The sequence below is a fragment of the Chelonia mydas genome, chromosome 6 (genome assembly GCF_015237465.2).
Source record: "Chelonia mydas isolate rCheMyd1 chromosome 6, rCheMyd1.pri.v2, whole genome shotgun sequence".
Classification (NCBI taxonomy): Eukaryota; Metazoa; Chordata; order Testudines; family Cheloniidae; genus Chelonia; species Chelonia mydas.
In genome coordinates, this window is record NC_051246.2 from 40648026 (window position 1) to 40792204 (window position 144179).

At 42.3% G+C, this 144179-nt stretch overlaps 1 protein-coding gene across 3 annotated transcripts; it reads right to left on the bottom strand.

Annotated features, from left to right (window-relative positions):
- Nucleotides 1–461: 461 nt before the first annotated feature.
- SYT9 (synaptotagmin 9) lies at nucleotides 462–104597 on the bottom strand. Of its 3 annotated transcripts, none has more exons than XR_005225439.2 (7): nucleotides 104096–104365; nucleotides 56423–56774; nucleotides 52169–52715; nucleotides 9010–9130; nucleotides 7508–7679; nucleotides 6605–6729; nucleotides 462–539 (listed from the first exon to the last, which is right to left on the bottom strand). XR_005225439.2 is itself a non-coding variant. In XM_007058688.4 (7 exons), exons 1-7 carry the CDS (start codon nucleotides 104241–104243, stop codon nucleotides 465–467), a joined length of 1545 nt encoding a protein of 514 aa, XP_007058750.1. In that variant the 5' UTR covers nucleotides 104244–104576; the 3' UTR covers nucleotides 462–464. The 3 variants fall into 3 exon arrangements, 2 of the variants coding, with proteins under 2 accessions (XP_007058750.1, XP_037755798.1); XM_007058688.4 differs by having other exon boundaries at nucleotides 6605–6734; nucleotides 104096–104576; XM_037899870.2 differs by lacking the exon at nucleotides 462–539 and adding an exon at nucleotides 666–6063 and having other exon boundaries at nucleotides 6605–6734; nucleotides 104096–104597.
- Between the last annotated feature and the right edge of the window lie 39582 nt (nucleotides 104598–144179).

The window sequence follows — 144179 nt, forward strand, 5'->3', positions numbered from 1 at the left end:
GATAAGATCCACCTAACTGAATGAGCCCTGATAAAGATGTAGCTCTACTTTCCAAAATTAGACATGAAACATAGACATACCAGGACTACTCATTGAACAAGAAATAGTAAAGTAGAATACAATGTTCATGTGTAGTAAAATCAAAGTTACTGTATATCAAAACTATGTCCCTTTACATACCTTTGTGATGAGTATTAAAAAAAAACAAAATGACAACTGGCCAGCATGCAACTAACTAAAACATTCCAGTTTTAGGGATGTCTGAGTTTGGCCAAAGGAAAAAAAGAACTAAAAGAAACAGACAAAACAAACAAACATCCCAGATGCTTACAGTCCCCTTTGTGTTCTTCCTCTCTGTGCCAGGTCTGTTAATGCTTAGTTTGCAGCTGAGATGGGTGTTCCTGATGTTATTCTTCCTGTATGTGGTCCATCATTGCAATTTGGAGCATAAATTTCATATGCCTTCATGGAGATGGTGGTCCTTTCAGAGAATTGCAGGACCCTGGAGTGCTTCCAACTGTAGTTCCTTGCCCAACCCACTGTATTAGAAATCACCTTTTAATGCAATTCTCGAAGACATTCAGCAATGTCCATAAATGTCACAGTTCCATTTACACAGTATTATTCACATTTACACAGCTTTGTTCACATGCTGTAAAGTTTCACTTCAGAACAGAATTATGATGCAAGCAAGGACCTTCATTAATTACAGCAGAAAGAGAAAGCTTTAAACATCTGTTACATATCCCGTTCTGCTTCCCTTTTCACCTGCACAAGTGCTTCTAGTAAATTCTACTATACTATGGATTGCTCACTCTACATTTTTTTCCTTATAATAATGCCATTTTTTCCCTATTTGATTCTAAGGTGTAGTTTTATAGTTTTATTCTAAGGTGTCGTCATTTTACAGTGAATTGTTCTAAACAGAAGGTAAGAACATTTAATTGAGAACAATTCTGTTGATTTCAGCCTAGTTTAAGTTCTTCTGTTTCCCCTCTTCCCCCCGCCCCCCCAGTTGAAACACAATGTTTTAACAATACACTAAATTGCACTGTATTTCTAATTGGGTCAAACAAACAAAAAACTTTAAAAATCCTGATTTTTTTTTTTAAATCAGTTGATATTTTAAGTTTTTAAGAGCATTTCCAGCAATTTTGTTTTTATAGCAAATAGGCCCCCTTATGTTTTAAAACTGCTGAGTGGTGTTGGTGTGAAATATCTCTCTTGTACCTCTTGGTTTATATCTTGTGTGATAATATGGGTCTATATAATCCTAGGTTTAAAACTCCTTCTAAATTCCCCTGAAGGAAATGTACCCGTTTTTCAGTGCTACCCACCCCTGAATGGAGAATGACTCTCATCCACTTAGTCGTCCTGTAATTCTTTGGATCTCTCTCCTTTCATGCCTCTCTGTGGGATTGATCCAACTTCTGCTGAAGCCAGTGGGACTCTGTTTTCTCCAGTGGGAGTTAGATCAGGCCCTTGTCTAACAGGCTGTCATTACCTTTTTCATGTTTACTGCTCTTAGCTGATCCATGGATCAGCTGGAAAGAATGCTGAAATGTGCATGCACTGGTACCATCATCTTGAGACACGTCCGTCTCCTCAGCCACATGCCGGATTTCTGCTCTGGAAGCACCTGCTGCCCCAGCAGCGGAGTTGTATATGCACTCATTCACTGCCAGGTACTTTAGACCCACATTTATGGTTTGTTTAGGAAAAGAGGGAAAAAAGTTTATAAAACTATATAATAGAAACGTTTTTTTGCTTTATAAGTTAGTGAAAAGAGAGGGTGTGGTTTTTTTTTTAATTTTAAAATTCATGTGCAGCAGCAATGTGGTGTCAATATATTAACATGGAACTTCCACAAAAATTCCCTTCTAGTCTGCAACAACATGAGTGTCTTGGAAGGATTGAAATATTTATTCTTTTAATTTCCTCTTTAAACAAAAATGCTCTCCTCTACCAAGGAAGTGAGGCAATAGGTGCAAAACTCCCATGGACTTCAGTGGGACCAGGATTGCACTCATAATCTCTTGGTGATCAAATTTATGTTATGGAAGTGTTCCTGAAAACTATGCTGACTGTATAAAGTAGCATCGCACAAATGTACAGTGTAATCTGAAGTGGCAGTAAGGTGTTTGGGGAGGGAGTTTTCTCTCTTGAGGAAGTATTTTGGAAATTACTGTACCTTCCATTTGAAGCAATTTGTTCCATTCCAAGGCAAATATACAAAATTTTAAAAAGAGGGCCCTAGTGACAAGTTACCTCTGGGAGCAGTGTTTCAAAAAGAGGTTGACTGTCAGGGTCATGGGTAGTCACCCCAACTCTCCTGTTAGTTCAGTGGCAGAATTTAAACAGGATCTCTGGGGTACTCCACCCAGTATAATGCTGCCCTGCAGGGTTGGAACCCCCAACAAAATAGCATTGTGCTAATGCGGGAGAACCAGAACATGAAATTGACTGATCTAGTAGATTTCATTGTCCAAGGTGGTCCAAGAGGTAAACAGAAATTATAAATGGTGTGTCACCAATTATGAAAAAGAAAGAATGTTAATATTCACAGTATGGTGCTAACCTACTGTGAGCATCTTTTATATAGTACTGCCACCCCCAACTGTTCAGGCATCCTGAGTTGGGCACCAAAAAATCATGAGAGTTAAAATAAATAAATGTTGGATTCTTTTTCTTTGCCTTCTGGTTTCTGAACCTTTTAGGGTGCACTCAGGTCAAGTTTCCAAGCACTTTCTCCCTGACTGAGCCAGCTAGAAACACCCTCCCCAGGAAATGAGACTGCATGCGAATCTCAGCTTTCTAGATCCCAGCAGCTGGGGCTGTAAGTGAAACACCAAATAGTGTGAAAATGGTGATAAAATAATGAGAGCAGGCAATACTGACTGTATAACTTTTATGTCTCTAAAGGTGCCCCTTTAACATGCTGGAGATGCAGAAGCTGTGTGAGAACTTCCATATCCATCCTGAAAATCAATCTCTCTCTCTCTCTCTCTCTCTCTCTCTCTCTCTCTGCAGTACAGGTGTTTCCCTTTCCACTGCAGCTACCAATCCTGGCACTACACTGGGGATAGTAGTTGCAGTGGGTAAGTACATACCTGTCTCCTTTGCATTCCAAGCAGGGATGCCGGCACTGACTTGTCCAAAATATTTTTCTTACAGGACCAAATTCATTGACCCCCATGGGGTTTTTTTGTTTGAATAAAGAGGACATGCCTGAAATGAGGTTCATGCATGACAGACTAGAATACTGTCACTGTGCCACAGGCTTGCTGATACCAAGGAGCTGCTCAGACAGCTTTTGTTGAAAGTAACAAGACAGAAACAGACTGACACTTTTTGCAAATTTTGGGCCAGCCTTGTAAGCATGTGCTCAAGACTACCTACTCGTTTTTGCATGTGCTCAATTGCAAATCCAAATGCCTAATGAACATGCAAGATGGTATGTGGACACAAAAGAAAGTGTGACTATGCATCAGGTATTTTGATCTGACAAATGTACACAAGTTTGCATGTGTATGTTTTAACATTAGGGCTTTTACTAAATCCTTGAAATTAAACTATGCTGGAAAGGCTTTAGACAGTTAATTACATGCACAATTGAAGAAACAGTGAAAGTAGCTTTTTATCCCAGTGGCTCTTGTTCCTGGATGTGGATTTCTTAGTGTGGTACTGCCCAGTACTGTGATCACCTTTCAACATTTGTCAGCAGTTACCACACAGTGGCATCTAAGGTACTCCAGTTATTTCCTGTGTAAATTATGGAGAAAGCTCCTATGCATTAAGCATTGGTCAATTAATTTAAAATGACAACTGTGAGGGTGTTATGGGGCAGAGCCACCTGTGACCTGCACCTGTTTTATACAGAGGTGAACAAATCTGTCTTATGCAATGTTACCTATATAACTGAGGCAGCTGTTGAAAACTGATCTGCAAAGAGCAATGAGGATTTACAGGCTACATAAAATACAAACACAAACCTACTTATTCTCCTTCTTGCTGAGGGAACATCGTGTCACTAAGGTTGCTGTACCTGTCTCATTCTTGCTCTACAGACAGTAGCTCCTTTTTTAATTTCTTAGAGTGTAAGGTCTTTGGGGCAAGAACCATGTTAACCTGGGTTTTTGTACAGGGTGAGAGGGGACACCAATCCTTACTGGGACCTCGAGGCATGACCACAATATAAAGGTATAATGACAATCAATCTTGAAGAAATGTATTTGCAAGAATATCCAGCAGAGCACTCTTTTTTGTTTGTTTGTTTGAAAAATATTGAATATATTAATCAAACTGGTTGCTGCACCCAGCTGCAAATCACACTGCTTGCAGATTTCCATTGCTATCAGGCTTGCTGTTAAAACCAAACTACTTCCATGAATCTCTGGAAATGGGCATGAATGTGGCTTACCATCTGAATTTGGGCAATACTAGTGGCTGTACCAGTAATTCGTAGGTACCACCAAAGCCTCTGGCTGTTACTGTTACTCGCGGATACCGTTAGACTATCTAAACAAACTACTCTTCACATAGTTGAAACATTCGTTTGAAAACTGAGGGTCCTATTCAGCAAATAGTCAGAGTCTTATGGCTCTGGCCACAGAGGCTCTAGAAGCTTCCAAAGCTCAGCTATCACTGAGCCTAATCCTGATTCAGGACCCAAAATTATATGTTGTTTGTATAAATATTTCTCTGCACAGCTTGGATGCTTTGGGCACCCTCCCTCACTCGATTCTTGGGAATTACAGACATATGCCTCTTTGTAGCTCAGGTAGATGTAAAGTGACTCACGTTAATGACCACTGAAGGACTCAACTGAGCATGTGCTGAGAGAATAGTGATGTCAATTAGATTCTGACAGCCCTCTCTTTTCTATGAACAAGACTTCTGCAGCTCATTGCCCTCAAAGAGGGAAACACAGGTTTGACGTAAGGGCATGCATAACCTCTGCTAATAGACATTGTCATGCTTGTTTACAATGCTCCATGAGGGTTCTGTCAAGCCACTCGTGTCATTGTTTGACTACAGTTAAGAGCAAGGTGCTCTGTTTTCCAAGCCCAGCTCAATCAGAGCAAAGCACAGTTTTGGCTCTTGCATTGTCATGAAAAGGAATAAAGTGCCACTGGTCATGTCTTCAGCTTCTCAGTGAGCCCAGAGCTTTGTGTGCTGAACTTCACCACCTTGTTTGGACTATTTCCAGGTGCAATCTTCCACTCCATTCATTCAAGCAGTTTGTGGGCACTCAGAGGTCCCAGACATGCGGACTGAACTGCAGTGGGACCCATTACTAAACATGATCAGTCATGGAGATGCAGTCCCAGTAGGATACTGCTATCATTGTACAAGGGCTTCCGGGTACTTGCCAACTGTCTACTGAAGCCATCTATGGTTGATACCTATAACTTAGCAAAACTGCCATATCACTGTAAGCATCCCCAATTACATTCTAATCAATATGACATACATAGAGAGGCTGCCCACTAATCATATCTTTGGATAACTAATGGGCATTGTGGCTGCTGGCTAGAAATATCAATATGGCAGGCCTTCCCATCCTTCTGCGCTGAGGGTTAGCATACGAGTTGTTAAACAGGCTACCATATTTCTATCCATAAGCCTCTGGAAATGGGTGTGAACATGCATTGCCATCTGAATTTAAACAATACATGTAACAATAAAAGTAATTCCTAGGTTACAGTAGAGACCACTATTACTGTTGTATGTGGATAACAGTACCTTTGCCTAGATTAGAGCTAAATGGTGGTAACTTTCAGAAATCAAGATATAGCTATGTCTATGATTTTTTTTTTTTTTTTTTTTTGTCTCCTGAATCAGGATTAGTATTCCCTGGGGAGGGAAAGGAATGAGGGGGAGGGGTTAGAAGGATGTCTGTACCCCTCTGGACTCTCTGCAGAATGGCCCCTGAGGAAATGGCTAAGAAAGAGATCAACAGGAATGCCAAATTTCTGCTGAATAGGTTAAAAGGGTGAGGAAGCCTCTTCGGCAGCCATCCATGTGCAGAAGGCCCGCATAACATTTCTGCTGAATAGGGCCCTAAATGAAGACAAAAGAAACATAGGAAGCCAGTCGTAACTTGAAGAGCTTTTTTGATTGAGCCGTTTATTTTTACATTTGCTAATCTCCAAGGACATTTTATTATTTTTGGTGCAATTAGACATCCCTTTGGACATGCCAACGGAATGGAAATAGTCATATTTTTATCTGATATATAAATGTAAAACAGCCTATTTAGTTAATTATTCCTTAACAGCTCTAAACAGATGGATACGGTTTAGCCAATATACAGTGAAAGTTACTCAACATTTTATGTTATAAAAATCACCCTATATATAATGCCTGAGTTTTAAGTTTATATATATTTTAAAGTTTGAAGTAGTTTACATCCCACTAAAACTGAGAGGAGCTGATATGTCAGGCTCACTTTAAAAACTGGAGTTTCAGTTTAGTCTTTTCTGGGTTTAGTATACAAATGTGGATCCTGCTATTTTGTTCGCAAAGATTTTATCCATCTTCTAGTTTCCCATTTAAAGAGCTTTTACAATTAAAGTAAATACGCAGGAAATGGAAATCTTACCTCTGCAAGGGGATGCCAATGAGCAATCGGTTTCCGAGGATACGAAAGCATTTCATTCCAGTGGTCCCGGCCTAGGCTCTCTGCATCGTTGCCTATTTGACACACTCCAATGACCTCATTGTGACCTACACTGTGAAAATGTGCCATAATATTTTTTTCTTAAAATTTTACATTTGGGAACAAATGCCATTTAAATTCTCTATGACAAATAATAATCTAGGATGCTGGGAAAACTTGATGAGCTACACAGCACAGATTTGAGTTTCATCCCTATCTTTTTCATTAACCTAGATAATATACTAATAATTTACTCTTTTATATCATATTAGTTCACACCGTGTGTGTTGGTTTTCTATGGAGTAAATTGACAGTTGGACTTTTATTTGTCTACACTCCAATTTTAACCAACAGAAAAATTCATTAACATTTGCAAAAGAGAAAAATAACTATACATCATACGTGTTCTGACTCCAGCCCACCTAAAGCATCCGACATGTAAAGACTACTATGTGAAATGGGATATCTGAACAAGCAGGATACCTCTTCCAAAGCAATTATTTGCAAATAGAATATATGGTGGGCCACATTTTCAGAAGAAATCTGAGGAATTAATGTGATGGTGCACAAATGGCCGTTCAGAGTGCAGACTGTTCATTGGGATAGGCAATCATTACAATTTGAGTAAATATGTATGCAAATTAGGCATACAAAGTTCTGGATGCAATTCTGTATCTCAAAAACTAAGAAGTAAATGCTGTGTGATGGTACAGAGAATTGTAGCCTGCTGCTGAGACCTGCACCACAAAACATTTTATGACAACTTGTGCCAGCTTTTTACAATCTCTTGCCTCATAAAATCTTGCATAGTAGATTTGTATTCAGTAACAGCTACAGGTATCTCACCGGTCATAATCCATAACTGCTATTGACAAGTTAATTTGGTCAATGTTTTCCGGAGGGACATCAAAGACTATGGCTTCATTGTAAACAGGATTGAGGGTATTCCTCTTGGTGGACGTTTTCCTTTTCTTTAGCCGCCGTCCTTCGCACATTAAAGAAACCTTCACGTAGGGATCTGGGTGAATCATGATAAGCAGTTTTGTTGATTTTAAAAATAGACACAGATGGAAAGCAAATGGAGTAAGCTTAATTTATGCCTATATCTATATACATAATTTATTCACTGTTACCTACATTAGAATCTGAGCTCCTTCAATAATGAAACGCGCTGGCAGTTAAAAGGTCTTCCTAGTTGAATGACTGTAATGAACCATTAGATGTTCATTTAGGAAGTTGGTTTTTTGTATTGTGTCTTCTCAAAGAATGTAAAAATTTCCATTAAGACACAATATGGATTCCCATGTTAGTAACAGTCTGCAGGGCCGGCCCACAACATTTTGGTACCTGAGGCGAGGAGCTCAAATGACACCCCCCATGCTCCCTTGCTTGGGCCAAAACTTTGAAACTCTGGGTTTTTGTGGTGCCCCCCCCGGCAGTCTGGCACCTGAGGTGACTGCCTCAGTTCGCCTCATGGTAAGGCCAGCCCCGACAGTCTGTGTAACTGATTACAGCTATAGCACAAGTAGAACCCGGACACAATCAGATAATGGGGTCAGCACTAGTGTTTGCTGATATGGAATTAGTTATGCTAACACTTTAGAAGTATAATAGTTTGAGTGGTGTACAATTATTGTTCTCTTTAGAGGTACGGTTAAAGCTGTGGGTGTAGTAGGAGACTGTCCCACTTGGGGCACCTGTTTCATTGTAGCTCCTTTCTGACAGTACTATTACCACCACCACCACCCCGCCCCTTTGCCAGTGGATTGAAACATGGCATCTCTGACCCCTTTGTAGCAAAATCCCAAACTGGTTTCATTTTGTTTTCAATACCAACCCTGAAAATGGTTGCTACAATGGACCAGTGAGCTTCATAATCTTGGCCCAAGCATCATTTGTATCAGATTAATGGCTGTTGAGCCTCTCCATTGTCGGTGTTGGTTTGCACTGTACCCAACATATACCCCAACAAATAGCAGGCAGTGCAAAATTAAATTCTGTGGTTACTATCATAGGATGGCCACCTCCAAGTATTCAAAAGCCAGGCCCCCAAAATTCTTGAGGTCTTTACGATAATAAACTTTGGGTTCTTTTAATTTGCCTTGTAGTTTTTGAGCCTTTAGAGTTCACATTTTTTTAAGCTTTTCTTTGCAACTAGCTAAAATCCTAAAATTTAGGATGGCTAAAATTATTTTTTAATGAAAGAATCTCCTATAATCAAATAACTGCAGAAACCGGGGCTTTAAGAAAAACACCAAATATCAGAAGAGTTGGACACACTGTACCATTTCTTTAATTCAAGGGGGAGAAGATGAAATTGTAATGTTGGGCATGAGAGAAATTCCTACCTGATGCTCCTGTTATGTCCATTGCCTTTAAATTCCTAGCCTTTATTATGGTAATAGTTAATCTGCCAGCCGTTGGAAGGTAGCAGAGTGAGAACATCAAGTCACCAAGATCCACATTGTCCTGTAAAAAAAAACAAGTTTGTGAAACAATAATAAAACTCTCTCTCTCTCCCTCTCTGTGCCTAGAAAGGCACAGAGTAACAAATGATAAAGTATGTGTATTTAGGAGCGCTGGTTATTCCAGAGAAAACTTAATTCTCCCTTGCAGAGCACATGGCAGGAAAAGTATGCACTGTATGCAGAGGTTTGCCCAAGCTGCTGAGTTTGTAGGCAGAGTTCTGAGTCCCATGAGCTGTAAACATCATTATAATTTTGTAGCAGTCAGTAGTGAGACAGGAGCCGTGTCCTAGTAGTAAGAACAGGGGTAGGTACCTGAAGATCTTTGTTCTACTACTGACTAGACAAGTCTCTGGAGCTCTTTGTGCCTCAGCCTCCCTATTTGCAGGGAATTTACCATAACGGGGTTCATGGGAGAAACAGCAAATTGACAAGGTAGGATGAGGTTTCATACAACTGCCCAGGACTTGTCAGGCCAAACATTGCAGTAGGGAAGGTCAGTGGAGGGAGCACCATCAGGGTAAAGTAACCTGGAGCAGGAGGGAGTGCAACTCTCACTTTCCGCCAAAAGCGGAATGAGAACTTTTCTCTCCCTGGTTTGCAGGAGCAGCTCTCCCCCTGCAGCCCTCCCTCCACCTTAGCTGGTGCAGTGATTGCATCCCTTTTCTGTTTCAAGTCACTGGGTACCATCCGGGGTTCAGAAAGGCAGCTGAGGAGGAAGTCCACCAGATCCCAGATGTAGATATTGGGGAACAAACACAATTTTTTTCATCTGATCACAAAGGAAAAATGTTGGTAGATTTTTATTTTTTTTATCTAGCCAAACGCTTCATCCACTTTGGACGAATCTGCCAGCATTAGAAGCCGTCCAGTAGGGATGATGCATTAGAGCAAGTTGTAAGGCACATCTGTTTGCTCAGCTTTTGCCTTAAGGAGTGGGAAGAGATGGCTGAGCGATAGTTCTTTCCTGCAGTTGTGTTTTTTTTTTTGAGGGGGGCATTCATTAATTGACAACATATTAATTTAGATGACCATTATTTGTGATAATAAGATGTTGGAGTTGTGATAGGTGAATTTTGTAATCTGTGTGTGTGGGGGGGGGGGGGGGGGGGAAATAGATTTTTGGGAGAAAAGCAGGGATTTACTTTTTAATTCGTTGTAGTAGTTTGGATTTAAGGCAGCTTTCCCACAAGACAGAGTGGGGAAAATGCTCACTGTTTTTCTGAAAAAAATACAATTGAGCATGAGTTAATAAATATTTATTGACACCAGCAGATAAATATTTGTTTTGTAGCTGGAGCAGTATCTGTGAAGTATCTCAGAAAGGACTCAACATTTTATTTATTACTTCCATTCTACCAAGTTTTTGAGTGAGTCTGGAGATGCTTTTTGTCCATTTTACAGTTTTGATATTAATGTAAGCAGATGAGAAACCTTGTTTATGGATGAAAAAAACTCTATTTATATTTTTGATAGATAACTGTGACTATCTGGCGGGGTGATTTTCTTTGGTTAATAATGTCTCCTAATTAAGCAGCCCTAGAAATCTTTCTCTTCATAGGTTACACACTTCTTCCTTTTGGATTTTCAAAGAAAACTTTTCTATTTATAAAAAGAAAAGGAGGACTTGTGGCACCTCAGAGACTAACAAATTTATTTGAGCATAAGCTTTCGTGAGCTGTTATTTTATTTAACAGCTCACGAAAGCTTATGCTCAAATAAATTTGTTAGTCTCTGAGGTGCCACAAGTCCTTCTTTTCTTTTTGCGGATACAGACTAACACGGCTGCTACTGTGAAACCTTTCTATTTATAGATACACTGTTAACAGAAAAAGGTATGTGTTTAATCAGCTGAGGTAGTGCAGATTCAGTGTCTCGTAATATTCCAAACACGTTGTTTTTCCCCTTATTGTGATATAATTGTTACAGTAACACCTAAGCTTCAAGCAAGATCAGGGTCTCATTGTGCAAGGCAGTACGTAGGTATATGGTAAGAGACCATCCCTGACTGACAAACAGGACAAAGAATGGGAATGGAACAAGATGTGAAAGGACCTGCCCAAGGTCATACGTGGCAGTTCAGGTCTCCTGAATTCCAGTCCAATGTCCTATCCACTACTTATACTGTCCCTTTCTTTTTTTTTTTTCCTTCTTGCTATGACCTGGTCTTCCCCCTTAGCTTCTTAGCCCTTTAACTGGTTATAGCTGACCTTTCAAATTAAAAAGGTCATAGAGCAGTTTTTAAACTAAGGGCTGGGGGGAAAGCCAACAGGTGCAGAGGAGCACGTGGTTTGGACAGCGCCATCTCTTAGGGGAGGATCTATTAATGGAGATTCTCTGTGTCCTAATAAGGAGGAGAGGGTGGAAGATGGTAAAATACAGGTAGGATCTGATGATAAACAGTCAAAGGAAAAAAAGTCCCATTCAATTACATCATGTAATGGCAGACAGCTAAAAAGTGACAAGTTTTTCAAGGGCTTATATACATCAATACTAGAAGTCTAAATAATAAGATAGGTGAATTAGAGTGCCTCATATTAAATGAGGATGTTGATATAATAGGCATCACAGAAACCTGTTAGAGTGAGGATAATTAATGGGTCACAGTAATATCAGGGTACAAAATATATCAGAAGGACAGAACAGGTCGTGCTGGTGGGGAAGTGGCACTATACATGAAAGAAAGCATAGAATCAAATGAAGTAAAAATCTTAAATGAACCAAACTGTACCATAGAATCTCTATGGATAGTAATTCCGTGCTCTAATAATAAGACTATAGCAGCAGGGATATATTACTGACCACCTAACCAGGATGGTGATCGTGACTGTGAAATGCTCCGGGAGATTAGAGAGGCTATTAAAATAAAAAACTCAATAATAATGGAGGATTTCAACTACCTCCATATTGAATGGGAACATGTCACCCCAGAATGGGATGCAGAGATAAAGTTTCTTGACACCTTAAATGACAGCTTCTTGGAGCAGCTAGTCCTGGAACCTGCAACAGGAGAGGCAATTCTTGATTTAGTCCTAAGTGGAGCACAGGATGTGGTCCAAGAGGTGACGATAGCTGGACTGCTTGGTAATAGTGACTATAAAATAATTAAATTTAACATCCCTGTGGCGGGGAAGACACCACAGCAGCCCAACACTATAGCATTTAATTTCAGAAAGGGGGACTACACAAAAATGAGGAGGTTAGTTAAACAGAAATTAAAAGGTACAGTGCCAAAAGCGAAATCCCTGCCAGCTGGATGGAAACTTTTTAAAGACACCAGAATAGAAGCTGAGCTTAAATGTATACCCCAAATTAAAAAACATAGTAAGAGAACCAAAAATGTACCACCGTGGCTAAACAACAAAGTAAAAGAAGCAGTGAGAGGCAGAAAGTCATCTTTTAAAAAGTGGAAGTTAAATCCTAGTGAGGAAAATAGAAAGGAGAATAAACTCTGGCAAATGAAATATAAAAATATAATTAGGAAGGCCAAAAAAGAATTTGAAGAACAGCTAGCCAAAGACTCAAAAAGTATTGGATTTTTTTTTTAAGTACACCAGAAGCAGGAAACCTGCTAAACAATCAGTGGGGCCACTGGACAATCAAGATGCTAAAGGAGCACTCAAGGACGATAACACCATTGCGGAGAAACTAAATAAATTCTTTGCATCGATCTTCATGGCTGAGGATGTGAAAGAGATTCCCAAACCTGAGCCATTCTTTTTAGGTGACAAATCTGAGGAACTGCCCCAGATTGAGGTGTCATTAGAGGAGGTTTTGGAACAAATTGATAAACTAAACAGTAATAAGTCACCAGGACCAGATGGTATTCACCCAAGAGTTCTGAAGGAACTCAAATGTGAAATTGCAGAACTACTAACTGTAATCTGTAACCTATCATTTAAATCAGCTTCGGTACCAAATGACTGGAGGATAGTTATTGTGATGCCAAGTTTTAAAAAGGGCTCCAGAGCTGATCCCAGCAATTACAGGCCTGACTTTAGTACCAAGCAAGCTGATAGAAACTATAGTAAAGAACAAAATTGTCAGACACAGAGATGAACATAATTTGTTGGGAAATAGTCAACATAGTTTTTGTAAAGGGAAATCATGCCTCACCAATCTACTAAAATTCTTTGAGGGGGTTAACAAGCATGTGGACATGGAGGATCCAGTGGACATAGTGTACTTAGATTTTCAGAAAGCCTTTGACGGCTCCCTCACCAAAGACTCTTAAGCAAAGTAAGCAGTCCTGGGACAGGCGGGAAGGTCCTCTCATGGATTGGTAACTGGTTAAAAGATAGGAAACAAAGGGTAGGAATAAATGGTCAGTGTTCAGAATGGAGAGAGGTAAATAGTGGTGTCCCCAAGGGGTCTGTACTGGGCCCAGTTCTATTCAATATATTAATAAATGATCTGGAAAAAGGGGTAAACAGTGAGGTGGCAAAATTTGCAGATGATACGAAATTGCTCAAGATAATTAAGTCCCAGGCAGACTGCGAAGAGCTACAAAAGGATCTCTCAGAACAGGGGGACTGGGCAACAAAATGGCAGATGAAATTCAATGTTGATAAATGCAAAGTAATGCAAATTGGAAAACGTAATCCCAACTATCCGTATAAAATGATGGGGTCGAAATTGGCTGTTACCACTCAAGAAAGAGATCTTGGAGTCCTTGTGGATAGTTCTCTTAAAACATGTGCAGCAGCAGTCAAAAAAGCTAACAGAATGTTGGGCATCATTAGGAAAGGGAAAGATAAGATGACAGAAAATATCATGTTGCCTCTACGTAAATCCATGGTACGCCCACCTCTTGAATACTGCGTGCAGCTGTGGTCGCCTCATCTCAAAAAAGATATACAGGAACTCCTCACTTAAAGTCGTCCTGGTTAACGTTGTTTCCTTGTTATGTTGCTGATCAATTAGGGAACGTGCTTGTTTAAAGGTGCACGATGCGCCCTTATAATGTAATGTCGTTTGGCAGCTGCCTGCTTTGTCCACTGCTTGCAGGGTTCTCTGGAAGAGCAGCCCTCCACCCCCACCCCCCCGTAGGGATTAGAAGCAGGGGGGGCCAGCAGCCCACCTTCCCCTATCAGCTTCCCTAAATTCCCTGTAAGGTATGTGGCTCGGTAGCTGCCCAGCAGCAGTTCAGGTGGCCACTTCCCCTGCCCTGCCCTCTGCCTTGGAGCTGCTCCCGGGAGCTTCCTGCTTACTAGGGGAGCGGGATGCTGATGTCAGGATGTCCCCCTGTTCCTGCCCCCCCCTGCTCCGTAGCCCCTCTCCACAAAGTGGAGGAGGGGACAGTCACAGGGCTCAGGGACAGAATGGCGGGGTCGGGGGTAGGGAGCTTGCAGGAAGCTGTTGCTTCCTGTCTGAACTGGCTGATCTACTTAAAAGGGCAACATACTTGAAGTGATGTCTGCATACTTAAAGGGGCAATGCACATCTCTCTCTTCACTCATGCACACACCCTCTTACTCCACCACCTCAACCAAGCTTTACAATCATTCATTGCTGTGTACAGTATTAACTGGCAAAAAAAATTTCCTTGGAACCTAACACACACCCCTCCCCCTGCCATTTACATTAATTCTTATAGGGAAATTGGATTTGCTTAACATTGTTTCGCATAAAGTCGCATTTTTCAGGAACATAACTGCAACATTAAGTGAGGAGTTACTGTATTGGAATTGGAAAACCTTCAGAAAAGGGCAACAAAAATGATGGGGCATGGAATGGCTGCCGTATGAGGAGAGATTAATAAGACTGGAACTTTTCAGCTTGGAAAAGAGACGACTAGGGGGATATGTTAGAGGGCTATAAAATCATGACTGGTGTGGAGAAAGTAAATAAGGAAGTGTTATTTACTACTTCTCATAATATAAGAACTAGGGGATACCAAATGAAATGATTAGGCAGCAGTTTAAAACAAACAAAAGGAAGCTTTTTTTGCACAACGCACAGTCAACCTGTGGAACTCCTTGCCAAAGGATGTTATGAAGGCCAAGACCATAACAGGGTTTAAAAAAGAACTGTATAAGTTCATGGATGATAGGTCCATCAATGGCTATTAGCCAAGATGAGCAGGGATGGTGTCCCTAGCCTCTGTTTGCCAGAAGCTGGGAATGGGTGACAGGGGATGGATCACTGGATGATTGGCATTGGCCACTGTCAGAAGACAGGATACTGGGCTAGATGGACCTTTGGTCTGACCCAGTATGGCCGTTCTTATGTTCAGAAATAAAAAGTTGACATAGAAGAACTAATGAAGACACATTCTAGGTAGCACTCTAGGACCTTCTACTAATGGAATCCTCCTTACTCTTTTCATTAAACACTCCCATTGATATCAGCAGTCCAGATGTCTTCACTTCTTGGCAGTAGAAGTGAACACTGTGGATAAGTTGTTTGTGGTGACTGCGAAACAAACAATTAAAGGGTGGGACACTAGTGCAAGATGTCTGGGGTGACTCACCCTGTTTAATGTCTCTAAATAATGTCTGTTTCCAGTGTGGAAACAGACTGCTGCCACACTGTGTGTCACTGACTCATTTGAACTGCTAGAAGATCAAAGTGGTGTTTGACAAGGTGATGCTTAAGAAGCCCTGAGGACTATAAGTGGTGTCACCACACTCAGAGGAAATACTCCTTTGCTAAAATCTGCATTCAGCTCTGGGTGAGGCATATCTGCTCTGTCCGATTTCACTGATGAATATTGGACATGATTACTTTCTCACTGAGAAGTTTTCCCTGAATGGTACATAAGTACTGCACTGCTGCCTCTTCTGATTCTGAGGGAAATGTTTCAAGAGATTGGCGGGAAGTTTTCCAGCTCCATAGGGATTCTGAGCTGTACAGTTTTCCCTCTTGTGATGCAAACTATGTAACTCTTTGGGGGTGGGAGGGGCGAGAATTCTATGGTCCATTTACAGTAGTTAGTGGCACCTTTTTGTGTCTGTATTCTTCAAGAACTTGCCCCCATGAACCAAAAAAATTGAGGAAAATTCCAAAGGAGGGATCATCCCTATCAAATTGCTCATGAGCTATTAGGAAAATCTGGCACACTAATGAAGCATGTCATTTGGCCTTAAACACCACAAAGAAGCCCCTTTACTTGTTTGTTTTAGTTGCAGATAGGATTTCCTATATTCTTTCAATCATAGCAGTGTCATTCTGTATTCATCCCTTGTGTTCTACTTATTGGCTATATAATTCATTATTTTGTTACTGTCACTGGTTTATTGTAAACAACAACAAAATCCCACCACCCTCAATTCCCCTATTTTCTCTAAATTTATTAGCCTGCCTGATGCTTTCAAAACTTCAAAACCTTTCAGCAATTCCAGAAGAAAATATCATCTCAATGAGATACTGTGAAGTGGTTTTGAATTTGAGAACTTCCCAGAAAAGACATACTTACCAATTCAGTATGCTCTATTTACCGTTGGCATAGATATTAATAATGGATCATTAGTTCTAGTGGACAAAAGCTGATTTCTGTAACTAACTTATTAAATTAAATATATTTTCCTTTTGTGGTAAACAGAAGTCACAGTAGATAGAACTTGATAAATAAAAACAATGAATATCTTTCAGTGGTATTCATTACCTTTTTGATTTGTTTTCTACGAACATTTGTAAGAGCATCTTTGCTCACAAGAACATTCACAGAAAGTGAAATCCTCATGAGAATATGTTCTCTGGAGGCTTCAGGCCAGAAGAGTTCACCTTTAAATTTCTTTATACAGCAATCATGATTGAAACAATAATCAAATCAAGAAACGATACCGTCGCAGATTCAGGGTAACTGCATTGTTGACCCCCCTATATGGTCTGATCAAGGAATGCCATCTCAGGCCTCTAGCTGTCACCTGTCTCTGGGCAGCACTCCAGGTCCTTCTCTTTCCAGACCAGGGTTTTAGGCTGCAGCTGCCTGCAGTTGCCCTATGATTATCAAAAGTAGATTCTGACTGATGTCCAGCCTCTCTGCTTTGCTTGTCCTCTGAGAGCTATGACTAGGGAATGCCATAGCTTGCAAGTGATCACACAGCTCTTCCAAAGCAGAGTACATTTATTTAAGGACAAAAGCTACAGAGAAAACCTCGCAAAAGGTCTAAATGCATCAGATGGACCAGAAATCACCCATCAGTCCTATGGGGATCCTGGCAGGTTCAAGTCCTCCAAACTCTTCTGGTGGGTTTGGCCCTCATTTGGACTAAAGGTCAAGTCCATTTACTGAATCAAACCAAAGTCCCCTGTGCTGTTCCCTCTGGCCCTTTATAGCCCAAGTTCTTTCTTTGTCTCCTGCGTCTCTTGGAACACGGCCTGCACCAGCATATGTAACCCAGGCCACGGGGTGATACTTCTCAGAGCTGTTTATGGTCCCCAGAGACTGCACTAATTACCCCCCACTGGTTTTAGTTTTTGGAGGAGCTGTGGTAACTCTCCCCTGTGGAGTAGAACACAATATCTGGCCCACAATGATAAATATAACATTCATAAAGTTAACACAATAGTCCCCAGATATATTGCATGTGGCTGCAATATCTGTCAGATACCATGTGACTTACCACATGGTACCAAGTGGCCGAACACACATCACAAATAGTAAAAGATACAGACGAAGTAAACAATCAATGAATAAACCTTAAAATGAAAATAGAATGTTAAATTATGAATGATCCATTGTTTGTGAGTGGTTCATGAAAAGAGCAAAGGGGGTAAATTTAAAGAATAAATGATTGTCTACAAATAGCTCTCAATTCTAAGAACAAAGAATTTAAGGTTTTTAGATTACAAATATGCTGAAGGAGGAGCACTGTTGAGAAGAACTGCAGGAGAAGAGATTAAGAAACTACCCTGAGTGTACTTCAGGAAATTATCCTATAAAACATTTATCTTCAAGCTTTGTAAACTTCCTCACATTTGAAAAGAGCTCTTAAACTATAAAATTATATATTTTGAATCAAACAGCCTCAGGAACAAATAGAGCTAGTTAAGATTTTTTCAAAATTGTGAAATTTCAATAATATATATATATTTTTAATGTTGACAAAAAACAGCAAAAAAATCAGCATTTTTACCTTGTGGTGTGGTATTTTTCAGACTGCTGTAGTAAAAAATACACTCCTGATCCCAAGTTCTTGCCGTGCAGGAAACCTCATGCACAGTTACATGATAGACTTTCGTATTACTGTGAGAGGATTCCAAAAATAATTTGATGCTAAATGGTGGTAATTACAACAATATTGTGCATTTTCTATAGAATCTTTTTTGTGTGAAGATCTCGGAGCAGTTTTACAGATGTTTATTAAGCCTTAGAATGGACTAAAGTGTGTGTGTGTGCGCGCACACAAACACACATGCATCAAGTCACCCACAACTCTTGTGATCTTTTCAAGCTTAAAGTGAAACAAGAATTTGAAATCTAGTCAGTTAAAAAAAAAACAGCTAGTCATAGTTTCAGGTACTACTTCTGCCTCTGAGACAGCTTGCCAGTATATGTAAATATGTAAATATTTATATGTATATATGTATATGTAAATATACACAAATGTTTTCTCTCCCTTCTTGCTGTGTGAAAGACTGACATAAACAGGTGGAATATGAACTGTGGTTATAGGGGAGAAAGAAGTAAACTGACTCATTGGAACTCAACATAAAATGCTGTTAAATGCACAAAGTAAGCAAACTGAAAATAAAGAGAACATAGCGTTTCTTTTCTCTGATCTTTTTCAGTTCTAGTAATTTTAGAAGTTGTTTGTAATAATGGTGGTAAAAATTCCATGCAGAAAAGGTTATTTTTAAAAATATTGATGTTGTCTCTTTTAGTAGCACACAGTAACAATACATTACAGTTTAGCACATGGATTGAAGACTAGTGCAATAACTACTTGAACCAACAGAATCAATTAAGGTAGGCAGAGTCAACTAAGGTAGGCAGAATGTAACTGCTTGGAATTTGGCCAGGAAAACGTGGTTAATACGCAAATTCTAGTGAAAGAACCCTGACATCTTTAATAATCACAAGTGGTTAAAATCTGTTTTCTGTCACCTGAAAGATGGCTCCTCCAGTAGCATAGCGCCATTCTGCAACACTGATTCAGTATTATTTCTGAAGGTACATAATGATTACCAGTCTACATCCTAGATGTTCTTCAGTGCTTCTCCTCCTTAAGTACAGATTCATGCTAATCCTGATTTAGCTATGAGATCCCATGGAATCTCAGCAAACAAATGTGCTCACCAATCTTCCCAGTCTCATCAAGCACTTTTATTTTGGTGACCCTGGAGTTAAAATATTTCAGAGCACTCATTATCTGGGAAAGATTAAATTATTATCTTGCTATTGAAATCTCAAAAGTTAGTAAATTTCTGGTGGAGTAAGCCTCATAATCTCTTTCCCATTCCCACTGAGCGAACTGCTATTTATTTTTACTGCGGGGTGTTATATCTTATCATGTGAGAGTGCTGTTTCTATCTCAGTCCCAGAAATGTTAAATTTGCTTTGGGGTTTTCAAGCCCTGACTGCTTATGAGACGATGCTCTTATACTGAACCAAAAAATGCAACTTGACACAGTGTGTTAATTTAAATGATGAAATAGAGAACAGAAAGAACAAATTGAGCTTTTTGGTTGATAGTCAATGATGTCACAGCCAATGTTCCCTCTAATTTTTAACAGGCCGTTTGCGCAAAAAATTTCTTCTGTGCTGCCGCTGAAGAAAAAAAATAATAATAAAAAGCCGAAGCCGGAGCGCGCGAGGTGTTTCGCCGTGTGCGCAGTATTTAAGATCTGTGTGCGCGTGCACAGCTTAGAGGGAACAGTGGTCACAGCAGTGGCCAAGACATCCAGTAAATACTGAGTTCAGATATGTATTTTTGTTTTGTTTTATTTTATTTGTAAATTTCCTGAAGGCAGAGAATGTCTAGAGCAGGGGTGGCCAACCTGAGCCTGAGAAGGAGCCAGAATTTACCAATGAACTTTGCCAGAGAGCCACAGTAATACGTCAGCAGCCCTCCATCCGCTACCCCCCTCCAGCGCCTCCCGCCCACCGGCAGCCCTGCCAATCAGCGCCTCCCCCTCCTTCCCCATGCCTCCTGCCCGCCGCAATCAGCTGTTTTGCAGTGCACAGGAGGCTCTGGTGGGGAAGCGGGAGGAGCGAGGGCATGGCAGAGTTGGGGGAAGGGCTGGAGTGGTGGCATGACCTGGGCAGAGCAGGGGGTTGAGCAGCGAGCACCCCACAACATACTGGAAAGTTAGCATCTGTAGCTCCAGCCTCAAAATCAGCGCCTATGCAAGGAGCCGCATATTAACCTCTGAAGAGCCGCATGTGGCTCCGGAGCCAGAGGTTGGCCACCCCTGGTCTAGAGGATTATTGCATATCTTGGGTTGGTTTAATATCACTGAGCCTTAGGACTTTGTGCCATGTACCAGCACCCAATGTGTGCTGTAACTGTCTAGAAATGAACTGCATTTTCAGCTTAGAATTAACAAACTTAACTGGTAGGATTTTGAGTGAAGATTGTTTTCAGTATGATGTGGGTACTTCTATATTACTATGTATGCAAAACAAAAGATGGCTGTATAAATGGTATACTTTCAGGGCATTGTTTTATATTCTTGTTGTTAAAAATGACTCAATAAAATAACTCTTTTGATTTGATCAATGAATGTGTTTGTATTCCGCTTCCTTAGGCACTTCACAATTGGCAAACATTTATTTTGAAATAGCTGACATATGAGTTAATTTTGGATTCCTACTTGAAAATAGTTCTGCATCAGTTATTGCAAAAATAGCTACATACTTATTTGTACAGTGCCAGGACAGAGCTAGATGTTTGGAATGAAGTTATCCAATGGTCTAACTATGTTGTTTATCCTGCCCATGTCTGTCGATAAGCACTGCTAGCTAGATCCAGCCGATTACTCCAGAGTTGGGGAGCCTGAAGTTCCTTTCCTGAAAGATAGTTCTGAAAAGGTCTCCTCTGCTTTGCTAGCCCACCTGTGGAATTTAGATTTTCTAGGTTAAATACATCTGTTTGCTAGGGTACCTGCTGGCTGGAGAACTCTGGCAAGAGTTGCTGGAACTGAGCACTAAAACCTTCACCATTCTGACTGGTGGCATTTCTAGTCTTACGTTATTCCAGATTTGTGGAGCTCTTTGCAGAGATACAGTTTTCAGGCAAGGACAAAAAATTCCATTTTGCAAATACAAGGAAAACATTAATTTTTGCTATGGGTCAAGGGTTAAGAAATCTTATCTACATCCCCACCACCATTTCACACTCCATTTTTACAGCCAACATTTGATCTACCATCAGAATCAGTTTAGAAGCTATGCAAATGACTTGACCACTGGCAGTTTATTTCAGATGATTCTGATTTACCCAGAAATGTTTTCCTGATTTCCTTATGTAAAGCTAGTGTAGTGAGCACCTATCTTTAAATGTTGAATTTCACTGGTAATTCTAATACCTTGTTAGTCAATCTGTTTTTTCACACATTAAAATTATTAATTTTGTTGGATGTTAGCCTTCAGACTGAGTCATCCCCTAGTACTATGTCAACTGTCTTCGTACTGGCTCTAAGATGAGTATAGTTCAGCATTACAAACAGTGAAACGTGTGACCGTAAAGAGAGCTGTGACAAATGTACTCCTTAATGGCTCCATTTCTGATTCCCTTGGGGCTATGTTGAGTCAGATTTGTGCTCAGAAATCTGTAAATTACATAGGAGTAGGAGGTTTTTTGACAAAATGGAAATAGCATTGAGGATCAGGGGTCCCTGTAGATCAACTGCCCCCTCCTGTGAAATCATTCATGTCTGAGTAGAGTGGATATGCAGAATAGGTGGGAAGAGACTGAAGTCAGCCTTCCTTCTCTGATAGTGTTTAAGGCCTCGGGAAAGGTGCACTGTGCTGTGAGGTGGGACACCACATGTTCTAATCTAGACTCACCTATTCCACAAGCTGCTTCTAATATTTCTGTAGTTCACAATGCTTATCAAGCATTCTCTACAGACGGTTGGTATATTGTTCTAGCTACTTTGGTTAGGGCTTTGATTTGTGTGTGTGTGCTGAAATAGTTGTACTGGTACAATTTCCCCCCTTAGTGTGGATGCAGTTTTATCAGTTAAAAGGTATCTTATACCATCGTAGCTTATTCCTTTTGCCATACAGGAGTAGCCATACCAATATAAGGCACCTTTATATTGATATTACCAGGAGGTTGTACTGCTTTGACTACACTGGTATAGTGAAAGCCGTATGACTTGTGTGTGTAGACAAGCATGTACCAAGGGAGGGCTTATATTCCTTCTGGGAATAGGAATACAACCAGAGTCTTATTCCCTTGGCCACATTGCCTTTCAGAACAAGTATGCCCAGGGTTCCTGACACCCAGCATTCCACTGCCGTTTCACCAAAGAGTTGTTTAATCCACAGGCAAATACTATGTTGCATCTGCCTTTAGGGCCTACTCCACTTAAAGCATAACAGCCAACACCTGTTACCTTTAGCTCAAGTAGTAGAACTGTTTTGTATTCAGCTGAAGGTCCTATAGTTCAAACTATTTATTAACAGAGGGTTATGGCTATGCTAATGAACTATGTGAGAAACATGTGGTCACGTAATTAAAGACTGTGTCATAATCCATACACACAACTGCCTTAAGATTTGGCAATCAAGTTTGAAAAAGTCTGTCCATAATCTTCGATGCCTTAGAGCACTTATAATGTTTCTCTTGGAAATAGAACACCTTACTTTTTCTCCTAGCTGTTAAGATCTTATATTGCCCAGAATCTATTTCCAAGAGAAACATTATAAGTGTTCTAAGGCATCGAAGATTATGGACTGACTTTTTCAAACTTGATTGCCAAATCTTAAGGCAGTTGTGTGTATGGATTATGACACAGTCTTTAATTACGTGACCACATTTTTCTCACGTGGTTCATTAGCATAGCCATAACCCTCTGTTAATAAATAGTTTGAGCTATAGGACCTTCAGCTGAATTTGCTACAGGCAATATAGAATCATGGAATCGTTGGACTGAAAGGGACCTTAGGAAGTCATCTAGTCCAGTCCCCTCCACTCCTGGCAGAACTAAGTATTATCTAGACCATCCCTGACAGATATTGACAGATACTGTCAATTCAGCTGGCATGCTTGTGCATCCATGCAAAGAAGCCAATATTAAAACTGATATGAGAGGACGGGATTGATTTCCTAGTGTTTTACCCATTGGTTTGTCTGTAGTACGGACAGCAATTATTACCCTCTGGGTAATAAAAGGGTAGTACCTTCTAATAAAATGCTAGACATGGAAGTTTCTTGTGTGACAGACATCACAAAATCATGGTTCAGCACAATGCATGTTTTGAAACAGCATGGGGCATCCTGGTACTCCAAAACAAATGCAGTACAGAATAGCAAGTACCTCTGATGTGTGACTTGTTCTTGGAAATGAACGAGTCACACGAGGGAGCATGAGCATTTGAGTATGGAGATGATATGACATGGACAGACTCAGTGTTTATTGATCCAGTTTCTAATTACGCTCGGTGTGAATAAAAAGTACAAGTTTTGTGTCATTTTTGGTAATGTATATTTTTGTCCATTATATAACTGGCTAAAGAGCATTAGCAGTGAAGGAATGAAAAACAGAGAAATGGCATGTGGACAATCCTTGATTATGGTGAGCAACAGAAGTTATTTCACAAAATTTCCATTCTATTTATACATTGGAAAAAATACTTTCCATCAGACAGAAAAAAGCTCTACCTCATTATTCAATACATTTTTCCAGAGTGAAAATACCTATTTTTAACTCAGAGTTTGTTTATCTAACAAAAAGATGATAATGTCGCACCTTTCAGCATCTTTCATCAGAGGGCCTCAAAGTGCTATATAGGCACTAAGGGATAAATTCTGTCCCCCATGCCAAGTCTGAATAGCTGAGCTTGATGTTGGGAGTTCCCAGGGGACTGGAGGAGGAAGGAATCCTTCCTGCAGACTGTGATAGTGGATCTGCACCATGGCTGCCTCCTCAGCTCTGGGACTCTCTCTTATCTTGCGGTTTAATACCCGTCACTCTAATATCTGAGCACCTTTGATGTAAAATCGATAGCAATAGCAAAGTCCCCAGTGGATTTCATGGAGTCTGTGGCACTTTTCCTTTTTTGGGGTCAAGATTTTACTTGGGGAAAGGCTCTTGCTGGCCTTGTGCTTCCTGCTCCTTTGGTGACTTTGGTTGGTGGATCTGCAGAGCACAGGATCTACTGGCCTCATTCCAGCTCCTTCCCCAGTCTGCCTGTGCCCCACCTCAAACCCAGCTGCAGGGGAGCCCTCAAAGAGCAGTGTTCCAGAACATGTAAACATGTCTTCCAGAACATATCCTTACCCTCCCTTCACTGTAGAACCTCCTGCATTCCACTGTGTTGAGGGTGAAGGAGCAGGACTAGGCCCTAACTGATTTTAGCCTCTGAACACCCCTCTGAAGTGGGTATTTTTACATAGTAGTATTCCCATAGTCCAGGATGGGAATCTGAGGCACAGACAATTAAGTGACTTTCTCAAAGCCACTCACTGAGTCAGTGAGAGAGGGGCAGGATAATTCCCTGCCATGCCCTTTCTCATTTGGTGTAAGAAGTACAATGGATTTAACCCACCTCTTTGTCCTCCAATGCTTTCAATTCTGGTGGCCTCCTTATTCCCACCAGAGCCCCCAGAACCGCCTGCTTCCCCAAAGGGTTTTTTTGTGTTTACACCCACCCCATATCACGACCACTTTCCTTTCACAGGCAGCACCTTACAGCACAATAGCAAAAATCCTCCAGTACAGAATTCCGTGACCCGTCATGGCTGGTCAACATAGAAACCTCAAGATTTGTGCAAGTGAGACCAAGGGATATGTTCTTGTAATGTATATACATTTGAGAACAAGTCCATATAATACTTATGAGAATAATATGCACATAACCTGCACTTGCCATAATGTCATTCATAAATGAAAAACAAAGTTCCATTCTCAGAGCCACAAGATGGATCTTGATGCTGTTATTCTGTTCTCTTGACATACACAAAACCTCCATTGTCATAAATTTATGTACTGTCAGAGAGCTGAATATTGCCTTTAGTGGTCCATCTGCACAACGTCTGGTTTTGTCACAGATCCAGCTAATATTTTGATAGCAAATTATTCTTCATTAAGGGCCTGATTCATAAAAGCATCCCTGTTCAGCAAAGCACTGAAGCACATGCTTAAATCCCACTGACTTTAATTGGACTTCAGGATTGTGTGTGCTTTGGTGAGTCGGGGCCTAATAGTGGATTTTAATTGGTTACTTTGGAGCCATGAACAGAGATATATCTTGAGGTGTTACAAGGTAAAATGGTGAGTTGAGGAGCCAAAGCTTCCAGTGAACAATGCAATGCAAATTGGCAATCAGGTGTGAATAAAAAGATGGAATTATTCATTCTGTTTATGTGTGTCACACACCAGGTTATAAAGTGATTCCACAGACATAATTGGTAATGGAGAATTCTGAAAACAAACGTCTGTAGAGATCTAATAGCTCTAAAGTAATCTTTATCTGCCTCCTGAACAAACCGAGATGTAAAGAAGGTTGGTGAGAAAACGAATTGTTTTGTAAGTTATTCCATGTATCACTGCTGAAGTCAGAAGGGGAGATCAGTTAAAAACAATGTGATTCAAAAAGGCTGATAAGTCTCTCACTGAATGACATCTATGTTGTGTTCAATGAGTCTTAAGGTGTTTTGCTTCCTTAAATTTCATGTTTTAGTCCCACATTTTGTTACTTGCTGCCTTCCTGCCAATAGTGTGCTGTGTTTGATTTTAAAAAAACGAAACAAAACACCCTCATTTTCCAGATACCACAATGATCCTTTGATCATTTTGGTTCTCTCTCAGGGGAAAAAGCAGAGAAAACTTTCAGGGGAAAACAAAGTGTCTACCTGGTTATACGATTCATTTAAAAATGAAAATGTCACGTTCTCGAAGATATGAATTAACAAGTGAGATTCTGGGGAGAGATAACTGCTCCTCTTTCTCTGCAAATATCTTTTGCTTCACATCCCTTCATAAATGCCTGTATTTAAAGCTGTCCATTCTTTGGTATCGTACTTCACAAGCCTTTAAAATGGAACCACCATGAGGGTGGATTAAATGGTTTCATAATGCTAAACCTTTTAAAAGAGAGCACTTTTCGTGCTGAAGTCACTGTAATATTTCTCTTTGTAGACATGAGTGTAATGCTTTAGAAATGTTGACAAACTGAAGAAGAAACTGCAGCTCACTTTGAAATGTTAAGTGTTCGAGTTTGGAAGAGATGTTTAGAGAACAACCATTTTCTTGTAAAGAAAATTTCAGATGGGAAGCGTGAGGGTTTTGGTGTTAGGTAGGTAGAGATGGTGAGAGAATGCATGGGGCAAATGTATAGCTCCAGGTTCAGGTAGGCAATAGCTGCCTCCCAGATGTCAGTTCAGGTAAAAATTCCCAAGGGGGAGATCTGAAAGAGTATGGAATAGTTTCCCAAAACAAGTGGCGGTAGGTCCAAGGCTTGAGACATTTAAAGTGGGTCAAGTACTGAGGAATATACAGTTGTGTACAGAATAGTCACACGTTGGTAGACACTTGGACAAGATGGCCTACTAAGTCCATCTCTAACTTCTATGAAATATTAAGCTTGAGAAAAGAGAGGTTACTTCCATTGTGGCACTAAATATCTTACAATACAAATTAGCAGCTGACCTATCATAGGTATCTTAAAAGAAAACTCTCAGTGGTAGTCATACAGGTATAAGGAGAGAAGATTGTAAACTCCTGTGGTTTGAGGGCCAGATTCAGATCTGTTGTAATTAGTAAGGGCTTAATTTGAGTTTAAATTTTCACTATCACTAAGAGGACTGGAACTTGTTCAAAATAAAGCAGCAAAACCACCCTGTAGCTTAAAATCTACTTCTGCTATATATTCAGGTACAGGTTGTTCTTTGCCAGTTCCTTCTCACTTCTATTCTGGTACAAGGTGGAAGGAACTTTTGTTTCTCTCTGTATACTATTAATTATACAGCTAAGAAAAAACACGTAAAGGAGGAAAACGTTTGTGAAAATTAGTTAATTAAACTATTTCCATCTCGAATGTCTTCTTTATCAACATTCGGTACTGATGAGCTAAACTGAAGATGCTGAGATCAGTTAAACTTGTATGTGGACAAATGCAGTGGCCTATCACAGCGCCCAAAGTTGAGTGGCTCTGTATGAATGTACACACCTACCAAAAACTTCACACAGTGCTCTGCTTCCCAACCAGTCTCTACTAAGAAATGAAGAAGCCTGGAGATAGAATTACCCTTTCACACCTGGGGATTGAGAGCGATCAGTTTTTATGTAGGGTGAAGTCTAATGGAATGGCAGAGATGTGTGGAAAAAGCTTATATTAATACAGTTTGCTACTAAACCTGGATAAAACAGAAGCTGTGGGCTCCACTATTGACAGTCACTTGCCTTTTGTTAGCATTGAATTGCTTCCTCTGTACTTGCCACCTGTGTTGAATAAAGCAGCCTACTTACTCTTATTCCATTTGTGAAAACCTACTTTGAATCCGATCACATTGAAAAGGATAGGAACTAAATACTTGCGTAGTACTAAATGAGATGGAGAGAGAGGCAGCCGTGGAGAGGAACAGAGATGTCATTTTCAACCTTTAAAGGCAACTTTTGTAAGTGCTAAAGGATGTATTCATTATGCTTACATTAGGATAATTTCTTTTCCACTCAGACCTAGCACAGACTCAACTTTGAAGGGCTAATAAAGAGAGAATCCTTTGATAAATATAAAGTTCTCTTCAAAAGTAATAGAATTTGTACTGCATTTACACAGCTTGACAGCGAAGAGGTTGAGTAAGGGTCCAAAGTAATACAGAATTCTAAAGTTAAAACTAAAACTGCCCTCTTCCATTGCATTAACATGTCCAGACCATATGCCATTATCATTGTACCACAAAGAAAAGAAACTTTACTCTTAGGGTTTTGCTTTAAAAATGTAAGAATTACCAGACATCTCTCAGCAGATTTCATTCATCTGCTTTGTGATTCAGTCTGTATGCCAAATTTAAGGGAGGATATAGAGAACTAGAGTGCACATACAAACTTTTCTGGGAAAGTACAGGATAACCATTTTGTCTAAAAATGGATGTGTCTGTAGTGAATTATCCCTGTTCTCTTTTCAAGTTACAGGCCAAAATCCTGGTCCTACTGCAGTTAATAGCAACAATCCCATTGACTTCAGCAACACCAGGATTTAGCCCATCGTGTTTAATCTCTCGTCGTTATATTACCTTAGTAAATTGATGAGAGATCACTTCATTTGTCCTTTTCAGCTGAATAAATCCACAACACAGAATCATATGCAGTATTTACAGTAATTATAACTGGTCAATCAAGCAGTATTCTGCCTGGGTTTGGCATATCCTAACTGTGATGGCCCCCATCACAGACTGCTGCAGGAAATTTACTAATGAATAATGTACTGACACTTTTACAGGAAAAGTGTATGTCTCATGTACGCTGTGGTCAGTTCATATCCTACCCATGATACCCCGAAAGCAAAGTTACAGTAATACACAATCCCAGTACTTCCGATTTGAGAGCAGAAATACTATGAAGGTGTAGAAAACTATACGTAGGTGTCTTGAAACTATGTAAATGTCTTGAAGCTACTCACTTGAAAGATCTGGCTAAATTCTGTATTTTGAAAAACATACATACAATAGGCGTGTTGGTATAGTGAGTAGAGCAGAGCATAAGTCTCAACATATTTTCAAGTAGAGGAAGAGTCTTGAGATGTGTCAAATGTTCAAAGCCATGCATACTTTCTTTCTGTTGTTGTGACTGTTTTAGCAGCTGCATTGAACATTTATTGCCATATCTTCCTTCCAGCTAGCATAATTAGGAAAGGGTAAAAAATGGGCACAATTAAAAAGTTTATATCTGATCTTTTTAATGGTAGGTAAGATATTGCTGCTTTGAACAGGTATTCCTTAAACAATAGAACCTCAGAGTTATGAACACCAGAGTTACTAATTGACTGGTCAACCACACACCTCCATTTAGAACCAGAAGTATGCAATCAGGCGGCAGCAGAGACTTCTCCCCCGCCCCTCCAAAAAACAAATACAGTACAGTACTGTGTTAAACGTAAATTACTAAAAAAAAAAAAAGGAGGGGGGGGTAAAAAATGTGACAAGTTAAGGAAACTCTTTCTGTGTTTGTTTCATTTAAATTAAGATGGCTAAAAGCAGCATTTTTCTTCTGCTTAGTAAAGTTTCAAAGCTGTATTAAGTCAATGTTCAGTTGTAAACTGTTGAAAGAACAACCATAGCATTTTGTTCAGAGTTACAAACATTTCAGAGTTATGAACAACCTCCATTCCCGAGGTGCTCGTAACTCTGAAGTTCTACTGTGTTTACAATGGGAGATACCTCTAGAACCAGTCATTTCTCACCTACTGGGAAAAGGCACATGGGGAATTTTAGCTATACCCACTGTATCCTCAAGGATTGTAAATGCATACAATCATCTGACTTACACAACACATCTGTACTCTGTGGGTCCTTTAGCTACCCAGACCATATGTCTTGTACAATGATGGTGAAACTTAGGGCTCTTGTGTATGCAGAGGCCACAAAGAACATCTGAGCACAGCCTCAAGTGACAAACATTGTATGCTTCACATGGCACCTTCTCAGTTTCCTTTGTTCTTCCTTCTCACCTTCTGTCCCTTTCTCCACTTCTTTCTTTCCTAGTTCTGTCCATCTCCCGCTACTCCATTCTCTTCCATTTGCCCTCCCTAATTCATCCTTCTCACTGTCTGAGGCTTTCTCCACTCCCACGAAAACACACTCTTACGTTTTGGAATAGTGATGAGTCATGCCACATGAATCATTCTGACCACTTTCCAAGACACAACCTTCAAATAGGCTTGAGCTTCATTCCCCACTACATTTGAGACAATGGATTACACACCAGGCACCAGTTTGAGCCTGAAGTTTGTTATTCCTGATCTAGGATTTTGCAGACTACACCTTTACTTGTAGAAGCCAAAACTGCTGCTCTCTTAGCTATTTCCACCATGATCAAAAAATATCTAATCAATCTATTCATCTGTGTTATTTAGTATGTGAGGGTTACCATAGTATCTAGGTTCAGAATTTGAAAAAAAAAATACAGGTGTTGATCAGCTTTGATGTCAGTTCTACAAATACATTAGAAGCAAGAGGAAGACCAAGGATCGAGTAGGCCTGTTACTCAATTAGGGGGGGAAAGATAATAACAGAAAACGTTGACATGGCAGAGGTGCTTAATGACTTCTTTGTTTCGGTTTTCACCAGGAAGGTTGGTGGCGACTGGACGTCTAACATAGCGAATGCCAGTGATAAGGAGGTAGGATCAGAATATAAAATAGGGAAAGAACAAGTCAAAAATTACTTAGACAAGTTAGATGTCTTCAAATCACTAGGGCCTGATGAAATGCATCCTAGAATACTCAAGGAGCTAACTGAGGCGATATCTGAGTCATTAGCAATTATCTTTGAAAAGTCATGGAAGATGGGAGAATTCCAGAAGACTGGAAAAGGGCAAATATAGTGCCCATCTATAAAAAGGGGAATAAGGACAACCTAGGGAATTACAGACCAGTCAGCTTAACTTCTGTACCCGGAAAGACAATGGAGCAAATAATTAAGCAAACACTTTGCAAACACCTAGAAGATAAGGTGATAAATAATAGTCAGCATGGATTTGTCAAGAACAAATCGTGTCAAACTAACCTGATAGCTTTCTTTGACAGGATAACAAGCCTTGTAGATGGGGGGAAGCAGTAGATGTGGTATATCTTGACATTAGTAAGGCTTTTGTTTTGACACTGTCTCACATGACCTTCTCATAAACAAACTAGGGAAATACAACCTAGATGGAGCTACTATAAGGTGGGTGTATAACTCATTGGAAAATCTTTCCCAGAGAGTAGTTATCAGGAATGGTTCAAAGTCATGCTGGAAGGGCATAACGAGTGGGGTCCCGCAGAGATCAGTTCTGGGTCCGGTTCTATTCAATATCTTCATCAATGATTTAGATAATGGCATACAGAGTACACTTATAAAGTTTGCGGATGATACCAAGCTGGGAGGGGTTGCAAGTTCTTTGGAAGATAGGATTAAAATTCGAAAGGATCTGGACAAACTGGAGAAATGGTCTGAAGTAAATAGGATGAAATTCAATAAGGACAAATGCAAAGTACTATATTTAGGAAGGAGCAATCAGTTGCACACATACAAAATGAGGAATGACTGCCTAGGTAGGAGTACTGCGGAAAGGGATCTGGGGGTCATAGTGGTTGATCACAAGCTAAATATGAGTCAACAGTGTAATGCTTTTGTAAAAAAAAGCAAACATCATTTTGGGATGTATTAGCAAGAGCAAGACACAAGAAGTAATTCTTCTGCTCTACTCCGCGCTGATTAGGCCTCAACTGGAGTACTGTGTCTAGTTCTGGGCACCTCATTTCAGGAAAGATGTGGACAAATTGGAGAAATGTCCAGAGAAGAGCAACAAAAATGATTAAAGGTCTAGAAAACATGACCTATGAGGGAAGATTGAAAAAATTGGGTTTAGTCTGGAGAAGACAAGACTGAGAGGGGATATGATAATAGTTTTCAAGTACATAAAAGGTTGTTACAAAGAGGAGGGAGAAAAATTGTTCTTCTTAAGTTCTGAGGATAGGACAAGAAGCAATGGGCTTAAATTGCAGCAAGGGCTGTTTAGGTTGGACATTAGGAAACAATTCCTCTCAGAGTGGTTAAGCACTGGAATAAATTGCCTAGGGAGGTTGTGGAATCATAGAATATCAGGGTTGGAAGGGACCTTAGGAGGTCATCTAGTCCAAGCCCCTGCTCAAAGCAGGGCCAATCCCCAATTTTTGCCCCAGATCCCCAAATGGCCCCCCCAAGGATTGAACTCACAACCCTGGGTTTAGCAGGCCAATGCTCAAACCACTGAGCTATCCCTCCCCCCGTCATTGTGGATTTTTATGAGCAGGTTGGACAAACACCTGTCATGGATGGTCTAGATAATGCTTAGTCCTACCTTTGGAGTGCAGGGGACTAGACTAGATGACCTCTCGAGGTCCCTTCCAGTTCTATGATTCTATGGTCTAACACCTTTGGCAAGTACTACTTTTGTGAGGGAGCTCTGATTATTTTGCCTGTTTAAGATGAGATTATCAGTCTAAAGAGTCCGTTTGTGAGAAACTGTCTGACACAAGTCCAGATTTCTTCACTTCCCTTTTAAAATTTAATTTTACTTTAGGTGCATGGCTTGCTGTCTAGATTCTACCTATCACCAGCACCTATCTGATCCCCTAACTAAAGCATCTATCAAATGTACACATAAGGATTATGGTTTGTTCCCAACTCCCCTGTGGGTCTTTATCATCATGGAAAAGCTAAGTGCAACAACCATGGGTGGCATGGGTGGTCAGGTCTAGTGGTCAGAACTGACGACAGTGTCAGCTTCAAAGCAAAGATCGGAGCCACAGTCAGGTGCCAAGCCAGGGGTCAGAGCTGGAGACAGCATCAGGGGCATGGTGTAGGGGCAGGGACCTGGAGTAAGGCAGGACAGCAGGGACTGGAAATAGATGGGAGTCTGGGAAAGGAGGACAGGAACCAGGAGCAGGTGGGGAGGCAGGAACCAGGAGCCAGCAGGAATGCAGGACTCAGGAGGGCTCCAGAGCTAGCAGCCAGCCAGGGATTCCTCTAGTTGCTCAGACAACTTCCTGTGCTACTTTCCAATTTATACAGAGTTCCTCAGCCAGCTGGGGGGTTCTGGATGTTTTCTCCAATCAGGAGCTTGGGGGATGGGGGGGATGGAGCCCTCTGCACACTCGCTCTTGTCTGGTTCCCCTTCTCTGGTTACTCAAATGAGCCGCTGGGTGGCCTGAGCACTGCCCACGGACATGGGTGTGAGGCTCATGCTAAGTAAAATAGCTGTGTTTTCCATTCCTTCTTAAGGTGGTGAGGTTCGTTGTCCTGATTTTCACAGACAGGGAGTTCTACATTTGTTGGCTGGCTGCTGAGGAAGCTGCCCTGCCTTGGCCATCAGTCTCTAGTCTTCTGCAGCGCTGCGCAGCTGAACTTGTTCTTTTTGATAGACTTGCCTCAAGTCACTCAGACTTAAAGTTATTTCCTTGATAACAAATGCATGGATACAATTAAATGATACATTTGTAATGTTCTCTCTTGTTCTCTTGCCAATGTATTCAGGAAATATTTGTTCAATATTGTGGTTATCCTGGTCCTTGACGACTACATCCTGAATATTAAAATACCCATCCTGACAGAACTTATTTTGATTATGCTGGAAAGCTTTTGTTGAGGAGTGTTTGGCATCTTTAACTACTGCTACAGTCAAAACCTCTTTGCATTTCTAGTATTCCTCTTTGGCAACTGGGAATATATGCAAACACTTCATGCTAACCCTTCTATTTCAGCTGTTCAGAATGTTCTCCAACAAAATCCTTATGGAATTGAAATTCTCCATGTTTGGTCTCTTCTAAAACTCAGGGGTGAGGGTTGTTTTTTAAGTTTGGCAAAATCCATCTGGCCATTTTTGAGTTCTTCAACTCTAGAATATTTTGAGTTCTCAAAAACATGCTAATTTCAATGAAAAAACATTGCATTATGAATATTTTGCCCAGTTCTAGAAGATGCCTTGCATGCATTTCTCTTTCTCTCCCTCTCCCTTGCTCAATAAAATTCTGATCACTTTTATTGAGGTAAAAAGTTACAGAAGTGTTGCATAGCCAATAAGGCGCATTCAAGGCAGGTCTTGCAGTGGTAATGTATTTTTTCACACCACGTGTCCCTTTAGTTATTAGTACCCATTTCTCACTTGAGGCGAGGATGGTGATATTGTGAGTCTGTTTCTGTAGTCTTCTTCCAAGGTTATACAGAGATTTTGTTCCTCATGTTTTAGTGGGAAACCTTTTATTCTTGAATAAGTATCTTTCATGTACTACCTTATATTTTATACAATAGAGAAAGTGTCTCTCAGTTTAAAGAAAATGAGTACTTGTGGCACCTTAGAGACTAACCAATTTATTTGAGCATGAGCTTTCGTGAGCTACAGCTCACTTACTCTGAAATCTCTCAGTTTAATCTCTCAGACCTTTGTTTGGTCTCCTTGGACACTCCCTTTCTCTCCATCCCAGGAACTGGTCTCAATCTTTCACAACTACTTTCCTGGCAACAAATAATTTCTTCCTAGAACCTCCTTCTTATTCCATTACATTTGAAATTGTTACTTACTTACTATTAAATGGACTCATCGAATGTGCCAGAGTTGGCTGATGACGTTGTAAATGCTGGAACTTATAAGCAACAATACTGGTGCCACACCATACTTAATTAAATGTGCAATCCACTGAAAACTTCAGTAAAATGGAGGAAACCATTACAGTTTAAAAACATGTCTAGTAGCATTCCAGGTTTTCATTAGATGGTAAGCAGAATTAAATTGAACAACATTCATTTTATCAGCAAGATTTGTCTGTAAAATGACCCATTTTTAACAAAAGTAAAGCAATTTCCATCAGGATTTCATTTATTTTTTAAGTAATAGGTTCATATAGAAAAGAAAATCTCAGTATTTCGAAGTTGAACAGCCTAAACTAATTACACTGATAGCAGTACTCAATGAGTGGGTTATTGAGTTAAAAGTTGTGAATCTAACTATGAGATAATCAAAGAAATATAAAATGGAATGAACAACCAAATTATCAGTACACTAGGTGGAAGAAAAAGTCACAGAATCCAGGGCTAGTCATTATGTCCTACCAGATCAGGTTTGTTAAATGGCAAAATCCCAGATGCAACACTGAGATTCCAAAATACTGAAAGGAAAATCTCTTTCTGTTGAAATGCAAAAGGAACCAAAATAGCAAAAGTTAGGAAGGAGTGAGAATGAATTTAAAATCACTGACAAGGAGAGAGTCTCACTCCAAAAGTACAAATAACAGGACTGATGAATTTCATCATAGAATTTAAGTTCCCATGGTATAAAAAAATGTTACCACCTCAATTAGGAGAAAAAAAATTATTCTTCCTCTAACAGTTACTATTACTAATTTCATATGTAATTGTTATTAGCCTTTGTTTGCTGCATAAACATGCCCAGTACATGATGCCAAAACCTCTCATCAGTGCACACATCCCTTAACCCCTGAGAAAATGCCAGCATTTATGGAACTTTCATCTGTGGTGGTTAACAAGCAAGGGGTTAATTTAACCACTTGTCTGGGAGGGTGAGGAAATGACTTCAGTGATTCTACTGATATAAATAGGCTTGGCAGAATTTGATTTTTACTTTTTTAATAAATTTGATAATATCAATGTTTATTTTAAAGTATTTTTTAATTTCTATTGATTTAAATTTTCACAACTGCAGGAAATTGGGGGGGGGCAGGTCAGACAATAGTTATTGAGATTCAAAAAGTTAAAGTTTTGTAGCCATTAAAACATAAATTGTCAACATCACATGGCAAAATATACAAAGTAAAATATCCTTCAATCAAACTCTAATAGCACTTTTCTTACTTTGCCTATCTGAAAATTTCAGTTATTATAGGTGGAAATATTTTTGGGTCAGTTAGTGTGTGTATGGTGAAAGCAACATTTACTGACATTTTTACCAATAAAAATCGAATCCTTCCAAGCCTAGATGTAAACAAGTCCAGGTTGGCATCTTGACGTGGTGTTAACTGAAAGGCCAGGGTCCTGGAAACTACACTGCTCTGTTGTTCTCAGAAGTGATTCCTCCAAGTCAAAATTAAGTTACATTAGCCACAGGAAGGGGAATTTTTGCTGCCACTGTGTGTGATGAATCTGATTTACAAATAAATAGACGACTTCACTCCCCAGGCACTGCACCAATCTAGCGCTAAATCCAGTTTAAAAACCTGTCAATAAAAAAGATTTCAAAATAAAAAAATAAGGACTCTGAGGAACTTGCCAGGTGTGGGGGGGAGAAGAAAGAAATCTAAATGAGAAACTGCAGTCAAGTGAATCACCAACACGCTCCAGGTGTCTACAGCACGAGCAGGTGAAAATGTGATTATGTGGTGTGTGATAGCAGTTCTATTTCCATAATACTTATACCTTAACAGATGTACTTGTCTCCACATTATATTTAGGCATCTGTGGCTGGCAATTTTAGGATTATGTAACCCACTAACCACCTCTTTTTGTCCTATGACTGCAGAGGGGTTAACGGTCCACCCCACTTTGAATGGTCCCTTAATGGGCCCTCAGCTGGTCAGCATTTTTCTTCCCTTACAGACCACACAAGAGGCTGTATAAGATGTGGGATAACAAGAGTGCGCTTAACATAGGCAAAAGGATCTGATTGTTGTAGGCACCGAAAAATGAATCGAGCATTCTACATGTCAGAAAGTTCTCTCTCAGAACAGGTTTTATCTTTGTGTACTTGACAGAGCCAAATTACCAGCCTGGGAGAGGGAGTGTTAAGAATTTTTACTGTTCTTCTAGGGGCAAGTGAGCAGACCTGTTCAGGTCATATTTTGTGGGAGCTGCCTGTGTTACTCCACTGTTTATATATAGAACAACTAGTTGTTATTATGGATATGAGTTTCTCACAGTAAAATTAAGCAAAATTCAAGGAACAGTCATGGGATAAAGGACAAAATCAGTGGATGGTCACGGTGGGGCTGAAGCCAAAGCTGGAGCCCCACTGCCCAGGGCTGACAGCCGGAACCAAAGAAGTCATGGAAATCTGTTAAAGTCAGAGAATCCATGACCAAACCATATCCTTAATTATTATTCAAGTGCCCACTATGCTCAGCACTGTTCAAGAAATAAGGAAAATATAGGGTTACATTTTCAAAGTACCTATGTGATTTAAGAGTAGAGCTGGGCAAAATTTTTGGCTGAAACATTTTTCAGGGCAAAATGCAAATTCAGTGACACTGAAATGTTTTGCCAATTTGTGTTGGTTCATAGATTCCTAGGTTCCAAGGTCAGAAGGGAGCATTGTGATCATCTAGTCTGACCTCCTGTATAATACAGGCCCTAGAAATTCCTCAGAATAAGACCTAGAGAAACGTCCAATCTTCATTTAAAAGTTGCCAGTGATACAGCACTGCGGTGTGCACATTCAAGGATCTGCAGAGAAAGATACTACAGCCTCAGGCTGCAACCCCCCTTCCCTCCACTTCTGCTTGGGAACCTCTGGTAAAGGTTGGCCCAGGGGCAGCCACAGGATGTGAAAGCCTTGTCAGCACAGCTCCTGAAGCTGTACTCCCCGGGGAGAGGGAACCAGCACTGGCACGCACAGGGGCTCAGAGCTATGGGGTACCCCGCGGCAGCTCAGCACTTCTGGGTGCCTCCGCCGCCCACAGTGGCTCAGAGTTCCAGGGCCAGCAGCTCAGAACTACGGGGATCCCCTGCTTCCCACGGCAGCTGAGAGCTGCAGGGAGCCCTTACGGCAGCTGAGAACTGCCCCTGCCAGATGAGAGCTCCAGCCCCATCACTCCAGGGGTATGGCGGAAAATGTCAGAGGTCTCTGGAAGTCACAGAATCTCACCTCTGTGACATAGCTCCACTCTTACAATGATCAGCACCCCCTATAACACACCTTTCGAGATCCATAGATCCTGCACATGCCTATCACAACATGTGGTCTACCGCTCTGCAGTGCACTAAATGTCCCAATAACTGCTATGTAGATGAAACCAGACAATCACTATGCTTTCAAATAAACTCACACAGGATAATGATAAAAGACAAAAACACCCTATCACCTGTGAGTGACACTTTTCACAAAGTGATCACTATATGTGACGTATCAGGCCTCATCCTCAAAGGAAATCTGCACAGCAGTTTCGAAAGACAAGCCTGGGAGCTTAAATTCATTACTCTGCTAGACCCTAAAAATCAGGGACGGAAGAGAGACACTGGATTTATGACTTATTAGAATAATCTGTAACCCACTAACCACCTCGTTTTGTCCTATGACTGCAGAGGGGTTAACGGGCCACCTCACTTTGAATGGTCCCTTAAGATATATGCTAACTACTTATGCTAAACAATCTGTTCCACCTTACAATTAGAAATGGCTCAGGGAGTGCCTTTCCCAGGCCTGAAGAAGAACTCTGTGTAGCTCGAAAGTTTGTCTCTCTCACCAACAGAAGCTGGGCCAATAAAAAATATGTACATGAGAAAGGATTACATGCATTAGTGAATTAAAAAGGATATTAACACCACAGGAGAGTTATTAATCTTGGGCCTGATAGTGTCCTCCCATTGAAAAACTGTGTGAGTCAGGCTAAGGGTGCATCTGTCGTTCCAATTGTTACTTTAGGCCAGCAAGTTTTCTGTGACCTCTCCCAGCAGAGCAGGCTCTGACTGTCCAGGGTCATCCACACAGAGCTACGGTGTCCCTGCCATGGTTCTATGGTGCCCCCTCTCCCTGGGAATACAGCTTCAGTGCAGCTGTGCTGACAAGGCTTTCACATCCTGTGGCTGCCCCGGGCCAACCTTTACCAGAGGCTCCCAAGCAGAAGTGGAGGGAAGAGGGTGGTGGGGGGGGGGGGGCGGGGTGTTTGCAGCCTGGGGCTGTAGTATCTTTCTCTGCAGATCCTTGAATGTGCTAATGGGTTTTGGGGCACTGGGGGAAAGCTGTTGTGCAGGAGGCTGACCCTCCTATTGCGTGGGTTTGTGAGATTTTGTGTGGTCAGTCAGGCCCTGAGTTGCTTGCTGAATTTATAATTGGGTTTTAACTGACTGTGTTGAGTGACTGGTTAAATATGTTCAGCTCTGATTTATGTTAACCCTGTCTGCTCTCATTTCCCCTCTTTCAAAATTTGATTCAAAATACATTATCAGTTGCTAAAAGCCTCCTGGAAGAGAAGCTATAAATAGATGACACCTGATTAGAATTCCCTAACACTTGGCTGGGACAGCACGTTTCTCTTTCTACTGCTCCCCTCCCTGCTGTTTCCATTCTTTATCTCTGCTATCAAAGGCAGTATCCATTTAAGTGATGCTAAGGTGCCACTCTGCTGCAGTGTTCTTTACAATACCACCTCCTCAGCACCACCGCATGTTCCAGCTGCATGTCTTAGTTCACTGCATCCGATGAAGTGAGCTGTAGCTCACGAAAGCTTATGCTCAAATAAATTGGTTAGTCTCTAAGGTGCCACAAGTCCTCCTTTTCTTTTTAGTTCACTGAGAGTCAGTTCAGCACTGAATCACTCCTTCCAAGGTCCCTTCCACACACAGAACAAGCCCCCTTTGAGAGCCTATGAGCTTCTGCTTGGACCAGAGGGAGAGCTTGCTCTCATAGATTACTTGGTGAATTGTATGACCTCATCATAAGCACAGCACGCTCTACAAGTTAGCCCATTAGCATGCCACCCTGGTTGCCAGTGTAATGGTTAGGGTTAAATAATTCCTTTCTGTATAGAGGTCCACAATGGACAGCATATATCCAATTAGGCACGCATTGGCATCATGAATGGCTTAATTGTGAGATGCCTTATGCCCCACTACTAGAGCGTAAAGAGGGGGAGTAAGGAGCTCCCTTATTCCTTTGCATGAGCCACCTGCTTGTTGGTGGGGAGAAGAGCCTCGCAAGGCTGCTACTCGCCTTCCTGTGCATATAAGCAGGCATGGAAAGTGGATGATGGAGCCAAGCCTCTGCACCATGCATCAAATTCACCAGCCAGTCCATCTGAGCTGGTGCACTGGGGAAGTAATCTGTGTCAATGATAGGATGACTGCAGTTAAGTCGCCTTCCCCGTGCCCTGGAGCAAGGGAAGCACCAACCAGGAACCAGATTGTAAGTCAGTCTGTTTCCTGGTTGGTTTTTGGAACCTCCTGCTCAGAGCCACAGTAGAGCTCTGAATTAATAATATGTAACTAGAAAAAAAATGTGCCCATTGCTCAGCATGTCTGTGAAAGCTAGGGAAGAGTCAAAGAAGAATAAAATTTGAAAACTGGAATAACCAGAGCATTGACTGTACACAGTAGATCCGAAATCCTAAATCTCTAAAGAAGTCTATTTAGTGGAGAAGGAAGACTGATGGCTCTGATATCTTGTAGGGATTAAAGATTAAAAATAGCTTGAGGCATTTCAGGTAAGTACAGTATGTGCAATTCAATGGGAAGAATACATTCAAGTTTGGCTCCAGTTATGGAAACTGACTCTACAGAGCAGGTATCTTTCAGAAAATCTGATGAATTCTATGGCTATTTAAACAGTTTCCATAAGCTCAACTGAAAAGCAGCAGAGTCAGAAGTCTCCGAACTATTTAATAATTAAACAAATGTTGGTTTGAAGTGGCTTTTTTTCACCTGGCTAAATACATGTTTTAGGTTTTAAAGATATAACCTTGTGCAAATATGAATGCAACAAAATCTAGGTCTCTGAGTAACATAACAGCTGCCCACTGTGCAAAGTGACACCAGCTGAGGCTCCCTTAGCATAGCTGCTTTAGGGTCACAGCTAGGGGAGAAGCTCTTGCTTGGTTGGTAAAACTGCTGCCTATCAACTGCAAATTTTTTCCCCGGTTACACCTGTGCTGTATCATTAAAATCACTGGGATTGTATGGTGGAATTGAGGGCCAGGTATGACTTGTTACAATGCAATACTGGAGGCTGCCAGCAGATGGCATTTTGCTTCATTTCTGTATAGATTAGGGAAGGATTATGGAGAACAGGGTAAGGAGGAGGTGGGAGACAGAATGAGAGAAAAAGATGCTGACTACAGAATTAGCTACATCTTGTTTCTGTAAAATCTGGACCATCTAGTAGAGCACGGAACTAGAACTCAGTCTAACCTTATTATTTCTATTAATTTGTGACTGTATATGGTGTGAGGAGGGAAGTGTTTCTCTCATATCTTCACACACTGCCAGTTACAGGACAGCTCTATCAGAGAAATGTGTATGTACACATATGTAAATAGCAAAGTGCCCGCCATAGATGGGCTCAAAAAATATGCAGCATTGCTCCTGGGTAAAGCTGAATGGGAACTAGATTTTTCATTTTGTGGGAAATCCTGAGAATTAGAACAACAACACAAGAAATCTCTTCGAAAACAGAACTAAAAAAAGAAAAGAAAAGAATTTCCCCACAAAATAAAATTTTGGGGTTTTTTTTGTTTGGATTTGATCAAAACATTTTGTTTTGATAAAATCAAAAACATGTTGTTCTGATTTTTATTTTTTATTTTATATGATATTATAGCATAAAATTTTAAAAGCATGAAAAATCATTTTGAAACAGAAAATCGGAACGGTCCATTCTGAAAAAGTCAAAATGGAATGTTTCGGCCTTCTCAAAATTATTTTTTTTCCCCAAACTAACTTTCATCAAAATTGTCACAGCTAAATATTTTGCTTTCGACGGATTGGCATTTTCTGATGGAAAAAGTTCTGTCCAAAAATTTCGGACCAGCTCTATGTCTATTTTTTTGTAAGACCAATAAAACTTATTGCTGTGCATTAGAAATAGCTTCTTGTTCAGAACTCTTTCCATGCAGCAGCTCTCAACTGCCACTACTATTAACCCATTCTGAAACCCCATTATAAATTGCTTAAACACCTGATTAAACCAAGATGACCAAATTAATCTTATTGCTGAGCAAAACTGTGCAAATCCATGTCTTTGGAAGAGAACGGCTGCTGAAGTAATCAATTGCACCAGCTTGTCGCCATTAGCTCTGGACCAGGGCTGCAGACCCAAAGTGTGGTTGTGCTTGCATCTTGTGTTTCTGGTCCTGATCATTACAGATGTTGGGGCTAGCTACATAGTTTGGATTTGGATGTCTTCATCCTCAAAGTACAAGGCTGATTTACATCTGAGGTTTAGATTCAGACCCATCCATATTATTATTACTGTTGTTCTTGTTAGTACTATTAAATATTTTTATTACGGTACTGCCCAGATGACTCTGTCAGGTTTGGGGCTCAGTGTTTTAGGTGCTGTAGAAACACGCACACAGACAAAGTCTCTGCCCCACAGAATTTACAGTTTAACGCACTAATTTAGCAAAGCACTTAAACCCATGCTTAAATTCATCACTATTCAGCCTTACCACTTATGCTCATGCTTAAATCCCTTTGAAATCAATGGGTTAATGTTATTATCTTTCTTAACTATTGCATAACATAATTATGACTTGCAAATTTATCTATGCTATAGCCATATGGAGTGCTAATTGCTAACCAGATTAATTTACATTTCATTTCTGATCAACCTCTTCTAACATGGTTAACAAAACAATGAAATAAAAAAGAAAACACAAAACCAACAGACAAAATCCAATCTTGGAAAATGAGCCTGCTTAAAAATATGAAAACTTTAGAAAGAACACTTTGCAGTGCAATTAGCTGACAACGTGACAACTACTGTAGCTGCTGTGCTAAGCGTGAAGGCCAATTAAATGTTTTCCTATCCACACTGGGTTGATTCTTGAGAAATCTGGAGGATTCAACATCTCCAGTTTTTCAGACCTTTTTTACCCCTGACATTATATCACCTATTGCCCAAGGACTTTGTTTAACCTTTTTGGTACTTTTGATTAAGCAAGTATAGGCAGAAACAAACAGTCCCTCACAAATAAACAGTGATCACTGGGACTTGATTCTTATGGGGTGGATTTTTTTTTTTACCTGAGTCTTTAAAGACAAAAGTGTAAATGAACATGAATACCCCATGATTTACTACCTGAAACTTATTTAAACACTTCCATTTCACAAGTATGTATATATGGTTGGACTGATTCTTGTCTCCAGTCTCTTCAGGGGCGTGGGTTCGAATCCCACTGCTAACACCAGTTGTCACAAAGTCCCCGGGCAATGCTCTGGAACTGCTCCCTGCGAAGCCAGTCAGGAACTGGTGAAGCCAATCTGGTGAACTCTCCTCTCTGTGAGACTGTCTTCAGGGCAAAAAGCTCACACAGCTTCCACCTTCCTGGGTCTGACCTCAGAGCATTCAGCATCCTCTGCCCCTCCTTGCGCTTCCCACAGCGAGTCCACTCAGGGGGGTCCTGGGGAAGCCAGAGGGTCCTTCATCCCAACTTCGCAGTCAGACGTGACTCTTAGCCAGCCAGTAAAACAGAGGTTTATTAGATGCCAGGAACACAGTCTAAAGCAGAGCTTGTAGGTACAGAGAACAGGACCCCTCAGCCGGGTCCATTTTGCGGGGCAGTGAGCCAGACAACCACGTCTGCACTTCACTCCACGTCCCCAGCCAGCCCCCAACTCACTCACCCTCCAGCCCCTCCTCCTATGAGCTTTGTTCCTCTCCCGGGCCAGGAAGTCACCTGATTCCTTTGTTCTGCAACCCCTTTAGCTATCACTTTAATATATACAGTTATGGTTTGTTTTCTTCGGCTGACATGCAGCAGGAATTATTTGGACAGTTTGAAAATTGTTATAGTGAGACTGAAAATATAATGCAGTTTAGTCCTAGTGAAACAAACTTGTCTAACCAAGAAATAACTAGCAGGTTTCTTCTCAGCCTTCTGGCCCATTTTAAAAGTAGGTTGAACATAATGATTTACAAGTCTACCTTTTTACTAGCTGATTCACACCTGCAAATTGGATAGTTAAATGCCTATAAGTCCACTTCAATAACTGATTGCCCCAGTGACACTGACGGTTGGCTGGTTTTAAATGTATCCCTAAATACAGTGTTGGTTTAATATTGGATATGTCCTCTGTCATGAGACTGTATCTTCTACTGGCAGAACTCTATTTGTGTTTTCCATCTCTAACGGCTATGATTCTATAAAATAGAGAGAGGCTCAGATCTTAACTTCTCTGGGGTTTGAATTAAAATCTGGAACAAGAGACATATTTTGTTCCTGGTTTCTCTCAGTTTGTCAAACCAAAATCCCAGGCTCAACCATCCTAAACCTTGGGGCATTTAAAATCCAGATCTGAGATCTGCAGCTCAAGCCCATCATTTCTGTATACAACGCACTTGTCAAAACAGGAATTTTTTTTTAAATGGGCTAAAATTTGATGCCACACTGAAGGTTTCTCTAACCACCATAGGTGGAGTTGGATGGTTTGCTGTCAGCATCACTGGTTGTAAACTGAGGGAAAGAGGCAGTTATATAGTGGATTAAACCTGGCACTCGGAGCAGACACTCCCCAGTTCCAGTCTCACCTCTGCTACTAACTCACTATGCTGCCTTGGGCAGTTTACTTATCCTCTCTGTATCTGTTTCCCTTTCTGTAAATTGGGGATAATATTTACTAACTTCCCTCAAATAATGTTTTGGATTAGTTCATGTTTGTACAGAGCTTTAAAAGTGTAAATGCCAAACATGTGAACCATAAAAGTACCACGTATTATTAGTTCCTTCTGGAAAGATTTGCTCCTCGGAAAGAGCTTGCTGTGTGTATCCCAGTGGGCTAATTTTCTTCCCCAAAGTGCATGTTATTGGAGAAAATTAAATTTCTCATAGCATATGAGTAGGGCAGGTTTGTGGGGTAACCTTTAGAAAAGTCCCTTTTGTTTGGGAGGTGAATGCACTTTTGAATTTCAAGGAACCCTGGCAGATTTCCAGTTACACTTCAAAAACTCACACCTGTAACTATTTTCCATAAATAGAACCCACTGACATAATTCAGATCTCAGTCCTTCCACACACAATGGAAGGAATCTGTAAATATATTGTTCTCACTTACCCTTAATTATAATTAAGTGGGGGGTAGCTCAGTGGTTTGAGCATTGGCCTGCTAAACCCAGGGTTGTGAGTTCAATCCTTGAGGGGGCCATTTAGGGATCTGGAGCAAAAATTGCGGATTAGTCCTGCTTTGAGCAGGGGGCTGGACTAGATGACTTCCTGATGTCTCTTCCAACCCTGATATTCTATAATAATTATTATTTATATTGTGATAGTGTCCAGGGGTTGTAATCATGAATCAGGACCCCGGTCCTAGACATAACTATATAAACACATATCAAAAGATAATATCTGCCCCACAGAGCTTACAATCTAAGAAGACCAGGGATACCAGGTGGATACAACCAACAGAGGGAGCACATGGTAACAATGAATTGGTAAGCAGTGGTCACAGCACACCGGATGACTAATCAGAGAGCAGAGTTTTAAGGAGGGATTAGAAGGACAAGGAGGAGGGGCTTTGTGGATGCTTATGAGGAACTCCTTCCATGTGTGGGAGTGGCATGGGTGAAAGTGCATAGGTGCTCGTCCATACTAGAATTTTCAAATACATATATTAGGGTTGGGTTAACCATTCAGAATAGAAGAATCTTACAGACACTGAATATCTAACATCCAACTGCACTTACCATACCCAAATCTCAAAGATAACTATATTTGGAAGCTGAAAAGATACCGTCAGTGTCATGAGCTCTCTCTCTTGCCACAGCAATTTATTACATCATTTAGAAAAGTTTTCTAAGTCGAGGTGCAATTGGTGACAGTATTGGTTTATCGAATGGCTGTACCATGAAAAATATCTGGCATTTAACACTAAAGTAGGCAGATACTGAAGAGGGAAGCAATGCTATTAGATCATACAAGAGACCATTCCTGTTGTGTTCTGTGCTTCTGGAGTTATTCTATCTTCTTTTAGGATTTATCTGTCCAGTAGGAAAACTGCTTAACAAAGCCAAATAGACAAGTGCATTGTAATACTTCACCATTGTACGTCCAGCACCCAACAACCACTAAATTATTTATCAGACACGATACCTCTGTGCGACAGATAGGTATTTACTACTTTCATACCTGCTAAACTTGAAGCACCAAGAGTTTAAGGTAAGAATATTCAGACATGCCCACTAGTTTTGTGTGCCCATCTTGAAACACCTATGGCCTGAATTTCAGAGATATTGAGTGCCTGCTGCTCCCACTGATCTCCGTAGAAGATGTGGGTACTCGGCACATTTGAAAATCACGTCCTAGGTGTCTCAAGTTTGGCATCCAAAACCTCTTTTGAAAATGCTAGCAGAGCTGGGAGTAGAAGTGAGAAAGTCACAGCTCCCATTTATTCCCCTCCTTTAAGTGGAAATCATCACTCTCCAGTTCTAATTTTTGTTTTGTTCTTAAAGAAAGAAGCTAGTGGAAGGATCTGCTACACAGCAGGGTGACAGAGATAAAGCCGTTAGGTAACAAAAACAAGTCATTATGAAACAAAATGTTCACAGTAGAAACTGGTTTATCTAAGATTTGCAATCTTTCTGTCTGCCTGTGTAGCAGCATGGTCATGTTTAATAGGTTATTTCCTTGAAAAGAGTTTTTTATTCTCTGGTACATAGCATGTTAGTAAATGGGTATTTAGTATTTCATGGAGAAGGTGATTCTCATCTATCCAGAATGCTGTAACATGGGGTTTCATGTCTTGTGTAGATAAATTAATTATTTTATTTTATAGTTTAATATGTTTTTTCCCTTTTCCTGAGGCCCTATGCTACTCCTGAGGAAATATGAGTTTGAGGATAGCACTGTATGTGGGGAATGTGTGTGCGTGTTGGGGGGGCAACAAACAATCATGCCCTCTTCAAAACATGCCACCAGTCTGTGAACATTTAAAAAAGTCTTTTGAATACAAACTTCAGAGGCTACTGAGTGCATTAGTTTGACCTGTTAAACTCAGACATAAAAATAGAGATGACAGCATCCCCTTCTCCTCCATCCTAACAGTCAGAAATCAGACTAACTTGCCCGATAGATGTACAAAAAGCAAATCAAACTTGCTTTCATGTTCATCTAAGGCTGATCTACTTAATTACATCTTCCATTAAACAACCCGCCGCTGGTGCCTGTAAGGCAATCCCTTCTGCTTCTCTCTGGCTGGAAAAAGCAGTGTGACAGAAGAGATTCAGTTTTATGCTCAGAGGGACTAAGATTAGAAGAACCGTCATTTGAATATCAGCTTGCTCTCTGCTTAGAGGCAGTGCTCACCATAGATTTTTGTGTGTGTGCTGTGGAGGTGCTTTAAGCTACCATATGCATATTCAACCCTGTTAACCTAATGGATACGAAGCTATTAGAAAAGAATCGTACAGTCTGGGATCGTACTGCACTCTGGAAGAAGAATTGAAGCTGCTGTGCTTCAGTGGAATTGTAAGCCTTCCGCCTTGTTTGAGTATAGCAAGTAGACACATTGATGACGTGGTCTCAGGATGGATAAAAATCAATTATTTTTTTTTATTTAAATTGGATTTTTTGGCGTAAAATGCTTTTTGAGGAAAAAACCTATCTAAAGATAGTTTTAATTAAGATATATTATAGTTCAAAAATATCTCGTCATGGAATAGGGATTATAAATTCTAATTCTAAAGTATCAGACAATATAGTCATGTAATGTTTAAGAAAAGTTTTGTAAATGAGTTCCAACAGTTCATGGATCAGGGACCCAATTTTATGGGGTTCCAGGGGCTTCTGATAGATTATTTAGGTTAATCTTTCTATCTACCCAAATGGGACTGAATGCTCAGTCTAGAAGATACCATCAGAGATGCTTAGTTTTGCAGTTCTCAAACTGTGGTTTTGTGTCTCCACAGATAACATGCTTGTTAACAGCAAAAATGTTTTAAAATAAATAAATAATATATAGAGGTGACAAATAACAGACCTCAACCCTATTGTCCCTCTGCAAATTTGTGTACATAGAGTCAATCCCTTACGTCTCTCTAAAAGTGCAAAGTTTCAAAAAGTTCAATGAATAGAAGATTGTTGGGGGGCAGAATAAATCTGGACAAGGAGAAGAAGTCTGGAGATAAATGTGAGAAAGGAGGGACAGGCAGTAATAACAAAAATGAAACTGTTTGAGCAGCATATTCTAGAAGTCTTGAGGTCTTTCTGAGTGTAGCCTTCATTGATTTGAGATCTACCATATCATTTTCTCACTAGAAGGGAAAACCTATAATGGCAGCAGGCCACAAAAGACACCCAGTTGGGGAATAAGAACCATTCAAGAAATATTTGTTTGGTGATAATGTTTTAAAGAAAGTCACACCAATGAACTGGTGGAAGTCATTTAAGCACTTGGATTCAGAGACTGTTGAAATGATTATCTCACTTTTAATAGCATTAGTTTCTTATGCCAGTGTAGAAAAATTATTTTCTTCCTTTGGAATAATTCATTCCAAATTGAGAAATCGTTTGGGACCTGAAAAAGCAGGAAAGCTTGTTTTTCTTTTCCAGATTATGAACAAACAGAAAAATGAAGGTGAAGATGACTGAGTTAGCTGAAGAAACCAATATTTTAAGTTTCTCATGTTGACCTGGCTGACATAGTCAATTTAATTTTTTTTTAAATATTTCATTTATTTATTTTAGTTAAAAACAATTTTAACAAAAACAAACCTGATTTTAAAAAACTTGCATGTTTAACTAAATTCAAAAATTCATATGCTTGTTTTGTTAAAATATTATATGTTTGCTGTTGAAGAAAAAAATCCAGAATACATAATGTTGTTGTTTTAGTTAAATAAAACAATTTAAATGTCTGTCTGGTGATGTTCTCCTCCTAATACAGCACGGCAAAATACAGCAAGAAAATCCTCCAAATATTAATAATTAATCTGTTGCATTGGAGATAGTTCACCTCCCATGAATTTATAAATATCTGCTTCAATTACCTTTGGTAAATAAAATAACCAAACAATCATTCATTTTCTGATATAGCTGTAAAACTAATCTGAAAAGTTTTCAGAATAAATGTCTTTAAAAATGTATAGTGTGTACCTTCTAAAAATGAAACCTCTATCTATCTCTGAGTTGTGAAGAATATGTATTAAGGTTATAGCAACCAACAAGAATGCAATTTTATGTAGAAATCCATGATTAAATCGAGTCTTCCTGACTAGTGATTTAAATCAATTTGATTTAAATGAAATCCACCCTGTGTGGTCTAATGGGTCAATCGAATGGCTTTGTTTGTGGTGAAGCTGATTTATTTCATGTATAATCTGCAATATTCACTTGAAATAGACCATTTTGCTAGGTATTCAGTAAAGTCTGATTTGATGCGCTATGTTATAGTAATGTATCAAATTGGATTAGAATATAATAAAATAGGGAAGAATGTAAGATAATGGGACATGCAATACCTGGCTATATAATGTCATGAGATGCATCAGGAACAGAAGTAGATGCAGTTTTGCTCAGATGCAATACCAGAACTGTGGGTAACTTGGCAGGTTTGGTTGTATAATGCTTACTTCTGCTCTTTGCTGGATTCTTTGATGATTTACACCCTCTGAAAGTCCACTGATTTCATTTGACAAAAGGCATTTGGTCCCTTTTAAGTTTGATGTTTGAAAAACCGAGAAACTCAAAGTTCAACTGCTGCCAAGGTTGATGCAATTCCTGCTCACAACCATTAATAAACTCAGGTTTATTCATAACTCAGCCCAGTTTTGCTTCAAAGATTCATGAACCTTGTCCTGTGATCAGGTTTGTGATGAAATCAGGTGAGTTTTGTACAGCAATGTTGAATTCCCAGTAGGATGTGAGATTTTGCTGCCAGTCCATCTGGCAGCTAGGAAATGCAGATAAAACAGTTAACTCGGATTTGCTGCAACTCAGTGCAACTTCTTGAATTATGCTGGGTTAGTTTGTCAATATTTAATGTGCTAAATCTAACCGTTTGAATTTTTGGAAATGTTAATTGGAAAATCAAGTTTATAATTTATCTGAACCCCTTATCTGGAAACAAACTAACTGAAACTGGATTATGTTTCCTGCTGAGCATCATTTACATTGAAAAGCCCCTGTTTATCAGAATGAATTCCATGTCCTTTGTTCTGTTTGGATCAATGTATTCTACTGTACTCTGAAATGCACCTTGACTAAAACTCTAAGGACTATAGAAGGGCCCATACCTCAACCCCCATGCAGAACATGTGGAACTCAAGAGTTTTAAAAATTTGAACTCAAACACAAATAGAAATATTGGGAGGGGACGGGGGGGGGCACACATTTCCTTCACGTAATTTGCGCATGCTTGGGGGGGAAGCAGAAGCAAGAGAAGGACCTACAGGGGCTGGAACGGGTCTAGGAGCAGGTAGGAACCCCCAGGACCCTCCCTCCCAGCCTGGAGCCAGCTGCTGCCCTCCAACCTTCCTGGACAAACTTCATTCCCTCTCCTATTCCTACACTCCACCATTTGGATGGAGCTTCTGTCCCACCCCATTCACCCTGCCAGGGTAGCCAATGCCTACTATGAACTTCACAGATAAGAGAGTTTAAAATAATGACAGCCAGTGTGAATGCCAGCATTTCCAAAACAAAATCAAGAAAAAAATGAATTTAGTCCTTTTTGCTCTATGGCCAGTAACATGGCACATTAGCAGGTTATAGTCTAGAAAGATTAAAGTGCTGACTCAGGAAAGCATCCCTGTTTAGAACAGCATTTAGCACATGCTTAACTTTAACTATGTGCGTAAGTCCCACCAAAGTCAAAAGGAACTGTAAGCAGGGGTGCTGGAACAATTTGTATAGTGGGGGTACTGAAAGCCATTGAACCAAACAGTAAACCCCTATATGATGGAAACAGTCAACCTGTGAAACTCGTTGCCAGAGGATGTTGTGAAGGCCAAGACTATAATATGGTTCAAAAAAGAACTAGATAAATTAACGGAGGATAGGTCCATCAATGGCTATTAGCCAGGATGGGCAGGAATGATGTCCTTAGCCTCTGTTTGCCAGAAGCTGGGAATGAGTGACAGGGAATGGATCACTTGATGATTACCTGTTCTGTTCATTCCCTCTGGGGCACCTGGCATTGGCCACTGTCGGAAGACAGGATACTGGGCTAGATGGATCTTTGGTTTGACCCAGTATGACTGTTCTTATGTTCTTAAACCACTTCAAACCAGGGGATACAGCATAGTTCCAGCACCTATGACTTTAAGCACATGCTTAAATGCTTTTTAGGATTGGGGCCTAAATGACTTACACTCTTTTGCTGTTATTGACTTACTGACACTAAAGGGTGGAATCTGCAACACTACAGTTCCATAAAACAAATGAAATATTTATTGGCTTCTGGAAGCAGTAGTTTCACTTTGTGGGCTCTGAAATGCATAGGGCTCTTTTTTTCTACTGGAGAATGCTGAAGTCCCATTAACACTAATGGGAGGTTTGCCTATGCCATGAGAGAAGTATAAAGCCCCTGGCCTCTGAAAGTACTGTCTGTTTTGTAGCTGATGCCCTGAGAGTGTTCCTACGTAGGCCCACATACTAAAGGCTGTCAAGACAGCAGGAATATTAGTAGATTATAGTAAAGATGTTCCCCTGCTTCTTTATTTAAAAAGTTTCGTTCAGAAAATGCCCCTAGCAGGACAGCACTACACAGATGTAGTACCTGCGACCTGCCTCCTGAAATGTAAACTGAGATGGTCCTTGTATGGATTTGAGTTTTCAAATCCTGCGTGACATCTTCAAACTTTCCTCTCATTTTAGGCTGTGGCTACTAACTGCTGGTGCTAGGTTTGAACTCACATATTCCCCTTGGTTGTAGGTGCAAGGTCAGCTGACTTTGTCAGAATGAGCTTCTATGGGAGGTTGACGGAAGCCATGCAAAAGTCTTCAATTTCCAAACTGAGGCCAATAGCATCCTAGAATACATGTGGAAAATAATGCAAACCACAGAAAAGTAGAGAGAGAAAAGAAAAAATAACATTCCCTGCGGTAAGTGAGGGATAGAGAACAGATTTTTGTGGCTTTCCTCCCCTACAAACAAGATAATAATTAACCTTCAGTAATTCCTGCATAAAGGACATTTCTAGTGCTGTCCAGTAAAGGTAAAATGATTGTGGATTGTGGTCAAATGCTGAGAGAGAGATAATTTTCTCCATAAATCTACCATGGAGAACTTTTATCGCCAGTTAAAAAAAGGTAGAGGTTATAAAATATTAAATTACTGTATAAAATCTCAAAATGAAAAGGTGTCATACTCACATTGGTGACATACTCAATATCCCTCCAAATATTACTTTCCCTGGGAAAGTCTGCCAAATCTAAAAAATTATCCACTATCACTTGGCCAATCAAGTCATGCCTGGAGAATCTGTCAAAGTCATACACAGAGAAGTGGAGTTTCCTTGTGGTCAGATCATTGTACGGAACGGGAAATAAAAAAACCTCATCAAACACTGGGTTTAGGGTCTTTCTATGCACTTTAGTCTGTTGTTTTGTTTTTCTATCTGGAAGCAAATAGATCTTCACATAAGGGTCTGAAGTTCCAGAAAAGTCCTTTGCTGGCAGGTTGACAGCTTTGTGAATCTTCACTATCAACTGCTCTAAATCACAATCATATTTCAGAATGAAGTTGAGTTTCCCACAGGCCTTGCTGTTATTCCTCCGGCCATCATCGGTATCCACTGATCTTTGCTTATACAACTCTGGCTTAATGCGTCCAATCCCTGTCAGCTGCTCCTGTTTCTGAAGCTGCTGGATGTTGAAGTCAGGGTTCGAGAGATTGAGCTGTCTTCGGATTGAATTGTGCCTTAAGGGAAAAATGACAGAAACTAAACTGATTACATTGTTAGGTGTTGTGTGATTCTGGTTTGTATAAAGGACCTATTATTTACTTTCATTTGGCTTTCCTTAACCATGATTTTGGGTTGTATGGTGCCACAGGGTTTGATTTTTACTTCTTTATACCTATAGAGCACAGTATCCCTTTTAATGAGTAGAAGGATACTTATATTAGCCAGATGTAACTATAGTTCTTCATCATTGGATTCATGGTGTATGCATAATTTTCAGTTCCTATACCTCGAGCTGGCAATAAGTACTCTCCAAAATTGGCTGAAACTCATAACATCCCCTGTTAGATAAAACTCACAAGAATGCTGCAAAATCACTGACTCCCAAGAAAAGCTTAAAAGTGTATACTATTCAATCCAACTACATATGTAGCCCATAAAGGAAATGGACCAAATTCATGCCTGGTGCAAATCCACAGAGATCAGTGGACTTAAGTACACCAGGTATGAATTTGTCCCACTGAGTGTAATAATTATAATAAATACTAATACTTAGCACTTGCTTTATAGGGGCTTTATAAATACTGAGACAAATCCCATGAAATATAAGGGTGTAACACCAATGTAACTGAGAGCAGAACTGGTCCCATAAACTAAGTAATGGCTTACTTTGAACTTGCAGATATCTTGTATACAGTGACGGGAGGAGATATTTCCCAACATCTGTATTTACTGATGGAACCTACTACTTGGTTCACAAACTGGTTATTCTAATTTAAATGATTTTGCTGCTTGTTCCTATCAAGCTGGTTTGCCTCTCAGAACTCCTAGCTGATGTGATATGCACTGTAGTACTTAGAATGAAAGACTGCTTTAGTTTCATTGCTCCTAGGAGAGAAAGTTACTTTTAGTTTCAGTCCAGTGAGATTTATTATCTAGACTTGGTTATTGTGATTGAAATTTCCACTCTACAAGAAGATTGCAGAAATCAAATTTGTAGTTCTTGTATGGGAGTGGGATGTGAAAGCTGGATTAGGTAAAACCTTAATCCTATACAAGTTGGATTTTACGTTTCCCCCCAATTAATATACAGCAATCATGCAACATATTGAAGAAACAAAATGAAGTGAACATAAAAAGTAAAACCTGGGAAAATCTTAGCACAGGATTCGTTAAAAACTATGTTGAATATAATCAGCATTATTTTCTCTGCTGTTATCATTTCCTGAATGTGTGTGCATTAAAACAAAAGCATCGTCTCTTATAATCCATCTAATTTTTTTCCCTTACTGCACAATAAAAGCATAATTATGTTGTTGTGCATTAGTAATTTTCATGACAATATATTATACCACAAATAAAGAACTTAACCCCTAGCATTCTCTACAGATTGTCAAGATGCTGTAATAGAGACAGATAAGGGTTGTTGCTGGTGTGGGGGTTAGTGTATTATCTACATTGTATAGGTGAGGAAAGTAAGGCATGGAGACTTGATAAAGGTCACACAGCAAAGGCCGTAACTGACCAAAGACTAGAATCTTGGTTCTCAGTTCTGTGCTTGCTAGACTGCATTGCCTCACATACAATATCTTATACAGCTTGCATATCTGGGAGCCCAAACAAAAAAAAGGTAGTAGGGGATCAAATTGCATGCAAGGATCAAAATGAGTATCGTTCTTTTCTTGTACCCCACGCAGGGTTTATTTCCAAAATTGACTTAAGTGTGACAATGTTTCACCAATGGCAAAAAAAAAAAAAAAAAATTTAGTGATGATGATGATAGTAACATTAATCCCTCAATTTCCTCTTTTTACCTTTTCCTGGAGGATGTTGCCTCCTGCCCCTCCCCAGCCCTAAACTGTCTTTTATCGAGCACCAACAAGAGGCACTGATTTAGGTGGGTAAATTTCATTGCCTTCCTTTTTTGTGTGTTCCTGATATTTTCCCTTCTACCCATCCACTCCATTATTTGCCACTGATTTACCCCTCTCTCACTCCCTTTTGCTGTTCTTTTGCTCCTGCTTTATAACACTCCTCCATTTTACTGCTGTCCCAGAGACACTTTGGGATTAGACACTCCGCAGTGCTATAGCCATGTGCTTCCCTGCCATACTCCCTGTGCAATATTGTTGACTTCTGTGGCGTTGTATGGCCTGTTAACCAGTATAGAGGTGGCCTTCTGATAGTGAATGTGTGGCCCTTTGCAGATCCAACATCTAATGCTAATGGTATTGCTAGTGAACCACAGAACATGGGGCAAACTACTTTTACAGGGGTTTGAAAACAGAACATTAGCTCCGTACCACAACTCTCGACTACAATGCCAGTCTGAAATCAACCTTGCATGTGGCTGTGTGTGTGCAACATGGTGTCCAGCATCGACAGTTATGGCAATGCCCTCTCCACAGACTCCTAGAAAAGACTCTCAAGGAGCCTCCCTTACACTGATCGTACAGCCAGTGGAAAAAGATTAACAAAGTGTGTCCATGTACCTGGAGCCTTTGCTCTATAGTATGTGTGGTGTTTGTTGGGCCTTCTGTTCATCTAGGCCAGGGGTGGCCTACCTGTGGCTCCGGAGCCGCCTGCGGCTCTTCAGAAGTTAATATGCGGCTTCTTGAAAAGGCATCGACTCTAGGTTTGGAGCTACAGGCGCTCACTCTTGCACACCACAAAATAGCTGATTGGGAGGTGCGGGGAGGGAAGGGGAGGTGCTGACTGGCAGGGCTGCCGGTGGGTGGGAGGCACTGGGAGTCGGGGGGAGGGTGAGCTGATGTGGCGCTGCTGATGTATTACTGTGGCTCTTTGGCAATGTACAGTGATAAATTCTGGCTCCTTCTCAGATTCAGGCTGGCCACCCCGATCTAGGCGAAGCCTTCTCACACCTAAACCTGGGGCTGTCAGCAATTATTCAGCTTTAACAGCTGTTTCAGCACCTTATCTTAAAGCCTTTGCCAAACCCACTCCAGTCAAATGGCCAGACGAATTATTGAGGAGCAATGGAGAGAGTGCTGTATCTTCTCCAAATCCAGTACATCTGCATCAGCTCAGAAATCCATTAATTGGCTGTTCACGTGCTGATCCTTTTTCTGGCTGCATGCAGCCTAATCCTTTTATCACCTGCCCCTACGCACTCTCACATTCTCCCCTTCCCCCTTTCCTGTTCCCTTATATGCTGGCACTCTGGTGCCTCTGCCGTCATCTAATCTTGCTCAGTCAGTTTCCCCCCACAGTCAAGGCTGTAGCTAAAACCTATCACCTTTAATTCTGTTTCTAACTCTCAAAAGTGTTTCATTAGCCTGCCCTATTTTTCTCTTTTGATGGTTGTTGAAATCTTTGCGGAGCCCTCGGCATTGATGATAAGTCCAAATGAATGTGATTTACAAGATCCAGTGTAGGCTGTTCTTTTGTTCTACGGGGCATTAACCTTCCTGGCTATTTTGTCCAGCTTATAAGGGGAAGACACAGATGATGCTGTAGTTGTTCATGCTGGAAAACATGGATCGCCACTGTGGCTATTATGGAAGCACCTTCCTAATTTTAAAGCCATCCATCATCCAGTACACCCCAACACACAACTGATTTTCTATGACCATTAAAGTAAAAGAATGAGGCAGGTACAATATACATCTGCAGTCAGGCTCTGTGTTAACTAATAAAGTGTAACTCTCTTGGTCTCATCTCCATTCATAATGATTATCATTAGAAAGAAATTACAGCTACTGACCGAGCAGAAGAGGTTGGTTCTGTGATTTGGCGATGCATTCGGACATTGTGCACACAATTCTCCTTGGTCCCTGCCTGAGCATCTAATGGAATATCAGGGGAAGTGTGGCTAATCTTCAGGGAGGACTCCGGGTAGGAAGTGGGCTGCCCCAGGTAATCCTCACTGTATTCATGGTCATTGGTCTCTGTGTCTGTATAGTTCAGCGATCCCTGCTTGTTGTCTTTGCTCCCAGATGGCAGGCCACGTTCTCGCCAAGGGATCCAGCAAAGCTTCCAGGACACAAACAGAGACACACCAAAGAGAGCAAGTCCACAGGCTGTGACAACTAAGGACAGCAAGCTTACTGAGATATCTGCAAAGAAGAAAAATACAGAGACATGTCACATTTTTCCTCCTGTTCGGATATGGCTCTGTGCAGCTCCAAAGGGGCACACATTATGGAACTAATCTTTTGTTACATAATGCTTTTCTACTGGATTGCAAAAATGAAGCACTGGTAGCTGCAGCATTCAGATCACAGAAACAGAACAAAATGTGTTTCCTCCATTTCCCCCAGAAAAATTAACTTTCATTAATGTCTTGCTGTGAATAAAATATTAAAGAATTATAGTTTTGAAATGTATTATTAATATTGGACACAGGCTCTGTGACTTCTGGCCTTCACTAATGCTACAAGAGAGCATTAAACACCATTTAAAGTGATTTTCATCAGCCTCAACCACTCTCCATTCTATCCTGGTGGTAAATGCCATACGTGGGAAAACTTCTCTGTCTCACTCACAGAAGCTGGTCCAATAAAAGATATTACCTCATCCACCTTGTCTCTCTAATATCCTGGGACCAGCACAGCTACAACAACGTTGCATACTTGGGAACATACATTGCTGTGGTCTTCCTGGCATAGACATAAGGGAAATGTACAATATTTAGACTTTTCAAAGAGTGTCTTCCATTTTATCTACAGAGAGAGATTTTTTTTTAAAGAAATATCACTTAAAAGAGTAAAATGAAAAAAAATCCTCTATTGCCTTTCAAAATGTTTTTATGTGTCAGTTGCCCCTACGGCAGGTGTTGAGCTGTCATGTGCCCTCTTTGCCCTGGGAAGCTAGCACTTCACAATGAGGTTCAGCAGCCCTTGTATGGGTTCATCCTGAGGTAGTGTAGAGGTTGTGCTTGTGTTCTTTTCCTGCGTAAAGTTGGGGAGGGGGGATGGCTGGTGGAATGAGGAATCAAACTAGAGAAGGAAGAGGCGTGTTCAGTCATCTGTTCATCTTCCTGCCAGTGCAGGATTGTTCGCTACAATACACTTTCTGTTGCCTTGTTCAGTTCAGTTTCAAATGCCTCCTTCATTGGGGCTTTCACCACTTGCCTTGTGGAGAATATTTCACAGTTTAATATATATAATACCTGTCAAGATATTTTCCCCAAAACTCACCAGAAATGTTCAGTATTTTAATTCTATTCCTTCTAATTCTAGCCTCTTTCTCTACATTGTGCGTGTGCACTCTTCACATATGTTTACATGGAAATCTTGTGTCTCCCCCCAGTCATCATTTAACTATGGTACAGCTACGTGTACAAGGTCAAGTGTCTTAATTTTTGTGCTCTTCTCTGAAACCCTTGCAGTTGGTCTATATCCTTCTGGTCCTCAGGGGATGTGGAGGTGGACTCTTCGCAAATCTTTCACAGATCTTAGCATTATCCTGTCCTATAGGTACTATTTGGAGGTTGGGTTTTTGTTTTTTAAATTGTACTTTGGGAAAATGACTGACTGAAACAGCTGTTTTGATGGTGATGGCATTTTCTAAATGAGTTTCATTAAGGGTTACACAATATACCATGCCCTAAGCACAATTAACAGGGACTCCATTTCATTGCATCAAACTGCAACACAGCCTTATCACTGCAATTTTCCAGACTGTGTAAAAGCACTAAATGTCACTGTAATCTCACCTCTCCAGTTTACTGCTAGACTAAAGTTTCAAACAGCTGCACAAGATTTAGTCATACAGCTCCCAATACGAGTCACTTATGTAACTGTGTGTGACAATTCAGGTGAAACAAACCTCAGCCAACCCTAAAAGAGAATACTCTGTGTCTCCCAAGGAGAACGCTAGAAGATACAGCCACTCCCAAACGCTGGGCAGGTTAAATCTCTGCTGTTGCTGCAAAAGGCAGTCTCAGTCAGCCCTGGTCTATACTACAAACTTATGTCAGTATAACGAGCTCGCTTAGGAAAATCCACACCCCCCGAGTGATGCAGCTATACTGACCTAACCTGCAGTGTAGACAGGACTATGTCAACAGGCATTCTCCTGTCCACATAGCAACCATCTCTTGGGGAGGTGGAGTACCTACACTGTTGGGAGCAGTTCTGAACAACTCTGGTGATGACTTTGGTAGAGCACAGTCAGCTAGAGAACCGAAATCAAGAGAAGTAAGTTATAGCAGTAATAACACTTTGCACTTATTTAATACTTTTCATCTGAAGATCTTGAAGTGTTTTACAAGCATTTAATAAAAAAGCATCACAAGACACCCGAGAGTAGATGGGTAATACATTTATACTCATATGACCTGAGGAATACACAAGTTAAGTGACTTGCCAAGGTGAGTCAGTGGAGAAACAGAACCTAGGAGTCCTGAGTTCCAGTTCCCTGCTCTGATCATTAGGTTACACTCTCTACCAGATGTTCTGGCATCTTGCATTTAGTAGACATTGTCTGATACTGATGCATATTCTCTCTTTCTAAACAACTGTGGGTTTCTTCCTTGACCCAAATCAGCTGGCTATTGGCAAACCCAAGATGGGTCCTGCATGTGCTAGTTCCAAACTGCTGCCATGTGTTCAGGAAAACCCCATCTTATACCAGGTGTTTTCCCAGCTATTTATTATTCAATGTGCGTTGGGAGGAGAATCCATCAGAAAGCGAAACTGCACAGCAGAATGAGGAGATGTGTAAATCTCTTTCACTATCCTCCTTTTATGTTCTATCTGCTCTCACTCATTCCTTATAATTTTGTTTTGTAGGATTTTTTGGGGGTATGAAGATAGTTTCACACTTCCATGAAGTTGCAGTGGGGCTAAATACTATGGCCAAAGCATTGAGTGACCCTAGACAGTAATTTGCAGGTAATCAATGCAGGTACTTAACATTTGAGTAGCATGTTTTCAAGTACGAGGCAGATCCAGTTCCTTTGGACAACTGGGGGTACTATAACCCTTGTGGTACTGTGAGCAGCTTGAGGGACTGTAGCCCCAAGTAATGAATATTTCAGCTGCATCTTCCTTCTGATTGTAAGAGAGTGAGGCTCCCATGGAGCTGTTCTCATATTACTTACTATTTTGTATTGATTTTTCTCCAGTAACTTTTCCTCCATCTCTCCAGCTGTTTCTCCGTTTTCCTGAGCCTATTTTGCGATATTCCAATGTGCTTATGTTCTTCAGACTGATGTCAGTGGCTCACTCTGCTTTTTGATGAGAGCAGAAAGGATCCTCATTGTGTGTATTTGCAAAGATTACAGCCATGTAGTGCGAGCGAGTACCCGAATTGTGGTGACACTCAGGACCTCAGAGGCTAGTCTTTTCAGTTAGCTCAGCTTTCACAGGAATTACTGCAACATGTATGTGACACTACTATTGGAGATAGCCCAAACTGCAACTGCAAATCAGAGCTCTTCCAAGCCTGGTAAACTGGGTTGTGGATTTACATACAAGCCTGAATTTGGTATTCGTGTGGAAGAGCACTGGATTGGATTGTAATTCACAAGGAACAATCCCTCTACCAGCTAATCAGCATGCAAAGATAGTGTGCATATTGCACTGTTCCTTTGGATAGTGGAGCCTGGTGCCTATTAGCTAGGGTCCTGCCTCCTTTGCACCCCATTTGGGGTGATCTGCGCTCTTGGAGCTCGAGAAGGGAGAAATCTCCTGAATGGATTGCTTTTGTGCCTGAGTAGTAGAAATGGCAATGATAGGGGAAAAGACTTCTTTCACCCGTCCCTCTCCTGGTGCAACCATGCTTGAGCCAAGCATCCTGTGCTATACAGGAGGTCAGCCTAGATGATCACAATGGCTCCTTCTGGCTTTATAGTCTACACTGCAGAACAACATCGCCCATAGCCCATTTCATCCTTTGTAGTCAGACAGGTTATTAACATCTTTATTTTCCTACCTTCTCTTTCTGAAAAAGATTTCAAACTAGACACAGCTTTTTAAAGCTGGATCTATTTGTTTGCAGTCTCGGCATGTGCCTAATAATTTTGCATGCAGCGTTTCCTGGAGTCAGTAACAGTAGGGAGCTAGAACTGTGCTATTTCTTCAGCAGGATTCTTCTGCATTTTAGTCTCACGTTTCTCTATTCCTGCTGATTGAAATCTTCTGTAAATCGCCATTATTTTATTTTTTGGATCTAAGTTTTGGAACTTTAGTTAATTCATTCTAATTTTCCAATAGGACAATATTTTGACATAACAGGATATAAGGGCCAGCTCCTGGCCCTGTTTTACATAGAAATAAGCCACACATTAATCCCTTTCTCACCACAGATACAATACTGTGCTAGGTTAATCAGGCCCAGTACAGCAGTGGAAGCAGAGAGGTTTCATGCTCACTCTCTGGCGAGGACCAGCAGATCTCCTCCACAGCATGTGAGCTCCTCATATCCAAGCAGCTGTCCACAGAACTCTGTCCCCTTTCTCCATGCACTGGGCACACAGGGGTTAGTGTGAGCTGTGGAAAGGGGGTGGAGGCAGAAGGCAAATGAAATTACACCTCCAGACAATCCACACCCTCATAAAACACAGAAAAGGGACCTCTAGAGAGGGCTTGGGAGAGTGTTGGTAAGGATTTCTCTGTCTGCCCAGCGCTCAGTTGCCATTGGGTTTGTTAGCCCGAGATACCACTGCATTCACAGATGCAGTTCAGCACTGTCTGCTGGGAGGTCCCTGTCTTAAGCCCAAAAGTTCATTTACTCTCCTTGCCTGATTAAGAGAGGGAATTGAGGTGTGCACATCCTCAGTCCTTTCCTGACCTCACAGTCAGCTTGGGCCTGCGGAGGGCAGAGTCACTACGATTTATGGTCCTTGAGAATCTGATTAGTTCTCCATGGCTGCAGATAGTACTGGGATTTCGCCATAAACAATCTTTTGTAATACATAATGTTAAGGTACTTAGCTGTCAGGAAGTTACAATAATAAAATTCAGGAACCACCTATATGCATTTCTTGTTTGATTTAAAACATATTCCAATCTAAATTAATTCTCAGATTCCTGTCATACATACACACGCAAACTGGCCTCTCTAAGGGATTTTCATGCATACTCCTCAAGGGACCGGTCGTTCCCCCACTGAAATCAATGACAAACTTCTGGCTGATTGTCGTAAAACTACCCCAGGCTTTCTGGAATACCACATTCAGTTCTGGACACCTGAACACTAAACAGAGACACACACACGGGAGGTAATTTAAGGGAAACTAAAATGAATAGATGCTTAAGGGTACTGTGTTTATTGTCTTACGAGAAAAAATTAAATGAGCCAGAGATGACAACTGGAAGAGCTAAGCAATGACTATGGATCTTATGGGGAAGGAGACTGGATAATAATCTGATAATATGTAAAGGGTATAAACACCAAGGGCAGCATTCTGATTCAAATTATGTTTGTATGAAAAACAGGTCTCCTCAGACCTTGGGTCCAAGAGCATATGAATAAACTGGTCTTAGAATCATGGAATATCAGAGTTGGAAGGGACCTCAGGAGGTCATCTAGTCCAACCCCCTGCTCAAAGCAGGACCAATCCCCAATTTTTGCCCCAGATTTCTAAATGGCCCCCTCAAGGCTTGAACTCACAACCCTCGCTTTAGCAAGCTAATGCTCAAACCACTGAGCTATCTCCCCCCATAGTGTATTCCTTCCCTGGAGCAAGTTGGTGGGAAATAACCCCTGTACTCACTGGCCAGGTTACCTGTGCCAGAGCATGGGCTGGACTGGGATGGGTATAGGCCAACAGTAAATTATTACCCGCTGGGAGTGAGAAGAAAGCAGGGTAGGATTTGCCTCTACACAACCCCTGGCAACCCCTTTGAATGTAGCTCCAAGAAGAGAAAGGAACTGGTAAGGGTGGGACAATGGGGTATGTAAATAGGAGATCAGAGTAACGGGAATACAGGTAAATTTGATAAAAATTGAGGCAGCGTATGAGAAAATACCACCTTCAAGTGATACGTTAAAAATGGGTGCTTTATTGATTGGGACATTTAAAACCAGACTGAACAATGCATTAGTAATGGACTCTAGGAGACACCCTGCACCCCAGACAGGTGACCTGGAGGAACTAACAGGGTTTTTTCCAGCTCTATTTTTTATTATTCTCTGACAAGATCAGCAGATCTGCTTTGCTCAGACCCTCTATGTTGCTCTCTCCCAGCCTGATGACCTTGCTTTTTGCAAAAATCCTCATTTATTCATTGGCTTTTAGGAGGCTTCAGCTGAGTGAGGTCATCTGCTCATTTTAGGGATCAGGAATATTTTTATCTACAAGGTTTTTTTTTAAATGTGGGGAAAACCTTTGAAGACTGAGTGAAAATGGAAACCTTTGAGACATTTTCTTGTTAAGGTACAGCAGAGTGTTGCTGTCCTTGGGGGTTCAAGCGTGAATTTATAGCAGAAAGCTATTTTTTCCTTCGTGCATTATGAGAGAGGAGAAGTAGTATGCTGAAGGCTTCTGTAGACTGTGCTTCTGAAGGTAATTTTGAAGATCTGGCCTTTGTATTTCATTTTCTCCTTTCCAAAGAGAGAAATGCTAAACAGATGTGAAAGGAGAGAGACTAAAAGACACAAATAGATAAGATGGGGAAAAAGTCTGAAGAAGTGAGACATCTTAAAACTGTCAAAACCAAAAAACCTATTAGAACAAAACTGAACATTCAAGCCTCTGTGCTGCTCTTTTATGCTTCTGAACAGTAGTTGGCCTTTGTAAACCCATGATGCTGTCAGCCTCAGGCCTTCCCTAAATTTGGCAACTCAAAATGTAGAGAAGAACCTCAGCTTGCTTGCTTCCTTTTTTAAAAAATAAGTTTCAAGCCTTTCCCATTGCCAAAATACACTTGAAAATGTAACCTGATCAGTAGAGTTGAAAGCGGTCAATGATTTTTCGTAAAGATTTTAGGTTATTCACAGTTTGTAAAGGGCTACCTAGAACTCCTAAAGTCACAAATCCTTCTGGCAGGAGGAAGGCTAGTGGCCCCAAGAGAATACTAGCTTAGCTGGGGATTTCTTCTTTGTAATAGTTCTCTAAATGTTTGCAGCTGAAAACAGAACCCAGCACAAACAACTAGGCTCCTACTCTCTTGGAACAGGAATTAAGGGGAGTGGAGTGGGGGAAAAGAGAATTCAAAGGTCTCCCCCCCACTGCTCCAGTCTCTCTCACACACACTTTACATAAATCATTCCTGTCAGGATGATGATAGCGCCGACAATGTGCTAGGTGTGTCCAAACTTACAGAAAGACAAAGCCTCCGCCCTGAAGAACTCACAACTTAAGAAAGTAAAACTCAAACAAAACAATGGGGAACGATGGGGAAGATGTCAGCTGTCCCCAATGGGCCCTTGATCTAGTCATTGATTGGCTAACATTTGGTTGGCACCTCTGTAGAAGTGGGTCTTGAGGAGAGGGCTCACTTATGAATTAGTTCAGGGCAGGTATTTCATGCATAAGGGAAGAAAGGGTGGAGACAGTTGTGGGAAAATAGTTATAGAGTGCCTGATGCGGGCATCATTGGTTTACATTTTCATGTCTTTTTTCACAAAGGGTAGAAATTTTTTAAAAGTGAAAGACGAGAGTCTGCCTGACAGGGTCTTTTGGCCTGTGGTGCTAAATGTGGGCTCATATGACCTCCCCCCCTACAAGCCCCTCCTGCCTGGAGTACGCAGGTGTTGGATCTCCAGGGTCTGTGGGGAGAAGAGGCTGTGCAGGCACAGCTCCAATCCAGCCATAGAAATGTTGTCCTATATAAGCAGATCACGTGGGACATGGAGGAGGGACCAGCAGCAGTGCCACATAAAAGCCAAGGAGCTGTGGCAGGTGTTCCAAAAGGCAAGGGAGGCTAACGATTGCTCTGGTGCGAAGCTGCAGACATGCCACTTTTACAAAGAACTGCATGCCATTCTCGGATGAGACCCCACCACCACCCCTTCCAAGAGCCCCGTGGATACTTCGGAGGAGTCTGAGTCGGAGGCCCCCCACCCTGAAGCATGAGGGGTAAGTGTTGGACAAGGAAGAGGAGCAGGAGCATGGGGGACAGGCAACATGTCATGGGATCCAGGTGCACAGGAAGCCAGGACATGTCTTTTACTCCAGCGCAGTCCAGCCAGTCTGTACAGGCCAGCACGGGTGAGCCTTATGCAGGGGTAGGAACCTCCAGTAAGTATGCTGTTTGCTTTGAAATTACAGGGCTGGAACCCCCGAAGTAGCAGAACACATCTGTTGATTTGCTCCTTTTTACTTATGCTAAAAGAGGCAGTGAAACAACCAGTAGAGGTAGAGTTCCTGTCTGCTTCCCATCCCACTCTAGAATTAGGCAGAGGGGGCCCCCGCAGAACACTGTTTATGTGCACTGGGATGTCTGGTGAATCCTGGTGCTGGTCCCTCCTCCATGGCCCGAGTAAGGGGTGGGTGGTTCCTGGCCAGTTGGCCACTGCGCAGCAGAGTTCACAATGGTGACCAGAGCGATCAGGGTGGTGCATTGTGGGGGACACCTCAAGGGGGCTGCGAACAGTCAATGCAAGTAACACACCATCTACACTGACACTGTGTTGACGTAACTACATCGACCTTGACTCTATGCCCGTTGTGGAGGTGGTGTTATTAAGTCAGGGTAACGGGGCAGTTATGTCCGTGGGAGTGAAATTTAAGTGTAGATGCATACACATCTACATCGACGTAAGCTGCCTCACATTGACTTACCTGTGTAGTGTAGACCAGGCCTCAATAAGGTCACTATAATTTTGTACCTAAAATATTTAGATTTGTTTAGATTAGCTTTTAGATTATTAAAATAGTAAGTGATATCAGTCAGCCCACTGTACTGGGTTTACCTGGTACACTTATTTTCTCATCTTCATCTTAACAGTTTTATCCTTCAGACAGACTTTGGTGGATGGTATAGGCTGCATTTAGGCCATGATTCAGCAAAGCACTTAAGCATATACTGATTTAAACGGGACATAAGCACATCTTTAGAGTTAAATGTGTGCTTAAATATTTTGCTGAAGAAGGATGGACTAAAGCAGTGCTTTGCTGAATTGGGGCCAAAATCTGGGTAATGTTTTGCCATGATATATGAATACTTTTTTTATATACAGTCAGAAATTCAAAGCTGCCATTGTGGTTTTTGCTATTTATTATAAGGACTATTTTGTATATAATGTATTCCTTACCTGTGTTACAATTACTGTAAATTATTAAAACTGAAAGAATTTTAAAAATCTTTATTTTTCATTAGTATGGCGGTTTGCTATCTATAACTCCCTTGGCTTGAAAAATGAAACTAGATAATTCAGTTTCAGTTTTGCTTATAATCCCATTTTAATCAATTTTACTTTCCAGTGCTCATCCCTAGCACATTATACCATGACATTCTTTTAGGCATCAGAACCATCTGAAGGATTCATGAAAGGAAATAGAAAAAAGTTTAAAACAAGCAGAACACACATTTTAATCAATAAAATACAGACAACTAAACAAAATATGCCGTAAGTGGTAGGAGTTTAACAAATATGGATTTCTATTCCATGATGTAGCACTGTACAGTCAGTCATTAAAAGGAATCCTTAAAAAGAACCAACAGTAATTACTATCTTTTGCAATTTGCATATGAAGTTTACAACGTAATATTCAAATTTTATCATTAAAAAGAGGGTGAAGCTAGATCGTGGCAAATTTGGGATTTTTTCTGTGTGATAGGACACTCCCTCATCCAGTTGATAGATAGGCTAATGAGGATTCCTGCTCAGCCAATGCCAATTAAGCACACCTGCAGAACATGCTCCACCTGGAGAAGAGGAGCTTAAAAGGGTGAAACTTGCAACAGAGAAGGGGGGAAGTTTGCCAAGGAGGGCAGGCTGCCAGGGACTGCTAGTGATATCCAGTAGCAAGGGAAGCCCAGCCTGAGGCAGTGGTTGGTGTTTCCTTCTCTTCCCCCGACTCATTTGGGGACAGACTAACACTACAAGTCTGATATGGGCGAGGGGCCCTGGAAGGCTGATCTCAGCCAGCAACCTATGGTGGGACCTGGGGAGTGCCACCAAAGACTACCAGCAATAGCAGTTGGACTCAGAAAAGACCCCATGAATGAGCTGAACTTCCCCCAGGAACAGACAGATTGCCCAGGAGAAGTGGATCTGATAGGGGACCCAGTGGCAAGAGACTTGGAGGGACTATGTCCAAGCCCCAGCTAAGGGTTGGACCACTACAACTGGTGGAGAATGTGGGCATGAAGCCTTATGCCTTATACAAGGCCCCGAGGCAGAAACAGAATCCACACCAGTCCGTTCAGAGGGTGCTTCTGCTGAGAGGGGCCCCAAACGCTAATGCAAGTAGATGGTGGAGTGGCAACAATAACAGGCCAACCAGCAACAGCACTTCCAGCAGCAGATGTTGCAGCAGGCCCAAGCCCAGGCAGCTGCAAGAGCTGCTGAAGGAGGTTGTGTCCCAGCAGCAAGAACTTCAGAGTGTCTTTCTGCAACAATTAAAACCCCTGGCCCCTGCCCAGGGAGACCTCACAGTGGCCTTTACAGCAGGGGACCTCTGTCACCCATGCTGGTGAAGTTCAATAAAATGGGCCCCGATGACAATCTGTTCCTCATCACCTTTGAGAGGGTGGAGCTGGTCTCTCAATGGTCTCTGGAGCCCTGGGCATTAGTTTTGTTCCCTGCCTGATGGGACAGGGACAGCTGGCCTAGAGTAACCTTGATCCAGAGCAGGCTAGAGACTACAGTTGGGCTGGATATCAGCAAAGAGACACATCAGCAGTGCTTCAGAGCAGAGATGTGGCCTTAGGGGGCATGCCCTTTGGTGATGGCGCAACAATTAAGAGCATTGCTGGCAGTAGCATTGCCTGGAGGAGCACTTTGGGACCCAAGTTGCAGAGTTATTTCAAATGGAGCAGTTTGTGTCCATGCGGGCATTTCCCTGAGTTATTGTCAGACGCAGTGCAACTGATGGAGAATTTGCTCAAGGCCAATGGGCTGTGTCAAGCTTCCTTCCCCACTCTGAACTCTAGGGTACAGATGTGGGGACCTGCATGAAAACCCCCCTAAGCTTATTTCCACCAGCTTAGGTTAAAACTTCCACAAGGTACAAACTATTTTACCTTTTTCCCCTGGACTTTATTGCTGCCACCACCAAGCGTCTAACAAATATATAACAGGGAAAGAGCCCGCTTGGAAACATCTTTCCTCCCAAAATCCTCCCAAACCCAACATCCCCTTTCCTGGAGAAGGCTTGATAAAAATCCTCACCAATTTGCATAAGTGAACACAGACCCAAACCCTTGGATCTTAAGAACAATGAAAAAGCAATCAGGTTCTTAAAAGAAGAATTTTAATTGAAGAAAAAGTAAAAGAATCTGTAAAATCAGGATGGTAAATACCTTACAGGGTAATCAGATTCAAAACATAGACAATCCCTCTAGGCAAAAACTTAAGTTACAAAAAGACACAAAAACAGGAATATACATTCCATTCAGCACAACTTATTTTATCAACCATTTAAACAAAACAGAATGTAACGTATATCTAACTAGATTGCTTATTAGCCCTTTACAGGAGTTCTGACCTGCATTACTGCTCTGGTCCCGTCAGAAGCATCACACAGACAGAGAGAAGCCTTTGTTTCTCCCCCCTCCAGCTTTGAAAGTATCTTGTCTCCTCATTGGTCATTTTGGTCAGGTGCCAGCGAGGTTATCCTAGCTTTTTAACCCTTTACAGGTGAAAGGGTTTTTCCTCTGGCCAGGAGGGATTTAAAGGTGTTTACCCTTCCCTTTATATTTATGACAGGCTGCTAGACATGGGACATGTGTGGCTTCTGCCCATTTGCCAGATATGGTCACCAATAGCGCCAGATGCCTGCCAGCACACGCCAAACCCCGGGCATGATGGAAAACATGTACAAAACCCACTGCAGAGACCCAAGCTATCCGCACAGAGACGGGAAGACTTTGGTGAGCCACGGGGCTGAGTTTGGATGATGTATTGCATGAATAAATACCCGGTGATGCAAACAACCAGGCTGAAGGCTTTGAGTTCAGACAAAGGTCCCCACATAAATTAAACCAGGAAGGAAACCAGGGGGATGAGTCTGGCAACCTGCTACTCCTGTGGGCAAAAGGGACATATGAAGAGAGGGTGCCCATTGAAGAAATGCCAATATACAGAGGGCTGAATGGCCGAAGAAAGAGTCTGTAGGAAGACTCCTGCCAGGTGATGGTTCCACTGTGGGTCCAGGGGAAGGAGGTACTGAGGCTTGTAGACTCGGTGTGTAGCCAAATGGTGATGCAGGCTTCCTAGTGGGCGAGATGATCAACCCAAAAGGAACGATTTGCTTGCAGCGTATACAAGGCCTGTGCGGAAGGTGATGTCCATGGATGGAGAGGCAGTGGACCACAGTGCATGGGACAGTACTCCCCACTTTGTCCAGGAGAGAGAGTGGCTGTGTCACGTGGAAGGAAACCCACCGTTGGCAGTAATAAGAACTCAGCTCCTGGTGTCCTGTAACCATGGTCGGGCTGTAATCCAGCTGGCACATGAGATGCCTTGTGCAGGGCATATAGGGTGTGAGAAGACTCTGGAGCAGGAACTGGCTCAGTTTTTCTGGCTGGGGGTGCATCAGGAGGTAAGGGAGTATTGCTCTCCCTGTCCTGAGTGTCAGTATGTGGCAGCTAAGAACACCCCAAAGGCTCCTTTGGTCCCAGTTCTATTTGTAGAAACCCCATTTTAGAGAATAGAAATGGATATGGTGGGGCCTTTGGAAAAGAACTCCTTGGGAAACCAAAATATATTCATAGTGGCGGACTTTGCCACACGTTACCCTGAAGCCATCCCCTTGTGTTTGGCAAAGGCAACAGCAATCACTCCTGAGCTTTTGAGACACTTTGCCTGGGCTATGGTTCCCATGGGAAATACTGACGGATCAGGTCTTCAACTTCCCCTCTCAGGTGATGTGTGAGCTATGCTCTCTCCTTAAAATCAAGGCCCTGAGAACACTGATGTGCCATTTGCCTTGTGGTAGGTAGGCAGGCCCTCAAGCCCACCTGACCCTCTGGGTCTGAGCTTGGATGACTAGCCTGAGTCTCTGCTGGAGCTGCAACAGCCACACTGCTATTTTTAGCATGCTAGCCCAAGCCAAGTCAGTGTGAACCCATCTACCAGGTTGGGAGGCTTGCTCTCAGCTGCAATGTGGACTTATCCAAAGGAGCCTGCAACCCCATGACATTTTGAATCCCATCTCTCTTCCCTGTTGTCACTCTGAACTCAGAGAAATGAAGAAATGTCTAATTCAAATGTCTAATTGTGGCATTTTACACAAGCTCCATAATGGTACTATGTCCAGAGCCTTATCTCTGACTTGTAAATAGAAAAAAGACTATTCAATCCTGATGAGACGAAGAGGTAAGGAGAGCAGAATAGTGATTGTGACATCCACAGGACACTGGCCATGTCTCACTCTGTGAGCCTGATCCTCAGCTATGCCAGAGTTCTGTTCATTGCTGATGAGAGGGAGACACGGGTCAACTGTTGCATTAAACCACATCCCCACCGCCAGTTCTTCGGAAAACTGGAGCCATCTCATCCCCTAGTGCTATGGTTCCCAAATGTTTCAGTACTGTGGCTCCCTTACAGATATTTTTTAAAACTTGGTGTCTCCCCACAACCATATACCCCTTTTAAACCAATTTAAAGCATTAGATTCAAGAGGGACACAGAGTTCAGATGGTTTTGTGACTTTATTCGATTTTATACAGTTTGTTTAATTATATAATCTGATCTAATTTGGCTTTTTAAAACTATAATTTGAAAATATGGATTTTTGGGGGGGCATTTGGACATGCCAAGATCCCTCAACAGAAACCCAGAATTCCTGGTTTGTTAGATTTGAAAACTTGGTCTTCAGCATGTGATTCACTTGACAATTCTGAGAGATTTTCTTGAACTGGGTGAGATATTTAAGGTTGGAATGGAGTCAACTGTTATCTAGAACAGGTTTTGAATCCAGTTGGTAGCTGGGGAGTCATCTTCAGCAGCAGGAAAATATTAATCAAAATGGGAATACAATCCAGAAAAAGAGTTAATATTTGGTGTTTAATAGCATTTTGAGCTCTTTTATTCTGTTTTTTAAAAAGTCTGATAACACTGGAAACATCTTGGTCACTTCCTTTTCAAAGTGGCATCTCCAAAAAGAGAGCTTCTTCATGAATCCCCTGATTTTCTATTTCATATCTAGTATATTTGTATTCCCACCTTGAAGTGTTAGGTTCAGTGTATTCAATTTGCCATAAATGTCCACCAGGTAAGCTAACATAGTCAAGAAGTCCACATTGCACGTGTAATTTGCAAGATCTGTTTTCCCAAGGAGGAAATTTCTGATCTCATCACGCAATACAAAGACATGTTGTAACGCTTTCCCACATTACAACCACATGACTTCACTGTGAAACAGAGACAGAATGTGACCTGGGCCCATCTTTTCTCACAGCATACTAAAACAGAGTGGGTTCACTGCCTGGGATTTTATAAAATTAACAATTTTAATAACAATGTTGAGGCCCTCGTGTACTTTATATCATAACTTCTTTGATGCCAAAGCTTGGTGATAAATCACACAGTATGTTCAGATTGCTGCTGGCACCACTTTCCTTACTTGTGCTGCAACCTCTCTGTTTTTTTCTGGTGGTGGGTGCTATGCCATCAGTGCAGAGCCACACACATAGCCACACAGTTTAGAGCCCCACACTTAAGACCTTCATCCACACTGAATTTATTGACGATCTTGAATATTTTCTCACCAGTTGCTCAGGTTAGGATTTCTTTACAAAATAAAAGTTCTTCAACTATAATACTGCTTTGACAAATCTCACATAACACAGAAGTCGAGCCATGTTAACTATGTCTGTGCATTTATCAAGCTGCATCTTCATCTTCATCATCTTAACTTGGTCTATCGACTGGTCCTGGTCATTAATGTGTTGATGGATGATACTGTTTGACATAGGAATGGTTTTCAGTGCCATGGCTGCTTTGTCTCCAATCATAATTCTACATGTCTATTGCTGCTGGAAGTAGAAGGGTCTTGCCAATGGTGTGTGCTTGTGTGCATTTTGCAATTTTTATAGCCACAACATAAGGTGCTTCTGAGGCCTTTTGAGGAACAGTTGTTTCTTTGGACATGGCTTTTTTTCTGATTTAATTCTTCTTGTTTCGGAAGGAAAAAAATTGCAGCTCTTGTTTACAAATTCCAGGTGTTTGGTTTCTCAATGTCCCTGTGGTTTCCCAGGCCTCAGACTTTCATTTACTAACACTGGAAAGTGATGCATTGTAGCTGTGAATTTTCTGCAGTAATCAAACATAATATAAGTATCATTGTATTGTGTACTTTTCTTCCTTTTCTGTTTAACTTTATTAAAATCTTGATCTTCTTCAGCTGAATGTTTGCTACATGTAGGCGTAGCACTTGGTAAAAATCAATCTATTATAAAGAGCACCTGTCTCTTGCTCAGCACCCTTCCTCTATCCATTAGTACTGATGCTGCTGTTGATGGCACTGGGAGCCTCTCATTGCCTCTACTCCACCAGGGGGCTTTGAGCCAAGAGACTCCCTGCTGAACGTTTCCCCCAGCAGGGAGTCTCCCTGCTGAAGTCTCCCTGCAGGAGTGGAGGGCACAGAGGGGCTCCCCTCTCCAGCAGCAGCAGCAGCACAAGATGCAGATCCATGGATAAGGCACAAGTGATTTTTAAGCCTAGTTTATTAGTCTCTTAATTAGAAAAACACAAAATATGGGCATGTTGATTAAAAATGTTTCCCAGACACTGGTGGCTCCCACACGAACCCTTTGTGGCTCCCTTGGGGAGCCACAGCTACAGCTCCCAGTTTGGGAAGCACTGTCATAGTACAAATTAAAGCAACCTCAGAGATACATCAGGGGAATCTTCCTCAGATATCTGTCTTGGGTAGTATTAAGGCTCCTTGTCACCACCACAGTGACCTTAGAACGGGCCAGAATCAGGCCCTGTGTTTTGTATAGGGATGAGTGTACTATGAATATTCCGCAGCAAGTAATTAAGAATGACAACAGAAACACCCGTGATAACATTATCTGATGCCGTAGACACATTTTCTCCAGTAACTTCCAATTTACCAGAAGGTCATTGTGAGCCTAACATGAAGGGAATGCCAAATCTGGATTTCTGCAAGAAATCTACGAGCAATCATTTGTCAGAGCTTGAATCCCTATTTAGCAGCTTGCTGACCTTTGCTATATATAGGGCCAGAGTCTCCCATTGGATACATATACATTATTCTTATTGATGTCAGGAGGAGCTGCATTCACGGGAGTGCAGAATTTGGCTCATGGTACATAACTTTAAAGATCTTCTTGTTGCTGTCACTCCACAGATGATAATTCTCTGGCACTTCTATTAATTGCCTCAAAAGGTATTTTCTGGAGTCAAAATTTTGGTAACACTTTATTTAATATTCCCTTTATAACAACAGTATTACTTGGTAATAATGATAATATTTTTTGAATTTGTTACTAGATATGTTTCCTGTATTTGTTTATTATCCTAGTACCAAAACAATCTAGCACAAATAAGCAGACAGAGGCAGAAGGAGCGTATTAGAGATGAAATAAAGATAGTTTTGGACATCACTGTAATCAGATATTAGGCCATAATTTCTACTGTTCAGGTTATTCCCATACCTGAATGGAAACACAATTCTCCTCAGAACAAGTTCCATCCCTTAACCAGCAGATCACCTGAGATCAGCTTGAGGCCAGAAACTTCTGTATGGAGGCTGCTCGTCTCTCCACGGCTACGTCCACACTGCAATTAAAAATCCCTTGGCTGGCCTGTGCCGATTGACTTGGGCTTGTGGGGCTCAAGCTAAGGGGTTGTTTAACTGCAGTGTAGATGTTCGGACTTGGGCTGGAGCCTGGCTGTAGGACTCTGCGAGGTGGGAGGTTCCCAGAGCTCAGGCTGAGCCAGAACATCCACACAGCAATTAAACTGCCCCTTAGCCCAAATCCCGTGAGCCCAAGTCAGCTAGCACAAGCCAGCCCCAGTTGTCTAACTACAGTGTAGATAGACATACACTTAAACAGCAAATGCTCAGCTAGCATGGCTCCTCTAGGAGTTTCTCTGACCACAGCTGCCCCTGGAACTATCCTAAATCCCTGTTCCAGCAGCAGCAGGGCAAGCAATTAAGTTAGTGCAGACTGTGTACAAGTAACTCTTTTTTTGAATATGTTGCAGCCACAGAGCCATCCTGTAGGACAGGGGTGGGCAAATATTTTGGCCTGAGGGCCACATCTGGGAATAGAAATTGTATGGCAGGCCATGAATGCTCATAAAATTGGGGTTGAGGTGTGGGAGGGGGTGAGAGCTCTGGTTGGGGGGTGTGGGCTCCAGGGTGGGGCCAGAAATGAGGAGTTCAGGGTGCAGAAGGGGACTCCAGTCTGGAGTGGGGGAGTAGGGTGTGTGTGGGGGGGGGAAGGTGAGGACTCCGGCTGGGGGTGCGGGTGCTGGGGTGGGGCTGGGGATGAGGGGTTTGGGGTGAAGGAGGGTGCTCTGGGCTGGGATCGAGGGGTTCAGAGGGTGAGGGGGATCAGGGATGGGGCAAGGGGTTGGGGCATGGGGAAAGGCTCAGGGGTGCAGGCTCCAGGAGGCGCTTACCTCAAGTGGCTCCCGGAAGCAGCGGTATGTCCCTTCTCCAGCTCCTATGTGGAGGCATGGCCAGGCAGCTCTGCCTGCTGCCCTGTCCGCAGGCACCACCCCTGCAGCTCCCATTGTCCACAGTTCCTAACCAATGGGAGCTGTGGGGGCGGCGCTTAGGGTGGGGGCAGTGTGCAGAGTGGAGCCTCCTGGTTGCCCCTACGTGTAAGAGCTGGAGGAGGGCCATGCCGCTACTTCCGGGAGCCACGTAGAGCGGCCCCCGACCCTGCTCCCCAGCTGGAGCGCCAGAGCAGGGCAAGCCCCAGACCCCGCTCCCCAGAGGGAACTCGAGGGCCAGATTAAAATGGCTGGCGGGATGGATCCAGCCTGCGGGCTGTAGTTTGCCCACCTCTGCTATAGGAGCTGCATGCCTGGCTGTACGTCAATGGAATCTTTCTGAGCAGTACTGACAGGTAACGTGTGCTGCTCTGTCAAGCACACCATTCTGTGGATTGAGCATAGAAACAGCCATCCTTCCTAATCAGCCCTGAGTTCTTCTCTCCCTTTGGAAGCCAATCTTAAGCTTTGAAGCAGAAGGAAGGAGGGAGGATCAGTGTGGCTCTGTGGAAGCAGTATGGTCAGAGAGCAAGTTACCTTTGGCCTGCATAAATATCTAGAACCATTTCTACTTTAAAGCACAGAGTTTTCTAGTGGTAGGTTGCCTGAATTCCAGGAGCAGTGCCTCAGTTTAATCACAAAGTACCCAGTATACTGGATCTAAACTGCCTAGAAGCAAGGTGAAGAGATTTGGAGAACCACCCAACCAGGGGCACTGGAATGGTGGCCCAGGAGGCCATGGTCCCATCACTTTTTACCTGCCTTAAGTGCAAGTGAGGGGAGACGGTGGAGAGGAGCAAGTAGGGGGCGGGGCCTCAGGGGAAGAGGCAGAGCTGGGGCCGGGCCTCGCAGGAAGAGGCGAAGTGAGAGGGCAGGGCCATGGTTCGGGTGCTGGTGGTCCCTTCCCCACTTCCCCCAGGAGGAAGAAAGTGTGTGACTGTTTGCTGGGCAGAGCTAGAAAATCTGTATATCAATCTTACCATGCCTGTCCTGGCACAACCAAGATTACTCTGGCTCTCCCTAGAAAATCTTCCTCAAGACTTTGTAAATGAAAGAAACATAGGAAATACTTAGTGGAATCCCTTTCCCTAGTGCAACAGGAATGTGTCTGATATGAACTGAGGGTCCTTTCCTGCTTTGGAGACAAACCTTGTTCACTAATTGCTTTGACACGTACCAAACAAATCCTTGTCTGGTGACCCCACTTGCCGGAAGTCAAGATGTGCCATTGATGGCTTGCGTGACCATCCCTGCTGATCTGTACTTTTTCCACCGTAGATCATCAGAGCCTGGGCTATTTGTGCAATGCAGACAGTTACCCCATTCTGAATGTACCATTCTCTGCCTCCTGACATAATGGAGAGGACCAAGAAACCTGCTTGCCCCATATTCTGCGTGTCAGGTAATTTCAAGCATATGGGCTATGAGAATCTGCAATAGTTGTCCTCTTGCTTTAAGGAAGAAAGGACTTGAGGACTGTTAATTAAATCACATATTAAACCTCAATGGTTAAAATTTACTTAGATTGTATGATCTTTGGGGACAGGGGACATCTTTCTGGGTTTGTACAGCGCCTAGCACAATGGAGTCCCAGTCCATGACTGGGGATCCTACATGCAACGGTAAGAGCAAAAGGACTCCAAGGGGAGGCCATTGTCTGCTGCATTCTATTATGGAAGCACTATCCATACAGACAATGGCCTCCTCTTGGGAGAGAGGGAGGGGGGAAAAAAAGAAGAAAAACCTGAGGGCTGTTTTGTTGTTTCCTGTATATACATGTTAAAGAAAGCTGTTTGCTGAAGAGTGTTTTAGCATGTGCTGACAATGACTCCTCTCCTCCTCATCACCTTTAATCTTACTTACTTTCTAGTGGTATGAAATGTTAAGTATCATAAAAAATACCAATCCCAAACCTATGCAGATATTTCTGTAAGAAACCTTTATCATAATGAAGGTTGAAAAGATGCAAATATCAAGAAAATGTAAAATGAGTTTACCATGCTAGCCTAGTCAAAGAGAAATTGCATTCTGAAATCTATCTACCTTCACATTAGAAAAGAAGCCTTTAATCCTCACTGGTGCTAGAATAGAAAAATGCGCTATGTTCCCATGAACTGGATCAATGGGAATAGTTGACATTACTTATTCAGGAGACAACTTCTTCTGTCTTACTTTTCTGACCAAAAATGTGAATGAGCTAGAAGCTGGGAATAATATAAAGTAGACTAAAACAAAAAAGATTTTATAATTGATTAACCTTTTATGCATTCTGTGGATACACAACAATTGCTCCCTAAAGTAGCATGCTTATAGTTTTTATGGACATCCATCATTAGAACTGGCAGAATAATTCATAACATATAATTGATTTTCCCCTCTTTCTAGTTACGGAGTGTCTGTGAACCCTCCGCCATTTTCTCAAATGTATTGTTATGCAAATCTATTTAACATTTTCTGGTGTATGAATTTTGTTTCTTTTCTGGCTTACTATTGGAATCCATTTTCTGAAATTTCAGTTATCTTTGATTAGTTGCAATTAGCAATGTTTCCATTCCTGATTTGATGAGTGTAATTCTTTAAATCAAGTAGCTGGCAAGAATTGTCTCAGAAATGGAATTTAAAATTCTGCACGTACATTGTGCAAGGATCTGAGATGCAAATTTTAAAAATTGGTAGTAAATCTCAATCTGACATTCATGGAAAGTGAACATGATCAAAAAGTATTTGTATTTGCAGAATTTTTTGTAGTGTTGTCCTACCTGTATCTGTCTGTTATGTAGCCTGGAGAACCGGGTCACTAAAATATCACAGTGATGAAACTATTTAACACTTATGGAACACATCCATAGATCTCAAAGGAATTACAGGTGGGTTAAGTATCATTTCCATTTCACAGATGTGGAATGGAAACTGAGATGCAGCACAAGGTCACAAATTAAATCAGTGGCAAAGCTAGGAATGGAATCTGTGTCCTTTGACTCCCAGTCTTGAGCCTCCTAGATCATATCATATAACAGCACTTTCCTATTAAACACTCACACAGCAATATCTACTATGTTAGCAGAACAAAATGTGATTCAATGGAGCAGCATACATAGAAATGTGATAACACTGTTTAATGCATATCCATGTTTATTACCTTTAGGAGTACACTCTTTGCTTTCCAAATGGGGGTGGTTTGTGTGTGTTTTAATGGGTTAACTTTAATAATCTAGTTTTCAGAGAAGTTGTTATCATGTCATCATTAATCCAAAGCCAATGACTTTGCAAGAGGCATATTGGCGCCACAGTTATAGTACCAACTGACACAACAGACATAGGAAGAAAGAAACCAAAAACAATTGAGAAGTTATGTCATCACATACTGCAGTCAAAAGTGATTGCTGACTGTAAATTAGAAAGTTGTGAAAGATAATTTGGCAGATTTCAGGAAGACTGAAAGGAAGCACAAAAGAGATCATCTACTATAACTCATCAGCTGCTGTAATAAAATATAGTACAGGACTCATTAAAGATACTAGCTGAAGAGCTCAGCAATAATATTTATCTAAAAACTCCTATCCTTCCTACCAACAAGCCAATAGAAAAGATTCCATTAAGAGGATCTAGTTTATATATATATATATATATATACACACACTGTGTGTGTAAAGTTATGAGTCCCTTAAATACAGAATTTTGCAGGTTTCAAGCTTGCTGAGTTATCTTTCCTAAAACAAACTCTGCAGTAATCCCTTGTATTATTTAGGATTGCTCTACATGTGACATGAGAACATTAATCTGACAATTAAACGAATGGGGAATAGCAAAATAATTAACTGAATTGAAAGCTCCAAAACAGTTTTAATGTTCTTTAGCTCACCTCCCTATATATGTGTTCGGACTTGTCTATCTGCATGTAGTGGGAACAACTAAGTAATAGCAACGAATTGAACAATTTCTTATCTTAAAGCATATGTTCTTTTGGAACATTTTTTAAATGTTTGGAAAATCTCAATATTTCCAACATGCATTCTCTGCTACTTTAGCGGAGTTAATTCACCCTGGTTTATGTCTCATGTTGGCAACAAACAGGAACTAGGCTTGTTTCTTTAATTAAATTAATTTAGCTAGACCAGTAGCTTATCTACGGAAATTATTTTTACAGGAAAAAGAGTGTCTCATCCTCTGTGCTTAAGAAGAAAGAGGACGTTTATTATCTGCTATTCCCTGAACAGCCCAGTGAATGGAAAAAAAGGAATGCTGTCAGCCTAAGCTTGGAAAACAGATCCATGCTCCAAAACCAAACCTTATGGTGCATCAGGTGACAATGTAGCTCTCCATTACCTTGTAGGGAAATTTGATAGATGCCTGTGCTCTTTCTGAGATTGGGCCAGGGTTTTCTTTGATTTCCCAGATAGTTTTGTGAGGAGCAGTCAGTCTCTTCTATTGAGGTTCGTAGCCAGTCCAGAGTAGCCTTGGCTATATAAATGGCCAGATGAACTCATGTGAGCGATTTAGTGTTTCCTCCACTTTTTTAAGCTATGATATTTTTGGAAAATATACTCCCTTCCAGGTGTACTGTGGAATTACTCATGCTGCATGTCTTCTTTGGCGACCCAGCCACATGCCTCTGTTGATTCATCTGGTGGATTGTATTCCATTTAATCATTTGCATTAGGAGAGATCATTTTGTGATAGGGAATTTCACTGGTGTTTAAGCAGTTATTCTATTGCTGGGAATTCTGAAACTACTTTAGATTGTTACACCCTTGCCCTGAAGGAGTGAATCTTCTAGAGTGTACATCCTTTATGTGGGCGGGTTCTATGGCCTTGTAAATTTTACTAATCCGATAAAAATAATCTTCCTTATGGCAACATCTAGCCAAAGAGCTATCAGCTTACTTCTCAGGAGATATGGGAGCATCCCAAGGCCCTAGTTCGGCAAAGCGCTTAAGCACATGCTTAGCCTCAAGCATGTTATTAAGCCTTCCTCTGTTCAGCAAAGCACTTTCACACATGTAGTTATCTTGAAGTCATTAGGATTTAAACATGTGTCGAAGGCTAACTGCTGTGCTGAACGGAAGCCAAAGTGAGACGATGGCTACACTGGCACTTTTCAGCACTGCAACTTTCTCGCTCAGGGGTGTGAAAAAACACCCCCCTGAGAGCAGCAACTTACAGTGCTGTAAAGCGCCAGTGTAAACAGTGCCCCAGGGCTGGGAGCTGTGCTCCCAGCGGTCTAAGATAATCCCCTCGTGGAGGTGGAGTACCAGGAGTGCTGGGAGAGCTCTCTCCCGATGCTTGCGCGCGACCACACTCGCACTTCAAAGCGCTGCTGCGGGAGCACTCCCGCAGCAGTGCTTTGAAGTTTCGAGTGCAGCCCTGGCCTGAGTGTGGTAGGTACAGCTGGCTGGGATTGTTAAAATTTTCAGTGAAATTTAAAAAAAAAATCATGAAAAATATTTCCTGCTTGAGCAAGTTTATGGAATGGGTCATAACTTAGTTTAAAAAAAAATCTATTCTGATGAGAGTTTAAAAGAAATCATAAAAATATTCGCCATTTTCTAACCAGCTCTCCTGCTAAGTAGCTTATCATTGTTCACACTAGGGAGAGTGTTAGGCCCTTCTGCCCATGGACTCTGGACACAGTAACTGTTGAAGTGAAGGGAGTGATATCACCTGTTTGACTTCTGCCTATTCCAAATACAGTGCAGGGCTCCCAACTCATACTTGGAGTGAGGCTCCCCAAACGAAGAGGCACCATGCTGAGAATGCATTTACCTCTTCTCTTCTATTTAGAAATTATTCATTCGTTTTGTTCAAAGGGCAACACTCACTTCCCAATGTTGGATGACAATATGGGCAGAATTTGTCTTAATATCTGTAGGCTCCAATTTTCCCTATGGTATCATGTCTTTGTGTGTAAGTAACTCCCTTTTAAGTACAGAAGGACTACAGGATTGGGCATTACATTTGTTTGTTTTTCATTCTTTTCTTCAAAATCTGAATATTTATCTAACTCGAAAAACACTCACACAAACAAGACTGCTCATTCGGAATAATTTTTACAAGCAGTTTACTCTTCAGTTTTATGAGTTCCCAGCAGAGGGATATTAACGTATCATGTACTTTTAGAATAGGTACAGTATAGCAATTACTGTTAATTGCAAGAGCTAGGAGGAAACAAAGGAAACAAGTTATTTAACAGACTGCAGTTTCAGTGCCAAAATCAGTTAAAGCATTCTGATTCCTGTACGAAGGGGAAAGTTAGTAGTAATTAATAAGATACATGTTAATGTGGATTCGTGACTTATTTCCAGCATGTTAACTGTCTTGCCATATTTACTATTAGAGAAGATTTACTTATTCAGTTTTTGTGCCTACAATTTTCAATGTGCATTTTGGAACAGGGACCATGTCTTTGTATGTGTATGCACAGCTCCTAGTGTAATTATGATTGGGCCTCTGGGTATTAATGGTAAAATATTAATAATAATAATTTTCAATGCTAATCAGAATAGCAGGAATAGATTGAAAGAGGATATATGAAATGAGCATGAAGGAGAACATGAAATGGAGCTTGGTATTCAGGTGACTCAGTACTAGCTTACTTTGCATATGAGAGGATTAAAGGTTATTTTGTAGGAGACTTCAGCCAAATGTTGAGTGCCTTATTTCTTCTAAAACACATTTTAAAATGTATTATGCTCATTAAAGCCACAGGTAAGATAAAGAGGGTAGTATATATCACACCTTCTTTAAAGAGAAGCTCAATGTAATCATCAAAAAGTGTATTTGGTCAGAGAATGAGGGCCTGATTAGGGTTGCCAACATTCTAATTGCACAAAACCGAACACCCTAGCCCTGCCCCTTCCATGAGGCCCCGCCCCTTCCCCAAGGCACCGCCCTCCACTCACTACGTCCCCCCTCCCTCGGTGCCTCGCTGTCCCCCAACTTCACTCACTTTCACTGGGCTGGGGCAGGAGGTTGGCGTGTGGGAGGGGGTGAGGGCTCTAACTGTGGGTGCGGGCTCCAGAGTGGGGCCAGAAATGAGGGGTTCAGGGTGCAGGAGGGGACTCCAGGCTGGGGTAGGGAGTTGCGGTGCAGGAGGGGGCTCCAGGCTGGGTGGGTGGGGTCGAGGGATTCTGAATGTGGGAGGGGGCTGTGGGTTGAGGCAGGGGGTTGGCATGTGGGAGGGGGTACGGGCTCTGGGCTGGGTATGTGGGCTCTCGGATGGAGCCAGGGATGAAGGGTTTGGGATGCAGGAGCATAGGCACGGGAAGTAGAGGTGGGGGGTGCTGCAGCAACTAACTCAGCCACTCCCACTTCCCAGCCACTAACTCAGAGCAAAAACGTGTGGGTGCTTCCTGCACCTCCGCCCGGTCCTCCGCACGCACTCTGCTCACCAACCCCTCACCTCACCTGGGGCTCATGTCCCGGCCGCCGGCCCCAATCCCGGCCACGGGCCCGGGGCCCCGTGCCCAGCCCCACCCCCTACTCCCAGCCCTCCGCTCCCAGGGCCCCCCCCCATTCCCGGGTCTGCTCCTGGGGCCCCGGCCACCAGCCCTGCTCCCCAGCCGCTGGCCCCGTGCCCTGTGCCTGGCTGCCCGCTGCCAGGGCTCCACTCCTGGGGCCACACACCTGCCTCACAGCCGGGGCTCTGCTCTTGGCCCTGCACATGGGGTCCCGGCTGCTGGCCCCTGCCCAGAGCTCCGCTCCTGGCCCCACACCTGCCCCCAGCTGTTGCCCCAGCCCCCTTACCCTTGTCCAGGTCCCCCCTCCCAGAGACACAGCCCTGGTCCCAGCCTCAGCGAGGGAGGGTGGCGGACCAGGGTAAGGGGCCTGGCTTTCAGCACCCGCACTACTGTTATTGAGGGGCACCAGGAAAACAACACAGGGAGTTAGGCGAGAAATAACGCAAGCACATGGGCAGAGCAGTCTGCAGGGTATAATAAAATACCACATGTTCAACTTAACTTGCAATCAGCCTCACTGTTTGCTAATAAAACACACAGCATGCTTCCCTTGAGCATGTGGATATCCTGCAGACAAACGACAGGATCTGGGCTCCCACAGGTGTGGCTGGGGAATAAGCTTTCTCCAGAGTGCACCCTCAAAGCTATGGAGAATATGCAGTGTAAGAAACTGTTGACTTTATCAGCATTGATGAGGAACTGAGGCAGCAGCCATCAATGAGGTCATAGAACCTTCACTCTCAAAAGCCATAATGCCCTGGACAAAGAAGTCTCCAGGAAATAGCACAGAAACATGGGCCTCTGTAAATGTGCCTGTCTTTTTCACAACCTTGATCTGCTGGAATACTTCACAGATCTGGAGGATTCCTTGGGTTCTGAGGAATTCCACGACTCCTGCCTGTTCTGATGGAAGAGGGGCAATCCGCGGCAGGATAACCCCAGGTAACCACAGTGAGCTGAAACTTGTCATTCCCTGGCTTCTTCATGATAGTTTCTTTGCATGGGGAAAATACAAATGAAAACAGGTGGAAACTTTTTCTAGATCCCTGCAGTCATTGCAGTCAACAAACCTTCCTGGTGTTTGCCAGAAGCTGGGATTGGGTAACAGGGCATGGATCACTTGATGATAACCTTTGGGGCACCTGCCATTGGCCACTCAGAGAGGACAGGATACTGGGCTTGATGGACTTTTGGTCTGACCCAGTATGGCCGTTCTTATGTTATGTTCTTAATAACAAGAAGCTAATTTCAAAATAGCACTACATGAATCCCTGCCTAAACTGTCTCTGGTTTGGTTGCTCCTATAGTTCCTTACCTCAGAACTTATCTGAGAGAACCCTTCTACCTCAGATCTCCTCCCACCTCTCTTATAGTCAGGGTGGTGTTGAACAGGCCATCCCTGTCTCAGTGAGTCATTAGATTAACTTGCAGTTCCTTGTAGGATTCCACCATTTGCTTCTTCTTGGTGTATGTACAATGTGCCTCAGGTGGCACGTGACCAGGATTCATTATCGAATTTGGTCTGCTGATTGGATTATTAGCTTCCCTTGTCTGGGCCAGGTACTGATGGGGAGCGTGACATGAATGCTGATCCATGCCCCCCACCATCTTCTAAAAGGGCAGAGCAAGAGGAAAACCCTGCCACTCTGACATTGTAAAGGAAGAATGGTAAATTCTTGTTTTATTATTATTATTGTTGTTTTTTTTATTTATGGTACACCTAGGAAAATGAGGGTGAACAGGGAGATAAAGATGATGACTCAGTGTAATCACACTGAGTGAATGGCTTTTTATTTCTTTGGATTATCAGTAGCCAGTCTTTCCCTTTCTTGATTGTTGGCTGAATAGCAACCCAAGCAAAAACATCAATGTGCCAGCTAGGGCACACACAACCATATGTATATAGCCATTGATACAATATGACGTGACAGGTCCTGACAGAGGTGAGAGGGTTATCTCATATAGAATTGGAGGCCAAATTCTGTTCACAGTTACACCTATGCAGCCTCATTGAAATTAATGGTTAGAAGAATCAGAAAAGAGAAACTTTCCAGACCCCATTCTGCTTTGTTACATTTGTGCTACTCTACTGAAGTCCATGTGACTGTGTCTTGTGTTGGGTTTTCACTTTCCTCTGTAAGGTAGTGCTGTGGAACACTAACAATGAGAGGTTTCAGAGTAGCAGCCGTGTTAGTCTGTATTCGCAAAAAGAAAAGGAGTAGCTGTGGCACCTTAGAGACTAACCAATTTATTTGAGCATAAGCTTTCGTGAGCTGATGCATCCAGTGAAGTGAGCTGTAGCTCACGAAAGCTTATGCTCAAATAAATTTGTTAGTCTCTAAGGTGCTACAAGTACTCCTTTTCTTTTTACTAATGATGAGGTTTGCTTATTTTAGGATTATTTTCACACAGCAATTTTAGGATAATTCTGTAGGATTCTTAATACATACCATGAATCTATTCACACTGCAGTACTTGGGCAAGTCATTTCAACTCATCTCTAATAGAAAAAATCAATGATTGTTCTTCTATACCCTTATATAATTTAAAGCTTGGATTTTCAAAGACGCTTAAGGGAATTAGTATCCAACTTCCATTGAATGTTAGTGAGATTTGGGTGTTTAACTCCTATGAACATTTTGAAAATCCCAATCTAAAAGACACTTCTGAGTTAAAAAAATGGTGCCGTAGTCGAGAGGCCAGATTTAGTGGCCCCTGATATAAACTGATATGATGCCACTGAAGTAGAGTTACATCATGGTTGAATTTGTCCCAAAGAATGGATAAATTCAGACAAGGACAAGCAGAGGAAATATCCCTTTGAATTACCAGACAAATGCAATTTAAGAGAGCAGAAAATGTCTTACTTGCTATCCTTCTCAATTAGGAAAATTGTAAGGATAAGATTTTATCCACTTTGATTAAAAAAATCTAATACAATTGTATCATTAAACCCGATTAAACAAAAGAAACTTGAAGAGCTGAATGTTCTAAATTTCCAGAGATTTATGAAAGGAAGCCGGAGCATGAAGGAGCTTGCTCAGTCGAAAGCAAGTTACACTGCCATTCTGCAATTTTCCCACAAGAATTTCACATGGGGGGAAGCTTGGTACAGTTTAAACAGCTTATTCAAACATTACAGGGATATTGAGGCTTTTTGGTAGAGTTTAAAGACAAATATGTAACTTAAAGAGCAAATAAATCAAGACCAAAATAATTGGTGTGTGCCCATTTAGTTCGCAAGTGGTATGAGTCAAGCTATAGTTCGTTTGCTGAAATAAAAGGATTCCATATCTTGTGTCTCTTTATTCCCACAACTGGAACAATTTTGCAAAGATGATAACAGTCCTCTCAGTTTTTGCTTCAGCTTGGTTCATACAGGAAGTGTATTTGCAAACATACAATGGATGTTTGACAGCCTTAAACCTCACAAAAATAGGAAGCAATCTGCAAAATTAGTTGGGTATTTAGAGAATGAGTGAAAGCAAACCCAAATTCCTATTGTATAATCAAAAATAGGCCAGATTCTGAAGCAGAATGGTTCCTACAAAACATTCCATTCGGTTCTTTAAACACAGAGAGCACAACTTGCAAATACATGGGCACCTAAATTCCACAACCAAATCCACATCTGGACATTCAAACAAATACAGAGGCAGATAAATGCCTCTTTAAGTGCCTAGTTTTTTTTCAATGCCCAAATGTAGAAGCTGATATCCTATTTAGTGCCCACATTTGAATATTGCATCCAACCTCCAAAGTGTATCCCACCAAAACTCTAAACCTTTGTTCAATTAGTACTTATTGCTAGGAATACCAAACTCTGCATAATCAAAAAGGCTGACAAAGGAGGTGCTGTCCTCATCATGAATAGGTCAGAATACAAACAAGAGGCTGCTAGGCAGCTCTCCAACACCACTTTCTACAAGCCATTACCCTCTAATCCCACTGAGGGTTACCAAAAGAAACTACATCATTTTCTCAAGAAACTCCCTGAAAAAGCACAAGAACAAATCCACACAGACACACCCCTGGAACCCCGACCTGGGGTATTCTATCTGCTACCCAAGATCCATAAACCTGGAAATCCTGGACGCCCCATCATCTCAGGCATTGGCACTCTGACAGCAGGATTGTCTGGTTATGTAGACTCCCTCCTCAGGCCCTACCAGCACTCCCAGCTATCTTCGAGACACCACTGACTTCCTGAGGAAACTACAATGCATCGGTGATCTTCCTGAAAACACCATCCTGGCCACTATGGATGTAGAAGCCCTCTACACCAACATTCCACACAAAGAGGGACTACAAGCCGTCAGGAACAGTATCCCCGATAATGTCACAGCAAACCTGGTGGCTGAACTTTGTGACTTCGTCCTCACCCATAACTATTGGGGGACAATGTATACCTTCAAATCAGCGGCACTGCTATGGGTACCCACATGGCCCCACAGTATGCCAACATCTTTAAGGCTGACTTAGAGCAACTCTTCCTCAGCTCTCGTCCCCTAGCGCCCCTCCTCTACTTGCACTACATTGATGACATCTTTATCATCTGGACCCATGGGAAGGAGGCTCTTGAGGAATTCCACCATGATTTCAACAATTTCCACTCCACCATCAACCTCAGCCTGGACCAGTCCACACAAGAGATCCACTTCCTGGACACTATGGTGCTAATAAACGATGGCCACATAAACACCACCCTATACCGGAAACCTACTGACCGCTATTCCTACCGACATGCCTTCAGCTTTCATCCAGACCACACCACACGATCCATTGTCTACAGCCAAGCTCTACGATACAACCGCATTTGCTCCAACCCCTCAGACAGAGACAAACACCTATAAGATCTCTATCAAGTGTTCTTACAACTACAATACCCACCTGCTGAAGTGAAGAAACAGATTGACAGAGCCAGAAGAGTACCCAGAAGTCACCTACTACAGGACAGGCTCAACAAAGAAAATAACAGAACGCCACTAGCCATCACCTTCAGCCCCCAACTAAAACCTCTCCAACGCATCATCAAGATTCTACAACCTATCCTGAAGGACGACCCATCACTCTCACAGATCTTGGGAGACAGGCCAGTCCTTGCTTACAGACAGCTCCCAACCTGAAGCAAATACTCACCAGCAACCACATACCACACAACAGAACCACTACCCAGGAACCTATCCTTGCAACAAAGCCCGTTGCCAACTGTGTCCACATATCTATTCAGGGGACACTATCATAGGGCCTGATCACATCAGCCACACTATCAGAGGCTCGTTCACCTGCACATCTACCAATGTGATATTGCCATCATGTGCCAGCAATGCCCCTCTGCCATGTACATTGGTCAAACTGGACAGTCTCTACGTAAAAGAATAAATGGACACAAATTAGACGTCAAGAATTATAACATTCAAAAACCAGTCGGAGAACACTTCAGTCTCTTTGGTCACTCGATTACAGACCTGAAAGTTGCAATTCCTCAAAAAAAAAAAAAAAAAAAAAAACACTTCATAAACAGACTCCAACGAGAGACTGCTGAATTGGAATTAATTTGCAAACTGGATACAATTAACTTAGGCTTGAATAGAGACTGGGAGTGGATGGGTCATTACACAAAGTAAAACTATTCCCCCCACCATCCCCCACTGTTCCTCAGATGTTCTTGTCAACTGCTGGAAATGGCCCACCTTGATTATCACTACAAAAGGTTTCCCCCCCCTCCCCCACCCCCGCTCTCCTGCTGGTAATAGCTCACCTTAAGTGATCACTCTCGTTACAGTGTGTATGGTAACACCCATTGTTTCATGCTCTCTATGTATATAAATCTCCCCACTGTATTTTCCACTGAATGCATCCGATGAAGTGAGCTGTAGCTCACAAAAGCTTATGCTCAAATAAATTGGTTAGTCTCTAAGATGCCACAAGTCCTCCTTTTCTTTTTGCGAATACAGACTAACACAGCTGCTACTCTGAAACTAAAAGGTGTTATACCAACCCATTCTCTACCCTGCAGGCACATGGGACAAATTATTATTCTTTATTATCTGTATTATACTAGTGCCTACATGTCAACCTGAGATCAGGGCCCCATTGTCCTAGGCACTGTGACAACAGATTGTGAGAGACAGTTCCTGTCCCAGCGAGCTTACAATCAATACAAAGGGTGGACAGAGAAACAGCAGCATAGAGAGGTGAAGTGACTTGCCCAAGGTCACACACTTGGTGAGTGGCAAAGCTAGGAAAAGAACTCTGGTCTCCCAAGTCCAAGTCTACTGTCATAGCTACTAGACCATGCTGCCTCCGTATAACCTCCATGAATCACTGGGTTTGCACCCACATAAGAGAGAGCAAAATTGATGTACAGGACATATCCAGCACACCTACAGTGTAATTTTGAACGTATAGCATTTTAGAATTCCAAACTGCTTTCTGTATATCTTCCTTTTCCCTTAAACTAACCCTGTAATTTTCATCTCATTACTTCATCTTCTAAGCATGAGTCAGCAAACACCTTTGAGGAACTTTTCCAGTGGCTAACTGCTGGCAGGCAAATAAGAATAAGAATAAGCAATGTTTAGGGTTTTTTAATCAAATACATTAATATTGCAATTAAGAAAACTACCCCTTTCTCTGCCTAATATCATTCACTGGGTATAATACATTGTGAATTTTTCTAAAAACAGTCTTATGAAAGTTGCCTGATAATCACTGGTTCGTTATGCAGCAGTTTGTATGTACAGTGGTAATTAAATTCTCTTCCTGCTTTTTAAAAAAATTCTCTTATTGGTAGCAACAATCCCAGAGTCCTGTCCCAGCCTTGTGGTATACTGTTTATAGTGAAGTTGATACATGTAGCTTATGGTTTGGGAAAGTGATGACTTCAACATGAAACATTCACACTAACTCTACTGTGCTTGAAATTATGGTTTATTTAATGCAGCCATGTCGCAGCATACTAGTGTAACCCACACATCTCCTGGGTATGGAGTTCTGTCCCAGCTAGTGGCACTGAGACCACTTAGAGAAAGAGAGATTAATGAGTTTGCTCTACAGCTTTAGCTAACAGCCAGTTGGTGTTTAGCTCATGCAGTAGAGGCTCATGCACTAAGCTCCAGAGGCCCCAGGTTCAATCCTGCCTGCCGATGACTGGGGTCTGTCAGCGTTACACTAGGATTCCCATATAAAGGTGTGAAAGGTGGCCCATCTGTTATAGCCTTGGGTACACTATAATGTGGGGAAATATCCACAGGAGACAGGCCCGGCTGCACAGTTTTTGCCACCCCAAGCAGTGAAAAAAACTTCCGCTGCGGACGGCAAAAGAGAGGAGCTGCCGCTGATTTGCCGCCACGGCCAGTGGAACACAGAAGCTGCCGCCGAATTGCTGCCGCCGCCGAAAAGCAGCCACCCCTTTCAAACTGCCACCCCAAGCACCTGCTTGGAACGCCGGTGCCGGGAGCCGGCCCTGACAGGAGAGAGTTGTTTTTATTGCTTCTGGCCTGATATGGTTGATTTTTCTTGCTGTCATATTTTATGTTGTGTTTTTTTAATAACTGGTCTTTCATATTTAGTTACACACAGCTTTCAGATAACATTTTAAGGCACTTATTTTACAGCTTTCTGATCTGTTTGGTTACTGAGAGAAGAAAGGGGATGTCATATATGCATACAGTACAGATGGTGGCTGTTTGTCAGCAAGACCATATTAAGAGGAGAGACTGTCCCAGACCTAGCTTGGTGGAAGGACCTGGTAAAGGGCAGTGCTGGTCAGTGGTTTGGGGAGAGCCTGATTCCGGCTACAGCTCTCACCATCTTGGTCAGAGCATGGAGTGCTTCAGAGGTTCCTTACCTCCAAGGCTAATCAGCTGTTCAGGGCATGAAGCAGTGCCTCTTCATCTGAAAAACTAATCGGGGGTGGAAAGATGGAGCTGCTTCTAAGGATTTCCCAGGACAGCTGGAGCTCACTTTGACAGGAGATGACCAGGGAAGCTAATTTTTCATTTGGGAGTAAGAGGAGAGCAGGAGTGGCCTCTCCTTATGGCTTGATCTGCCCAGGCTAAGGGAAGAGCCCATCATGAGATTAGACCCTGAAATCTATTTTGGTGCAGGCACTGTCTTTATTTTGTGTCTTGTACAGCTCCAATCCCCAATGTGAGAGCTTAACCAATAATAAATATCATAGCCCTGGTTATGGAGAAGGGTCCCAAGGAGAAAGAAGAGGGATAGAGCAGGCAAAGGAGGACCACTGAATGAGTTTGGGGCTAAAGAAGGATTGAAGTGGGAATGAATAAAGGGGAAACATTCCAGAGCGGGAGTGATAGGAGGCAGAGATTTACAGACAAGAAAGGAGTGAAAATGACAGTTAACTGGCAGGAAAATACACTGAAAAAGACTTAAAGGAGAATTCTAGATATGGGGAAAAAAAGAAACTGGAATGATGGAAGAGAGAGGGAAGAACAAAGTGTGAGACCTACATATTGTAGTTTATTGTAACGTTTTAGCTTTATGAAAAGTTGATTGCTGAAGCCTGTCAATATATATGCTAATAATGATACTGTGCAAATACATTGGCCTCACTTTCTATTTTGGTCAACCTCTGCTCAGCTCAGGAAGAGAGCCGGGGTGGCTGGGAGCTAAAAGGGCTGTGAGCCACGTTTAGCCCCACCCCTTTCTTGGGCCCAGCCAGCTATCTACTCAGAACTTGCCATAATTTAGAGCAGCCTCAGGTCTGCTCTGTTTTGCACTAGGTTGCCCCTGGCCCCAAGAGGTCTTTTCAGCAGTTGAGGATTGATTTTGGTGGGGGTTAGATGCCTAAATACCTTTGAAGATCTGGGCCACAGTGCTGTGGCTATATCCCCTTCAATGGGGCATATAAAGGGTGTAGTAAAGTTCAAGTAGTGGGCTACACCATGTATATTCCCTGGTAGCCAGATCTACAGGTTTTACGATTCCTTTTTGCTGCTCCAGCAACATGAAGAGTCCAAAACATAATGGATGGTCAAGCCTATTATATTTTATTTATGGTGGGACACATATGGTGGGAAGACAGTTGCAATAACTTGCCATATATCTTGTTATATCCCAAATCTATCTGGGAGGAAAGATAAAAGAACTTTCTCTCTTTGACATGTAGAAAGGCTTTTTCTCTGCTACACATAGAAACATTAGACTCTAAGACTCTTGGTTTTGTTGATACCATTATCAGAGACAGTGTATTGTCCCTTTTTTCTGGACATTCAGAATTCTCACTGGGTTATTTCAGAGCAAGTTCTACTTAGTTTTAAGCTATGACAGATGTCAATAAAACATTTAATATGTTGTCTTATGAAACCTTAATTTAACCATTAATTCAATAGGCCAAACTCTCATATGAATTGAAAACTGACTCCAAAGGGTAATGATAAACAGAATTGAATATTGCTGAGGAGTGGTGTCTGGTGGGATAATGTAGGGAGTGGCGTAAGGTCTGGTCTTATCTGTCATCTTCAGTGATGGAAGAGGGATTCAACAGCACAGTAAAGAACTTCTTAGACAATGCTAACTTTGAAGGAGTTGCAAACAGCACTAACGACAAAGAAATAATACAAAGAGACCTACAGAGATTAGAACCATGCGTAGAAAATAATAAAATGAGCTATAGCTTGGACAAACACAAGCTCATACATGTGGGGAAAATAATCTGAAACACAGATACGCATACAAATCTGGCAAACCGATATGGGATGGTAAAGGATAGCATATTTGACATGTGTTTACAATGTGCTATAGCAGCAAACTAGGCCAATTCAAATTTGTGCTTCTCAAAGGCAATAGAGCAGGGAGGTAATAACCCCTTTCTATAAGGCTCTGCCTGGGCACCATATTACCAGAAAATTATTGGCAAACTGGAGGGAGTTGAGCGAACAGCCACAAAAATTATCTGGGAGCTAGGGGGATTGATTTACAAAGAGAAATTACAAGAGCGAAATATGTTGCGCTTAGCTCAGAGATGGCCAAGAGATGGTGGAGTCACACTAACCCGCTACACCCGGCTAGAAAGGCACACTGGCAGTGATATAGAATTAAATGTACTGACTGAGATTTATCATGCTGAAGAAACAGTCTCCCAAGGGAAGTCTTGAAAACCTCATTGCTTAGGACTTGTAAAGCAAAATTGGCTAAAATGCTAGAAAATATACTGTAGGGACCATCCCTCATCCCATCTCAAATGTCTTTTATTCTATTCATTCTTTGCATGTCTAAAATCTGGAATCATTACTGCCACTGGATTTTTTTTCTACCATGCGGGATTTTCATCAATAATCCAAAAGGTTTTTCTGAGGGAGTTTATGCCCTTGAACTCCTTCTACCACCTACAGTCTGATATATCCCGGGTGCTGTATATTGGCTCAAGGCATACCTTTATGTGTCAGTTTTGGCTACATCCACTGCCTCCATGGATCCCTTTTAAGCATATCAAGCATATCCTATAAATCCTAGCTGTGGATCTGCTTGTCAGAGAAAGCAAAACTTCATTCTTCTTTCTTAACAAGTATTCAGTATGCTGCTAAACATAGTGAGCACCTAAAACACACTGATTTGGTGTGATTACAAAAGCCAGTGTTACAGATGTACACAGCACCAGCTGGTATGGAGAATGTTTTCTCTACTTCATCCATTTATTAGACAAGAACAAAACCCCCTGTACTTGCTGTAATATATTCATTATGGTCAATACTAAAGAATATGTAGATAATTATTTATTTTGCAACAAACTCAGTGATCAAATACTTTATAAATTGTGATCAACAGCGTTCTTTATAAAAAACATTTCTATGTTTAATTTTGCTGATGATCCAGTGAATGAAGAATTTGGCTTGTAAGCTCACTTATTTTTTTTCTCCATTTGAAAGCAGGCACTGTCACAAACATAGCATCAGAGTAAAGCTTTAAACTAAAATAATCTCCCTCTATCTGTTCAGTCTAAATAAAGCCATAAAAGAGCTTAAATTAATGCTAAAGTACAGCAAAAATCCACAACATTATAGAAAGTTCTTGACTACAGTTCTGTAACAAACCATCAACAATGTTCATTATCTCCCAAAGGAAAATTTAAAAAAAAATCAAAATGTGTGTTTACAAATGAAATATAAATTAAAGAACTCATCGCAAAAATATAACATTCGGGTGCTAAATAAGGAGATAGTTAGAAATATGAGCTAGCATTGGCGAAGCAATTATGAGTTGGTTCTGATTGCTTAGTAAGGACACAGTCATTATCCTGGTTACCCACCAGAGCAGTAGTGTGAGGTGTAGCCTTAAACCCCTGCCTGGGCTACCTCTATGGCTGGTATCAGCACAAAGGAGAGGAGTGGGCAGCCTTCCTGGAGCAGCTGCCTTCCCTCCTGTGCAAATGGTGGGGAGTGCGTGGTGCAGCTTTGGCTTCACCTGCTCTACTCAAAGAAGCTGGTCATTGCAGCCATGACGGTGTGGAGGTAGAAGTAATCTTCACCCAGCGAAAGGTTGGCGCATCTTATTGCTCCCTGGAGCGTGTATGTGTGCCTCTTTGCTGGGGGGTGGGGTGGGGGGAAACTCAGAGACCAAACTGAGACTCTGAATCTCAGTTCAGACTCTGGCCTGCTTCTGGAACAGCTCAACTATGTGCTGCTCCTTTGGCAGGGCTTGTGGCAAAGCCACTATTCAACAATAGATTTAAAGGCAACATCCAGGCCTACTTTGATAGTTCAGAGCTACTGTAAAGATCAGCCCCCTGAGGACTGCTCCTGCTTAGAGGAATAATCATGTACAGCTCCTGTGTCACCTCCATTTCCAGCCCAGGTGCAAGGGGCCTAGCTGGGAAAAAGGAAGCTGCACTGGAGCATCCCTAAGATCCCTCAGAGATGTCTGGGAGCCAGAGAGGTCCCTGAGGTCCATGGGCAGCAAGGTATAAGATAGAACATCCCTGACATACACAGGGCTATGACTAGGAGTAATGGGATCAAATTAAAAAGGGAAAATACAGTCTTTTTTATGACATTCAGCCTATCTGACCACAAGAACAATTAGGCTGTAGAACACTCTCTCAAGGGAAGTAGTGAAAGCCTTATCACTTAAGGTTTTTAATACGGACTAGATAAAAGTTTTTCATATCTAATGCCTGGAACGCATTGAATCTCATGGCAAACCATCATATTGGAGAGGTCACAGAATTATGCATTACTCCAGCAAGCCAATCAGTGCTGTGGGAAAAACATGTATGTTAAAATTTATTTCTACATTTACTCCCTCCCCACAGCCCGATCAGTGGTGCATTCAAAATATAAAACTGCACTTAAATCCATGTTCATTTAAGCTTCTCCATTCATATGCAATAACCTTGCAATGCCCAATAAAAAGAAAAATAGGACAATTACATATAGGAAGTCAAATCTGTAGAAGGGACCTCCTTTGTTTTTATAACTGAAATCAGTTGGGATTATACTTCTGATTCTGATTTGTGGATGCAATCAAAGAACTAGATGTCTAAATGCAGACATCTGCATGCACTATTGATTCTGCTCAGGAAATTAGAAGCCATTTTGCGGCGGGGGAAATGTGGCCTATTATTTGCACTTTGGTCACTCAAATTAGCACAAAACGTAACAATTTAGAATGCTAACATTACGTATCAACAGTACCATATGTTCACAAAAAGTTTTTACAAGGAACCAATAACCCATACAGCCATTAGAAAAGAAGACCTCTACATAAGCGATTGGGGCTATGTGCCCTATAAATGTAAATGACTGCCTGTAGAATATTTCTTAGAGATGTAATAAAGCAAATTCTGCCCTCAGACAAGAATGTGCAAATCCCATTGAAAGAAAATGTTGTCACTACTAATGTGATGGTAAGTGCTCAGTGGGAATTACAAGCATATACATGTGAGAGCAGAATTTGACCCAATTTTTGAAATCTACAGAATATGCAAAGGCTTTTAAGGTTAGAGTCTTGGAGTAATAAAGAGGGATTGGACTGTAATTAATCCAGACACCTGAAAATGTTGGTACTTCTTATGTTTCTCTTTAGGTAATTTCCCCATCATCTGTATTTTTCCATTGATTATCCTAATTTTCTTTGACAGTGATAGTACATTATAAGAAACTTGCTTGAGTAGTTGGATGTTACTGGACAAATAATTTCTGATTTGATTTTGTATATGATATGCTAATCCAATTTCCAAGAATGCTTCACAAACGTGCTCTCTAGAATATATTAAAAACACATATAAAATGACCTATATACAGGTCCCTCATATCCTTTCCCTCGAATGTTTCTGTAGGTTCCTAAGATGCATTATTAATGACAGTACTTGCTATTTATTTACTCTGGGTGTATTTCCAGGAATCAAACTCAGTTGCTTTCAAAGACACCATAGAATGAGGTTCTGTGCCCTCAGGAAAAATCTTTCATCACGGAGACAACTGGCATATTCCTCCAGCTCACTTGAAATAATCCTTGCCACCATATTTTCCAGTATATTGCAATGCTATAGTAATTCAGAATATAGGCCCATATGCAGGTCCTAATTTTAAGCATGTGCGTAGTTCCATAGAAGTCAATGGGACTACTCATCCACCTAACTTCAGACATGGCTGAACAGGGACCGTATTTGGGAGAGTACTGAAAAACACCAGGGCAGGAACACTGGGTTTGTATTCATTTCTTTGTAAATTTTAAAAGCTCATAAATTCAAGGAGACCTTAAAGAATTTAAAGTAAACAGAGGAAGAATGAGTAAAATGGGTAGCAAAATATAAATAAAAAATAGCAAAAGAGAAGTTATAAAAGTGAGAGGAAAATAAGTGTTATATTTCTTTCATGTGCATGCCTTCTTAGATTTTTCCATTACTGTATAAAATCCATCGCTTTTGCTCAAGATGTATAGAGTTCTTCATGTCTAATGTCCATCACTAAACCACAATATTCACTGTTTATTCTATTTTAGCAGATAGTGATAATTTTAAAAGGACATAATTAAGAATAACATCTGATCTTATTGGCTTAGCTAGGCTGAGGATCTGGCCATACATGTCTGTACAACATCTACAACAACTAGGCTAAAATCTGGGACCTCTGGATCCCACTGTAATACATCCAATAACAACATCTGAAGCATCTATACATACACAGAATATTCATAAAAATACATTTCCCATAGTATAGGTCTGTAACGGACTGTACAGTTGTTATATTAAAGCAGAACCTTTGTTCAGAAAAAATAATATAGTAACTTGTACAATAATTGTCACCATCTTCTTTAGTTTGATTCACATTGTATCACTGGTTTTGTAAGGCAACAACTAAAGTCCCAAATCTTTGTTGGTAAGCACACGTAGTCCTTCTTGTCTTAGCAGATACATGCTTTTTTGTTTCCTCTTTCTTAAAGCACATCATTTTTACAGTTATCTGTTGAACGCAGCATTTTTTCTCTCGTAACCTGAGTACTTAACCCTATTAGCGTCAATGGAAAATCTCTGAGTGCCGAGCCATTTACAGTAAATGTGCACTGACACCAATTAAAACAATACACCATCTCAGATGAAAGGGGAGCAGCAAATGTTTCTTTAAATCCCCAAAACTTGTGCCTGACTTTTCAAAAGAGGAAAACAGTGTTCAGCTCCCATTTAAAATATGTGATTAACACTCTATTTGAACAAAGTTTAAAACAATATTTTGGTTTCTGAAATTCAAAGGAATCTGAGCTGCAGTCTCCCTTGTTCATTTGCCGTAATGTCAGAGGACCTGGTTTACTGCTGCCTTATATTGTGTGGAGTGATTTATACTGATGGGAAATGGGTCAAAAACACTATCAGTTCAGAATTGTAACATTTTACCTTTATTTGTACTGGTGTCACTGGCTACAAAATATGCAGGGCAATGGTGAATCTGGCCCAGAATGAGTAAAAAGCACAGCGACAATAAATGTACTATATCTTGAAAGGGTTATTCCCCTTTTTTTCACTTCATGACTGTGTAAATTGTTTTTTCCCCTTTGGCTGAAATTTCTCATGCTTAAACTAATCTTTTTCCCTGATACTTTTCATTTTTTGAAAGTTTGAACAAAATCAGTTGAGTCACTTTCACGTTATCCAAGCATGAAAAGTTAGACATGTGCCTCTTAAGAAATTAAGCTACTTTTTTGAAGCCTGGTTTTTACCACCACCACCGAAACCAACCAACCAACCAAACAAAACCCACAAAAGTTTTTAGTTAATGTCAAACTTTCTGGGGACTTAGCCCTAGTTAAGGACAAAGGAATGACATGTTTGAAGAAACCTAAGCTGAGGTTTTCACAGAGGCCCAAAGAGGTGAGGACTCCAGCTCCCACTGAACCACAGCTCCTTTAGGTTCCTGTGAAAACCCAGGCCCAATTCACCAATTTTTTAAAAAAGTGATTTAATATAAGGGCTACAGTTTATTCAGAAAAATGCAAGCCCCCATGATGAGACTGGTTTTAAGATGAGGTCACAACATGTTATTAATCATAATATGGGGTAAAATGTATAGTCCATGTTGAAAAGATTTTCTGTGAGCAAGGGTGTGTCTAGACGAACAGTTAGCCTGTGGCAAGCTGGGGTGTGTATCTACAGCACACTAGCGTGCCACATACTAAGTGGCAGTAGCAGGGTCCACACAGCCAGTTAGTGTGCCATAGGCTAGAGCACTGTAGATTTACAGCCTGGTTTGCCAAAGATTTCATTTAAACAAGCCCCAAGTTTGGCTTCTGTGCTCACGTGGTTGGCTGAATGCCAACCAGTCCAGACATCTTTGCTGTTTTCCACTTTTGTTTTTCCTATCGATAATTTATTATGCAGCTAAGCCACCTATATCCGGTGTAGAGGAATCAAGCAGAGTTAAAAATGCACTTAGTTAAGTAAAGTATTGATGAAGAGGACCCTTAGCTTCCACTGACATAAATGTAAATTGTACCCTGTCACATTGTTCCTTCAAAAACCATCACATTTCCATGGCCAGATTTCTTGGTTTCTTGATTGCAATCAAGTATTTTTAATTTGATTAAATAATAAAGTCTGATTTTTCCATTACTGTATAAAATCCATCGCTTTTGCTCAAGATGTATAGAGTTCTTCATGTCTAATGTCCATCACTAACCCACAATATTCACTGTTTATTCTATTTTAGCAGATAGTGATAATTTTAAAAGGACATAATTAAGAATAACATCTGATCTTATTGGCTTATCCTCAAAATGTGCAATCCAATATGACAGTCAAGAACAGGCAACTTTATTTAGTATTTCTACTGTCATTATTCCGCTCAGTGTGACATTAATGAAAATTCACCATGATTAATGGTCTAGCCCTTTTATATAACTCCCTTATCTGCATAAACATTTCCTGATCATTCTTCTCATCCTCCTCCAAAGGTCCACAACAGCTTCCAATGACCTTTTTAAATTTTTTATTGTAAGTTTCTGGTGCTGGATCCTTTCACTCTTTTATCTACAGGAAGGGTGAAGAATCCAATCCAGAATGTGCTGTAGCGGCATAATGTCTTTTTTGACATAATCTCCAACATTTTATTGCAGAATTTCCTAGTCCTTTGACTAAACGCTTCATACTCATATTTCAGTAATTATCAACAAACTAGAAACCACGCAGTGAGCACTCTGTGGCTGCAGGACATGCTCAGTGAGGAGCACATGGAGAGCAGAAGCTGTGGAAAAGGTGGGGGTAATCTGAGAAGGGTGAGACATGCCACACCAGAGGACCCTGCAGAAATGTGCAGGGACAGGCACATCTACCAAAGAACTATGGCAGACCAACCCTGCCAAATGACTGGTCCCTGGAGAATTCTCTGGCGTGTTGGACTCCAGCAAGAAAATGGGTGAAAAGATATACAAACAAAACAAAAAGCAGTGGCAAAAAATCCCGTAAAAATTGCCATCTGATGTATGGGACTTTGTCATCCAAAAATATACATGTTGTCCTATTTGTAACGGAAGTGCAAACCACAGTAATTTGCCACAAAATTCACCACTCTGAGAAAAGCAACATTGTCTCTAGTGGACAGAAGAAGACCACTATCACTTACCTTCGGTGCTAAACTGTTAACGGTCCTAAACCCAAAATCATAGTACACTTTTGACTGATCTTCTTACAAAACACCTGCTTCTCTGGCAATCCAGAGTCACATACCTGTGTGACAAAAGTATACAGCTGCTTCTACAGATTCCTAAGACATGCCCCACATCAGATGTTTGACTTGGGAAGTGATAAAGGACTGGGAGAGGGATCTACTAGAGGAAAAGTCCACAAAGAATCAGCACATACTTGCTGTTGCCCTGATTCCTCTACAGCAACCGAACACCCATTCCTCAACTGCAAAATTTTTGTTGGTTTTAATTAAACTCACTTTCCAGGTGACTATCTCAAAGACCCCATAACTCCACTTAAGATGGTTTTCACGTGCATATCTATCTAAGGTACTGATGTGGCCCTCATTACCATAGTATCTGAGCATCTCAGAGTCTTTAATGTATTTATCCTCACAACACTCCTCTGCGGTAGGGAAGTGCTGTTACTACACCATTTTACAGGTGGGGAATTGAAACAGAGAGGTTAAGGGCCAGCTTGTTAATGGTATTTAGATGCCTAAAGATGCAGATAGGTGCATTTTTCAAAAGTGCCTTGGAACCTAACTCTCATTGAACAAATCCTAGTAGGTGCCTATCTGCATCTTTAGGTGCCTAAATACTTTGAAAATCTGGTCCTAAGTGACTTGCCCAAGTCATTTTACACATGAAGTCTGTGGTGGAGCAGTGAACTGAACCTGGATCTCTTAAGTCCCAGGTGTGTACCCTAACCAATAGACCATCCTTTCTTTCATATAGGGAAAATTATGTAACAAGTAAAGATATTGTACATCACCATTTTCACCAGGTTGAAGAGTTTAGGTAAGCATATAATTTACTGGGAAAATGCATCTGAGCATGGAGAAACTTTCTAAAAATAGCATTCACATATTTTTGTACAAGAACTGCCATAATGAAAACAGTAGCATTGCTAACCATGAGCCACACACCACATATATTTTTCCTTTATAGCCACACTCTTGTCAGCTCTGTTTACTAACAAATGTTTATGTATTTTTAAATGGTTTTCTTTTGTGTCTGGCTTGACAGGATTTCCTGCTATCTGAGAGGAACATAGTTTGGGTGGCTGATGTAAAACTTGCTTACATAGTAAAGAGAGTATGACACAATGAAGATGACTTCATGCTTATTTTTGCCCAGAAGAATCTGTCCCCAGCCCTATATTGTAGCCAACATCCTTCCAGTCCTCGAAAACTGATGAGTCTCTCTTCAGAGCCCATAAATTCCATTCCACCATTAACTCAATGGTATTTCTTATGTGAGTAAATCAAGCTGGATTTGGCCTGTCTGCTGTTGAAGGGGTACTGTCTCCCTCTTTTGGGAGTTGAATGCACTGTCTTCTTACCATCCATGGATTTAACTGGGAAACCAAACTTTATGGGGAATTCATTTTCTTGACAATCCCACATTTAAACGATAGAAATGTGAGTTAAGTGCAAATTAACAGCTTCCTAACATAGTTACTCTGTGTAATAGATCAGGTTTGCAGCAAATACTAAAAACCCATCCTACCATAATGGTTTAAGAAATAATGAGCTAAAATAAGAAATACAGAAACAGTTTTCTTCATTATGGAAAGTAATACAAGAAGACTAAGAATCTCATATTCTCGCAGCGATGTATGCTCAATGTATATAACTTTACTGAGCACAGTATGTTTTTAAAATGTTCCCAGACAGAATGCCAGACATCATGTCTGCATGATACTTTCATGAAAAGTCAGGTGTCTTCTACAAAAAATCTCAAAAATGCTTGTTATTCAAAGTGATTTAGGCTACCTCTTTACATATGGTTCAAGTAACTCACAATTCTAAGTGATAATTGACTTAAGCAGCTGTCCTCTTGGGAATCATTACTTAGGATACAAGAATGTGATTGATACCTGAGTATATACAAACTAGAGAAACTAGAAATAGACACAATCACTTCTTGAATGCTTTTTGACAGAGAAGTGTCTGTCACACACAAAGTATTTATTTGAACCAAATTATTCTTAAAATTATTAAATGCATATGTATAATATTTATTTTGTGAGTTATTCTACCTATCTTTTAGTAAATTTTAAAGTTCTTGTTACAAATGTCTGCAATCTTTTAAAATTAGAGTTGTTTTAAGTGAATGAAGTTATCACGGCTGAAAATAGATCTTAATACAAATAACCTAGACCTATGAAAATTCTGCTTCGTTTATTTTACATGGAAGATTTTTTTACCTAACCAGTTTTATTCTCCTTACTGGATTGCTCAAGCTATCTTAGTTTACCAAAGTATTTGTCAGTAATTTACATCATGAAAGCTGTCTCATATTAATCAAGTTACTGCAAAATCTTTGTTTGAAAGCATTAGACATTGAAGAATAGACTGAAATTGGAATAAAATATGCTAACTGAACTAACTACTGTAAGAATAGTAAATACATTATTATTACTATGCAGTGACGAGTAGCTGAACTGCCAGTACAATTTAGAGTACTGCAAATACTGTCCAGTTCTCAGTTATTTTAACTCTTTCTAAAAATGGTTCTGCTCATTTTAATTTTCCTTCACACCTGTGAAACCTTGATTTGACGCAGTATAGAAATTGAAATATAGTATTATAAACTACAATACCCACCTGCTGAAGTGAAAAAACAGATTGACAGAGCCAGAAGAGTACCCAGAAGTCACCTACTACAGGACAGGCCCAACAAAGAAAATAACAGAACGCCACTAGCTGTCACCTTCAGCCCTCAACTAAAACCTCTCCAGCGCACCATCAAAGATTTACAACCTATCCTGAAAAATGATCCCTCACTCTCACAGATCCTGGGAGACAGACCAGTCCTCGCTTACAGACAGCCCCCCCAACATGAAGCAAATACTCTCCAGCAATCACACACCACACAACAAAAACACTAACCCAGGAACCTATCCTTGCAACAAAGCCCGATGCCAACTGTGTCCACATATTTATTCAAGTGACGCCATCATAGGACCTAATCACATTAGCCACGCCATCAGGGGCTCATTCACCTGCACATCTACCAATGTGCTATATGCCATCATGTGCCAGCAATGCTCCTCTGCCATGTACATTGGCCAAACCAGACAGTCTCTACGCAAAAGAATAAATGGACATAAATCAGACATCAGGAATCATAACATTCAAAAACTGGTAGGATAACACGTCAGCCTCTCTGGTCACTCAGTAAAAGATTTAAAGGTGGCAATTTTGCAAAAGAAAAGTTTCAAAAACAGACTCCAACAAGAAACTTTTAATATGCAAACTAGATACCATTAACTTGGGTTTGAACAGAGACTGGGAGTGGCTGGGTCATTACACATATTGAATCTATTTCTCTATGTTAAGTATCCTCACACCTTCTTGTCAACTATCTAAATGGGCCATCTTGATTATCACTACAAAAGTTTTTTTCTCCTGCTGATAATAGCTCATTTTAACTAATTAGCCTCTCACAGATTGTATGGTAACTTCCAACTTATCTGTATGTGTATATATATATATGTTCCATTCTATGCATCTGATGAAGTGGGCTGTAGCCCACAAAAGCTTATGCTCTAATAAATTTGTTAGTCTCTAAAGTGCCACAAGTACAGATACAAACTAACACGGCTTCTACTCTGAAACCTGTCACTGAACACTGAGATTCTGGTTTGATTGAACTCAGTAAAGCTACTTATAGGTTCAAACTGCTATCTGGAAGCAAACATTCTTAAGCTTTAAAACAAATGAAAACACTGAACAACTAAGATGAGATAATTTAAAGTAGTGAATCTATGATTCTTGGTTTCAGACCAGCAGTCACAATTATATTTCACTGGAAATACTTTTGAAATTAAGATTTGCTAAAATTGATGTACATACATGCTTTAGTCCTAAATGAATCCAGTTTCAAGGGGAGAAATCTAATCATATGAATAGTGTAACCACCTGAAAGAATGGCTGGAAATTGATGACACCAGTTGTTGATTTCTTCAAAAATCCTAATGATTTAGGAACACATAAAACCCCATCAGGTTTTACCTTTTAGCAGCCTTCTATATTACTCTGCAGAACAACACTTAGATCAGGTCGTTGCTTGAAACTAAAGAATAGATTCTGTGACTGAGTCCACTCCTGTCCTGAACAATCGGAGCTATTGCTTTTATCCTACGGGAATGTTTCCCCTCTGAAGTTAGAGCAGAAGGGGTGTATATGCCCTGGGGGAGTGGGTATGAGGAGGGACACATTCTTCACCTCCCTTGTTGTTCAGTGGAGGTACCTACGGGTAGGGTGAGGCTGTTGATTTAGCATCTCCCCAGGGCTGGGGTGTGATGGGGAGTATTGATTCCTCATCTCCCCATGGCTGGGTGTGATGGGGGTATTGATTCTGCATCTCCCCATGGGTGGGGCGGGATGGGGGGGTGTTGATTCTGCGTCTCTCCATGGGTGGGGCGGGATGGGGGGTGTTGACTCTGCATCTCCCCAGGGGTGGGGTGGGATGGGGGGTGTTGACTCTGCGTCTCCCCATGGGTGGGACGGGATGGGGGGGTGTTGATTCTGCATCTCCCCATGGGTGGGGCGGGATGGGGGTGTTGATTCTGCATCTCCCCAGGGGTGGGGCGGGATGGGGGGTGTTGATTCTGCATCTCCCCATGCGTGGGGCGGGATGGGGGGTGTTGATTCTGCATCTCCTCATGGGTGGGGCGGGATGGGGGGTGTTGATTCTGCATCTCCCCATGGGTGGAGTGGGATGCGGGGTATTGATTCTGCATCTCCCCAGGGCTGGGGCAGGATGGGGGGGTGTTGATTCTGTATCTCCCCATGGATGGGGCGGGATGGGGATATTGATTCTGCGTCTCCCCATGGCTGGGGTGAGGAGCATTGATCCTGCGTCTCCCGGACTCCAGACACCGCGGCAGGCGTCTTGGGGGAGTGGGGTGTCTCCCCTTCCCAGTAAGTTAGCGACACAATGAGGGTGGGAAGGAACTAGGGAGTATTGTTTTCTCCGGGCATCCCCCGCCCTCCGGCCTGAGCAGCAGCGTGTACCTGAGTCCGTGAGCCGGGGTCGGGCTCTGTCCCGCAAGTAGTAGATGAAATCCAGGCAGTTCTCGTTCTCCACCGCCCCGCTGGAGCAGAGCTCGGCCAGCAGCTGCAGCGCTTTCTGGCAAATCTCGTCCTCCCTGCCGCCAGGCATCGCCCCCCAGCATCCTTGGGAATGGAGCCGAGCTCTCCGCTCACACTGCACGCGGCGGCTGCCTCTGCCCGCCGCCCGCCTGCAGCCGCCGATGCCGCTGGGCGGCCGCCTGCATAGTTGGGAGCCAGCCGCAGCGGAGGTCCCCCCCTCCCTTTGCAAGCCCCCGCGCCCCCTCTGCTCCGAACTGAGCCTTTCTTGGGGGCTGCCCAGCTGGCTCTGCTCTGGAGGGAGCACCAGGCTGCTCCTGGCAGCAGGAGGAGGATCCCACTAGTTGCATGCGATGCGATAGCCGGCAGGGAAGCGGCCGGGGCTCTCTGAGCCTGTCCCCGCCTGTGCTCCAAGCGGCGCGGGAACAGCTCTCCCCAGCGGCGGGAGCGCTCAGTGCACAAGCGCTGCCATCCTCCTCCCAGTCGTGGCCGGGGGGCGGGAAGGGGCCAGGGACCAGCCCAACGCCGGATAATGACACCCAGCCTCTGCTGGGCTGGGCTTAGCCTGCTCCCCTGGGGGCCTGCTCCGGAGAGCGTCCCACTCCGGCACAAACTTTCCCGCCCCTCTTCCAGGGGAGGAAACGTGAACATACTTGTTGTGGCAAGTGATGGGCGCTGACACACGCTACCTTGCTTGTGGCCAAATGAGGGGCGCGGGCCCACACACACACTCCAGCACATATACTCAGTTACTGACATCCAGATCTCTCTCTCTCTGTCTCTCTCTCTCTCACACACACACACACACACACACACTCCTTCCCCACACACAGCTCATATGGGCCGCACCCCCTGGCTTGACGTGGTTTCCATCATATACAGGGTTTACAGTTTGGTTCAGTGGCTCTCAGCACCCCCACTGTACAAATTGTTCCAGCACACAGAGGTGAAGGGGGGGGCGGGTAAAAGGACCAGGAGCCCCCAGCCCTTTAAAATTGCCGCTAGAGCCCCAGGTGGCAGGGGCCAGGCAGTGCGGCTGGGCTGGCTGGCGGGCGAAGGCTGACCCCAGCCCCGCCCCTTCCATGTGAGGCCCTGTCCATGCCAGGGGCCTGACAGGCCCCCATACAGGTACGTCTTCTGTGTTACTTTCACCCCTGCCAGCACTCCTCACATACACACACACACACAAAATTATGTCCCACAAACCCCCCACCCTGACACACAGTTAAGTCCGTCTCTCTCTCTCACACACGGAGGCACATATACTCAATTACTTAAGTCCAGATGTCACACTAACACAGACACTCAGTTACTTATGTCCTGGTCTCTCTCTCTCTCTCTCTCACACTAACACAGACACTCAGTTACTTATGTCCTGGTCTCCCTCTCTCTCTCTCACACACACACACACACTTGATTATGTCCAGATAATGGACGCGCACACACACACGTACACCTACTGATTATCTGCTTATTTCCAGATTTTAGGCAAACAGGAAACACATGCATACGTACATGGGGTCCATATACTCATTTGCTTATTTCAGTCTATGGACAAATACAAAATTCTGAGATTTGGATGTGTAAATTAATTCAGTGAAACCAAGAAGTGTAAATCACAAAGGTGAAGCCATGATTAAGTGTGTTGAGCATAGGGTGATGGGACAGAAGATCAGGAAGGAGGGAGAGCACAAAATGAGGGTGGGAAAGAGGAAGGAAAAAATGAGGGAAGAGCAGATAGGTACAAAAATACAAGGAGAAAGGGTGAAGAAGTGTCAGCATGGGACAACGTCAAAAGCTCTGCAAAAATAGAGGGACAGGGAGAGAGGTGCAAAGTCCAGGAGTGGCAACAAGGTTAAAAAATGGGGGGAGGAGGAGTGGAGAAGGAAAGGAATAGGCAATAAAATGAAGGAGGGAGTAGTTCAAAGAGGCACAAAAAAGAGGAGGGATGTGAGGAGAAGCCCATAAAAATGATGGTAAGGAGGACAGAAAGAGTTCGGAAAAAAGGAGGGGGCAAAAATGAAGGCAGATATGAGGAGAAGGTGGCACAGGGATTTCAGGGGAGCATGAACAAGCCTTTTTTCCTCAGGAGGCTGTACACAGGAAGAGAAGGGGTATATCAAATAAGAGCGAGATGGAGTGGAAATGTGGGAGGACAAGAAAAAAGCAGAGTGGTGCCAAGAGGCTGTAAATACTGCAGGCAATCCATCTCTTTGGGTAAACCTCATAGGAAAGCAAGGGATGCACTTTAAGAGAGTTCTGGGTCACATTTCATTGTATATCTGGGTTTTCTCTCTGGTTGGAAAGCCAAACCTGTCTCAGCTTCTAAAGATTAACTAGAGAACAGAAACAGGAACACTTTGAAATCCTAAATCATAGTTCAGAGATGTCTGTATTGTAGGAAAACATCAGAAGTGATATAATGTGTAAAAATAAACCTTAAATGAAGGGCCTGATCAATATAATCTCTGGCAAACCCTTGGGAAAATTCCTTTTCTCTTCTTGTTCTTGATGAATCAAGTCTATGCTTCTTTTCACTGCCTTTAATATTTATAAACAGTTTGTAAAATACCATATGCTTTTTGTGTCTCACTACCTACTCCCATTCAGAAATGATTACGTTCACTGAGCTAATTGTCTTGCAATTGTTTTCTATAAATAATGTATGCACTTACTGTCTGGAACCAAGTGGTGGAGAAAATATTATAATTTTATGACACTGTATGGCAAGTGGGCCTGTTTTCAGTTAGTTTAGACGGGTAGGCAAGAATGACTTTTCTGAAACTGCTGAATGTGAGTTAGGAGCAGATTTCATACCGTGCAACAGTTATTTTTCTCATTTCTGGTTCTGTAGTGCTTGCCACAAGCTTCCCATTGGAGATTTAACACTAGCCACAGTCCATAGTCTCCATTTTAAAAAAATTCCAGCATCTTTAATGGACTAATGATAGGCTCACCGTTTAAAGTTTAACAGTTGCCATCTAATTTCTGAAGAATAAGGATAAGCTTCTTATTCTCTAGACCTACTCAAGCAAGTGATCAGATACCAGGATGATGAGTGAGCTATAAAAGCCTAGATCAGGATTCACACAAGAAGGCAGCTCTTTTATGCTGCCTTCTTGTTTTCCAGAGTCTAAGATATATTTTTTTTAAAAATGAAGTCGCTAACTGTTACAATGGTTGCTGAGATACGCTCAGGTCACACTTTTGAGGCTAAGGGACGCTGTGACATCAGCCTATGTTTGCAGAACCTGCAACAATAGTTCTGAGAGGTGTAATCTGACCCATTCATCTCAATGGGGACTGAGATGCCAGTGTTAGTACTTTAAATGTTAACATTGTTAACTCATTGCTCATCAGAGCATTTAAGAATGGAGAGGGAAGATAATGTTAGATGAAGACAATGAAGGTCTATTGTGAATGACAGCTTATTTTGGCACCACCAAATATGACCACTTTTCTCTACAGCGCAATCAGAAAGGAGCAAAGTGCAAGGAACCCAGCAAAGCCCAAGTTGGGCATCAGAGCCCCCTCGAGGGAGAGCCAAGCTCAGGAATCCCAGCAAGGCATGTGAGCCTTATGTAAGCTCCTTGGGGCAGGGACTGTCTTTTTGTTTTGTGTTTGTACAGTGCCTATGGATCCTGGGCTATGATTGGGATTCCTAGGCACTATGACAATACACATAAATAAGGCTAGTAATAAGGGAAGTGTGGGATAGAAAGAAATAATTTTAAATTGTTGGATGCCAAGTAATTTTATTTTAAAAATTACTAAACAATTTAGTTTAGAGAATCAAGAAATGGTAGGCCAGCTCTTTCTAATTGTGTCTCTTACTGCCATCTTGGGGATGTGACTCTCACTATTTTAGTCACAGCGTTATTTTTTAAATTACCTTACAGAACACCATGATTGAGACCAAACAAAAAAACCACAGCGATTAACCATGGCTATTTTATCATTCAGAAAAGGAAACAAAAACATTAAACGAAACAACACAAATGACAGAACACAATTGATAAACTGGTTACTTCGGTTACAATCTCTTCTTTATTTCTGTCTGTGAAGAGATTTTAGCAGAGTTTACACCTTTGAGAAGGGACTAGCTAGGGGGCAGTCTTCATTTGGTAAGTTAAGACCAAAGTATATTGTTTCCCAAATTACTGTGAATTCAGTCTTAATATCTTATTAGATACTTTAAAACTGTTCATGTGGAGGCAAAATAATTTAAGGGCAAGTGAAACCTGTCTAGTTATTAATAATAATAATCAGTCAGTTTAGAGATGGACACAGGAAGCAATTGTAATTAAATCCTATGACATTGAAGGAGGTATATAAATCAGTACTTAGAAGAAGCCATTTAATGAGCTGTCTTGAGACAGGCCAAACATGAATATTAAGAAATTTATATTCAATTAAATTCCACTGTTTTTTCTCTGTTTGCCAGTGTTTAGCCTTGTCTCCTCTTCAGGAATATATAGTCTAACCATTTGGTGATTAAAATAAGAACTGTAAATATTTTAAGTTACAACAGCATTTCCATATCCCAACAAGATTATTACAAGCATTTTAAATCAAATTTCTTGGCAGTGTTTTAGCTAACTTTCTCTTACTGTGGCAGGGTGAGCACCCACTCCAGCCCTGAAGGGATTGGAAAAGCCCTGCAGAGGGCTGGGGCTGGAGAAGGGAGTAAAACCCCAGCTGATTGGGGGAAGTGGTGGCCGCTGAGGGCTACGCCCCAGTCAGGGCCCCGCTGTCTCTATAAAAGTTTTGAGCCAGATGTTCCAGCAAAGATTCTTTTTAGCTTGGAGAGAGAGGGACCTGGCTGTAAGGGCTGAGAAAGTACCTAGATTGGGAGCAGAGCTGGGGAGCTTGGGCCAAGGAAAGCCCTAGGCTGCAGGCCTGGGAAGGCCTATTAGGTATGGGGGTTGCAGGGGCAGCCACTGGTAGGCAGAGGCAGCAGGTCTAAACCCCCTTGCCTGTGATGAGTGGCTTATACTGCAGTCTGCCCCAGGGAGTGGGGGCTAGTTGGTGACTGGCAGTAGCCTAAGACTGAGGTGAGGTGGGGATAGTGGGTGGGGGTTCCCCTGGGAAGGGGAGACCCAGAACTGTGGGGGTACTGCCAGGGGGCAGCACCCAAGACAAGAGCACTGAGGTCTTGGAGGGGCATGGGGGCCTGGGGTGGTGAAATACTGGCTGGAAGAGGGTGCTCTGGAGACTGGATGCTAATTCCCTGAGATGACCAGCAGGAGGTGCTGCTGGGTAAGTCTGCGCCTGTGACACTTACCAATCCATGTTGAAATATTGGAGAGGGTTTCTTGGGTTAGCATCTTCTTTAGTCTTGGCAGCTTGCTTGTAGACATAATCAGGATAAGTTGATGAGTGCTTTGTGCTTCCTGTTAATGCAGGCTGGCAGAAGGGGTGTATGTGTGTGAGTGGTGCTTGCGTTGGTGTGTTTTTTTATACTTCCTTCCTATTTCCATGAAATTAGGAAAATACACTTCTTACAGGCTGGCTGATTCAAAGTTGGTTGCTGTCATTCTTTCATTGGCTCCATGCCTTTGGGGTTTGCTGAGGTGACACCTTTAGCTCCTGAAGATGAAGTCTGCCTAATGCATATTCAACATTTAATTGTCTTTTTTCTACTTGTGCCAGGAAAGCATCAGATAATTTTTAAACTTAGTTTTAACTCTTTTTTTATTAAACAATTTTCTGAGATAGTCTTTCAATTTCATTAGAATTTGATAGGAAACGAAATTCCGTTTTCCAAAAGTCCAACTTCCTGTTTATGTAAAAGTTTTCAGTTTTTAAAGCAGTCTTTTAATATTCAATAATTTTTAAAGAAAGTCAGTAGTTTAAGTAGTTGTTGAAACTAAATGATCATTTTTGGAAGGATGATTGTTCCTGTGTTGGATTAGAGAGTTATTTGAGCAGTGCCAGTATTTAATTTTTTTTCCATTCATATAAATATTCTATACTTAAAATGGCTTCTTACATTAGTAATTAATTTAGCAAGGTCATTAGAATCCATGTTGGAACATAAAAGCATTTTGTAATTTACATGGCAATGAAATGCAAAGGAGCTTTGCATTTAACTAACATATTTGGAAGCATGCATTTCATAAAGGCGTTTGCCATTTAAACATTTAAGAAATAAACAAAAGGTTTAAAACATTCCAACAAATGTTTTCCCTCTAGAGGCTTAAAGACACAAGAAGTGATTTTTCTTGCAAAAGTGTGGAGGTTGGTAGAGGCACAATTTACCTGTGGATTTATAACACAACTCTACATTCCTTTTTCCATCAGGTCTTTCATGTTTTAGAGAATGTTTCACATGATTTGCTTTCTTGATATAAGGATTACATTTGGACTAGTTGGTATCTTATACCTAGGGACAGGATCTGGTCTAGATAAGACACTGTTAGTGTTTGTCTCTTAACCCAAGCTCCTTAGCATTACAATCTGTTATAGCAATTAAAATTTTATTAAATATTTTGTGCCAAGCATACATTTCAATAGCCAATATATCTTTTTAAACATAGGACAAAAGAAAATAGTATAAAATTAAAGCATGGTAAAGTGTAAAATATAGCTTTTTCTAAACATGGTTTTATGGCTTTACGGCTAAGGAAGGAATATCTTCCTGACATTCGCTTACCTTGGGGACAGAGTAGACACTTCCTGCCATTTCTTTAGGTAGCCTGAATATTTTATAACATAATTAACTAAAAAGATACACTGGTATTATATTTTCAAGCATCCTGGCTACAACTTGTAGCTATATCTAATATTCAGTGAAGATACAAACAGATTCGTAATTACCAAATATTAAAAGAATAAAAGTTGTATTAATATAATTTTGGTATCAATATTGTGTCTCGCCTCACAGGAGTCAAGCTTCAGGAGCCCAGCAGAACCCAGAGGTGCATTCAGACCACACTAAAGCACAGCTGTTTCTAGTCTTGTAAGTGGTATTTTGTGTGAATGAATGATGACCCAAAACCCAATTTTTTTTTAAAGATGAGAGGCTCTGAAGTGTGTGTGTGAGAGAGATCATTTTGTGGGATGTTACAAAAACTTTATTGGTGCTCAATTGAGATGACCTCATAATTTACACATGGACAACCACTGTGTGTGTTCTGTATGCTTTACAGAAAGCTTTATACATTTTTACTGGTACCATTTTTTGTAACACTTTGTACTCTTTCTAGAAGCAGAAAACAAAGAGGAAAAATTATAACTGGTACCACAAAAACATCCAAAATCTAAAACAGTTTTACTATAATTAATATTGGGCTGTTATGGTCTAATACCTCATCCCCTTCAATGAGATAGTGTAATTTGTTTCTATTTTTGTTAAAGGGGGATTCCCAGCTCTCTTTAGCCCTGATAGTTCTTGAGATGTGGGACCTTAAGCCATCATTAGTCCAGAACTGGACATTGCATATCTATCTAGCTAGTTGAGGTTCTTATACAACCTCCATTGCTGTAGTACCTGAGCACCTCACCATCTTTTATTTATCCTCACAATACCCATGTGAGGTAGGGAAGTACTACTTATGCCCATTCTATAGTTAGGAAACCAAGGCACAGAGATTCTACGTGACTTGTCCAAGAACACACAGGCATCTATGACAGAGCAAGGTCTCTGAAGTCCTAAGCTAGCACCTTAACCTCTGGTCATATCTTATAACACAAACTATTGTAATTTTATTGGTGGGGGAGGAGAACAGGGAAGAAAGAATTTCATCATTTGGAGGAAAGGAGGAGACTGTTTTATGGCAGCTCAATGAAGCTGATGAGACGTTTGGAATGTTAGAAGTAGATCCAGTGGAGATGGATTAGCAAGCAGAGTGCGGATAAAGAATTAAAGGTACATGATCAGTGCAATTTATCATATTGTTCCACAATTGACCTCTTAGCTACCACCATTTTATGTAGGATACATTTAATGTGTGTATGTATATACACATATACACACAGAGGCTTTGCCTACACTAGCCTTTTTTTCCTAACACTATTAATATTTTAATGGTGCTAACACTGTAAAACTTTGCATTGCTCGTACCATGTCATGTAAACCTGGGCTTAAAATAGCTGTGACTGCCTGGAGCCTCATCTACATTAGTGCAGCACTAGGGGTTCAATGGTGGGAAATTTTTTCAGACACAAGGCCAGTGGAGAAAAGACCACGAAATAGTTTGTTTAGAAGCCACAGCTTGTATTTAATGTAATAATGACTTTTCCCTGCTGCTTGCACAGAAAAAGTGAATTGTAAAGATAATGCTACTACACAAAGGCATCTGTTCTGAAAAGCTCTAAGTAGATTTTCAGTGTGCTGTCCACAATAATGCCCAGGTCTTTTTCCTGAAGGGGTACGTTAGTGTTGCCTGCAGAATCTGAGTAATGGAAGTTATTCCTTCTGATGTGCTTTACCTTGCATTGTGAACATTGAATTACATCTGCCACTGTGTTTTCCAATCACCTGTTTTTTTCAGTCTTCTCTAGCCTTGACTAACCTAGTTTTGTGTCATCTACAGATTTTGCCACTTCACTGTCTTACTCACTTTTCAAGATGATTAACTGGGTTTTAAAGCACCACATAGATTATACAGTGCTTGCTACCTCTGAAAACACGAAATGTTTCCTGTGTGGTGACATTTGAGGGGTTCCTGCCCATGCACTGCTGGTTTGGGTCCCTGGTAAGAACATGGGGCCCCAGGATAGTGGGGAGGGGGCTGGAATGTCAAGGGACCATCAGGACACTGAGCCTGCACTGCCAGTTCTGTCCCCCCATATGTGGTCTGCCATTGTACAGGGAGCAGCCCCCCCACCTACAAGAGGAACCCTCAGTTGTGACCCCATCACTTCCCTCCTGGAGGTTGAGGAGCACCTCCCTGCAGAGAAATCAGAGAGGTTCTAGAGATGGGGGTGAAGAACAGACTGACAAATTAGACTTATGTGAGACTATAAAAGGGCTAAGACTTTGGAGGCCCCTAAGCTGCTGGCAGTCGCTGATGATGGAGCTGTGTGCCCTGAGAAGGAGGATAGTGTTGTGCTGGATGGTAGCTCCGTGTGAGGAGCTCCCAGTGGGGTACTGTCTTCCCAGAGCATGGTGAGTCCTCAAGCTCCTGATCCTGCATGCTGCAGTGATGACACTGGCTCCCAGCCTGGGGCTGCACTGCCTAGCACTCTTGGGAGCAACTGGCATATCCATATTCCCAATGAATCTCTGATTCGTGAATGATGGGAATGTTACAGTGGTGGCTCAATGTTCTACTTAGTGGGTGGAGTCTGGGAGAGATGAAGAGGATGACAATGATCTCACTGGTCCCTGATGTCCCTGTCAGCTATGTAGGAAGGCTGGGTACAGTGTGAAGGAGATTAAGGACTTTTTGGAGAGCACTAAAGGGAAGCGGGGACCTGAGGTCAAGGCCTATGACCCTGTTTTACAGCACTTTGTTCATTCAGCTGTCCTTGTCTTGAGACATACCTCAGTTGATTGTAGGAAAAATTTTCTTCTCAAAGTAGTTGAGAAAGGTGAGGAACCTTGTGGGGATTTTTCAAGATCTGTAGACCTCCCAACAGCTCATTTTGTTCCAAGTACTTCTACTTTCCATTGCTTCTCTGCTGTTCGGCTTTCTCCTTCCAGTCTCTATGGTGCTGCTCAGTTTTGGCTCTGTATTAATGCATGTGGGGATGTCATAAAAGGGCACAACTCTTTGAATTTCTCAGACAAAACAGGTTGTCTGTTTGAAAGAGACGCACTCAGACCCTGACAATCGGGAGTTGGTTGAAGGAATGGGATGAGGAAGCTTTCTTGAGTCATGGCTTCAATGTCACTCCTGGGTTAGCAGTTTTTCTCTTCTCTTCTCCCCGCCCCCCCCAATTGCAGGGGCACAGATCTCCTCTGTGAAGGAAATTGTGTAAGGCCAGCTCCTCTGGGTAGAGACACATACTGACGCTATTGTTTTTCATCTTTTTACTGTGAATGCTACTACTCTGGGGTGAGATCATGTCTCTTTTCTGCAGACACTTGCACATGCTGTGCTTGGATGTGGCCCTGATACTATTATTGTCCTGGGAGGGAATTTCTATTGAACTGTAGATTGTTTTAGACAGGAATCATTAGGAGCCATATACTCAGACAAGGAACTGTATCATCTGCAAACCTTTGAGCTAGTTGATGTGGGGTGAAAGAACCTTCAAACTGTTAGGCAGTACTTTTGGCTGAAAGCTACTCCCAACCAGGCCTCAGGGGCTAGACAGGATCACTTTTATACCATGAAGGCCAGTGTGAATATATTTGTTTGGTCTTCCATGTCTCCTACTCGCTTGTCTGATCAACATTGTTTGTCAGTGTGTCTCCCTCTTCCTGCCTGTATTTCCCACTGCCATTTAAAAACCAGATTATTACAGGACTTGAATTTCACCCAGATATTTGCTGTGTTTTGGGAGCTTTGGCGGTAGCACTAGCTGCTGCATGAGTCCCTGAGAAAGTGATGGGATGTTGAAAAGGTCCAGATCTACCTGTTCTGCCAGTAGTATACCCAGGCTGCCACGTGGTCCTTGCATCAGGCTATGAGTGCCCTGGAACAAGACATCTTGAGTCTCTGTGGCAACCTTGATGTGGGAAACCCAGTGCAGATTCACCAAACCTTAACTGAGGTGCTTGTTGGAAGAGAATGTGCAAGGAGCCCTGGTTTAGGCCCATTTTATTCAGCTTTCTGGAACTGACACTCCCACAAGGTTTTTTTTTCTGGGATGGAGAAGGTACACAGACTGTCAGCAGATTTTTAGTCTCCAGCTGCCGGATGGTGTCTGAGGCTGATGCTGCTGAGATCTGGAAAGCAGCTGTTTCTTTTACAATATTCTGTACTCGCCGGATGCCTGTGTTGTGCTGGCAATGGAGGCTCTGTACCAGGGGTTACCCATCTGACTGGTGAGGAACAGAGGTGTCGCTGTGGGAGCTCTCTGATGCAGTCCAGAAGCTCTCTACAGGCCAGGCCCCAGTGAGTGATGGGCTGCCACCTGAATTCTACAAGCATTTCTGGCGTCTGATCAGTCCTGACTTTTTTGCTAGGGGTGCTGGAGTGTATCCAGGAGAAGGCTCTGCCCTTCAATTACTGCAGGGCTGCGATCACCCTGTACAACAAAGGGAACCTCTGTGACTTGCATAACTTGAGACCTATTTCTCTTCTCTGTTCTGATTATAAGACTTTATCCACTGCCTTAGCCAATTGACTGACGGACTGTTTGATACACCCAGATCAAACATATTTTATTCCTAACTGCTCTGTTTTTGATCTGTTTTTAATTCATGATGTTTTTACTGTTAGCAAACTTTGTAATCTGGGTGTGCAGTTTGTTTCAATGGACCAGGAGAAGGCCTTTGATAGCGTTAACCATGGTTATCTTTTAAAGAAGTTGGAAGGTTTTGGTATTGGGCCAGTGTTTTTGGTGTCCTAAAGATAATCAGGGGTCTTAGCCATTGCTTTCCAGTTTGCAGAGGCATTTGTCAGGGGCATCCTCTGTCTGGGAAGCTGTAGGCTCTTAGTTTGGAGCCATTCCTGCACCTTCTCTGAAGCTGTCTGGCTTTCTGTATAAGGGTATTGGATGTTTTCCCAGTTCATTTGTCAGTCTAAGCTGAAATCAGTTTTTTATCACATCTGATGGTGACATGCAGGCACTCTGTGCTTATGTATGCATAGGGCATCTTCTGCCCCCATTTACTGGGCTAAGAACAATTTGATCTTATTGGGCTCTTGGCAGTGTAGGGGTCCCTCCCTTTGTTGCCCCAACAATTGCTATAGGGCACCTCTGGGATTAAAGTGTTGGGGGTTGTGATGAGATGTTGGCCCCACACAGGTGTAGGAAGGGTTAACCTTAGCAGGGAGCAGTGGAGGGGAGTCCTTTCTGGCAGCCCAGAGTGGCTGGACCTCACACAGCCTATCAGGGAGGAGTTGCAGGGAGCCACCAATGAAGGCCCGGCAGGCTCAGATAAGAGGAGGTGCAGAGCTGAGTAGGCTTAGTAGCAGCCGGGAGCCCAGGGAGTGAAGGCTGGCTCCCAGCAGGTGGAATGAGCACTAGCACCATGGACAGTGCAGTGCAGTGCTTGAAGGCCCTCTGGTAAGGGCAAAGTAGGTGCAGGGAAAGAGGCCCAGGGAAAAGTGGTGGGCAGTTCCAAGGAGAGCATTATGAGGCTGCCATTGACAGGGTCCCTGGATCAGGACCTGGGGTAGTGAGCAGGCCCAGGTCCCCCTCACTCTCCACTGGGGAAGTGCCATGTTTATTGGGCTGCGATACTGACCCCTGGAAGGGGAAACATGGATGGTGACATGGCCAGAGGGCCCAGCAATGAAGAGGACATTGTGGTTCCTGAGGCTGCAAGAGGCAGAGACAGTGATGGTGTGCAAACTGTGGATGGGTGGGGTGTTGCCCTTGAGCTAATCCTCTGAGTGACCAGGAGGAGGTGCCAGACCAGTGGTGGTTGATGTACCCTGTGACAGGGAACTTTTTTGAATCGGAACAGTATATTCTAAGGAACTGGGAGGTGGCTGAGAAGGTGTAAGGCTGCCTGCAGAAGTGGCACTGGCTCCTTTCTAGAATCTTTCAGAGATGGGTTTTGATTGCTGACAATCTTGTGTCCTCAGGGTTGTGGCACTGGCTAGTGTCTGGATACTCCCCTGGGCCTTTTGGGCCAGATTCAGAGGAATATTAACTATTTCTTTTAAACAGATACTACTGGTTGTCCCCTGCTTTGCTGTTTGTGCTAGTACATGAGGGTGGCCAGGACCTCATTGATTTAGTCAGCAGGATGGTGGCCTTTCCCTCCAGTCTGTTGAATAGTTTCTGTATGCTGTTTCCTTGCTAGCCTAGAAGTCCTTTGCTTTTTCTCTCTTCCTTCGTGCTGCGGGGATTGGGCATTGACTCTGACCTATTTTTGTTGACAGCTGGTCAGTTACGGAGTCTAGATTTGCTTCCATTCTATAATGGTCTCTTTTAATGCCTGGCAACTTCTGTGAAGTGTGTGGCCTTTAACTGGGAAGAACTCAATAATGTCTTAGGGTGGCAGCTTCTTCAGAGTTGGCTATTAACTTTCACAGAATGTCTTAGGGATGGTTTTTAAGGGGAGAAAAATTAAGAAACGGATCTGCCTTTGGTTTGGGGCTCTTTACTCAATGTGCTACCTTCAGCTGTTAAAAAGGTCAGATATAAATTGAGCTTAGTTAACTGAGACCCTGAAATAGTTATTCTCTGATATAATTAAAGAATTTTGCTGTAGCAATAGGGAACCTGGATTTCATAGGTTCCCATTCCCAGGCCTGTGTTAAGTGGGGGAGCTGCAAAGGGAATGACAGTCCATTTTTGTTTGTTGAATACTTAGCCTCCATTATGTGGAAGCAGGTGTCATTCATTACTATCATAGAACATCAGGGTTGGAAGGGACCTCAGGAGGTCATCTAGTCCAACCCCCTGCTCAAAGCAGGACCAATCCCCAACTAAATCATCCCAGTTCCCTCAGCCTCTCCTCATAAGTCATGTGTTCCCTAATCATTTTTGTTGCCGTTCGCTGGACTCTTTCCAATTTTTCCCCATCCTTCTTGTAGTGTGGGGCCCAAAACTGGACACAGTACTCCAGATGAGGCCTCACCAATGTCGAATAGAGGGGAACAATCACGTCCCTCAATCTGCTGGCAATGCCCCTACTTATACAGCCCAAAATGCCAGTGGCCTTCTTGGCAACAAGGGCACAGTGACTCATATCCAGCTTCTCATCCACTGTAACCCCTTGGTCCTTTTCCGCAGAACTGCTGCCAAGCCATTCGGTCCCTAGTCTGTAGCGGTGCATGGGATTCTTCCGTCCTAAGTGCAGGACTCTGCACTTGTCCTTGTTGAACCTCATCAGATTTCTTTTGTCCCAATCCTCTAATTTGTCTAGGTCCCTCTGTATCCTATCCCTACCCTCCAGCGTATCTACTTCTCCTCCCAGTTTAGTGTCATCTGCAAACTTGCTGAGGGTGCAATCCACACCATCCTCCAGATCATTTATGAAGATATTGAACAAAACCAGCCCCAGGACCGACCCTTGGGGCACTCCACTTGATACCGGTTGCCAACTAGACATGGAACCATTGATCACTACCCGTTGAGCCCGACAATCTAGCCAACTTTCTTTCCACCTTATAGTCCATTCATCCAGCCCATACTACTTTAACTTGCTGGCAAGAATACTGTGGGAGACCGTGTCAAAAGCTTTGCTAAAGTCAAGGAACAACACGTCCACTGCTTTCCCCTCATCCACAGAGCCAGTTATCTCTTCATAGAAGGCAATTAGATTAGTCAGGCATGACTTGCCCTTGGTGAATTCATGCTGACTGTTCATGATCACTTTCCTCTCCTCTAAGTGCTTCAGAATTGATTCCTTGAGGACCTGCTCCATGATTTTTCCAGGGACTGAGGTGAGGCTGACTGGCCTGTAGTTCCCAGGATCCTCCTTCCCTTTTTTAAAGATGGGCACTACATTAGCCTTTTTCCAGTCGTCCGGGACTTCCCCTGATCGCCATGAGTTTTCAAAGATAATGGCCCATGGCTCTGCAATCACATCTGCCAACTCCTTTAGCACTCTTGGATGCAGCGCATCTGGCCCCGTGGACTTGTGCTTGTCCAGCTTTTCTAAATAGTCTCGAACTACTTTTCTCCACAGAGGGCTGGTCACTTCCTCTCCATGCTGTGCTGCCCTGTGCAGTAGTCTGGGAGCTGACCTTGTTCATGAAGACAGAGGCAAAAACCTGTCAGGTTTCAAATATAATACATCAGTTTTTTAGAATAGCAAGGTTTGCAGTTTTCAGGATTTTACTCTGCAGGAGACCTGTAATCTACTTGTGTGCCAGAATTAAATATCCTTTGTGGGGTCTTGCTCAGTGACTGATGACCAGGCTGCTCCATCACAGCAGGTCCTGAAGGAAGTGCAAAAGGGCTGTCCTGTATCAGGCAAAAAATCTACCAAAATCCCTTAAATGCTGCCAAGCATTGCTGAAAGCCCTGCTGTACTCGAGGATTACGCATATTCACCTGATAGGCCATATCTTGGTATTGGGATTCAGCTACATTTCAGAAAATAATCCTAAAGAGGACTGGTAAAGAAACCAAATGACCTGAAGGAAGATTATGAGGAAGATCCATGCAGCTTCTTGCCTAGGTCTAATAAAATTAGTCAGTGATTCAGGTCAAACCTCCCTGACCTGGGGCAAAGAAAAATATAGAATCCAAATCATTTAGAAGATTTTAAATGGCACAGTATGAATGGGTCATCTTTTACTCTCACAAAAGTATTCCAGGTGCTAGCTCATTTTCATAAACTCTTTACAGCTGGATAATTTTCTTTTTTTTGGTTCTCATGTATTTCCTCTTGCTAATGGAGAGGCCTCTAGGTGCTGTGGCTCACCCTCCTATGCTGTTTTCAGCTCCTGATACTGCCCTTAGGAAAGTCTAATCAAAGCTGGAGAAATCGGGGAGGGGGGGGGGAAGAGATTCTTAAGTTTGAGTAATCTTATTTTTAGCACTTCTCCTCTTGATGAATCTGGCACACACAGATTACCGCTGAAGAGTGCTGCTTAGGGAACAGGGCCAGGAGCAGGGAAGCACTCAAATGCCCTGCTTCCCAAAGTCCATGTTCTTTTAGTCTTGAGCATTTGCAATGGAGAAAAGGATTTACATACAGTACTGTTGAGATCCTAGCCACAAAGTCCTTCTCCTCTTTTCCCTTCTCAGTTCTGATGCTGTACGCCCTGGGTTTATGACCAACTCCAGCCTACATCTGCATTCAGAATGTATGCATTCCAATGCTCTTTCTCTCCCTGTTACCTTATTTAGCACTGCTAGCTTCCACACCCAGAGCAGTTGGAATCACTGTTTTTAACCTCACTAACCATGAGTTTAACAAGTGCTTTCAGGCTTGCAATGAACAGCAAGTCTCGGTGGAGAAAGAATAGCATGTTTGTGAACTCTGAGCTGCTTCACCAGTATTCTGTGCTTCAGCCAACAGTTGATTGCATAATTCATATCCATAATACAAGCTGAGGCTACAGAAGGGAGTCTCTGGGACCTTACCCTGACACTTCACAAGTTCTCTGTGTCTTCCTGCCTGCAGAGGGGTATGTCTTCATTCCCTTTCTCTGTCTTTACCTGGAAAAACTTATCATTGTGACAGTTTCCCAGTGAATTCACCTATTATCTACAGAATCCTGTCTTATTTTTCTCCAATCTATGGAAAATGCTGCAATTAAGATTGTCATGATCTTCCATTCCAAGCACATCCATCTCTCTCTTTTAGCCCCTTCACTGGCTTCCTCTCCTCTTGTGAATCAGATTCTATCTCGTAGTCTTTACCTTGCTGCTCCCCCTCACACCAACATCTGAGTCCTCATTCCTTTTCTGCCCTCTCTGGGGTCTTACAGCCTGCTCAATCTTTTCCTTAAAGCTATTTTTTTCGTGTTCTCCCACTCTTCATTTCATACCTTTTTCATGGAGAGCACTTTAGTTGGAACCAATTACCTCGTCCCTTCAAAAGGTGACCTCTATCTTCTCCCTGCTCCTTCAAATCTGTCCTTTTGCTTTCTGCCTCTGACCTCATAGACTTTAAGAGCAGAAGGAGCTATCATGATCCTCTAGTCTCACCTCCTGCACTTTGCAGGCCACAGAACCTTACCCACCCACTCCTGAAATAGACCCCCTAAACTCTGGCTGAGTTTGAAGTCCACAAATCTTAGTTTAAAGACTCAAGTTAGAGATGCCACCATTTACACCAGTTTAAATGCACAAGTGATCCATGCCCCATGCTTCAGAGGAAGGTGACCAACCTCCATGGTCTCTGCCAATCTGACTGGGGGAGGGGAGGATTCCTTCTCAACCCCAAATATGGCAATTGGACTCTAAGCATGTGGGCAAGACCCACTAGCCAGACACCCCTCTGCCAACTGTCTGCTCTTGCTCTACAATTAAACACAATCTACAGAGGGCCTGCAGGTAGTGAGGGAGGCAGGGGTGGGGTGCAGCAGTAATGAGTCCCTTTCTGGCTGTGGCTTTTCAGGGAACTTCTACACTGGGGGGAAAAATCCCACTGAAGCAAGTCTGAGCCCAGGTCAACTAACTTTAGTCCCATAGCACGAGCTCCAAGTAGGAGCATAGACCTTTCCACTCAGGTTGGAGGCTGGGTTCTGAGACCCTCCCTCCTCGCTGGGTTTCACAGCTCAAGCTGGTCTACACTGGAGGGTGGGCGGCAATCAATCTAAGTTAAGCAACTTCAGCTATGTGAATAACGTAGCTGAAGTCGATGTACTTACCTCAGCGAAGACACTGTGGTAAGTACATCAAGTCGACAGCTGATGCTCCCCTGTTGACTCCGCCTGTGCCTCTTGCCCTGGTGGAGTACCAGAGTCAACGGGAGAGCACTCGGCGGTCGATTTATCACATCTAGACTAGAGGCAATAAATCGACCGCTGCCTGTTGATCCAGCGGGTAATGTAGTCAAGCCCTCAGACTCTAGTCTAGACATTTCCACTCAGGCTGCTGTGTTTTAGTCCTGTAATGTGAGCCCTGTGACTCCTCCCACCCCCAATCAGTTGACCTGGGCTGAGACTTGCTGCCCTAGTTTTTATTTTTTGTGTGAAGACATATTCTTGTACATGTAACCCAAAACCAGAATTTCAGCCTATGTCTGTGCCTTTGAAAGAGTGACTGAATCAGCTGACTAGGTGTATTTTTTTCCCCACCCTCAGCCTCGCCTGGTTATCTCTACCACCCAGAACATGCTATTTATGAAACTTTGCCCTACTGTTTGCCTGTCAATTGATGCCTCTTTTATTGCTCAACTTTCTTTAAAAAAAAATCTTATGAATATACATGAAAAAGCTGGTAAACCATCTGAAAATGTAATTCAGTTTAAATTACATTTGTTTTGCTTTGTTCTGTAACTAAAAGGGCTGATAGCCAAATCATGTGTTTAAGGGTTTTTTGTGTGTTATGTGTTTATGGGTCTATGGGTTTTTTATTGCTAGCATGTTTTGCAAATCACTTTTTGGGATTTTGAGTATCAACTGGATTTCTGCCTTTAGCGGATAATAAAAGTTAAAAATAGTATTCACTGTTGTATTTTAGCAGGGAAGATGCATTATTCTATAGTAAGAGTAGAAATTAGAGATCTTAACAAGAGGGTTTGTAATATGGCTTACTGACCTTTTATGCTGCCTCAGCTCCAGAGTGGGCCATATTACTGCCTTTGCTCAGAGCTGAGGTATTCTGGGACTTGCAGTTCCCAGGAAGCATCAGAACTATGGTAGCAGGCTTTACTTACAGTCCTGCTCCCTTTAGGCTGAGAGCAAACTCCCTTTCCTCAGGTTTCAGAGTAGCAGCCGTGTTAGTCTGTATCCGCAAAAAGAAAAGGAGGACATGTGGCACCTTAGAGACTAACACATTTATTTGAGCATAAGCTTTTGTGAGCTACAGCTCACTTCATTGGATGCATGCACCTTTCCTCAGTGTGAAGGTGGTTGGAATTGCAATGGGGTGTCTAGCTGAGGGGGAAGGAACCTGTGAAAAGGCCAGGGAGGAGGTCTACAAGCAGGCAGAAGAATGAGGCACATTTTTCATTTGGTAAAGTGTGAGCCCTGTACTGAAGAATGAAGGCTTGTGTTCATGTACAGTGTCTGTTTTGCAGGGTTCTTGCTTATGCCAGTAATTGGTTGAGTTTTTTTTGGATAGGGTAAGTTTAGCCCTTCAATCAATCATGAGAGGGGAAACTGAGTCAGTGGCACCTCCACCTCTACAAGGTAAGTGTCTGAGCCTAAATCCCTCAGTGCCAGCTGACAGGGCTCACTGTTCTGTGACAGGAATGCCTGACAAAATTACTACACCCAGTACATTGTTTTCAAAGGGGGTCAAGTACAATATCTAATAACTTGGTATGCAGACCTTGGTATCACTCCAGATATCATCCTGTGCATAGGTGCCAAGTTTCTAATCTGCCTGGGGGTGCTCCCCCCAGTTCTGCCCTGCTTCTTCCCATCCCCACCCTGCCTCTTCCCTGCCCAGTTCTGCCCCCTCCCCCAAGCATGCTGCACCCTCATTCCTCCCCTGCCAGTGCCTCCTGAGGCTGTGAAACAGCTGATCTGAGGCCAGGAGTAGGTGCTGGGAGGGAGGGGAAGGCACTGATTGGTGGGGCCCACTGGTGGGCAGGAGGTGCTGGGGAGAGGGGGAGGTTCTGGTAGGAGGGGCTGCCGGTGGGTGCACTGCACCCACCATTCTTTTCCCATGGGTGCTCCAGCCCCAGAGCACCCACTAAGTCACCGCCTATGATCCTGCAGGTGGTTCAACAATATTACCCCTCTCGTGGGGATCTGGTCTCTCTCAGGAATCAGAAGCACATAATTTGGAGAAAGAAACAAGACCTCATAATCAACTAGGAATAAACAGCTCAGAGGAAAAGCTTCTTCCTAACACCAGTGTTTGGCTTATAAACCCTCATGATTCAGGGCAATAACCCTTAATCTTTTAGGCTAACAGCTACTTATGTTCTTATCTATAGATATGAATCCTACTAATTGCATATTGAACACTGAAACTATCCTTACACAATTTTTTATGAGTAAAAACTTAAGGATAGGTGGTCCCCTTCATAGAGTATACAAAGGATTTGAAAGATGATTAATAGGGGGACTGACTTTCAACTTCTGTCAAGTGGATTCTGACACCATGGATTACTGAAACCATGGGATGTACTCATTTTACAGTGTCAACGACATGTGGCCCACAGTAAAGGGAGATACTTGGATTGTATGGTTAGGGCATGCATCTTGCCCACTGTGTGGCAGTCTCCTTAGAATGCATAGGAATTTTACTTGCATAGCAAGCAACTTCACACTAGGAAGTTTTATATGCAAATACAATTAGATGGTAAAACTCTACATATTCTACTTCATAGTCTTTTTTTTTTTTTTTAAGACTATACATATATTGCATACTAGTTCATCCAAACCATTGCAGAAATACTGCTATGCTGGCCATAAACAGCAATGGAGGATGTTACTGGCTGTAGTCAAGAGAAGTATTACTGGGTATAGTCAAGGGCAGCAGGGACCTGATCCGCTTGCTAATATACATACGGGCTCTGACTTTACTATGGCTTCTACTTACAGCATCTTAAGTGTTTTTACTCCCTATAGGAATAGATTGCTGGGGGTGGGAGAGTCAGTGAGCTGTGAATGGGACTGCTACCATCTAAGGATATAGGTGCACACGCTCATTTTACTTTGTCTGCATGCACCCATTTGGTTGAGCACCATAACTATTTGCAGGTACCTTCCCTAAAGGAGGAGAGGACTGACTGTTTTGAGCCACAGAGACTCAGGGTAAGCATGTTCATAAGTGCATTATCAAATATATCTAATCTGTGCCTTTTCTCATACCTTCCATCCTGACTGACTGCTTACTAGTCATATCCATTGCTTGGGAGTGAAACTGGCAAATAAGCAGATGAGTGATTACTCACAAAAGTAAAGTAAAAGTAAAGTTAACGTTAATGGGAAAAGTTATTTATGGGTGGGTATTTGCTGGATAAGGTCACTGGCTTGTAAGCTCTCTGGAACAGAAACCTCTCTTCCATGAAGTACCAAACACACACTAACTTTTTTTTGTTCTATACCTAGTATAATTCCTATACCATTCATCCTCCCCCAACTTAAGTAATCACAGAAGGAGACCAAGTTCTCACAGGGGAAATGAGTTTAATAAATGTTAATGGAAAAGTACACCACGTGGAAAAGTGGAAAGGACGTTGGCATGTGGAAGGTGGCCAAATAGGTTTCTCTCAATGCTGAATTACACACCTAAAACCCATTGAATAGAGAATGTTACCCCCAGAATAGGACTTCCAACTCTAGAAATAACTTATCCTAGCATCACTGCAAAAATGAAAGTATAGCATTAGTATCTTTTAGTTCTAATCCTGCAGGTGCTATAATTTTGCTCACATCAGATTCACTGAATTCAGTGGGACAATTCATATGAATTTAGGGCTTGTTTATGTGGTGACTTAGTGCACTGCAAGCTGGGGTGTAAATATACAGGGCACCAACCTGCCACACACTAATTCATGTGGACCATGTTACTGCACACTCAAAGTTCCATAGTGGATTTTGATGTATCTCCCTCTATTTAATGACTGGGCAAATGGGGCCCTTGGAGTGATCTATTTGTTTACTTCTATTTAAGATAAACACTGAATGTAATACATTGAAAGAATAAACACTTATTCAAACGGAGGTTGACCAGATGCCCTGATTTTATAGGGACATGTAGCAGGGCGGTCACCCTGCTCAGGTTTGGAAGGGGTTAAAAACAGCCCTGGGAAAGGGCTGCCCCAGGGAGCCAACCATGAGTGGGCTTGAGGCAGCCAATCAGGGCCTGGCAGGGCCAGTATAAGAAGGGCTCCTGGGGGTAAAGAAGGCAGTCTTCCTCCTAGCAGCCTGGTAGAGACAGGGATACCTTGGACAGAGCAATACTAGGAAAAGGCAGGCTGAGCTGGGGAGCTCTGGCCTGGCTACTTCCCAGGCTGAGGCCTTGTGTCAAAGGCCTGAGGAGGTACTAGGGCTGCAGGGAGGCAGCCAGGGCAAGAAAAGGCAGCAGGTCCAACCTCCTTGCCAGTGATGAGTGGCCATTCTAGACTGCAGTCTTCTGCTGAGAGAAGGGGCTAGAAGATGACTGGCAGTAGTCACTGAGGCAAGGTGGGAATAGGGGGGGTTGGATTCTCCTGGGAGGGGAGACCCAGAATGTGGGGACACTGCTGTAGGGCAGCACCCCAAGGTAAGGGGCACTGTGGTCTGGGAGCAACACAGGGCCTGAACTGGTGGAGAGGCAGGGGAGAAACTGGCCAGAGAAGCTCACTCCCAAGCTAGATGAGCTAATTCCTGGACTAACCAGCAGGAGGTGCTGTGCTGGTGAGTGCCCCACCCTACTACCGGCCAGTCCTGATATTCATGGCTTTTTCTTATATAGGTGCCTATCACCTTCCACTCCCTGTCCATATTTTTCACATTTGCTATCTGGTCACCCTATTCAAACTCAACATGAAACGTAAGGGCAGCAACTTAAAAAAACTAAAAATACAGTACATAAAAGGTTTCCATGAATCTGATAACCAAACTGCTGGATTTGCACCGCCATGCTAAATGGTAGCATCTTATTGGAATCTGAGTTGCTAACGTCACACAGTAGTTTAAGAAACAAACACCAAAGCAACTTTACAGTAGTGTGTTTTTTTTCCCCCCTCATTAAAGATTAAGGGACCAGGGCATAGGTGGTTTGGTCTAGCAGTCAGAGCTGGCATCCACCAGTCAAGGACAGTCACAAGGCAGTAGTCAGTGAGCAAGGAATCAGTAAGCAAGAGTCAGGTCAGGGTCAGAGAATGGAGATCAAAAGTTGTTACCAAGCTAGAACCAGGAGGCCAGAGATCAGGAAGCAAGTGCAGTCTGGAATCATAATAGACCAAAAATCTGTGTGGTTTCCCAGACCAGTTCCTGGGGTATCTTCCAGGGTTAGATAGTTTGCTGGGCCCAGGATGCTGTCACTCTAGACTCTTTGGACCATATATCCTGCAGTGCCTGATCTCTACAGTGCTCCTTGACTAGAGTTCTACATAGTCCCACATCACCACTGGGGCAGTATCAGGTATCCCTGGCTCTACAGACATGAGTGCTCGACCCATGGATTCTTACAAAAGAATTCACTGTTTAACCGGCACTTGCTGCTCTCCCTCCTTATGTTTTTATGGTCAATGGGACCTAAAAATAAAATCCAGCAGGGATATTTATTATCTGCAAGGCACTAAAGTCCATACTAATTGAACAGTTGCATCTACTTCTATACATAATGTACTTAAAATCATGATTTGGACAAACTGTAAGCATTTCAGTTAAATGGTTACTATCCTAATGCCAGGTGGGTGCTTGGCACCTCATGGGCTCAGGCCTGTAGGTCTCTGCTGGCTAGGTTTCACAAAAAGGGTGATTTAGCATCTCTGTTCTTGCTTCAGGGTAAATCAGGAATATAAAGCATAGTACCAATGTGACACATCATTCAGCTGTGATATCAGCTGGGCAAATGTCTCCCTCTCAGCTTCAGAATCCATTCCTTCATGAGGATCAGGCAAATCCTTTATCTTTGACCACAAGTGATGTTGCACGTGTTTTAATGATTTTGCACTGGCTATAATAAAAGCAGAATTTGGTCTGTAGTCGCTTTCTATCGGGGGGGCATATTATAACATGATTATTTGTATATAGTAATGGGAAGCAGAACAAAATGCTCCAAAGCAAATGGGTTGCTTTAAATAAACTGGACAACTGAACTCTGGTTCCAGTGTCATGTCAAAATGTTTTTTTTTTCCTTTTCACCCTCCACCTTTCCCATTGAACATGTGCTCAGCCATTCCTAGTGAGCACATGCAGGATGTGCACTGGGGAAGGGAAGCATCACTGAGGAGCCTGCCCTTTGCATTTCACTTTTGACGTGACAGTAGTGTATTGGTTCTTGTGCTGGCTACTTCCCTAAGTATCCACATCTCCTTGTGATAGTTTCCCTAAGCATGCCTTCTACTCAGTCTGTAACAATGGGTTGGGTCCATCACATTTCAGGATCAGCCCTGCCACTCTTACTCATGTGGGTAGGCCCAAATTCAAGTAGGTACTTAAACATCTGCCTAACTTCAAGCACAATAATAATTCAATTGACATCATTGGGGCTACTCATCTGCCTAACTCTAAGTATATGCTGAAATATCTTCCTAAAACAGGGCCACTAGAAATACTAATGACTCCAGTAGGGCTAATGGTGTGAGCAACTTACTTACTTGGATGAATAAAGATTGTAGAATCAGGTTTTCAATATGCATTTGCCTGTTAGAGGAAGATTCCATTAACCCAGATCTGCAGGATGAAAGGCAAGCTGCAATGAAGATGGCTTAATTAGTCTGCAACTTTAACTCCTCTGGGAACTATCTGGCCATACCGCAGATGGTACAGATCATCATTCCTTCCTTAATTGTTTGCACATTTGGGGAAAGGGGGAAGGGGAGAGGCTGCCATCAGTGCTCCACCCCTCTGCAGCTAGCCCCATTGCTGGGATCCCACTGCCCTCCTGTTGTGCAAAGGTTAAGGGAGTTGTCTCATTGCTATACCAGATATGAGGAGCCCCAGCCCCATTCCTCTACCACTGCTGCCTTGGGGATCCTGGGATAGCCCTAGCCAGTCTTCACTGGGACCCTCGCTTTTGTGGGGATCCAGGATCCCCAATCTCACATGGTGGGGGATGGCAGCTGCATGTAACCATGGCAGATCCCCCTTTCTTTGCAGCTGCTAGCTAGGTGTGAAATGGGGCTCAGGCTGGTGGGGGAGAGGGTTTATATATCTTCCCTTAGGTGCCCGGGGCCAATGTCTTACTGAGCTTCACTGACCTGGCCACTAGCTCTGGTGATCTCAACCTCCACCCTGCAGGGAGAGGGTACTCCTAAAGGAGTCACTACCATTTTTCTTCTGCCTGTCCAGAAAAAGCCTACCCCTCCCCACACCTTGATGTCATGGGGGTTGCACTGGTTGAGAAGTTTGATAATTATTTTTAGTTCAAAACCCCAGTGGAAAACTCTTTGTTCAAAAGCTTTTCTTCTTTATTGACTCCACTGGGGAAACAGACAGATTAGGGAGCACCTAGTGAAGACTGGTCTTTGGTCAGTCGTAACTCACAGTGCCTAGACACCACGCTGGTGTCCATGACTGGACTCTATGAACATGCAGAATCAGAACAACCAGTACTTAGCAGACAACTGCATAGTCTATTATTAATTATTTATTTTATTTTGGTCAGGACAACTCAGACAGCTGCTTTCTCAGCAGACTCACTAGCAAGTCATTTCTTTGTCTGTCTGAAGTTAAAACAAATCCCAGAGTATCAGATGGATGAATGAATGAACCCTGCTGCTATGCTAAACAATAGGGGAAAAAGTGGAGTTGTTTCATACATTTAAACGTTTCATAGACTATTACTACAACAAACATGAATAATTTAGCTTCAGACTGCTAAAGCCATATCTCAACATAGAATTCTGTATGCAGGGGCTTAGAAGGAATGCAGTGATGAACATTTTGATAAGAAGACTAGGTAGCTTGTTTACATCTATAGCACTGTTGAAAGCAATATACAATAAAGTATGTGAAAGTGGTGATAACAGCTCCAAGTTAAAAGAGCAAACTGTAACCACTCAAAACACTGCTTTTCCCTCTCTTCCCTCCTCCCCTATTGCCCCAAGCCAGCCAGATAATCTCCATTTCCTCTGACTTTAACAAGCCGCTGTGAGGATATCCTGTTGGGATTGGTGCTGGGCCTGGACCAGCTGCCCTGCTCAGACCTTACACAACTGAGGGTTTCCTTGAGTTATACCTCCCAGATGTGTTGTCCCATGAATTCAGACATGCCTTGGAGCTGAATATTGAGATGTCAACATAAGAGAATTTTTCACTTGAAAACTTTGACAAAAACCCCATTGTTAAAATAAAACATCTTGCAGGAAAAACTTCATTTTTCCCCAAGTATTTTGTTGTTTTACTTTTCTTCCTCTTGAATCACTTTGCATAAAGCTTATCACTTTCTGACCAGCTCTCATAGACATCCTGATGCTGATATCAGCATTTTGTGGCTCTGCATGAGGAGAAATGAGGGTAACTTATTGCGGCCTCAATTCAGTAATGCACTTAAGGATGTGCTTAAAGTTAAGTACATGCTTAAAGGCTTTGATTTGGGGTCTCCAACAGTTCTCAAACTTAAAGTTCACATTCAATTTGATTTCAGTCTAGGTTTTCCCTGGTTTTATTATTTTTGAATCAGTTTATCTTTCTAAAAATAATGTGCATAATTTTGTAGTAACTATATAATGGATGCATTATCACTCAACTTGGGCAAAAAAGATTCCCAAACTCAATTTCTGTAATACGTATTTGGAAAACATCCCATGCCAAGGTACTTGGGGTCTAATCCAAAGCCCACTGAAATCAATGGAAAGCCTCTCATTGATTTCCAATGGGGTTTGCAGCAAGGCCATGCTGTGTTGTTCAACACATATGATAACCTGACCTCATAAAAGTCAAACAGGTAAAAAGTAAAGGAGTCTGTTAGCTGAAGTGTTTAGTCAAACCTTTTTAGATTTGTTTCATCCTTCCCTCTCTTCTTCCCTGTTCTCTAAATCATTCTTATATCCCTTTCCAGACTATACTTCTGTCTTCATGGGTCTCCTCAATTGACGTTCCCTCTGACCAACAGACTTCCAGGGCTATCTACCTTTTCATACTCCCTCTGTTATCAAACACTGATGATACTAGTGGGACACACAAGGTCTGTTAGCATAGGTTTGCTGAGGGTCTCAGACTGTGACTGTATTCAGGTGTATTCCAGAGCTTCTCCAAGTACATGATGGGGAGAGGTCCAGACAGCAGGAGATCTGAACATAGCAACAGCCTGTAGACCTGGCAGATGCTCTACTATTCCATCTGGTCTCTTGTTTATGGCCTGATCCAAAGCCCACAGACTTCAACAGCAAGACTCCCATTAATTTCAAAGATCGTAGGGGAAACTGAGGATGGTAAATTAGAGGGCATGGGGGAGAGTCTGGCCATGTGGGCTCCCAGATAGGGAGGTGGGAAACTGCCTGAGAGGTTGCTTGATCCAACTCATTATGAAATGCTTGTGTGTGTTTGGGGAGAGGCATGATCATCAAGTCATTTTTAAAATGAGCAGGTTCACATATTTGTAAACAAAATTGTAACCGTAACCAGATTAGGATATAGGCCTTTATTGTTCTTCTTTCCAAACCACATTTTAAGATTAATTTTAATCACGTCTCTTTTTTTACTCTGATAAACATTAAAATATTCAAACAGTCAAAAAAAATTTAAAAAGCATATCTCCTTTCAATTTATACTCTACCAGAGTGCAGATGTAGGCAAACTAAGCCATGAGTGATCTGATTTCTTTGATGGCCATCCTTATTAAACTGACAGAGGCAATTTAGATTTATCCCTATTTTTTTTCAGTAAGGAGAATGCTAGTAATTTTGGTCGGTCTTGCAAGGCAAATATATTCAGCTGCTGTCCATAATAAGATTAAATCTCTATAGCCTTTGTTTCATAAAAAGGATATGATCAAAGAACCTTTTGACTGGCAAAAAGTTAAGAATAACAGAATTCTTGTTGGATGAACATTAGTGAAACAAGTCTACACGGAAGGCGAAATCTCCATTAAAATATGTGAGAGCAGCATGTTTCCTCCAAGTGCATGTTCATATGTCACTGGAGCTCTCTGACGTATGATCAAAGTGTCTAAAACTATATCATAGAGACCTTTAGTTATATCTCAGTTAACATTTAACTTATTTAACAAAACTTGGGTGAGTGTGAAACTGAAGAATTTCTATAATGTTACTTCTCAACTTGGATCTGAAGATCAAAGCTTTACAAATGCTAATTAACTTGCAGTCATGTCAACCTTTGAGAGTAGTTTGGTATAACTACCTACTATCTGGCCTGAAGTGACATACTATCCTACAGGCATCCAGACTTCTTGCTTTCACTTACATGGCTACAGCCTGTAAACCTGTGGCAGAGTTGGGAGTGGGACCTTTTGATTCTATTCCAAATCCTTGTCTCATGCCTTGCCTGCAAGATTCTTCTTTCTCACTTAGAACATATGACCTCCTTTTGTGTTTATACATCTAATAAGGTTTGCCTGGAGACATGATCAGTTTATCTGCATTCCTCAGGAGTTTTGAACTTTTAAATCGTGGCATCCTTGCTGCTATTTGGTCAATAGGGCTGATCTGAGCCTGTTTTTGTTCCTGGGTGGCTTCATTCCACATTACCTCACTACTCTTCCCTCAAGCCGCATGGGGAAGGAGTAATGAACCTTAGCCCACTACATCCTCTGTACTTTCCTACTGTGTTTCTGTTCATACTCAGACTTTTCAATTTTATAAAGCCATCTTTTAAGATTTCATGTAATTGTATCCTTCTGGGTCAAATGGACTACTTCTGTGCCAAGTGCATCATTAAAGGGAAAAGATTAAAGCATTCACCCTGCTGCTTGCTTTCATGCCTACGAATCCCACTGCAGATGTAAAGGGATTAAGCATTCTAAAACATTAGCCAGACCAATGATTATTAATTCCATAAGTGCTGCTGATTATAGTAGAATTTTCAATTCCAAAGTGCCCAGGAAAACTACTCTTTTTCGTAGGCATAACAATAACCAAATAATACATAACCACCTGGACCTTCTTCAGCATGACCTGATTTTGTTTTAGTACATACTGTGCCCATGCACCCACCTGCATAGCACATCAAACTTTTACCCCTGCTAAATTAAACTTAACTCCTCCTCTTACACTGTACCTCTTAGATCTAAAGCAACACAGTAAACATTTCCTGTTTGATTGAACTAACAACCAGACACCAGCAATGAAGAGCTTAGCAATGATTAGTAGTATTTCTTCTGTCATCATAGGGGCTCCTCTTTTTCCTCAGTAAGAGTTACCGTAGTGGGAGACCGCTGGGCCCTTTTCCACTCATACTGACTCAGTGACACTGCAGCCTGTGTAACACAACAGAATTTGGAGGAATGTCTTTGCTGGTTCTAAGGTCTTTTCTCTCTTCTAGATAACATTCTGTGTGTCTTTCATACTAGCAGTGTGCCTCTTGCTTTGAGACTGTATTAGTCTGTCAGGAGCAGCTGGCTTTCACTCTGAAGTTCAGTATCATATTTCTATAGTAATTTCCTACTAAATGGATTATGCTCTGTTAAAATTATCCAGGCTTACATTTCATACATTCATACTGCCAATGAGAAAAAAGGGTTCACTTAGTGCTGCTCTATGCTGGAGGAACCATGTTATCTCAGCAACATTATTATAAAGCCCCATGGGTCTAGAACCCAGGCCTGTAAAACTACCAGGCAGCTGACAGATCCAAACTGGCACTAGGGTGACCAGATGTCCTGATTTTATAGGGACTGTCCCAATTTTTGGGTCTATTTCTTATATAGGCTTCTATTACCCCCCACCCCCGTCCCAATTTTTCACACTTGCTGTCTGGTCACCCTAACTGGCACCCAATGGCAGCTGTAATCAGCTTGTGCTCCACTTTCCATGACCCACTGTGGGTACAGACCATAGGAAGTTCCACCTCAAGGTTTTGACAGACAGACTGCAGCCTCATGGCTCCCAATTGGCTCCCTGCCCTATATATACCCAATCGGTATTCCAGGAAGTGTCTAGGCAACAGTGATTCTGTAGCTCCTATAGCCAGCCCCTGCTCCTGAATTTTTGGCTTGGTATCAACTTTGCCTCCTACCTGAACCCTGAAATCTGCCTTGGATGGTGACCCTTGGTATCAACCCTGCCCTAGAACCTGACTTTGAACTCCGCTGCTGTTCCCAGACTCAGGTTTGCCCTGCTCTGACCCTTGGTCCTGACTGCCCTTGTTGCTAATAAGCATGAGGATCCCATGTGTCTAGCATACTTTTCCTGACCAGTGTACACAGACTCCCCCCCATCCCCCAACCAAACCACATGCTGACCAGTGCATGTTTATGGAATATATTTGCACTGTATATATTAGAATCATAGAATCATAGAATATCAGGATTGGAAGGGACCTCAGGAGGTCATCTAGTCCAACCCCCTGCTCAAAGCAGGACCAATCCCCAATTAAATCATCCCAGCCAGGGCTTTGTCAAGCCTGACCTTAAAAACTTCTAAGGAAGAAGATTCTACCACCTCCCTAGGTAACGCATTCCATTCACCCTCCTAGTGAAAAAGTTTTTTCTAATATCCAACCTAAACCTCCCCCACTGCAACTTGAGACCATTACTCCTTGTCCTGTCATCTTCTACCACTGAGAATAGTCTAGAACCATCCTCTTTGGAACCACCTCTCAGGTAGTTGAAAGCAGCTATCAAATCCCCCCTCATTCTTCTCTTCTGCAGACTAAACAATCCCAGTTCCCTCAGCCTCTCCTCATAAGTCATGTGTTCCAGACCCCTAATCATTTTTGTTGCCCTTCGCTGGACTCTCTCCAATTTTTCCACATCCTTCTTGTAGTGTGGGGCTCAAAACTGGACTCCGGATGAGGCCTCACCAATGTCGAATAGAGGGGAACGATCACGTCCCTCGATCTGCTGGCTATGCCCCTACTTATACATCCCAAAATGCCATTGGCCTTCTTGGCAACAAGGGCACACTGTTGACTCATATCCAGCTTCTTGTCCACTGTCACCCCTAGGTCCTTTTCCGCAGAACTGCTGCCGAGCCATTCGGTCCCTAGTCTGTAGCGGTGCATTGGATTCTTCCGTCCTAAGTGCAGGACCCTGCACTTATCCTTGTTGAACCTCATCAGATTTCTTTTGGCCCAATCCTCCAATTTGTCTAGGTCCCTCTGTATCCTATCCCTACCTGCCACCGTATCTACCACTCCTCCTAGTTTAGTATCATCCGCAAATTTGCTGAGAGTGCAGTCCACACCATCCTCCAGATCATTTATGAAGATATTGAACAAAACCGGCCCCAGGACCGACCCTTGGGATACTCCACTTGATACCGGCTGCCATCTAGACATGGAGCCATTGATCACTACCCGTTGAGCCCGACAATCTAACCAACTTTCTACCCACCTTATAGTGCATTCATCCAGCCCATACTTCTTTAACTTGTTGACAAGAATACTGTGGGAGACCTTGTCAAAAGCTTTGCTAAAGTCAAGAAACAATACATCCACTGCTTTCCCTTCATCCACAGAACCAGTAATCTCATCATAGAAGGAGATTAGATTAGTCAGGCATGACCTTCCCTTGGTGAATCCATGCTGACTGTTCCTGATCACTTTCCTCTCGTGTAAGTGCTTCAGGATTGATTCCTTGAGGACCTGCTCCATGATTTTTCCAGGGACTGAGGTGAGGCTGACTGGCCTGTAGTTCCCAGGATCCTCCTTCTTCCCTTTTAGTATGCATTAAGCATGTAATAGTAATTAGTATGCATTAAGCATGTAATAATGTTCTATATAGCCCACATTGGCCTATGCCTTTGAAAATTCTGGTTACTTGTGCTAAGTATCCCATAATGGCCTGCATTAGCTGAAGTAAGTTTTGGCTAAAGTAGATAGGAAACTGTCAGCATCAGAATGAGTGTTTTTTGCCATAGCAACAGGTAGGGAGTTACTCTCACAGGCCAGTACTAGAATGTCTCAAATTAAAAGGACAACATATATATATATATATGTGACTGTTCTACCCTGGTACAAACCTAGGAGGTGCTTTCGTGGACCAGTACCTGGAATGCTAGTGTCCAAAAGAAAGATAAGCAAACAAACAGAACAGGAGCTGGGACCAGCTGATGGATTAGATTTTAGTGACATGTAAAGAGATGTGTAACTTGTAAAATATCCTTAAATATTCTGTAGTACACCTTCTGTGTAAGGTGAATGTAACAACACTTGCAGGAGACAGATTTTTGGAGACTGGTATCCCATTGAACCACTTTCCTGCACTTTATTATTGGTTTTTAGTAATAAACCTGACTGATCTTGGTTATTTGGTTTCTTGAATATGTCTGATAATGAATCAAAATGTGGTCAAGCAACTGACTGTACAAGTCATCAACACATGCTACAGACTGTTGAGCGATAGATGACTCTTTAGGTTGTATATAACATGATTTTATAATGAGGTTCTCAAATCTGGTCTACAGTAGTCAGAAAAGCCATGCTAGAGTCCTTCTTAAACCCACTGGAAGCTGGCATGGTCCCTGTGATGGGATGTACAAACTCCACAGTGGGCCATAGGCGTTAAAGGACAATGCTGGGCCCAAGTATTCCCACCCCTCAAGACCAGCAGAGCATGCTCCAACTGGAGAAAAAGTTGAAAAGGGAGCAACTCAGCCCAGAAGGAGGAAGGCTGGGGAGGAAGACAGACCTACCTGGAGAGCTGTGGGACAAGAGTGCTGGAGAAGCCACTCTGAGAGGAATAAGACTGTGTGCTGAGCCCAGTTGGGGCTGAAGTTTTCTTTTTCTTTTTATCTTATATTGGACTTGGAGCTGTGGAAGGAAGTGGATGGTACGAAGTGACCCAGGTAGGGTAACTTAGAGGGCACTCTAGGGTGCCAGACACTGACCCTTTTAAGGTCCTGGGTTGGAGGTTGGTGCAGTGGGAGGGCCCAGGTTCCCCTATCAATGACCCCTGCTGCAAGAGGGGCATAAGCTTCATGCCCAGCTTGCCTCCCCTCTGGTAAGAAGAGTGACTGGATGGAAAGACCTTCCAGCTGTGAGGTGGCACTACGTGCTCTACCCACTAGGCCATCTAGCCTGCTGATGACTCTATTACAGTCCTGCTCCCAACAGACACCGTTCTGGTCCTGCTACTATTTCTCTGATCACTACTTTGATAGAAGTCCTACAAGTGGTTGCAGCAGAAACCAAAGTAACTATTACAATGCTTCCAACCCAAATCAAGCATTCAGCAATCAGGAGTCAGGCCCTCTTTAAAAAATTATGAGATTGGATCTAAAATCATCAGATTTTAGAAAATAATAAATTAGGGATTATTTTATTTGCTTTCCTGGTATTTTAAGGTTAAGATTTTCAAACTTTTTCCTGTTACCATGAGGACTAGGAACTCTTTCAATGTGAAAACTAAGATTCCAGGAGCTAGGGCTTTAGGATAAACACCAAATATTGTGCAACTTCTGATGAAATCAGGGTTGACAACACAATTTTGTATATACCTCCCAGGGTACACGTTCACTGAAGAAAAAGGTGTGTTAACTCATGTCAGTTTTCACAAGGTGAAATCCTAGTGGAAACAAGGTGGGTTTGTAATTTTCACATGGGTAGCAGGTTGAGGTAAACATTAGGCCCTTTAGCAGGTTGAGGTAAGGACTATGAGCATGCCTAGGTTTACCTCAACCTGCTAACTCATATGAAAACTACAGACTGCCTTATCTCCACTAGGATTTCACTTAATGTCACCTAACGTAAGAAAAGAAAACACTTTTTTTCCTAGTGAAGAAAAGATCACCCAGACAAAATGAGACTCAGGCCCTAGTGTAATCTGTGGCAATCACACTATGGAAACTGGCAGTGCCAGATTGCTACCAGACAGTGGGAAGTCCCTTTGGCGTGGGAAAATCCACTGTGGAGGCTACTTTCAAGCAAGCTTGCAGGGCCATTACTCATCTCCTGTTACCCAGGCCTGTGACTCTCAGCAATGTGCAGGACACAATGGATGGCTTAGCCGCTATGGGGTTCCAAAACTATGGTGGAGCAATAGACAGCGTGCACATCCCTATTTTGGCTCCAGAGCACCTTGCCGCAAAGTACATCAACAGAAAGGACTATTTTTTTCATGCTTATGCAATTGCTGGTGGATCACTGGGGATGCTTCACTGATATCCACGCTGGCTCATCAGGGAAGGTGCATGATGCTCACATCTTTGAGAACACAGGACAGTTCAGAAAGCTACAGGTGGGGACCTTCTTTCCCAACCGGCAGATTACCATTTAAATGCCAAGAGTCATCTTGGGGGATCCAGCCTACCTTTTACACCCCAGCTTATGAAGCTGTGAACTGGCTACCTCAAGAGCACCAAGGAAAGATTTAGCTCAGTCTGAGCAGGTGCAGAATGAAGTTGAATGTGCTTATGGTAGACTCAGAGGGCGTTGGCATTGTTTGCTCACCAGATTGGATCTCAGTGCAGAAGATACCCCAGAGGTTATAGTGGCCTGTTGTGTCCTGCATAACATTTGTGGCAAGATTTCACCCTTTGCTTCACAGGGGTGGAGGTAGAGCAGCTGTCTGCTGAATTTGAACTGGCAGATACTAGAGCTATCAGACAAGCGCAACAAGGAGCTAAGGGAGGCTTTGAAAGAACACTTTAACAGCTAGCTGCAATAATGTGCTTTGTTGTACTGGGCTGAATCTTGGCACTGCAGCTTGGGGAGCCTGTTATGAATTATGGTGCTTGCTGCACATCTATGCATATATCACTGACAGTGCACCTACTAATGTTGGGGTGCTTGCCATACATTTATGATGACTACACTGTTTGGCTCTGATCCAATAGGTTGTGTGTGTACAAGACCACTACTTTCACTGTCAGTAGGCATTACACACTAAATGTTGGCAAACTAATAGATGAATAATTTTCAAAACAAGTTTTATTCACTTACAGGCACAACTCCAAAAAAGTCTGAAACTTAAAAGTAAATATGTTTTAACTTAATTCTTTAAAAGAAATCTTAAATAAAAGGAAGGAACATTGATGTCCATTATACCTACACATACATCAGCTGTGGCTCTCACGGGTCAGTGTAGGTGAAGCAGTGAATGTTCATGCTTTCCCCTGGTTTGGCATGGTAGGGATAGGTGTGCAGGCCTGGAGGTCATGTGCAATGCTGAGCGGAGGGAGCGTTATGCTGCAGTTTTACACAGATTCCAATGGGAGATGGGCATGGGATTGTTGAATCTGTAGGGCCACAAGAGGCTGCACCATCTGAATTTGCTGACAGAGGAGCTCCATTATGTCCACATTCATATCCCGCTCCTTTTCCTCTGCCTTTCTCCTGTCTGCTCTTTCCCTCTCCATACAAACTGCACTATTGACCTTGCAGGCCCTTTTTCAAGATCTGATGCAGCACTAGCTTGCAGGATCTCACAGAACATGTCCTCCCGTGTCCTTTTATTTTTTTTAACTCATCTGGGTCAGACCCTCCTCTAGTGTGGAGGGCAAATCCCCCAAGGCCAACACAATTATGGATAAAACACAATGGAACTATTGTCAGGATAGTAGGAAAGGAAAGTGAAACTAAAATTTCACCTCCCCTCTTCCGCCTAAAGCAGTGGTGGGCAACCTGCGGCCCATGGGCTGCACACAGCCCGTCAATGTAATCCGCTGGCGGGCCACAAGATAGTTTGTTTACATTGACCGTCCACAGGCACGGCCACCCTCAGCTCCCAGTGACCGCGGTTCGCCGTTCCCGGCCAATGGGAACTGCGGGAAGCAGCAGCCAGTACGTCCCTGAGGCCCGCACTGCTTCCCGCAGCTCCCATTGGCTGGGAACAGCAAACCGCGGTCCCTGGGAGCTGTGGGTGGCTATGCCTGTAGATGGTCAATGTAAGCAAACTGTCTCGCGACCCGCCAGCAGATTACCCTGACGGGCTGCAGGTTGCCCACCACTGCCCTCAAGTGTTTAACAAGACATGCTTATTGACACTTGACTTTTGGAATGCTTGTGCCCAGTGCCAATCACTCACCATGGCTTGAGCTGAATGGCCCACCAGGGATGAGAGAAAGGAGGAGGGAATTGCTCAGTTGCATGAAACTATGAGCAGAGGGCACTGGCATTGAATATTGGCATCATTTTCCACAGGCAGTGGTGATTCTAGCTAATATCTCATTCCTGAGGGTAACATAAGGCACAGAGACTACAGCTGCTGCTGGCATCCCAAAGCTGCCCAAGCCTGAGTGCTGCTAGCCTGTTCATGAAAATGGTGCCTGCCAAAGTTATTGCTGTCTGGTGTGGGAAAGTATTCTTCTGTGGCAAAAGAAACATGGCTGCCATCCCTAGAAACCTTCAGGAGGATTGCAGTGTACCTCCATGGAAGTTTCATTGAGATCTCAGGGGGATTCAAGGGACAACCCTGTGTACAACTCCTCTGCATGCCCCCCTTGCCTAGAGGGGAATCAAAAGTAGATAGCAACTTCACCTCTTTGTTGCACCGCTACTTCTTGTTGTACGAGAAAATTAATTAAAAGTCAATAGTTGTGCCCTGCTTAGTTGGTGGCACCATTGCAGTAATGGGAAATTTATTTACACATTACCCAAGGTTCCTTCTCCTGCATCAGCCTCACCTGTGTTCAACTGCAGGGACTGGCTGGATTGTGGTGGAGTCAGTCCTGGCTCCTGGGACAACTGGATCCCCTGGTTGCCTATACCCCATACTCCTCATCCTTGCTGTTCATGGCAGAGGCCTGTGACTTGGACTCCTCAGAGGTATCCATGATGGCATGTGGAATGGTGTGATATCCACCAAGTATGGCATGCAGCTCTTTGTAAAAGCAGCAGGGCTCTGGTTTGGTACTGGATTGATTGTTGGACTCCCTGGCCTTCTGGGGTACACAGTACCTTAACTTTCATGGGGCACTGCTGCTGTTCCCTGTTGTACCCCTTTTCCTGAATTCCCTGAGCAATCTGCTTGTTGATGTTGATGTTTCTATGGCTGGTTCAGCACAATGCCTGCACAGCCTCTTCTCCCCACAAGCTCAGGAGATCAAATATCTCCCGTCTATTCCAGGCAGGAGCATGACTGGAGTGTGTAACCAGTATTGTTCGCTGGAAAGTTGCGCACAGTAGAGAGCAACTAGCGGTGTGCTCATGAAGCTGGATAACCAGAGAAAGGAATTTCAAAAATTCACATGGTTTGTGTGTGACAGTCTGTACGCTATGCTCACCTCTTTTACAGGACTATGACAAATTTGTAGAAAATTATTTCTTGTAAGGTATCATTTGAAAATTCATAATTTGCTGATCATTATTGCACTGCTAAAATGTGTGTCAACATTGTAAGTAAAGTTAAGATTCGATTGTATGATATTACTAAGACATGTTTGAACTGAGGAGCAGTCACAAACCAATTCCCCCAGAGACAAAAGACTAGCCAATGCCTCAGCCAGGTGTCAACAAGATCAGATGGCTCATCACCTGGTTAAGTGGCCATTCTTTGCCAGGAAAGAGGGTGTGAGTGAAAAATGTCTACATCTTGACAAAGAAACCTCCTGTCCACACAGACTTTGTCTCCTGAACCTCAGCTGGAGATGATTCTTGAGGAAGAGAAAGAACTATAAGAAACAAGAGCAGATGCACCAAAAGATCTCTCCCTTTTTATCTACTCACGGCATCAACAACACCAGAAAGAACAAAGGAAACAGTTTTGGACTGGGGGAGGGATCCTGACTAAAAGAAATTCAGCCAGTAAGTCTGCTGAAACATGTGGTAAGAGAGACTTTGGTTTGAATTCACTTAGCTTGTTAAGTTAGACTTTAGTTGCGTTTTACTTCTGTTTTCTTGTAACCAATTCTGACTTTTATGTCTCATTATTTGGAATCATTTAAAACCTATCCTTCTGTAGTTAAACTTGGGTCTTACTGTTTTATCTAAACCAGTGTGTTTGGATTAAAGTATTTGGAAAACTCCATTTGGGATTACAGGATTTGTGCATATCATGTTCTACTAATAAAATGACAGACTTTATATGAGCTTGAATTGTCTAGGAGAGAGATGGGCAATACAACACTCACATTGCTGGTGGAGGTCTGGGACTGGGAATTTGCTGGTGTTACTCTGCAGTGTAATTCAGGAGTGCTTGGCTATAGTACTCATACAATATAACTGGGAGTAACTTACGTGCTGGAGGCTGTGTGAGAGCAGACCAGAAGTGATAGTTCTTACAGCAAAGCAATGTAAGAGTCCCCCCAATTCAGAGAACTGAGGGGACACAGCTGTTCATCAGTCCAGATTGTGCCTTGGGAAATGTCACAAGCTGGAAGCACCCATGGGACTCCAGGCAGTGGAGTTCACAACTGTGACCAGAGCAATCAGTGTCAGGCATTGTGGGACAGCTGCTGGAGGACTGTTAGATTTGACACAAGTAACTCAATATCTCCACTCATGCTGCATTGACTTCAGTACATTGATCCTGGCTCAGTGCTGCTTAGTGAGCTGGTGTTACTCTGGCATAAGGGGACCCTTACACCAGTGAGAAATGAATTTAAGTGTAGACACATGCACAACTAGGTTGACACAAAATGGCTTAGTCTCCCTGCTCTGCCCCCACCTCTCCTGCAGTGAGGTTGGAAAGCTCTTTTCAATTTCATTACTGAAACTGACAAAGCCTTCTAAGCTGGTGGCTGGGAAGCCAAAAAATTCCCTTTGGGGTCTCCTGAAATGGAATTTTTCTTGAAAACCCGTCCTCTGGAAAAAAAAATGTAGTGGTTTTTACTTTTGTCCCACTTTAGGATGATTATTTTTTTCAAAAATGCAAAATTTTTCATGGGAAGGGATTTCCATGTTCTGATCAGCTCTAATTAGAAGTTTACTTGCTGACAAGGACAGCATCATAAGTGATTCCTAATGCTCCCATACAATAGCTTGCTTAAGTGTCTGCTGCTGTATGAATTTTTTTTTCTCATTAGGAAGAGCTTTAATGTGTTTTTAGAGAACACTGAATCTTTATAGCATGTTTTGTTATTATCAACTTTACTAACACATGGGGGATAGAACCATAACCATTAACCTGATTTAGCCAATTTAAAGCTAAATTGCTCTCAAGTCCCTTCCTGTACAAATGAATGAATCAATCATATTAATGTGTTCACAGCATCCTGAGATTTCAGGCAATTCTCCTGTAACATATGAGTGTTTGCTAATGTTAGTGTTTCTGAATAGCATTATTATCTTTTGTGCCTTAAAAAAGAAAAATGATTTAAACTATTTTTTTCTTCAGGGGGCAGGACTTATCCTTCTACCAACTCCTTGAGATTCCAGAACTTTTTTTTTTAGTAACTTTCACTAAGCCTACATTTCTGGGTGAGTCCTCCTTATTGTAAATCTGGTGATAACACTGCTTTTACCTTTGTGGCTTGTGTACTACTTTTAATGTAGCTTCCTGCAAGATGAGGCAGCCTATTAAGGCTAATGATACTTTACCCTCCTTTTGTAAAGTGCTTTCAGATTCTCTTATCAAAGGTGCTGTAAGTACAGAATATTATTAGTAATAATAGTATTAATAATATTACTAGTAATTATTATTTACAGTAGTTTTGCCAGCTTGTTGCAATCCCTAATGGCAAACTTCTTTTATCTCTGTCTCCTGTGGATAATGTCCTACTTCACCTGATATACTTTCTAATTCTGGAATGTTTTCTTTTCCTCAAATCCTTTGAACATATTTTTAAATGTTGATGCTGCTTTACCAGTTTGTTCTTCCACAGCCCCCACTAGACACTTTATCATTCATTCATTCTTCATTCTGTTTATTGCCATTAGTAGGAATATGTGAGACTTCACCATGGGCATTTAAGCCCCAATCCTGAAAAGGTACTAAACCAGCGGTGGGCAATCTGTGGCCCATGAGACAGTTTGTTTGTTTACATTGACCTCCCGCAGCTCCCAGTGTCCGCGGTTCGCCATTCCTGGCCAATGGGAGCTGCTGGCAGCCGTGCCTGCGGACGGTCAATGTAAACAAACTGTCTCATGGCCCACCAGCAGATTACCCTGATGGGCCGCAGGTTGCCCACCACTGGTTTAGAGTATATACTATGTACCTTCAGAACATGGAAAAACCACCCACAATCCAGTTGTGCTGCTGATGCTCTTTATAGTTTGACATACCGGTAATATTTCTAATTCTGTAACATCACTCTGCTTTGAGAAGCTGTTAGCGCCGAGAGCAGCATGTTGCTTGCTTGCCCTGGCAGGAGAGGAGAGTCCTTTGTGAGGACAGCATGACCGCTTTCAGTTCTGCACATAGCAAAACCTTTTATGACTTATCAGACCAAGAGGGGTGGCACCTTCTCCTCAGGTCGTATGACTCATCTTCATAAAATTACTTTTTGCCCTGGGCCTTCCACTGTCTCAGCTGACCCTGCTTCAGTAAGAGCGGTCACTCAGCTGAAGCTGCAGCAGGTACTGACACGTTCTATCTAAACATGTCAGCATCTACTGGTGTAGAAGTTTGCATGATAGTAGTATTGAATATCTACCACCCCGGGTACATTGTAAAATGTCCTGTCACCACAGAGTTTGTCCACCTGCCCTGTTTCCTGTCTTGGTTCTGTGAGGCTGCCACACACCCTTTTTGAGAGGCTGTGCTA

What these genes read in the sequence shown, in the direction of transcription:
- SYT9 (XM_037899870.2), bottom strand. Translation starts at nt 104,243, where the DNA reads ATGCCTGGCGGCAGGGAGGACGAGATTTGCCAGAAAGCGCTGCAGCTG. An exon ending in GAACCAACCTCTTCTGCTCG is followed by an intron (nt 52,716 to 56,422) that starts GTCAGTAGCTGT and finishes TTTTCCCTTAAG; the next exon opens with GCACAATTCAATCCGAAGAC. An exon ending in ATATTGAGTATGTCACCAAT is followed by an intron (nt 9,131 to 52,168) that starts GTGAGTATGACA and finishes TTTTTTTTACAG; the next exon opens with GACAATGTGGATCTTGGTGA.